The 139,386-nt window shown below is 46.8% G+C and overlaps 5 protein-coding genes and 1 long non-coding RNA gene across 18 annotated transcripts; 3 read left to right on the top strand and 3 right to left on the bottom strand.

Annotated features, from left to right (window-relative positions):
• The first annotated feature begins 3,913 nt into the window (after positions 1–3,913).
• On the top strand, positions 3,914–16,659 carry NLRX1 (NLR family member X1). 4 transcript variants are annotated; one of them, XM_087939192.1, is made up of 10 exons: positions 3,914–4,162; positions 4,775–4,959; positions 6,569–6,714; positions 8,118–8,187; positions 9,049–9,146; positions 9,280–9,896; positions 10,765–12,185; positions 13,625–13,711; positions 14,492–14,743; positions 15,739–16,659. In XM_087939192.1, the coding sequence occupies exons 3-10, from the start codon at positions 6,621–6,623 to the stop codon at positions 16,055–16,057; spliced, it is 2,958 nt and encodes a 985-aa protein (XP_087795318.1). In that variant the 5' UTR covers positions 3,914–4,162; positions 4,775–4,959; positions 6,569–6,620; the 3' UTR covers positions 16,058–16,659. The 4 variants fall into 4 exon arrangements, with proteins under 4 accessions (XP_087795318.1, XP_026564861.1, XP_087795319.1 ...); XM_087939193.1 differs by having other exon boundaries at positions 3,950–4,162; positions 4,775–4,951; XM_026709076.2 differs by lacking the exon at positions 4,775–4,959 and having other exon boundaries at positions 3,945–4,162.
• A 3,744-nt stretch (positions 16,660–20,403) lies between these two features.
• Positions 20,404–35,536, top strand: NHERF4 (NHERF family PDZ scaffold protein 4). Of its 4 annotated transcripts, XM_087939185.1 has the most exons (12): positions 20,405–20,935; positions 21,253–21,371; positions 21,560–21,720; positions 26,068–26,095; positions 26,364–26,428; positions 27,386–27,597; positions 28,274–28,460; positions 29,978–30,114; positions 30,597–30,801; positions 31,923–32,119; positions 33,673–33,867; positions 34,412–35,536. In XM_087939185.1, coding segments are annotated over exons 4-12 (1,230 nt in total). In that variant the 5' UTR covers positions 20,405–20,935; positions 21,253–21,371; positions 21,560–21,720; positions 26,068–26,093; the 3' UTR covers positions 34,442–35,536. The 4 variants fall into 4 exon arrangements, with proteins under 4 accessions (XP_087795312.1, XP_087795309.1, XP_087795311.1 ...); XM_087939186.1 differs by lacking the exon at positions 21,253–21,371 and having other exon boundaries at positions 20,404–20,935; positions 21,673–21,720; XM_087939184.1 differs by lacking the exon at positions 21,253–21,371.
• DRC12 (dynein regulatory complex subunit 12 homolog) lies at positions 33,742–43,014 on the bottom strand. Of its 4 annotated transcripts, none has more exons than XM_087939191.1 (7): positions 42,688–42,988; positions 40,601–40,657; positions 40,327–40,446; positions 38,598–38,690; positions 36,993–37,123; positions 36,292–36,443; positions 33,742–33,877 (listed from the first exon to the last, which is right to left on the bottom strand). In XM_087939191.1, the coding sequence occupies exons 1-6, from the start codon at positions 42,746–42,748 to the stop codon at positions 36,315–36,317; spliced, it is 591 nt and encodes a 196-aa protein (XP_087795317.1). In that variant the 5' UTR covers positions 42,749–42,988; the 3' UTR covers positions 33,742–33,877; positions 36,292–36,314. The 4 variants fall into 4 exon arrangements, with proteins under 4 accessions (XP_087795317.1, XP_087795316.1, XP_087795315.1 ...); XM_087939190.1 differs by lacking the exon at positions 33,742–33,877 and adding an exon at positions 35,586–36,148; XM_087939189.1 differs by lacking the exon at positions 33,742–33,877 and having other exon boundaries at positions 35,588–36,443; positions 42,688–42,852; positions 42,884–43,014.
• A 3,791-nt stretch (positions 43,015–46,805) lies between these two features.
• On the top strand, positions 46,806–80,498 carry CBL (Cbl proto-oncogene). The gene is made up of 16 exons (XM_026708958.2): positions 46,806–47,157; positions 53,377–53,624; positions 62,618–62,764; positions 63,917–64,073; positions 64,537–64,658; positions 65,128–65,265; positions 66,889–66,976; positions 67,875–68,006; positions 68,623–68,823; positions 70,482–70,619; positions 71,384–71,743; positions 72,535–72,626; positions 73,313–73,468; positions 74,068–74,171; positions 75,393–75,587; positions 76,571–80,498. The coding sequence occupies exons 1-16, from the start codon at positions 47,011–47,013 to the stop codon at positions 76,855–76,857; spliced, it is 2,712 nt and encodes a 903-aa protein (XP_026564743.1). The 5' UTR covers positions 46,806–47,010; the 3' UTR covers positions 76,858–80,498.
• LOC148125069 (uncharacterized) lies at positions 57,622–59,222 on the bottom strand. Its single transcript, XR_015744695.1, has 2 exons — positions 59,122–59,222; positions 57,622–57,871 (listed from the first exon to the last, which is right to left on the bottom strand). It is a non-coding gene; the product is annotated as an uncharacterized LOC148125069 (long non-coding RNA).
• Positions 80,499–82,209: 1,711 nt separating the features above from the next.
• MCAM (melanoma cell adhesion molecule) lies at positions 82,210–112,276 on the bottom strand. Of its 4 annotated transcripts, none has more exons than XM_087939181.1 (16): positions 112,135–112,265; positions 96,587–96,717; positions 94,515–94,725; positions 93,878–93,948; positions 93,104–93,191; positions 92,704–92,883; positions 92,033–92,160; positions 91,286–91,424; positions 90,393–90,508; positions 89,986–90,127; positions 89,757–89,881; positions 88,702–88,834; positions 87,252–87,284; positions 85,737–85,881; positions 84,657–84,774; positions 82,210–82,848 (listed from the first exon to the last, which is right to left on the bottom strand). In XM_087939181.1, the coding sequence occupies exons 1-16, from the start codon at positions 112,202–112,204 to the stop codon at positions 82,819–82,821; spliced, it is 1,860 nt and encodes a 619-aa protein (XP_087795307.1). In that variant the 5' UTR covers positions 112,205–112,265; the 3' UTR covers positions 82,210–82,818. The 4 variants fall into 4 exon arrangements, with proteins under 4 accessions (XP_087795307.1, XP_026564746.1, XP_087795308.1 ...); XM_026708961.2 differs by having other exon boundaries at positions 82,299–82,848; positions 85,737–85,878; XM_087939182.1 differs by lacking the exon at positions 82,210–82,848 and adding an exon at positions 82,904–83,233 and having other exon boundaries at positions 112,135–112,276.
• Positions 112,277–139,386: the final 27,110 nt, after the last annotated feature.

Below are 139,386 nucleotides of genomic sequence, written 5' to 3'. Positions count from 1 at the left end.
ACAATGCCCATGTGAGTGCCCTGAAGCCATCGGATGCTGGGGATGATGGAACTTTAGCTCAAGCCTGGATAAGGAGCCATGCCTAGCGTTGTTTTGCTCGTCCTGTCATTGCTTTTGTCTGAAAACCTTGAGTTATTTATGATGTTTTAAAACTTTGTAAGGAGATTTTTTTTCTTTCTTCCTTCTTTCCTTCCTTCTTCCTTCCTTCCTTCTTTATCTCACACTTTCTTTTCTCTCTTTCTCTTTTCTTCTCTTTAATACTTTCTTTCCTTCCTTCCTTTCTTTGTCTCAGAAACATGCTTTCCTTTCTTCCTCTTTTTTCTTTCTTTCTTTGTCTCACATACTTTCTTTTCTTTCTTTCTCTCTTTCCCTCACTAACACTCTTTCTTTCTTTCTTTCTTTCTTTCTTTCTTTCTTTCTTTCTTTCTTTCTTTCTTTCTTTCTTTCTTTCTTTCTTTCTTTCTCTTTCCTTCCTTCCTTCCTTCCTTCCTTCCTTCCTTCCTTCCTTCCTTCCTTCCTTCCTTCCTTTTCTTCTTCCTTCCTTCCTCTTTCTTTCTCTTACAAACATGCTCTCTTCTTTCTCTTTCCCTCACTCTAACCCTCTTTCTTTCTTTCCTTCCTTCTTTTTTCTTCTTCTTTCCTTTCTTTGTCTTACAAACATGCTCTCTTCTTTCTCTTTCTCTCTTTCCCTCTTTCTTCCTTTCCCTTTCTCTCTTTCTTTCCTTTTTCTTTTTCTTTCTTTCCTCCTTTCTTCCCTCCCTCCCTCCTTCCCTCTATTTCAGGCCCATCAAGGGAATTTTTCCCGGGGAGCCCCTTCCCCCTTCTCGGCCCCTCCCCATCACCTAGAAAACCCCCACCTCTGCTGCAGCAATAACCCTTTTTCTATCCCATGCTGCCTTGGGCTTCCAGGAGCCCCTCCACTGAGATCTTTGCACCCCACTTATAGCTGTGGGAACCAGGGCAGCAGGTGCACCTGGGGGGGAGGGGGTTTGGGATTGGGGGCGGGGCTTCTTCTCCGCGAATGAATGAATGAAAACTCCAAAGCCAGATTTCACCACCTCTTGTGGGCATCTTCTCAGGAACGAAAGAGGCCCTTTTCCTTCCAGGTGGCGAGCGGGAATGGCACAATATCGAAGATGGGAGGCAAAGGAACAAAAAAAGGCACCAGGGGAAAAGAAGGAAAGTCCCGTCGTGGTTGCAAGGGAGGCAGGGAAAACTCTCAAAACCTTCGGATGTTTTATTTATTTTTTTCATACCTCTCTGGAATTGGCCCAGGGTGATTAAGAAAGCGCTGACCAGGACCTCCTCGACTTTTGGACCATTTGTTGAACGACTGTTCGAAGTTACGGCGGTGCTGAAAAGGTCACTTGCAAACAGTCCTTGCGCTTATGACCGTGGCCGCATCCCCCACATCACAGGATCAACATGTGGGCGTGTGGGCAACCCATCGGTGGCCGGGCTCCTCCCGTGGTCGCCATTTGCGACAAGCAAATTTGATGGGAAAACTTGGATTCCCTGAACGACTGCATTATTCACTTAAGGACTGACGTGGTTCGCTTAACAACCCTGGCCACAAAAAAAAAGGGTCATAAAATCAGAGGCAACTCGTTTAACAACCCTACCGCTTAGCGACATAAATCCCAGCCCCCGATTGTGGTCCTAACTTGAGGACTACTTTAATTTCCAAAGAAAGGCAAGAGTGTTTTTTTTCACAGCTTCCCAAATACACCCCCCTCCCCCAAAAGTGATCCCAAAGGGGCTTTTTTTCCAAGAGCGAACTGGACTTTCTTGGCTTTTCCTTGAAGACGTTTCGCTTCTCATGCAAGAAGCTTCTTCCGTTCTGACCTTCAGAACTTCAGCCAGAGCAGAAGAAGCTTCTTGGATGAGAAGCGAAACGTCTTCAAGGAAAAGCCAAGGAATTCCGATTGCCTCTTGGAAAAGCCCCGTTGGAACAACCATCACCTGGAGGACTGAGAATCTTTTTCCCCACGCAAGCAATGCTCCCTGGGCACCTCTGGGATAGCAATTTCCAGCGATTGGCAACTGGAAAGTGGAAAACTGCAATCTAAATACAACTGCAAGTTGCAGAAAACTGGTCTGACCTATTGATGAAGACAATAGTTCCCTTTGTAGTTCAATTCTCAAGGAGTTTAAAGACTTCGTTGTTGGTGCTATGATTTCAGTTGGCCATTCATTGCTCCTACCCAAAACTCAGGCGAGAGTACAAATTTCTCTCTTTTCTCTCTCTCTCTCTCTTTCTTTCTCTTTCTACCTTTCATTTCCACTGTTATTTTCGGAAAGGTGGGTGGGGATATCTTCCCTCAAATCTTAACAGCTCGACACCTGACGATGGTACACCTTCACTTAGTTGCAAATGTTTAGGAATAAACAATAGCCAATTTCTGCTTTTCCTGGTGTTTCTTTCTTTGTTCTTGGTATTTGCATTTGTGGATACGAACTTTTGGAAACATTGTACATTTGCAGCTTCTGGGCTTCCAAAGCAAGTTAGAATGCTTTTAAGCAGTTCAGCGTTAACCGAAAAATTGCTGCTGCTGCCTTTTTTGAAATGAAACTGATGCTAAAAGCAAGTTATGATAATAGCAAAATTTCTTACACGTTCTTATTCAGGCCTGAGTAAATAAACTTGGAATTGACCCTGTAATAAAATTCTAGTTTCAAAAAAAAAAGGGAAAATTTCCTCGGTTTCGAAAGGGCCGATTTCCACCTCAGGTTGCTTAAAATCACATCTTCCCTTTTCTTTCTCTGCCATTCTCTGCTTGGTGGAGCAGAGAATATTCTTGAAGGCTTATAAAAGTTTTTCAAATGTTTTGCCCTTTCCCTTGAGTCGATTAGGATATTGGCATTTTGCCAGCCTAACCTACATCCCTGGAGATTTCCTGCAGCTCCTGGGAAGCCCCACCTAAGGAAAAAACCCCAAAATAAGGAGGGATATTCAAGTTTTGAGCTTAGAGAACTTAATGTTTGCATGACAAGAGAGGCAGGCTGGATCTAACTGGATTACGAAGCATCTATCAGAGACCTCCAAGATCCTTTTGAAAGCAGGAGTTTATTTTTTATTTTTTTAGAAAGGATGAGGTTTGTTGTTCCTCTTGAAAGTTCACAGGAGGCCTATCTCACACAGGAATAAAACCTATACTCTCTAGTTGATGGAAGACTCTGTTATGTTTCAAAAGTTTGCATCCTTCTCACTCCTCCCCCATCTTCCAGAGAGGACCTGACTCTTGAATTAGCTGCGGAGTCCTCGCTGCTCTCTGAGCTTGGTGGCTTTCTTGCAGACCTTTCACGGCCCAACTAGGTAACATCAGTGCTGGAAGGGGGTGGAATTTGGGGAGTGGAGGAGAAGGAGGAGAAGTGGAAAAGCGGAGGGGGGCTCCTTGGTGGTCTCTGAGCTTGGTGGCTTTCTTACAGACATTTTATTTGCCAAACCAGGTAACATCAGTGGGGTTTGTGGAGAGGAAGGGGGAGGAGGAGGAGGAGAAGGACTGGGGGGTTCATGGCGTTCTCTGAGCCCGGTGGTTTTCTTGCAGACGTTTCACGACCCAACTCGGGAACATCAGCAGTGCTAGGAGGCAGCGGGGGTCTGCTCTCTGTTTATATGCGGCGGCTCGGCCAGAATGTGTGGGCGGGCGTCTTGATTTCTTCTTGGCAGTTCCTCGACCAGGCTTGATGGAAAGGGGCTCGCCTTATGCAATTCTCCCGGACAGGCCGCGCGCGCCCCTGTGAGATCGTGCAGTCGGTCCGGGCGAGAGCTCAAGGTCCCCTTCCAGCCCGTCTCTCTCTCTCTCTCCTTGGCACCACGCTTCGCCTCCGGGCCGGCCAGCCCCGCGGGGCTAAGGGAGCCACCCTGCTGCCGGCGCCTGGATGGCTTCGAGCAGCCACCGCGCTCCTCCCCGGCCGGCTGGATTTGAGAAGCCGAACCCATCGCGCCGAGGGAGGGCGAGCCCCAGCCAGCCAGCCAGCCAGCGGGAAGTGCCGGGGCAGCGCAGGAAACCGCAGCGGCCGAGAGAAGCGGCAGTGGGAACGTCTTGACTGCCTCTCCCGCCCCCAAATCCCCACCCCCAGAGATCCAGGCTGAAGAGTCCCCGATGAAGCCCAGCGCGCCGGGGCTGCGACCACCCCCGCGGGACCCTCTTCCTCTCAGGTGACTCCGAAGGGTCCGGGGTTTTGGGGGGCGGGAGTGGGCAACGCAGCGGAGCTCTTTGCAACCTCAGGGGGGTTGCTGGGCTCCCTTTTGGGGAAGGGGCGAAACCCAGCGCGAATTAGCGGGGGAAAGGGCGAACCGAAAGCAATTCGCAGTCCTTGGCAAGCCGAGGTCAGCGCAGCTGGAACCGCAACTCTGAGGGTGGCAGGCTGGCTTGGGAGGCTGGGAGGCGGGGAGGGATGGAAGCCAAACCTTAATTCTTGCACCCCTCAAATCCCTCCGAGTACTGAGGCCTAAGGACAACGACCCAACACACACACACACACACCAAAAATGGCTGAAATAATGTGTGGATCTTTTGGGGAGAGTTGTGCAACTTTCTCACTGCAGTAGGTGGCACCCTTTCCTAGATTTTGGCTGAGCGATTTGGGGTTGTGCCCTGGCAAGCAACTGCCAGGAAGTTCAGCAGCTGCAAGACTAGAAGACGGGGGAAGTTAAAAGCAAAATTAAATAAATGCATAGAGGAACAAATCGCTTTTGGGTTGTTGCCGAATAAAACTTTATAGAGTGGCGTTAGCTCAGAAAACCTCTTCTGTCCTGTGGCTTTAACAGGAGGAGAAAACGTGATTATTTTTGCCTGTTGAGACATAGAGAAGGGCCAGGAGCAGGAGGAGGAGAGCTGGCAGAGAACCAGACCTTACGTCAGCCTGACATTTGACAAGACAAAACAGAGACTGGCCCGTCCTTCCGACTTTGGCTATCAGAACCGCGTCCTGGAGAGGGCTGCAGGTCAGAAGGTGTGCACTGGACAGAAAGTTCCTTTAGAAGCTGATTTTAAAAACTGCTTTCCCAAAGCAACTTGTTTTGCAGATCCTTAGATATATTCCAAATTCTTCTTTCTCTCGTTCCTGGCTTCCTGGTATTAGTCCTCTCTTTTCCCCAAGGATTTTGTGTTTTCATGGTGAGGACAGTGAGTTTTCTGTCTTGCTGTTGTGGTTGCTTGGTGCATGGCTTGGTAAGTGACATCTGGTACCCATCCCCCCCGTGGCAGATGGCAAAACTCTTTGAGGAGAAACAACGACCCACACGGGCGGCTGAGTTGACTCCAAAGTAAGCATTGGAGGTCTTGATCTTGGGTGGAAGTGTGGTGGTTCGCCCTCTAAACCTCCTATTTGTTGGTTTGTTGGTTTGTTGTCAAACATGTACAAGATAACAAGTATAGATATGAACATAAACAAGAACAAAGGGAGTAAATGCAGATAAATGGGGAAAGTAAGACAGGGACGGTAGGCACGCTGGTGCGCTTATGCTAGCCCCCTTTAAGGACCTCTTAGGAATGGAGTGAGGTCCACGGTAGACAGTTTGAGGTTGAAGCTGTGAGGGGTTGAAGCTGTGAGGGGTTGAGGCTGTAACCATGGAGTTGGGCAGGGTGTTCCAGGCCTTGACCACTCTGTGGCTGAAGTCGTATTTTCTGCCATCGAGTTTGGAGCAGTTTACCTTGAGCTTGTATCGTTGTTTGCCAGTGTATTATTGTGATGGAGGCTGAAGAAGTCATTGACAGGCAAGATGTTGTAGCTGACAATTCGATCGGACCGCAGGCAGCGCAGTTCCAGATTGTCCAGGCCCAAAATTTCAAGCCTGGAGACATAGGGAATTCTATTGTGAGTGGAGGAGTGGGGTACCTTTCTTCTTTTTTTTTTCTTTTTACTTTTTTGTGTGTGGGGTCAAATAGATCAGTTTAATAAGACACAGAGGGAGCTTGTAGGAAAGGCTCCTTCTAGAAAAATAACCACTGGGATTTAAGGAGGAACTGCCTTTAAAGGACAAGAGGCACCCAGGGATGGGAATTATCCAGGACAGCTCTGTTCTACTTCATGCAAAGCAAAATGTGCCTGTTGCAAGTGGAAACGGCAACAGGAACGATTTTCCACACTGTTGGACTGTAAAAACATCCGAAAAGGTTTCCCTAGACTGAAATCAGAATAATTGATGTAACAGGTAGAAAGGTAAGAATCTACTGGAGTAGCAATCAACAGATTTGAACGGAGTTGAAAGGGTTGACTTGTAGGTCATCTACTCCAATCCCATCACCCAAGCAGGAGACCCTACACCATTTCGGACAAATAGCAGTCCAGTCTCTTTTTGAAAGTCTCAAGCGAGGAAGCTCCCACAACTCCTTGAAGGCCACTTCTGTTCCACTCGTTGATTGTTCTCACGGTCAGAAAGTTTCCGCTTGTGAGTGATGATGTCTTCCTGGTTCCTGTCAGGACCTGTCCTTTGATGTTAGAAGGGAGGATCGGGCAAATTCTGTAAACGAGTCTTTGGGCCTAGACTGACCATGCTGGGCTAAGATGCACCAGGGGAGCCCTGTCCACAAGACCTCTGACTCTTGATGTCTTTTTTCAGTTGAAGGACAGGACTTTTTGACGTCAGGCATTTCAAGCACTGGCTTCCTCAGATGGGGGTCCAGTACAGCCGAGTGAGACCCAGAACCCCTAGAGGGAGAAGCAGCGGGGCTGCAGCGTCGGCAAGATGCCTGGATTTCATGCTGGGTAAGCAAGGATGGAGTTCTGGGTTGGAATGGCAGGGGTGTGTCGGACCATGTTATTTTTTTCCTTTCTTTTCTGAGCCTAGGGCTATTAAGTTGGAACTTTCTGCTCTCCTTGTGCCAATTAAAGTCCAAAAAAGGGTGAAGAAGACTTTGGTGGTAGCTTCAGGAGGGTCTGTGTAAGCAATACTTCCAAGGGTTTGAGTCTCTTGCTCCAGAATCCATTGAAGTTAGAAACGAACGAACGAATGAATGAATGAATGAATGGGAATGAATGAATGAATAGAACAAATACTATCCCTCAGCTACAACCATCCTTCTTTTTCAAAATGAGGTGGGCTTCTTCAGGGGTGGGATTCAAAAATCCCAACAACCGGTCCACTGCCCGGTTGCTGGGTGGGCGTGGCCATCGTAGGCACGGCCTACTGGAACTTCCTGTTTCTGGCTTCTGGTGGTCTTCCAGAGCCCAGGGGAGGCCGCTTACACCCTCCCAAAGGTCCAGAGGCTTCCCCTGGGCCTCCGGGAGGGCGAAAACAGCCTCCCCTGATCTCTGGAGGTTGTCCGGAAGCCAGAAACAGGCTTGTTTCCTAACTTCCGGAAGACCCGTTTTTCCCCTCCTCCCAGAGCCTCGGTGTGGACCTCCCCTTACCTTCCTTGAAAACGGGCCATGTGGAGATTCCTGGGGAGGGGTGGGGCAGGAGGGGAGGGGCCAGTCAGTCAGTTGAATTATGGGTTCAGCAAACCAGCTGCAACTTTAACAACCGGGTCACACGAACCGGTCCAACCCGGTAGAATCCCACCTTTGGCTTCTTCTTCTTTGCTCAGTCCTAAAGCTTCTGGACCTCTGTTTCTCGACTCGGCAAATTTCAGATGTGCGGACTTCGACGCCCAGAATTCCTCAGCCAGCAGCCTTCTGGGAGTTGAAGTCCATACAGCTTAAGTTTGCCGGAGGTTGAGAAACACTTCTGGACCAACTCTTCTCCTTTGTGTGTAAACAGGGAAGGTTTTATTCCGTTTTTTCCAAGGCCACCTCTTGGTTATTTGTTTCCCAGCCTTCCCCCTATCTATTAACCTACTTCTGTTCTCCTTGTGACTCAGCACCTGGGATTAAGGGAGGGTTAGGATTAGACAAAACCCTTTCCTCACACCACACGTGGGAGTGATAGCATTCCCTGCATCTATTTCCTCACTCACTTCAAGTACTGATGTGTCACAAGGCTCCCTACGCGTTCTGGCTTAGTCATGCCTCACTGTGGCCTTCAGTGAAGTCCCATCATGGGAGGCTAAATCTGCAACACCTCCACCCCTTGCTTCATAAATTGCACAAGTATAACGTGTAAATTGTCTGAAAGAAATGGATAGCATCGCGATTGCTTACTTTTTGATCTTCTTTGATCTGAGATACAGGGAGAAGCCCACTCTTCAAGAGAATATTTCACCTAGACCAGACACGGTGCTTCTTGGCATCTCCACTCAGGTAACAGCACATACCTGTGAAGTGCTCAGCTCCAGGTGGACAGGGGAATGGAAGACGTTGATTCCTGGGCAGAAAACGAAATGGGTGGGTGAGAGATTCAGCGATTCAGAGATTCTGAGAGTTAGTCACCCCGTAGACCAAGGCAAAGCTTGAGAACATATGAAGATGAAGAATTGATGACGTTCCAGATGTTGTGACCCCAGCATTCTTTGCTATTCTCCAGGCCATCTGAGAACGCTGGGAATTGTGGTCCAACGTTTGAAGGCTCATGCAAGCTCCCCTGGTTTGATTCCATCTTGGAAAAGCTTCCAAGTTCTGCCATCTTGCCAAACTGTTCTTCAATGAACTCCTTCTGGAGTTCCAGGGATTACAAGAAGCCAGTAACACTATTGGATAGCACCACCAAGGATCTGTTTTATTCCAGAGCAAATTATTAGTTGACCTCCTCCATATAACATGAGTTTTGGGGACTCTTAAGAAGAAAAGGGTATTTTCCATCTCCCACACCCTCTTTTACCTTAAAATTCAGGGCTTGGAGCCATAGCCTTCTGCTAGGGAAACATGTTTTCTTCTACAAAGCTATGGCCAATATCTATTGCAGGATAGTGGCCTACGTTTATACTCTTGTTGATCCTCAAGAACATCTCTGGCCACCAGAGCTCCTCCAGAAATTGCCTTCATAATGTAATTTTGAATATGATGAGAGAATGGAGTAATTAAACACAAGGGAGTAAATCAATAATGATTCAACTAAAACTGGTTGGATTTCAGCTTTTTTGGGGGGGCTGGGCCCACTTGGGTCACCCACAAATCTTGGCATCAGAGCTACATCATTCTTCTAAAAGTTTTGTTCCTCCACAGGTACTTCACCCATTACCCGGGAATGTTACAAGAGGCAACATCTCGGCCTGCTTCCCCCAAGCCAAATCAGAGAGTGCCGAAGAACATAGCAACTTCTGGTAAACCTGTGGACCTCCTTCCTTGGGGGGTTGGTGGGTTATGGAAGTCCATCAGATACAACCCAAGATCTCTAGTAATATTAGAGAAGGAACGTACCTCCTCCTCACCTTTCTTTCTCTTGTTCCTCCTCAGAAGCCATCCAAAGACACAAGAAAAGTCTGGCGGATTGGTTTCGCCGCCAACCCAACGAGGAGAGACAGTTTGGACCATCATTTGCCCTGGACGCCATCCACGTCGATCCAGTGATCCGGGAGAGCTCCCTAGAGGAAATCTTGAAACCTTCTCCAGATCTGACAATCCAGAACCAGCTCCAAGGCTCTTGCTGTCATACCATTGGTCTCCAGAACCTTTTTGACCAGGATCCATGCGGGCAAGAAGTGAAGAATGTGGTCCTCTATGGGACAGTGGGCACCGGGAAAAGCACCCTCATCAAGAAGATGGTGATGGACTGGTGTCACGAGCGCCTTCCTCAGTTTGAGCTGCTCCTTCCCTTCTCCTGTGAAGACCTTTCCCAGGGCAACAGTCCCGTGTCTTTGCGCCGTCTAGTGACCAAGAAATACCTCCACCTCCGGGATGTGGCCCCATTGCTTGGCTCCAGCAACCTCAAGATTCTTTTCATCCTCAATGGCCTTGACCGTCTCAACCTAGACTTTCGCCTGGCCCGCACTGACCTTTGCTGTGACCCCAATGAACCCCTCTTGCCAGCTGCCATTGTCGTCAACCTGCTCAGGAAGTACATGATGCCCGAGGTGTGTGGCAAGGGACGGGCAGAGGCCCACCCTGTGCCCTCTTCCTGTTGCCAACAGAAAGGGAGGGGGGAAAGCAGCAACTTGGAAATTGAAAGTGCATTCCATAGATAGTTTTTTAAAGATACTAACTAGGTGGCTGAAGTTTCTGCAGTGCAAAGATCTAACTGGAGGACATGATTGATGACTCTTGGCTACGGATGTGTCCCATTGAAGAATATGAATTATGATACACCCAGGGCGTGGGGGGAAAACCAGGGTGAAGGGTGATGATGAATTATGTGTTGGCTAAACCCAGGCAGTGCCAGACATGTTAACTTCCAATAAATCCTTTTGAAATTTTGGAAGTTTGACTTGAGACTCATGATTTAACTGGGATAACTGCCAGAATCCTGACAAGCTGCTTTGAACTAATCAGAAGACAGGTGGGATACAAATGGAACGAACATTAAGCAGTATGAGGGGTCCTTGGTGGTCTCTGAGCTTGGTTATTTTCTTCCAGATATTTCATGACCCAAACTAGGTAACATCATCAGTGCTAGAAGGGAGTGGGCATCAGAGATCAAACCCACTGCCTTCTAGCACTGATCAGATTACCTAGTTTGGGTCATGAAATATCTGTAAGAAAACCACCAAGCTCAGAGAGCACCAAGGACCCCTCATTACAACCCCGAGCTACAAATATTCTCCTTTATTGCTTACTAACTACTATAGATGATGATGAGAAACTAAATTGCACCAGTTCTCTGCAGAGTCCCATCATTAGGACTCATAATTTCATATCTCAGCCTTCTGTTCCGCCATGAATGCCATTGAAACATCACTGGGCCTGAGACCTGGGAATAACTCCAGTTTGTTTGCATTCTTCCAGGCCAGCATCATTGTCACTACTCGCCCTTCGGCAGCACGCCGGATCCCCAGCAAGTTTGTGGATCGCTACGTTGAAGTCTGTGGCTTCTCGGACCTCAACCTCCAGAAGCTTTACTTCCAGATGCGCCTACGGCAGCCTGAGTGTGCCAGAACCGCTGGTCCCCCCACGGCAGAGCAGGCCAATGAGCAGGACAACCTCGTGGAGATGCTCTCAAGGAATCTGGAGAGGCACAACCAGATTATGGCCGCCTGCTTCCTTCCTTCTTATTGCTGGTTGGTGTGCACGACCTTACACTTCCTGTATTTTACCAAGACGGTGCCTCCCACTCAAACTCTGACGGGGATCTACACCAGCTTCCTACGGCTCAACTTCAGCGGGGAAGTGCTGGACAGCACCGATCCCTCCAACATCTCCATGATGAAGTATGTGGCCAAGACAATGGGCAAGTTGGCCTACGAAGGGGTGATGTCCCGACAGACTTGCTTCACGGAGAAGGACCTCCGCCGCTGTTTTGAGGTGGAGATGAAGACGGAGAGTGAGCTGAACCTCCTGAACACCTTCCGGAGTGATGTTCTCCGCTTTTTCTTGACCCCCAGTGTTCAGTCAGGCAAGGAGCACACTTTCGTCTTCACTATCCCTGCCATGCAAGAGTACCTGGCTGCCCTTTACGTGGTCTTGGGGGAGAAGAAGACCCTGGTGCAACAGGTGGGCAAGGAAGTCTCTGAAATCATTGGGAAAGTCAGCGAGGATGTGGCCCTGGTGCTCAGCGTGGTCTCCAAATTCTTGCCGTTGCGCATCCTGCCCCTTCTCTTCAACCTCATCAAGATCTTCCCCCGCTACTTCAGCCGGTTCAGTACCAAGGACCGGGACACCATTGCCCGCACCATGGCCATGGAGATGTTCAAAGAGGAGGACTACTTCAACGAAGATGTTCTGGACCAGATCAACATCAGCATTCTTGGGGTGGAAGGTCCCATGCGCCACCCGGATGAGGCTTCCGATGATGAGGTCTTTGAACTCTTCCCCATCTTCATGGGTGGGTTGCTGTCCCGGCGTAACCGGGCCATCTTGGACCAGCTGGGCTGTCCTATCAAGAACCTGGCTGTTTTTGAGATTGCCAAGGCCATGAAGAAAACGGTCATCCGGAATAGCCGTAAGGGCTTGCCGCCATCCGAGCTGATGGACTACCTCTTCTTTCTACACGAGTTCCAGAACGAACGTTTCACAGCGGAGGCGGTCCAATCCTTGAGGACCATCAACCTCTCCACAGTGAAGATGACCCCTCTCAAATGCGCAGTCCTGGCTTCGGTTTTGGGTACCACGAGCCACGGCGTTGAGGAGCTAAATCTTGCCTCTTGCCACCTCGATGTGGGCAGCCTGAGAACCCTCTTCCCCATCTTGCTACGATGCAAGAAACTCCAGTGAGTATCTCCTGCTACAATTTTGCACAACCCACACAATTCGCCTCAAGGTTAAGCTTCAGTTATGACATGGAATTACATCTAAGAGTTCTGCAATAATTATGAAGTTTCCCCCTAATTTCTGACATAGCGGTGCGTCTTTTAACCCAGTGGTCGCCAACCAGTGGTCCAGGGATCACTGGTGGTCTGAGAGAAAATTTGGGTGGTCTGCAAAGAAATGTCCCCCCCAAAGCAATTGATTCAGGCTGCGTGGGAACACAAGGCTGTGCCCCCCTCAGAGCCTGTGGGAACACAAGGCTTTTGTCACTTGCACTGCGAACAACACAAGGTAGTGAGGGGAGGGGGGAAAGGACGGAGCGGGGGACTTGCCCCCCTCGCCCCACACGCCTGGCCTGGCCACCGGGCTGCTTCTTTCCGTGTCTTTCTTCTTCTGCTTTTGGCTGCATGCAAGGAAAGTAGCAAAAGTCTTTCTTTCTCTCCCCCAAACTCCGCCAGAAATGAGTCTTTGGGACCCTGCAAAGCCTCCTGCTCCAAGAGGCTGCATCGGCAAAGACTCATTTCTGGCGGAGTTTGGGGGAGAGAAAGAAAGACTTCTGCAGCTTCTGCTGCTTTCCTTGCATGAAGCCAAAAGTCTCTCTCTCTCTCTCTCTCTCTCTCTTTCTCTTTCTATCTCTCCCTGAGAACGGAGCTGGAGACAGTATCCTGTGATCCCAAATAAAGAATGATCGATCGGTAGAAAAACAGAGTGGGGGATTTTCCTGCAGACTTTCGAGGGGATTTTCCCAGGGTCTCTGGTCCGCGGGATTTAAAATGATGAATTTGGTTGTCCCTGAGGTCCAAAAGGTTGGCGACTCCTGGTTTAACCCACAGCTTTTTTTTTTTGAATTCATGTTTTTTTCAGGGAAAGCGAGTTCAAAAAATAGATTTAGTTTCTTAGAAATACCAACGTGCCATTCTTATGACATCCTTCTTTCCTGGCAAGTTTACCCTATTTATTTGAAAGGAAGTTAACGCTGAATTTAAAGGCTTGAGCAGAAAACAGGGGTGTTTCCAGCCAATTGAAGAGGACATCATGTACCAGCACTACTCCCAACCCTTTGAAAATAGATTATTTGCAGAAAATGCCTACTAAATTCGGAAATCATTGGGTGAATCCATTCCAGTTTTTCAACGGCTAGAAAATTGCAGTCTTGACTTCGACCAGAGGGTGGCAAAATCAGACAGAAAGTTAGAAAGTCGTTTTATGGTTGAAGCTGAAGATGAATCTGAGAGCCAGGAAGCTTCCTGTAGCAGTGTTCCACCAGCAGTTTTGGGGTACCACATATCCCATCCTCCTTGCCAGTTTGGTCAAAGGGAGCGCAGCCCGATACGTGGGGAAAACGGAACAAATGGATGCTGGATTTGCAACTGTTAATACGTTGTTCTGTTGCCTCCTCCAGTTTGCAACTCAACAGTCTGGGCCCAGAGGCATGTAAAGAGATCCGGAATCTACTTCTGCATGACAAATGTGTGGTGGACACCTTGCGGTGAGTGTGAAGGAGATGGGCTTGTGTGTGGGAGGATGGCTTCCACCACAGTGAGGCAGCCAAGGAGAGCTATGTTCCTGATGGCTTGTAGATCAAAACCAAACTCTGACTCAAAGCAGAAAGAGAAAGTTGAGAGGATATCAAAGCTGGTTTGGAGCAAATCTCTCTAGGCCCAACCAGATTGCCAACTTTGTTGTGATGTTCCACCTGAACAAACTCCTCCCTTCTCTCTCTCTGACCTGTTATCCTCCAGAAGAGCTTTGCTTGTAGGACCTGCTGTTGAGGAATTGTGTCATCCTCACCTTTCTGGAGAATAGCAGGTTGGAGTAACCTGCCTTGGATGGGTACATGAGATGCAGGATTGTCCAGCTCTTCCATTTTGCTAGATTTATGTTCTTGGAGCATACACTGATTGTAGCATCCTATGAGCCTTTCGCATACCTTGTAGAACAATGCATGCAAATATTATTTGCTGGGGTGGCAAGATACCACTCTGGATTGGCCAATACAAAATCTGATCATGCACAAAATTCTGGATAGCACCAAGGGCTCAACAATGAGAAAAGGAGAGCAGAGAAGATAGCAGAATGTTGGAAGGAGATGCTTTCTTCTTCTACTGCTGATCTTGTCAACAAACATACCAGGCTTAAAATTCTTGGGATTGCAGGAAAGTTGGAATCTATGGGTCGGCCCATCTAGAAGGCATCTGAATAAGGGAGGTTGGGCAGTGGGAAAGGTGATGACTTCTCCTACGTTGATGTTCAACTATGTCCTCCTCAGCCTTGCAGACAATCCATTGACGGAGCAAGGGGCCACCTACCTTGCTGAAGGCTTGGCTGGCAACAGCTCTTTGAGAAACCTCTCACTCCTTCACACCTCCTTGGGGAACCAAGGTGTGAAGGTGATCACCCAGCACCTGGCTCAGAACCAGCATCTACAGGAGCTTGACGTGGCCTACAATTCGCTGACAGATGAAGCTGCGTTGGCCCTGGTTGAGGAGGCCAAGAAACACACAACACTGGAAACTGTGCAGTGAGTTCCAACCTTCTGCCGTGCCACTTCTTTGTTGAAAGTCCAAGACATTCAACTATGGGAATGTTTAGATCCTGCTCGGCCTTTGGGTCGCTGGGAATTTTTGCAGGGAGTGTCTAGTCCTGCCTTAGCCATGAAAGCTGAGATGGTGACTTCTAGTCCTGCTTTAGCCATGAAAGCCAGTTGGGTGACCTTGGGCCAGTCACTCTCTCTCAGCTCGATCTACCACACGGGGTTGTTGTTCCGGGAAAAACAGGACAAGGAAAATGTATTGGATAGGTTTGCCATCTTGAATTATTTGTAAAAAATAATAACGGTGGGTTACAAATTTATAAATAAAACTTGTCATGTTATTGTGATGTTCTCCAACCTGTCCCCTTTCGGGTCTGTTGGGGATGACTTCCAGAATTCTTAACTTTGGAACTGGCAGCCAAGGGTGCCCCTTGGAGCTGGCGGGTCAGTTCACATGGAGATGTCCCCAAGGTGCTTTTTTCAGGAGGCAACTGGATTTTCTTGGTTTTTTTCTTTTTGAAGATGTTTTGGTTCTCATCCAAGAAGCTTCTTCAGCTCTGACTTGGATGGTGGGGGAATGGAAGGATTTATACTCCTTGCAGACAGCTCCACACCCATTTGCACCACTCAGGTGACCCTGAGGACACAGATAAACCTCCCAAGTGGCCTCAACGACCCTCTAAAAGGATGCAAATGACCAGCTCTGTCTGCAAGGAGTACAAATCCTTCCCTTCCCCACTATCCGGTCAGGATGGTGGGGAATGGAAGGACTACCCTGCCAGAGCTGAAGAAGCTTCTTGGATGAGAAGCGAAATGCCTTCAAAAGATAAAACCAGGAAGTCCAGTTGCCTCCTGGAAAAAGCACCTTGGGGACAACCATGACCTGGAGGATGGAGAACCTCTACAGGCTTCACATGGACGTGTTCTGCTTCTGGCTCTTAAATTTTTTTCCTCCTCTTCTCCTTCTTCCTCCTCCTCCCCAGCTTGTACTTCAACGAGATCAGCGAAGGAGGCAAGGAAGCCCTGCACGAATTGCGGAAAAACCGGGATGGCCTCCGGGTGCTCATTTACCTGACCATGGGAGCGGATGTGTCTGACTACTGGGCCATCATCCTCAACGTGGTCCAGAAGAACCTGCCCATCTGGGATCGGGAGCGGGTGAAGCAACATCTGGGGCTGCTCCTGGAAGATCTTCAGTGCAGCCGCCGAGAGACGGTCAACCCTTGGAAGAAACTCAAGTTCATGAGAGTGGAAGGGGAGGTCAAGAGGATGTTGGGTCACATGCAGAGGGGCGCCCTTTGACCCTCAGTTCCTGGGAGCGATCTGGAAACAAAGCACGGGATTCCTACCACTCCACTGAAGCACCAGTTGGTTCGAATGCCACAGCAAATCTGGTGGGCCACCATAGGTAACTGGACAAGGTTGTCTTTCAGTTAGCGGATCCCACCTCAGGGGTCTTCTGACATTGTTAGGAGACTAAGTTGGCGGGTGCTGTGGACCAGAGTGTCCATCTTTGGCATCTAGAAGACCGGTGGGCCTCCACTTCCAGCATTCTCCAGCCAGCCATGTTATGGGGAATTCTGGGAGATGAAGTCCTCCAAGTCTTAAAGTTCCCCAAGTTGGACACCCCCACCCCCACCCGCCCCGCCGTAGATGCATCTGCCGATCAAAGACTGAATCGGATCTCTCTCTCACGTAGCAGGTGGTTTGCCTTAATGTCAACTCTTTATACTTTCTGGTTGAAATCAGCCTTTGATATCTGTTGCCTTCCAGGCAGGTTGGACTACACTGCCCATCACTTCCAGTTGGCCTGGGTGCAGGCGGATACATCTGGAGGGAGTAAGAGGAGGTTTCCTTCAGATTTTTTGTGCTTTTGCAGGATGTGATGAGCCTTTTTTCTAACAGCCCCCCCCCCCCCAAAATACAAACAACCCAGAAGTTGTGGGCAAGGTCTCTTTGGGACATCGCTGGTGCTATGCATCATGTTGCAAACTCAGTGTGCTGATCCCCCTCACCGCCCCCATCATTTACTCTGAGGAGGAAAGGATGCAGTTGCAGTTGAATTTTAAAGCAAAATTAAACCGGCATTCCTCGACTTACGACTGCAATTAAGCCCAACGTTACTGTTGCTAAGCGAGACGGTTGTTAAGCAAGTTTTGCCCTTCCTTGCCACCGTTGTTAAGTGAATCACCGCAGCTGTTTGGTTAGTCACATGGCTGTTGGACGAATCTGGCTTCCCCCTTGGTTGCAAAAAGGGATCAAGTGTCCCGCGGGATGCTGTAAACATCGTAAATGTGAGTTGGTTGCCAAAGCGTCTGACGGCTGATCACGTGATGATGCTGCAACAGTCGTAAGTGTGATAAACAGCCGTAAGTCACGGTTTTCAGCGCTGTTGTAAACTTTGAACGGTCACTAAATCGAATTACTGTAAGGCAAGGACCACCTGCAAATGGGACCTTACCAGTTAGAGCAGAGGTCTCCAAACTTGGCCACGTGAAGACTTGTGGATTTCAACTCCCGGAATTCTCCAGCCAGCCGTGTCTCTTTCTTTCTTTCCTTCTCCTCCTAAAGTGGAGAGATTTCAAAGGAAGGGGTGATAAGAGAGTAAGCTAAGCTGGCTGGACAATTCTGGGAGTTGAAGTCCGCAAGTCTTCACGTGGCCAAGTTTGGAGACCTTTGAGTTAGAGGATATTTAGCTGAATGCATGCGAGAGAATGTCGGTATTTTTCAAAATGGCCTTCTTGGATGGGGTTGATGAGAAGAGTTGAGACTGACCCAACCTTTTCCCATGCCTGCAATGCAAAGGGACTTCTTCTTTAAACAGATTAATAGAATTAGGAGGGACCTTATAGGTCATGTAGTCCAACCCCCTCACCCAAGCAGGAGACACTACACCATTTCTGACAGATGGCAGTCCAGTCTCTTCTTGAAAGCCTCCAGTGATGAAGCTCCCACGACTTCTGAAGGCAACTTCTGTTCTATTGGTTGTTTGTTCTCACTGTCAGAAAGTTTCTCCTTATTTCCAGGTTGAATCTCTCCTTGTTCAGTTTCTATCCATTCTTCCTTGTCTGGCCTTTGGATGCCTTGGAGAATAGCTTTGGCCCCTTCCTCCTCTCTGTGGCAGCTCCTCAAATATTGGAAGATGGCTCTCATGTCTCTGGTCCTTCTCTTTCCTAGACTAGCCAGGCCCAGTTCCTGCAACCATTCATCATATGTTTTAGTCTCCGGTCTCCTCATCATCCTGGTTGCTCTTCTCTGCACTCTTTCTAGAGTCTCAACATATTTTTTATAGTGTGGTGACCAAAACTGGATGCAGGATTCTAGGTGTGGTCTTACTAAGGCTTTACAGAGTGGTCTTAGTACCTCCCTTGATCTTGATTGTATCCCTCTGTTAATGCAGCTTAGGATTGCGTTGGCTTTTGGGGCTGCCGCTGCACACGGCTGGCTCCTATTTAGCTAGTTGTCCACTAAGACTCCAAAATCTCCTTCTCCCAGTTACTGCCATTGAGCCTGGTTTCACCCAGTCTGTATGTGTCCTTGTGGTTTTTCTTCTTGTCTCAGTCCCTCAGTGTTTAACGCGGCATCCTTCTCCTCTCATTCCTTCCATCGGTACGACATCCAAAACATACCTCACCTCCGATTCTGCACCACACACTGACTTCTCTCCCACTGGGTGAAGTTATTGGCAGGAAGAATATGCGCCATGGATGAATCTAAAAAGACGAAGCGCCGCGTCATGTATCACTGAGGACTAGCAAATCCTGGGGGATTTGCTGGCCTAGAACCCCGCTATTTTCTTTGGTTTGGGTGGAGGAGTGGGATCCTTTCAGTTTTTTTCTATCCAGTATTTTTTTTTCCTCTCTCCATGAGTGATTGGCCGGATTCTTTTGCAAGGATGCAGCGAAATAATACAGTAACATGATGCAAGATATGATACGATCATTTCAGCCAGATTTTTCTAGATTTGGGCTCAAATCCCAGCAGGGCAGGAAAAAAAAAAGCAGGGATTTAAAAAAAAGCATTGTCTTGGGAATTGTTTGCTTACGTGCCTCGAGAAAATTAAATGCACTTTGCTTCCGTACATGCAGCCCAGAGGTGGTATTTAGCCGGTTCTGACCGGTTCTAGAGAACTGGGAGCAGAAATTTTGAGTAGTTCAAAGAGAACCGGCCAATCCCACCAATGATTGGCTCCACCCTCATCTCTTCACTGCCTCCCATTGAGTCCCAGCTGATCGGCTGGGTCTTCTTTGGTTGCCCTGCAAAGGAGAACGGAGCTGGAAAGCAGGTCAGTGGGGTGGGGAGGGAAGGGGGATTTTGCAGTAACCTTCTCCTGCCAAGCCACACCCACCAAGCCACGCCCACAGAACCGGTAGTAAAAAAAATTGAATCCCACCAGTGACACAGCCCTTTACAACCCAAATTAGGACTGGAACTTCTGCCCCTAAGCGATGTGGTGGCTTAAGTGAGTTGCACCCAATTGTATGACCTTTTTTTCCCACGTCCGTTAAGCAAGTCACATCGCTGTTCAGGGACTTCCCTCTGCCATCTGGGAAGGGAGCATCCGCATGACCCCATTGCAAATACTTGCTGGTGACCGAATTTTTGACCACGTGACCTCAGGGAAGCAGTGATGGTGGTGAACGCAAGTCAGTTTTTCATCACCGTCGTAACTTTGATCAGTCGCTAAACGAACGGTTGTAAGTCGAGGTTTATCTGTCGATGTAGGACTTAATGCAACTTCATTTCTGCAGGCAGAAAAAATAAATAAAAATATACAGATATGCATTGGATATAAGGGTGTACTTGGAGACCAGCTACCTCAGGTTTTGAGAATTTGAAGAACCAAAGGATTGTTTCACACAGAATGAATGAATGAATTCTCAGTAGAATTCATGAATTAATTCTCAGCTGAATTAATGAATTCTCAGCTGAATTAATGAATTAATTAATTCTCAGTAGAATTCATGAATTAATAAATTCTCAGTAGAATTCATGAATTAATAAATTCTCAGTTGAATTAATGAATTCTGCTGAATTAATGAATTAATTCTCAGTTGAGTTAATGAATTCTCAGATGAATTAACGAATTAATGAGTTCTCAGATGAATTAATGAATTCTCAGCTGAATTAATGAATTAATTCTCAGTTGAATTAATAAATGAATGAATTCTCAGTAGAATTAACGAATTAATGAATTAAGTCTCAGCTGAATTAATGAATTAATTCTCAGTAGAATTAACAAATTCTACAGAGTTGAAGCAGGTTTTAAGAAGGCTGATCCTTTATGTCTCTGAGCTCTGAACTTTGCACGGAGCCTGCCAGTCGAGGGGCACTCTTCCTTGAAATGCCAGCTACCAGAGACAAACAAAGGTGAGAGCCTATTGGGGGCTTGTTGCCAACACTTTTACTTTGCTTCCAATTTCTCATAAACGCAAGCATGCACACACGACTGCTGGACTCTGGAGAAATAGCAAGGAATATCTATTTTCTGGTTGTAACAAAAGCCGTTAAAATAAACTTTCCAGCGAATGTTTTACATTATAATTTCCCATTTGTTGCATTATTTAAACACATCACGGATTTTGTAATACCTTCTGGCCGATGGTAATAATAATAATATTAATATTAATAATGATACCCCAATAGAAAGAAAAACCTTGAACATTTGCCAAAGAACAAAGGACGTTTGCACTAGCAGGTCCTAAAATAGTTTTTTTCCCTGCGTCAAAGGCTCAGCTTGACAATATTATTCATCGCTTTTATTTATCACCCTCCTTCATCACTTCTTCGGGAAAAAAAAATTGAAAAAAAACACACGTTCACACACAAACCTGGTGACGTCCAGATGACAGCCGCACAGTGCAAAATGACTTGAGCCTTTCCAGGGTGTGCAATTCACACTTTTCTTCGTTGCTCGCTTGGCGTGCCAACCCCTCGTCCCATCACCTCCGGATCCCAAAGAACCACCCACCCCCCCCCAGCTGCCGTGCCTGGCTGATCTTCCCTTCTGCAGGAATGAAAAAGCTATTTTCCACACTCGGCTTGGCTTCGTGGAAGAAGGAAGCGACGCTGAGAAAAAGACGCTCGAGTCGTTTAAATATTAAACATCTCGGGTTGCGTGGCCACCTCGCCCCTGGACCTTGGACTTCAGAGTGGGAGCAGACATGAAGCAGAAAAGGGGTAAGTGGTCTGGGACTGCGCAGCGGAGGAGATCCCCTAAGATGACAGGGTTGGATTTCTTACTTAGAGGGGGAAGAAGGACACAATGGGGTTACTAAGAGGTGCCTATGAATAACTGTCGTCCAACTTTTCCAGAGGTTTTGGGGGAATACCAATTATTCACATTCGTTTTTTTTTCTGCAGCTGAGGTTATTCCTGGATTGGTCACCTTACTGAAAACAGCCCTGCTGTTTTGAAGGCATTCCTAAGCATCTCTTTGTGCTTTGCAATGTGAGGTCGAACAAGTTTTTAAAATTAAAATCCCTTCTTCTTCTAAGGGAACCTGAAATTAAAATCCCTTCTTCTAAGAGAACCTGAAATCTGAAGCTGTTGAAATTCAGAAAGAAAGCCTGCCCGGATTTTCCTCCCCGTTAGTAGGACCACTCCCCGCAAGAAGGTAGAAGTTTAATTTCTGGCTGTCGAACCCCAAGCCCAGCTAAAATAGACCCTAATTTCTCCCCTCTCCCTGTCCTCCCCTCCTCACTGCTCTCAATCGTGTAACAACCATGGTACCAATTAAATCCAGGAATAAATTGCTTGCTCTCAGTCCAACCCTTCTCCACCTAGTTTTGTTTTGCTTAATAGGGTGGAGGAAGAGATGACTATCTGGCCCAGCGTTATTGCTCTTGCCACATTGGTAATCTTTCAACCATGAGCCACAACAAGCCTGCTTCAAAAATCCCATCTGGTTTTTGCAGCTTGAATCTACCCAGTTAAGAGAGACCGAGGAGGAGATTCCTGTTCAGGTATTCAAACCTCTTTGCTTTCCGCTCCCTGCCCAGGTGACTTGCCTGGACCTGAAAGAAAAGAGATTCTAAACAGAGATTGAAACTCAACAGGGGTTTCCCGATCCTAAAAATATGTTCTTTAGGGGTGAATTGGGTCTGTTGTTGTTGTTGTCTGAAACTCAAGAATAATGGCAATGGGATGATCCTTGCGAAGGAAGATCGCGATCTTTGGACTGAATTCTGATCCCTGGCGCTTGGTTTTGTGACTTTGCTGAACCCCGTTGGAAATCGTGTATACGCCTGCTTTCTATAGCCTTGGGGGCTGTTGGTTTCACCAGGCTCCAGAACTGGCTCGTCCTCCACCCCCTGGAGGATTTTAAGATGATATTGCATAGCCACTTGTCGCAAATAGAAATAGAATAACAGAGTTGGAAGGGACCTTGGAGGTCTTCTAGTCCAGCCCCCTGCTTAGGCAGGAAACCTTACACCACTTCAGACAAATGGTTGTCCGCTATCTTCTTTAAAATTTCCAGTGTTGTGTTGCAGTGTTGCATTCATAACTTCTGGAGTTGTTCCACTGGTTGATTGTTTTCCCTGTCAGAAAATTCCTCCTTATTTCCAGGTTGAATCTCTCCTCGATCAGTTTCCATCCATTATTCCTTGTCTGGCCTTCAGGTGCTTTGGAGAATAGCTTGACCCCCTTCCTCCTCTCTGGGGCAGCCCCTCAAATATTGGAAGGCTGCTCTCCTGTCTCCCCTGATCCTTCTCTTCCCTAGACTAGACAAACCCAGTTCCTGCAACCGTTCATCGTATGTTTTAGCCTCCAATCCTCTAATCATCCTGGTTGCTCTTCTCTGCACTCTTTCCAGAGTCTCAACTTCTTTTTTTTTATGATATAGTGTATTCTGCTTGAACAGGGGGTTGGACTAGAAGATCTTTAAGGTCCCTTCCAACTCTATGATTCTGCTTTCACGGCTTATCCTGCTTCCTGTCTCTATAATCTTTTTGGTTTCCCTGAATGGTAGAAATTAAGGAAGCTTTCAGCTGCCCAGCTCCAGGTCTTTCCTCGCAGGCTTATTGGTAGCGAGCGATAAATAAATAAATCTTTCTGCATGAGTAAAAGAAAAAAAAAATCCCTTTGAGGGACAACTGTTTGGCGTGCATTGTGCCCAAAGTCAGCCTAGATCTAACCGTCTTATCCCTCCTTCAATCAACCGCAAGCAAGCAGAATAACAGATGGGAGAGGGATTTTTTTTCAGGGTTGATCACTACTTTATAAGAATCTTGCCGGACTGGCTGCCTTCCCTTGGGAAACAGCAACCCTTTGACCTCAAACATTTCCTCTCACAAACGGACTCTAAATTGGAATATCGTGTCTGTTGGGTGTGAATTCCTCACACCTTCCTACCTTTCACCTCTTTACCCTTTGCATCTTCTTTCCAAAATTGTTCAAGGAGGAAAAGATTGAAATGAAAAGGGGAAACATTGAATTCTAGTTCCTTTTGATGCAGTAGAATAAAGGATGAACATAAAACGTCAATGTGTGGATACCTATACATATATATATATATATATATATATATATATATATATATATATATATATATATATATATATATATATATATACGAACTACTACTCACACATCATCACAAAATCTCCACAACTGTAAAGCCTACAAACTTGAAATTTGGCACGTATGCTCCTCTTGGCTTCTAGGGAGTCTCTAAGAAATGGTTTTTCAAAATGACCATCAGAGCATTAGTATTTCCTATATTATTATTATTATTATTATTATTATTATTATTATTATTATTATTATTATTATTATTATTATTATTATTATTAACATGCTCTGATGCTAAGGAGTTCTACTCCCCCTCTCCACCTGAAGAGAAATCTCTTCCAAATGCAAAACACAAGCAGAGGAGAGGAGTGTCAGTTTCGGTTTTAGTTTCACAGCACCAAGCAGCTTTAGTACAGAACACTTGAGCTAAGCCACTCCCGGGCTCATTGCTGTTTCCTTCTTGCTCACACAGCAAATACTGCTTCAGTTTCCAAACAGCCCTCCACTGTCTCACACCCTGATAGGACACTAGCCAGAGGAATACCGGTGGATGCTGGTTAGGCAGAGGCAGAATTATTTTTTTTGTGCGTTATTTTCCTCCCCCAAAACTAAGCCCAACCACATAGTTTCATAGCGAAGCATGGGTATTCAGCTAGTAACAACGCATACTAGCCATTTCCATAACAGCAAACCTATCTAATCAGCAAAACCCAAAGCCAAAATTGGATTCGGCAAGGATCTTGTGAGTATGCATGCTTCTCACTCTCTCCACGATACGGACTTATTGCAAGCCACTTGGAGGCTTCCGTAGCTTGTGAGGTCATACCGAAGACGCACAGAAGTCAATTCCTCTCCTTATTAAGGGTGGAAAGAACAAGACTATGAATCAAGCTTTCCTCTGGTTTCACCCATGAATCATAGCTGGGCTTATCCCGCATGCATGTGAAGACACAGTCAACGTCAACATTGCAGCCTGGCTGTCCCAAAGGGGCTTCCCCCCCCCCCCAAAAGGCAATTGGACTTTCTGGTTTTCCCTTTTGAAGGCGTTTCTCTTCTCATCCAAGAAGCTTCTTCAGCTCCGACTGGATGGTGGGGAAGGGAAGGATTGATACTCCTTGCAGACAGCTGGTCATTTGCATCCTTTTAGAGGGTCATCGAGGCCACTGGAAGGTTTATTTATGTCTTCAGTTGTCCCAGGGGTGGCTTTTCCGAGAGGCAACTGGACTTTCTGCTTTATTTTTTGAAGATGTGTCGCTTCTCATCCAAGAAGCTTCTTCAGCTCTGACCGGATGATGGGGAAGGAATGAAGGAAGTGAGAAAGGGAGGGAGGAAGGAAGGAAGGAGAGAGGGAGGAAAGAAGGAAGAAACAGAAGTCTATGGAGATTTCAGGTCCTGGTTGTCCCAAAGATGTTTTTTTCAAGAGGCAACTGGACCTTCTTGGTTTTTTCTTTGAAGAGGTTTCGCTTCTCACCCAAGAAGCTTCTTCAGTTCTGACAGGATGGAGGGGAATGGAAGGATTTATACTCCTTGCAGACAGCTGGTCATTTGCATCCTTTTAGAGGGTCGTTGAGGCCACTTGGGGGTTTATCTGTGTCCTCAGGGCTGGACTGAGTTGTGCTCCTAGTTCCTGTAGTCTGCTACTGCTACTTTTAGCTATACAATTTGGGATGGACACCCTTGGAATGGTGGGGGAGGAATAGGAATGGATTTCCAATGGAAAAAAATGCAGAGGAACCATTTGCACCACTCAGGTGACCCTGAGGACACAGATAAACCTCCAAGTGGCCTCAACGACCCTCTAAAAGGATGCAAATGACCAGTTCTGTCTGCAAAGAGTATAAATCCTTCCCTTCCTCACCATCTAGTCAGAGCTGAGGAAGCTTCTTGGAGGAGAAGCAAAACACCTTCAAAAGAAAATCCAGAAAATCCAGCTGCCTCCTGGAAAAAGCACCCTTGGGACAACCACAGGGGTGGGATTCAAATTTTTTAACAACTGGTTCTGTGGGCGTGGCTTCGGTGGTGGGCGTGGTTTGGTGGTCATGTGACTGGGTGGACAGGGCTTGGTGGTCATGTGACTGGCTGGGTGTCGCCAACTCAATATCACTCACATCGAGGCATGCATCTCCTCGCCTGGCTTCTCCTGACTGTGGGGACGTTGCAACAGTCGTAAGTGTGAAAAAGGGTCATAAGTCACTTTTTTCAGTGCCATTGGAACTTTGAATGGTCACTCCACAGAAGCAAAATACCAGCAAAGGAGGGAAAATAACTCCAGAGAGGTTCCTGAGACAGGAAGTCTAGTCCTGCCAAGAATGTAATAAGGGTTAACGGAGAGGCAGTTTCTGTAAGCAACACCAGAATGTTTCCTTCCTGCCTTCCTTACAGGATTAGCCCAGCAATTTCTTCTAACAACCGGTTCTCCAAACTGCTTAGAATGTTAATAACCGGTTCTAGCGAATAGGTGCCAACTGGTAGAATCCCACCCCTAGACAACCATGACGTGGAAGACAGAGAATTTCCAGAGACAATTGCAGGCTGGATCACACAGCTCCGCCAGCCTTAAACCCAACCCAAGCTGGAAGATGGTTCATTGTGGGTTCATCCAGCCAATGGTACTATTGAGTTACATCTCCAGAGGGATGAAGTGGCAAAATACCCCCAAATCTCTTCCCAAAGCAAAATGAATATGTCTGGCCCGAAATCAGGGAAGGGATATTGGGGGCTTTGAGTGAGGAGGGAGGGAGGGTCTCTGTGTTGGGGTGAGGCAGCCCACAGCTCATGCTCAGTCCTTTCTTTTACAGGGCTCCAGGACACCACGGAGTCAACCATGTAAGTGCCAAGCGGGGGGGACGGGCAGGCACTGGCAAAACCAGCAGACCCACCACCATTTCTTTCTCTCCTGCTCCCCCTTCCCTCCACGTCCAGTTTCACACATTCCAACCTGGTTCTAGCAAATAGGTGCGAACCGGTAGAATCCCCCCCCCCCCTCCGCTGATGCGGCCCTCAATGAAATTGACACCCCTGTGTTAGACTCTGCTCTGGGCACACCTGTTTCTCAACCTTTGAGATGCTCCTTCTTCTTCTTCCTCTCTTGCAGGAAATTTGAATTTAACCCGAAAGAAGGAATCGATAATCCCGCCTTATCTCTGGCAGAGGATTCCGGTAACAAGAGGGCTGGCCAGTGGCTGCTTGTGGGCGGGAAAGGAAGGGCTGGTGTTTTCCTGAGGCTGTTTGGCAAGCGGGTTGCCCAAACGTTTCCATCAGGCAACGGTCTTCTGCAAGCCGATGCTTCTTCCTCTTCCCTGGTTCCTTCTCAACCAGGGTTCAACTTCCCAAGTTCTTTGCAAACGCCATGACCAAGTCATGAGCCTTGTCAATGTCTCGACTAGACAGGCCTTGTTAGTGTGCGATGGGAGGTGGGCTCAGAGGTTCAACTTGCTCCTGAATTCAAGAGAGCCCATGGACCAAGGAGGGTCCTCATGGGATCTTTAAAAGAAGAGAAATTTTGTAGCTTGGGGTTGAACCATGAGGTGCTTGGTGCTCCCTGAACTTGGCGGTTTTCTTGCAGATATTTCATTACCAAACTAGATAACATTATCAGTGCTAGAAGGGAATGGGGTTGGCGGAGTGGTGGCGGTGAAGGCGGAGAACTACAACGATGATGGGGTGGGGGCTTTTTTTTTTGCTGCCCTTTGAACTTAGCGGTTTTCTTGCAGAGGCTTCATGACCCAAGTAGGGAACATCATCAGTGCCTTCATCATCAACAACATTAGCACTGATGATGTTCCTTAGTTGGGTTATGAAATGTCTACAAGAAAACCCATCAAGCCCAAAGTCTACCAAGGACTCCACAGTGGAGGTTCTACATGTATTATTATTCTGGGATGGGCCCCGCCTTGGAAGGGTCTGGAGCAGACATGATGACTCCTAGAGTCACTATCAAGGAAGACCCTGCTTACAGATAGCCTCCCCCATTACCTCGGCATGATTTAAGGGTCTTGGGACTCTCTTTGCTCAGCCTATCCCATTGCTCCACATTCAGTCTTCCCAATACACAGATATCCCCACCTCTCCCAGCCAAACCAGGTTGAAAAGAGATGTCCCTTTTATCCTCTTCAGAACCAGAAGGGGCTTCCCAGATACGTTTCTGTTCGCTGAAGAAAGGAGCTGGTGACCACCTGGGCTTCTCGTTGTGCCAGGGAGCCGGAGGAATGTGCCCCATTGTGCGTAAGGTGACACCGGGTGGGCTGGCCTACCGTAGAGGCCTCCAGGATGGAGACCGAATCCTTGAGGTCAACGGAGTTAACGTTGAAGGCATGGGATATTTTCAGGTAAGGCTTTGATGGATCTCCTGCTTGGACCTGGGTATACTGAGTGACCCACGTTTCCAAAGTTTAAACAAGTTTCCCAGACGAACAGCTTCTCAACCCTGGAAACTTTAAGACAGGTGGAGTTCAATTCAATGCTGGCTGGGGAATTCTGGGGGTTGAAGTCCACATGTCATAAAGGGACTTAAGCTTGATAAATATTGCTTGTAGTCAACTTCATCCATCTAGATCAGGGGTCTTTTAAGTCTTGTGGACTTCAACTCCCAGAATTCCCCATTTGAGGAACTCTGGAAATCCACAAGTCTTAAAAGTGGCCATGTTTGGAGACCCTGGATCTAGATGGTGTCCATACTGGATCAGGCTGGCTGGGGAATTTGGGGGGTTGAAATCCACACATCTTAAAAGGCAGTCGAGGTTGGGAACCCTGATCTAGATGGTGACCATGCTGGGATCAAATATTGGAGCAGGTTCTCTGGTTACTAACATTTGCTTCCTCTCTCTCTCTCTCTCTCTCTCTCTCTCTCTCTCTCTCTCTCTCTCTCTCTCTGTGTGTGTGTCTCTGTGTCTCTTTCTCTCTGTGTCTCTTTCTCTCTCTCTCTTTCTCTCTCTCTCTGTCTCTGTCTCTTTCTCTCTCTCTCTTTCTCTCTCTCCCGCCCCCAATCTCTTGTCTCATTTCCAGGTGGTCTGGAAGATCAAGAGTAGCTCAAAAGAGGTCTTGCTCACTGTCCTGGAAGGGAACGCCTACGAAGTAGCCAAAGCCCTCAATCGGGATCTCAACCAGCTCTTGTCCAGATATGGAAAGCCACGTCTGTGCTGCGTCCCCAGAGGCTCAAGTGGTTTGGGCTTCAGCGTGTCAGCTCCAGAAGGTAGTGGCAGGAGTCACTTCTGCTTATCTTCGTTGGCGCTGGTGGTTTTTCACCGTGAACTCGAAAGATTCTGCTTTGAGAAAAGACTCAGACCTCTTGGGCTGAGCTGGGGTTATTTTTTGCATGCTGGTTTCTTGCTGCCAGAGTCCCACTGGACACGTGCAGCACGCAAGGGTCATGTCCAGCAGGAGGAATGGAAAGAGAATGGACGGGTTGCAGCCAGAGATCAAGTTGACTGCTGATGAGATGGATTGTATGAGGCAGGAGGAGACGTCTCCAAAGAGACATGCCAAGACAAGGCCTGGCCTGGCCTTCCTCCCCGCTGGGATGAAGGGTTCTGCACCCAGGCTCAACTGCCAGGCCACCCAAATGGGTGCTGACAGAAGAGTCAGCTGATGGCCAGCCAGTTTTTTTGTCCTTTCCATGAAAGGGGAGAGGTTTAGGGCGGGAAAAAACAACAACCGTGCAAATAAGTCACAGCTTCCTTCTGCCAGAATCCTGGTTGCTGTAGCTGGTCAACATTGCTAGTAATTCTCCATTAGAGGCTCTCAGGATTAAAAAGTCTGTGAAAAGTCCTCTAAAGTCTTTAAATGCTTTTAAAAACAGGAAGGACTTTTCAACTAATTTTAATATTATGCCCAGTTTGCTTACATTAGCTGTCTTGAATTTCTCTCTATCTATATCTATATCTATATCTATATCTATATCTATATCTATATCTATATCTATATCTATATCTATATCTATCTATCTATCTATCTATCTATCTATCTATCTATCTATCTATCTATCTACTATCTAATCTATTTCTATCTGTTAGGTTCTGCCCTTACATCTCAGAGTGACACTTGGTGGTTTACAGCAAAAAGCATGAACCCATATAATATCTGGATGTGTGTGTGTGTGTGTATGTGTGTACAGTATATATATATATATATATATATATATATATATATATATATATATATATATATATATATATATATATATATATATATATATATGGCTACATTATATTGAACAATATAGTATATTGCATTATGGTATGTATACCCTATTGCATTATATGTTCATATTATACCATAAGTGGTTATATTGTATATACAATAAACCATGCAATATACGTTGACGATATATATTGAATAGCAGGGTAAGGAATCAGCAATAAAGCCCAGTCTTCATAGCATACAAAGCATGATTTATTTGTCTCACTCTGTTGAGTAAATCCACCCAACCGTGGTTTGCTCAAGAAGGCGCAGCTTGGGTAAACCAAGAGTTCACACAAAAGTACAGCATGATCGTGGTCACAGCACGGACCCTTAGAAGTCTTTGTTTACACTTCTGCAACTTGTTCTTCTTCTCCGCTAAAGAATTGAGTTCCAGAGAAAGAGGAAGGTGGCGGAGGGCAGATTTGTTGGTAGAGGGAAGAAGCTACCTAGGAAAGCCGGTTGTTTTCGCGGGTGCAAATTCTCTTCCTTCCCAAGGCTTCCTCTTGATGTTGTGGTCCTTCTGTGCAGGTGTGACTGGCGTATTCCAGCTCTTTGTGATGCAAAATGGCCCAGCTCATAAAGCAGGTGTGCCTCACGGTTCCTGGCTGGTGGAACTCAATGGCGTCAGTGTTAAGAACTGGACAATTGCGCAACTCAACCAAAAGGTTCTAACAATGCGACGTACTTTGAGATGACTAACTGCCAATCTCTTGCATTCAATCTCACCCGACCTCTGCGAGGGGAGGGGAGGACTTTCCACCAAAAGAAGGCTCATACCTCAGGGTGCAACCAAGTCTCCCCACATAGTTGGAGGCCATCCTGCACACATTGTGGGCCATGTGGTCTCCATATCTGGTTGGGAAAGATCTTCTAGAAAACTTCCAGAAAACTTTCCTCTGTTTGGTTTTCTCTGCACCGGAGGAAGGAGTGAGTAATTCGCTTCTCTGTCTTAACTGGACAAAGTCAATAATTCTGGACTAAAGAGAACATTTTCCCTCCCAAAACTACTCTGGCCATTCTTTGGGTGTTTTTTTACATAGCTCCTTCTCCCTTCATAGCCCAATAGTTTCCCAACTCTGTCTAGAACTACTTCTCCGAATTGTGCCAACGTTTGTCTTTCTTCTCTCTTGATCCGATTCGGATTCAGCTCAAACAGAGCAGCAGCCCTATAGGGCTCCTGGTGATGGACAGCCAGTCGGAAGAGGCGTACCGACAGTGCGGTGTTAAGGTTACAGCTGCTTTGGCTGACACCTCCTGGGTTCCGTTCCAAGTGACGAAGCTTCAGATGATGCGAGGAGAAGACGGATATGGGTTCTTGATGAAAGAAGAAATATCTAGCTCAGGGAAGAGGGGTGAGACATCTCCATTTGCAGGCTCCATTGAAGGTAGTCCTTGAGTTATCACCATTCATTTAGGGTCCAATCAAAAGGACAACTTTGAAAAAAAGTGACTTATGATCGGCCCTTGCATTGATGACATCACAGGGTCTCCACTTCACATCATCAACATTTGGGGAGATTGGCAATCGGCATGAGTTTATGATGGTTGCGGCATCCCAGGGCCAAGTGGTAATCACTGGTGACCTTCTCAGTCAGCTTCCAAAACCATGGGAGAAAGCTGGATTCACTTAATGGCCAACAACTGCAGCAATCTGCTTAGCAACTGTGGCAAAGGGGTGGGTGGGCTTAAAACTGGATGACCGCCTTGCTTAGCCAAGGAAATCCTGGTCCCAACTGTGGTCATAAGTCAAGGACTACCTGTATAACCTCTCCTCAAAATATAAATCAAGTGACTTTGAGGCACGGCGGAGGAGATGCTCAACCTGTCTTCCTCTGCTCTGCCCACCTTGACGCTTTGCCTTCCAACTTCCCAGGAAGTGAGAATCAAGCCAACATTCACTCACAGTTGAGTGGCAGGATTGCAGGTTATAAGATTACGGCTATCTTGGCTTACTCCTGACAACCCAGCCATGTTGCCAAATGCCTATACAGGCTAGGAGTTGGGAGACTTGAACTCACCAGACAGGGAAAGCTAGATTTAGAAGAGGCCGATGGGGGAGGGAGCTGGATCTCGTTCCTTTAGCGGATCTCCAGTTTTCCTTCCAAGGAGGTTGATACAGGGCTCGTAAGATGGAGATGGAGAAAAGCATTTCAACTCATTTCTAAGCCAGGGTTTCTCTACCTTGGCAACGTGAAGATGGATGGCCTTCAACTCCCAGAATTCTCAAGCCAGTGATGTTGGCTGGGGAAATCTGGGAGTTGAAGTCCACCCATCTTCAAGTTCCTAAGGTTGAAAAACATTGTCCTAGGCAGAAGTGCCTGGGGCCAAATCAGAAACCAGTGTGGAAAAGAGGGTTGGAAGTATGTCCTAGAGAAAAACTTGGAAGTTCTTAGTTACACTTGTCCCTCCAGGATAATTTGTTGGAAGAATTTCACGCACAGGCCGTTCTGTTTTTCCTATCTTTGACCTGCAGCTCAATTTTTGAGAGACGTGGAGGCTGGGCTACCTGCTGAAAAGGCAGGGATGAGAGAAGGCGATTGTCTGCTGGCGGTGAACGGCGAGATTGTCGAAGATCTTGACCATCAGGAAGTGGTGTCCAGGATCCGTTCCGACAACCAGCGGGTGACTCTCTTGGTAATCGACTCAGAAGGAAGCAAGTTCTACAATATGGTACCTAAGTCTTCTCTTCTACCAACTCCTGACGGAAAGATAGAAGAGGGAGGATAACAATATGCAGAAACTAATTTGGGATTCTGCATCCAGATAGTCCGTAAGCCATCATCTTATAACCAGGACTGGGACCAGAATTTTCTGAACTAACCAAACTAATTATTACTGTCATGCCCTTGGTAGAGTCTGACTTTGAGGGAGAGGAGGAACGGCCGACAGGGAGTGGAGGTGTAGCTCCAGAGGTTGTGGAGGAGGCTGGGGAAGGGCAGAGGCCATCTGGGCAGTCAGAGGAAGAACCCAGGCCCATCCCCTCTTCATCCTAGGACATGCAGGAAGGAATGGAGAACAACTTGGCTTGTGAGAGAGGAAGCGGCCATGATCCTCCTCATTGGTTGCAGCTGGGGAGACTAGTACATAAGATAGACAATTACAACACAGTGTTGCCAGAAGTAAAATGTGTTTTATTTTGGTCTGAAATTATCTTGGTTGGCATCCTTCCAACAGACTGTGCCTTTCCATTGTGGAAATTCCTTCATTGTAGTTTGTTTTAGTTTTTTATTTCACCTCTATCTGCTCATTAAGTTCAGACTGTATTGCTTTCTTTCGAAGACTATTTTTGAATAAGTTTTATCTCCAACTGAGAATTATTGAGCAGTGGGGCCAAGTTGGAGGCATTAAAGGACATTTATTTACGTTTTGGATTTTGTTATGTTTGTGTTACACTCCAGGTCATCACAATTACTGTGAGTTGGGCCTGATTTTAAGACCGTTTTTTTCAGGGTTGTTAAGAAAATCAAGGCAGTCCTTAAGTGAATTGTGCGATCATTAAGTGAATTTGGCCTCCCCCATTGACTTGGCTTGTCAACAGCTTCCTAGGAAAATTACCAATGGCAATCATATGACCCCATCCATGTAAATCCATGCTGGTTATCCCAATGGTGCTTTTTTCAGGAGGCAAGTGGACTATCTTGTTTTTTATTTGAAGACGTTTCCCTTCTCATCCAAGAAGCTTCTTCGGTTCTTCTTTGGAGCTGAAGAAGCTTCTTGGATGAGAAGGCGAAACATCTTCAAAGAAAAACCAAGGAAATCCAGTTGCCTCCTGGAAAAGCACCTTTGGGATAGCCATGACCTGGAGGACTGACAATCTTTATAGACTACATTCTGGTTTTGCCAGGTACCCAAATTTTGATCATATGGTTGTGGAGATGCTGCACCAAATGTGAGAAAGTAGCTTTTTTCAACGTTGGACAGATGCTACCCAAATGATTGTAATTCCAGGACTGCTTGAGGTGGCATTTCTTCCACATTCAGGAGAGGAGAGCAACGAAATCCTATCATTCTCCATTTCATTACAATCCAGTAGAATTCTCCAGGCAGACATGTCTACTGGTATCAAAATGATGCACGTGGACAGTGTGTTTATGAAAGCGCGGGGTACTTAAGATGGGCTGAATTTGGTTTTGCCCCATGATACAAAATAGAAATTTGAAGTCTAGTTTAGGAATTGATTTCTTGACAACATGCCAATTTTTGATTTGGGTCTGCAATTCCAGGTTGGAGTATCTCCTTTAGTTTTCTACGATGATGAAGACGTCCCATCAAGCTTTCTGATCACCCGTGGTTCTTCATCTCCAGGCATCGTTCAGGAACAAAGCTGGCCCGCTTTGATACCATGTCACTGTCAGCTCTCTAGCAATACAGCATCACCTGGCCAACCTGACCCTACCCCATGGACCTTCACCGGAGAGGTAAGAAGTCCTAAAACAGAATAACAGAATTGGGAGGGACATTGGAGTCTTCTAATCCAACCCCTGTCCAAGTACAAAACCCTACCTCAGATGAATGGTTGTCCAATCTCTTTTTAAGAACTTCCAGTGTTGGAGCACCCACAACTTCTGAAGGCAATGTTCCACTGATTGTCAGGAAATTCCTTCTTAGTTCTAGGTCAGTTCTCTCCTTGATTATTTTCCATCTATTGCTTCTTGTCTTGCCTTCTGGTGCTTTGGAGAATAGCTTGACTCCATCTTCTTTGTGGCAGCCCCTGAGATATTGGAGCATTGCTATCATGTCACCCCGGGTCCTTCTTTCTATTAAACTAGACATGCCCAATTCTAGCAACCGTTCTTCATATGTCTCAGTGTTCTGTGAAGCCAATGACTTGACTTTCTCTAGCCCAACATCACCTCTTGCATTTTGGGGACAGACCACCGAAGTGGGATTTGTTCAGTGTTGCATTTCTTTTTCTGGGTTTATCTATGGAAACGTAACCTAGCTTCTCCTTGTTTCATCCAGGGCCAGGATGGGTTCAGCCAAGCATTCTAGAGATGGCTCCTTGGACTCTATGGAAAAAAGTGAGCACCTTTGCACATCCTTCCAGAATGGAAAATTGATCTCATCCCCAACCAGCTTTTCCAATCCCTCTTCTGCCTTCCACATCAGTCTGTCTCTGCGCTCACATGATTCCTGCAGAACCTGGCAAACAGGCTGAAGATTCAAAGCAGAGCATGGTCAGACACTGAATACGATGAGTCAGGGCCATCTTGGGGAAATTCCCTTGGGTAAGATTCAAAAAAAAAGTTCAGGACGTTGGAAATAATTGCAACTCAAGGACAGCCCTCGTTCATTGCATTTTGTGGAAGAGAAGCCAGCATGGATGTCCTCTCTGGATGTGACACATCTCTACATGATTCCTACAAGTGGAATGTGAATGAAGAGCATTGATCACGTCCTTCAGGCTCCTTTTCCCCTCCGTCAAAATATTTCCTCTATTGCAAGATCTCCATCCTTGAAAACTTGAAGACTTGTGGATTTCAACTCCCAGATTTCCCCAGCCAGCCACGCAACTCCCAGAATTCCCTATGCTGCCTGGGAATTCTGGGAATTGAAAGCCACAAGTCTTCAAGTCACCAAGGCTGGAGTTCCCTACTCTACTGGAACCAATACAACTGGACTTCCTTTCACCTTCTTCTGACGATCAACCCATCAATTTTGCACAAAACAGACCGTGAAGGTTGGCAGAGGATAAGCGAGGGGCTTCCAGTCCCAGAGCTCCCTCTCCAATATATTTTTTCTGAGTGGAGATGCAAAGTAGCTTCTGTTCCTGGCCTACACTTTGATGAGTACAGGATTACGACCTCAGCTACGTTAAATGGGAAATAATGTGTTCTGAAACAGGAAAAGATAACAGATGGCCTGATCTGGAATTTCCTTCCTTCCTTCCTTCCTTCGTTTGAGCTGCTTAAGAAAAGAGTTTGTTAACGGTGGAAAGTACTTCTTGCACATCTAAAGACTGTATTGTTTGGATTCACCCGTCACGCTAAACCTTAAGTTTGCTTCAATAGGGGTTTGTCGCGAGGCACGCAGGCCAACTTCACACATGACACTAAAACCAAGTCAAATAAACCACACTGTGTTTTCCCATGCTGCGTGAGATGCTGAGCAATGTTGATGAATAACACCATATTTTATTGTTTGGAATCCTTGGTGCTCTCTGAGCTTGGTTGTTTTCTTGCAGACATTTCATGACTCAACTAGGGAACATCATCAGTACTAGAAGGGGGTTGAGCTTGTGAGGAGGAGGAGAAGGAGGAGGAGGAAAAGGAGGAGGAGAAGAAGGAGGAGGACTGTAGGGTTCTTGGTGCTCTCTGAGCTTCGTTGTTTTCTTGCAGACATTTCAATACCCAACTAGGGAACATCATCAGTGCTAGAAGGGAGAGGGGTCTGCTTTCTGTTTTTATACACAAGAGGCTTACCCTGTCAGTGTTGGTGTGGGTGGCCTTCATGGTTCCTTGATCAGGCTCTTTTTTTTTTCCTGTTAGCTTATCTGAGTCGGTAGCTCCCTCATTGGAGTGTCGTTTGTGGCTTGGTTGTTGGTCTAGTGTTAATCTGGATGTTAAATCTCTTTTTATCTGGGCGTTGGTTACTGGCCAGGAGGCGTTGTGATCTCTTGGTTCCTTTGGGGTTTTGTGATTGGTACGTAGATGGGTTTATCTCGACGGGTCTGTTGATGGCTGATTGGTAACAAAACGTCTGCAAGAAAACCACCAAGCTCAGAGAGCACCAAGGACCCCACAGCTCAACCTTGAGCTAGAAATATTCCCTTCTAACAGTACATTTCAATGTCTGTGGCAACCTGAACACACACACCCCACTGTGAGGAGAAGGGGACAGACGTTCACTCTGCTTGGCTGCTGGTTCAGAACTCCAACGGGTTAAGTCCAAACTCCTTTAGCGCGTTCTTATATTCAGTATGGATGAGGGCAGCCTCTTTGTCCCAGCCCAGCTTGGCGGCTTGTAGCTTGGAAAGCACCTGATCCAAGCTATCCTGTTCAAAGGAAGCGAGAACGGGAAGGTTGAGGGATTAGAGCGCTGAAACGGGATGGTGGGCCCTGTCTGCGTGTTCAAAGGGAAGAGATAAAGATCCGTGCTGGTTTATTTGCAGTTGGGTTACCTGAGAATTAACCCCTTCTGAAAATGTCTTGTGAGGTTTGGGAAAGCCAGAAGGGGTCAATTGGGGTCCAAGCAGACAGGATGCTGAGTGATGGAAGGAAAGATCTGAATGGCACTGAATGCTTTTTCCAGGCATAAAGGTTGAAAGGTTTCCTCTGCTTGATGAGAGGAAAAATGTTGCCCAATAATTTTGACTATCGTCACGCTCAACCTATCAACCAAAGAAGCACGTACACCCATAGAAGCACGTGTTGAGCATAGTTGAACACGAGCAATCGTGGGAATATTCATTCTCACTCTCTCTCTCTCTCTCTCTCTCTCTCTCTCCTGAAACTTTGGTAATAAGCAATGCTGAACCTCTGATATCCACCCCTGAGGTTCTTGGCTGGGGCCAGAATTGATGACCTTCCCATCGCTGACTCACGTGAAGGATTCGTTCCCATTCCTTCTCCATTTCCTCAGCCTTCTGCTGCATCTGAGCCTCAGCTCGCTCCTTCTCCTCCGAGATCTTGGCTCGCTCCTCTACGCTCCTCCGCAGGCTTTTTTGACAGGCAGCTGCCGAGGACAAATGAGATGGGTTGGGCATGGGTGGGGCGGGACAGAGATCGAGGCGAGAGAAAGAGGAAGAGAGCTGAGCCAATGGGTGGCTGGGGCATTCTGGGAGTTGAAGTCCAGACTTGTTAAAAGTTGCTTAAGGTTGAGAGGCGTTGCTCTAGCCCAAGGGTTGGCAATCTGCGGCTGTGGAGCCGCATGTGGCTCCTTCATCCTTCTGCTGGGGCTCCCTGTCCTCAGTTGGTTCCACAATTGATAAGGCTTTCAGTTAGGGCAGGTAGAGGAAAAAGGACACCGCACTAGGAGGAGAGTCTATGGTGGGGAAACAAGACTTCGGTGGGTTCCAGAATTGAACGATGGGTTTCCAGTTAGGACCTTTGTGGCTCTTTGACTGTTTAGTGTTGCCAACCCCTGCTCTAGTCAACTCCATCTATTTAGATGGTGTCCACACTGGGATCAAATGTTGGAGCAAGTTCTCAGGATATGACTGGCTGGGGAATTCTGGGCGTTGAAGCCCACACAACTTAAAGTTGTCAAGCTGAGAAACGCTGCCCTTGGGACTTCAGGATTTGGAGGTGAAGGTAACCCAAGACTGGGGACCTTCAGAAATTCTGCAGAGAACAATCATTTCCCTCATGTTGCTAAGAAGACTTGACAGGTAGAAATTAAATAATGTATGTACATAATTTTTTTTTTAAATGGCCTGGTGTATTTTTCAAATGGGGCAAAACCTGGACTTTATTCCTATGGATGTCATCCTAGTCTGATGCTCTCACCAATAATAATAATAATAATAATAATAATAATAATAATAATAATAATAATATAATAACAACAACAACAATTTTGAGAAAAAAAACACAAAGTATCGCGACTTACAAAATGAAGTTGAGCGAATTTAGAAAAAGAAATTGTATATAATCCCAACTGTAATTGGAGCCCTTGGAGCAACACCTAAAGGGCTACCTCGCTATTTGGAAATTCTGAATTTATCAGACTTGAATACCCTGATTTTACAAAAAAACACCCTACCTGGAACAGCTTATATCTTCTTATGCTACCTGAACAGTTCCTAGGTCCTTGGTTAGGATTTGAGCTGTTGAGCTACCAACCAGCCCCAAAGGCTGTGAATCTCACTAAAGATTAAATAATAATAATAATTAGGATGATGATGATGATGATATGATGATAGAGCGTCTATTAATCCAGGGGTCTCCAACTTTGGCAACTTTAAGCCTGGCAGACTTCCAGAATTCTGTAGCCAATAACTTTGAGCCAAGCTGGTTGGGGAATTCTGGGAGTTGAAGTCCCCCAGGCTTAAAGTTACCAAGGTTGGAGTCCCCCGGTTTAAAAGATGCAAGGAAGTAGATAGAACTGTTTTTTTTTTTAAATTTCCTCCCAGTCCTTAAACAGCGGCCTTGAATGGCCACAACCCATCTGAGTAACCTTCTGTCAGGCCAAACTTTTGGGTAAATACCCAGTTCTTCTTGCAGGTTCTGCTTTTCAGCTTCCAGGCGCTGAATCTGGCCGTCAGTCTGGCACTGGAGCTGCTGATACTGGCGGATCATCTCTGCAACGGAGCGAAGGAACAGAACTGGGGTCAGGGGGAAGATGAAAAACCCTTAGTTACCCATAGATGATTCCTAGATGCTACTTCTGTAGCTCCCAAGTGGGACTCTTGAGTGTACAGTAAGGTAAATGGGCAGGTCTTGGGGTGGGATTCAGCCGATTTGGACTGGTTTGGGCGAATCGGATGTTAAATTTACATCTGGTTCACTGAACCGTTAGTTGAACCGACCGGCTGGCCCCGAGAACATGAGATGGATGGACAGAATGGCGATTGATATCTATTGACAGAAATATAGCAGGGCATATAACTGAATACAACAAGTGTTTTTCAATCCCAGCAACTTTAAGATGGGTGGATTTCAACTCCCAGAATTGCTGGCTGGGGGATTCTGGGAGTTGAAGTTCCCCCATCTTAAAGCATGTTTCCTGGGTAATTCTGGGAGTTGAAGTCCAATCCTCTTAAAGCATGCTAACTAGGGGATTCTGGGAGTTGAAGTCCACCCACCTTAAAGATGCCACGGTTGAGAAACGCCACCCTAAACTAAAAGTTAAAGAGGGCACAAATGGAAAAGATGCACATAGACAGCTAGGCTGTGGAGAATGGGTTATGGCCCTCTTCCTAATAATGATCAAATCCCAGGTCTGTGCAACATTAAAGAATGTTAGTGATACTGAACAATGCCTTAGAAAGATCACTCTGAGACTCTGAAAAATGTTCCCAGATTCCTTGATATTGCTCTTAGGAGAGTTTTGCTAAACATTTTGACCTCAAGGGGATCCCCCAGAAGGGCGTCAGCAATCTGTGGCTCTGGAGCCACATGCAGCTCTTTGCTGTGGCTCCCTGTTGGGTGATCCCACCACTGGCTGACCCCGCCTCTCACCCTCCCCTCCCAGTCACTCCTCGCCTGGCCTGAGAAGATAAAACACAAAAAACAGAAGTGAGAGGGAGGGAGGGAGAGAGGGAAAGAGAAAGGGAGTGAGAAAGGGAGAGAGGGAGAAGGAGAGAGGGAGAGAGACCCATTTCTCACAGAAAACACCCGGAGCCACAAAACCTGGATAGGTGTGTTGGTGGTGGGTCATGTGACATTGGGTGGGAGTGACGTTGAGTTGGCCACACCCATCCAGGTTTTGTGGCTCCTGGTGTTTTCTGTGAGAAACGGGTTCTTGAAGTGTTTAAGGTTGCAGACCAGAGGTGGTATTCACCTGGTTCTGACCAGTTCTGGAGAACCACTGGTAGCAGAAATGTTGAGTAGTTCGGAGAACCGGCAAATCCCACCTCTGACTGGCCCTGCCAAGCCCATCTATTCTCTGCTTCCCAAGCCCCAGCTGATTGGCTGGGTCTCCTTTGGTTGCCCTGCACAGGAGAACGGAGCTGAAAAGCAGGTTAGTGGGGTGGGGAGGGAATGGGATTTTGCAGTATCCTTCCCCTGCCACACCCATCAAGCCACGCCCATAGAAATGCTAGTAAAAATGTTTGAATCCCACCACTGTTGCAGACCCCTGCCCCAGAGGAATGAAAGACAAAGATATTAAGGCATTTTCCATCCCACTGCCAGTCCCATTTCTGGGACAAGGAGCGTATCGGTTTCTGCAAGCAACGACCAGGGGAGCAGTCCCTCCCACCTCCCCCAAATAACCTTCAAAAATATCCTTTTTGTCTTTCTGGGCTTCCTCCAGCTCTCTCTCCAGTTCTGTCAGCCTCTGCCTGAATCCTTCCCCGTCAATCATGGCCTGTTTGGCCAGGTCTCTCTGGAGAACTGCAAGGCAAAAGGACACGGAAGCCACGTCAGTGTTCGGTCTCCTCTCGTGTCAGAAATGAAGGGACTGGGAAAGGGGGGAAATTACGAATTTTAATATTTTTTAAAAAACTATCCGCTTTAATAAAACATAGATTTGTACATCTCTCCTCACCCAAGTGCTGCTTAAGCGCGTCAACCTCCGGTGATGCCTTTTTGTGGCTCTCCTCACCTGGAGGGAAAGGAGGGAAGACGCAGAACAAATGCTGGAGAAAGGTGAAGAACGGAGGTATTTAGTTAAAGCAGGGGTCCTCTGCTTTAAAACCTGTGGCACCCCAACTCCTAGAATTCCTCCTCCTCCAGTCATGTTAGCTCAATAATTCTGGGAGTTGAAGTCCACAAGTCTTAAACTTGCCAAGTTGGAAGACCCTTGAGTTAAAGACAACTTTAGAAGCCTTAGAAAATACCTCCAGGAAGGCATTTCATAGAATCTTAGCATCGGTCAGACACATAATGACAAGAGCTCCAAATACCAGGGTTAGGAAGGATCATTAAAACACCCCCACTTCTCAATTTCCACGCCCCCAGAGAAGGCAAAGAAAAACCACCCATGGAAGCTAAAGCTGTAGTGGCGCAGTAGTTAGAGTGCAGTACTGCAGGCTGCTTCTGCTACCTGCCAGCTGCCTGCAATTCGGCAGTTCGAATCTCAGCAGGTTCAAGGTTGACTCAGCCTTCTGTCCTTCCGAGGTGGGTAAAATGAGGACCCAGATTGTTGGGGGGGGACAATATGCTGACTCTGTAAACTGCTTAGAGAGGGCTGGAAAGCACCGTGAAGCAGTATATAAATCTAAGTGCTATTGCCTGTCCTTCCTTCCTTCCTTCCTTCCTTCCTTCCTTCCTTCCTTCCTTCCTTCCTTCCTTCCTTCCTTCCTGTACAGTGGTTAGAGTGCAGTACTGCAGGCTCCTTCTGCTGACTGCTGGCTTCCTGCAATTTGGCAGTTCGAATCTCGCTGGCTCAAGGTTGACTCAGCCTTCCATCCTTCCCAGGTGGGTAAAACGTGGACCCAGATTGTTGGGGGGCAAGAGGCCGACTCTGTAAACCACTTAGAGAGGACTGTAAAAGCACTATGAAGCGGAATATAAGTCTAAGTGCTAAGTGCTAAAGCAGTCATTGCCTCCCAGCCAGAATGGCCACAAGTAACCCCAGTTAGAAGACTGAGACAGGCTGAATGGACAGAATCAAGGATTAAGTCAGTAAACGCAAAGCCACACTGAATTTACATTCCTTGTAAATTACATTCCTTTCCATAGCCTTGACCCTGACCATTAGCCAGGGAACCAAATAGGGACAGTTAGAATACAGAATCTAATCGAATCCAATAACCCCATCAGGCACCTCGATTTCAAAGGTCCAAAAAGGTATAAAAACCACTCTACTCCCCCATGTTGTCAGCTGCCCCAGAACCGATTCCGAGTCACTTCGCTTCTGATTTCTAAATAAATGGAGACCTCCTTTCCTTGCAGCTTGCCTCCAAATTCATCGGCTCCTGCGAATTTCTCCCGGCTTGGAACTGGACCGGGGTTTTCCCCCGCAACACCAGGGAACCTCTAACAGACTAACAGGGATGGGATGCAGGAAAAAACGCCTTCTAATATCATCCCATTTCCTCTGAATTACGCATTATTATTTCAGGGCTGAACATTATGAGGAGGATGAGACATCGGACATAGAAAAATGTTTTAACGAGTCGCTTTAACAACTTCTGTAACCTTATCGTTTCTTCCTTCAGAGTGAAAAATTACAAATTTAAGTTGAAGGCTAACACGCCCCATATTTTTTTTTTAAAAAAAGACACGTAACAAAAAAAATAATGTTAAGCCAAGCCAGGTGTTATCGTAGAGTGTCTGAGTTGGATTTTCAAATGTGAACAGCCTTGCTCCCAAGCATGCAAAATAAGTAATGCTTTGGTGTTGGTTCTTAAACAGGTTAACAGATTTGGAAGGGTCCTTGTAGGTCATCTAGTCCAACACCCCCCCACCAAGCAGGAGACCCTGCCTACACTATTGCTGACAAACGGGCAGTCCAGTCTCTTCTTGAAAGCCACCAGTAATTAAATCAGTTCTGATTTCATTTCCTCCTCCTCTCTGCAAAAGATCGATTTGTATTCTTGTATAATACTTTCCATGGAAGGAATGTGAAGGAAGAACTTTGCCGGCAAACCTGAGATTTTTTATTTTTGGCATCGCTGCACTGAACTTTACCTGGAAGGGATGACTTTTGCTTCCTTGTTTTTTTCACTTTTCTTTTCTTTGGAAGGGGCATCTTTGCGAAGACTCAGCCTGTGCAACTGCAGAAATTCACGCTCCACACCGCACTCCTTCAAGTCTTCAACCGGTGCAGCAGTCCAGATCTGTGTCTCACACCTGGTTAGAAAAAAAAGTCTTTTTTTTTTTCTAGAAAAAAAAAAAGAGTCTTTGTGGGTTTTTTTCCACCATATAATTGCAAATGTTTGCTGTGGTGACACCAGAAGCGTCCCATGTGCAAAAAGGCCAGAAAAAGCGCCTGGATTTTAGCACGCCCTTCCCAGGTATCTGAGTTGTGTGTTTTTTTTTCTGTGTTGCGTGGCAACAGCCCTTCTTGGCTGCCATGGTGACCAAGGAAAGCTTAGCAAAAGAGGAAAAAAAAAAAGAATTCAATGCCCAGCAACATTGAACTGTTCGGCAAAGAAAGGATTTTGAGATTTGGGCCGAATGTTTTGTTTGAATTTTTTCTTTTTTTGCAGGGAGAGGAGGAAAAAAGGCAACCAACGAAAAGGAGGCAGCAGTCCCAGATTCAGTCTTCTGGGCTGAAGCACGTAGCCTAATCTTTCAGTTCAGCCCCTCGCCCTCTGCTTGTTCTAATTTTCTGTCTGGAGTGTTGAAAATCTGCAGAGAATTTGGGGCGATTGTGTTGGCCCTACTACCAAAGGTCCTCTCCTGCAGATCCTGTAGAACTGGTAGGACTTGAAGAACACCAGGGACAGGGTAGGGTAGAATAGACACTACAGGGCTGCATTCAGTGGTGGGATTCAATTTTTTTTTACTACCGGTTCTGTGGGCGTGGCTTGGTGGGCGTGGCAGGGGAAGGATAGTGTAAAATCTCCAGTCAGAGGTGGTTTTTCTGGTTCTCCAAACTACTCAAAATTTCCACTACTGGTTCTCCAGAACTGGTCAGAACCGGCTGAATGCCACCTCTGGCTTCATTGCCCCAAAGGAGTCCAGGTAATGTAATGTAATGTAATGTAATGTAATGTAATGTAATGTAATGTATAGAGTAGAATAGAATAGAATAGATTCAACTTTATTGTCATTGCACATGAATGCAACAAAATGTAGTTAACATCTAACCAGAAGTGCAAAACAACAATGAAGTATAAAGATATATATACAGATATACAAAATATGTCACTATATATGGATATACAGAATATCTATGAATATACAGAATATGTGTCTATGGAAGGAATATATATGACTGTACAGAGAGAATAGAATAGGATAGGATAAGATAGGATAGGATAGGATAGAATAATGAAGAATGACATGGAATGGAATGGATAGAATGGAATAGAATAAAATAATGAAGAATGGAATGGAATGGATAGAATAGAATAATGAATGGAATGGATAGAATAGAATAGAATAATGAATAATGGAATGGAATGGATAGAATAATGAAGAATGACATGGAATGGAATGGATAGAATAGAATAATGAAGAATGAAACGGAATGGATAGAATAGAAGAACTTTATTGTCATTTTGAATGTATGCCGATCATCATACATTAAAATGAAATTTCATTGCATTTCAGCTCTCAAAGAGCCACCACCTCCAATATACGCTACATAAACATGACAAAATAAATGAATACCAAATTATGCTTATACCCACGTAATATATTATGTGACACAGAGAAACAACAAAAGTCTAGTTTGCAAGTATATGTGTCTACGGCAAGAGAAACAAACCTTGCGAGTTTACCAGACGGATGGCACAAGGAAACAAAGCTGTTGCAGAATCTGGTAGTCCTGCTAGAAATACTTTGAAACCTCCTCCCAGAGGGAAGAAACAGAAACGGAGACTGGGAAGTGGGTGTGTGGGGAAGCAGTTATATAATATGTTTTTCCCCCCACTAGTGTTACGATCCCCTTCTTCAACAGAAGATTTGGGGAGTTCACAAGCGTTTGTCTGGCTTCCTTGTTTTGCATTTCGAGAAGTCATGTAATAGTCACTTTCTCCCCAAACCACCTAGGATTTCCGGAGAAAAACGAACTCGTTCCCTTGAGCCTTCGAGTGAAGGGATCCGTTCTCTTTTGCCCAGATCTTTCTCCATTTTCTTTGCCCAGGGCAGCCTGTAAACCCAATCTTCTTCTCTTGGATCATCACTTCCTCTTTGTTGTCAGAAAGAAAGCCAGTGAAGATGTTTCGTCACCCCAAAACCTCTCCCAACACCTTCATTTCTCTTTTTGCTACTTTACTTCTGTTTTATCAGCCACTTCCATATTTTCCTTGCGTTTTTCTGTTCCCTTGTCATCAGATAGCATGACTTTCCAAATTTTCATAAAATTTGCAAAATTTGAATTTAAGGCAGCTTCCCCCAATCTAGAGTACAAAATCCACACTGGCAGGGGATTATGGGAGACAGCCTGGAGAAACAGGAGGGTGAGGTGGCAGCCCAAAAAGCCAACGCAATCCTAAATTGCATTAACAGAAGGGATACAATCAAGATCAAGGGAGGTACTAATATCACTCTTTAGAGCCTTAGTAAGACCACACCTAGAGTACTGCATCCAGTTTTGGTCACCACACTGTAAAAAAGACGTTGAATCTCTAGAAAGTGTGCAGAGAAGAGCAACCAAGAGCCTCGGTGGCACAGTGGTTAGAGTGCTGTACTGCAGGCCACTTCTGCTGACTGCCTGCAAGTTGTCAGTTCAAATCTCACCAGGCTCAAGGTTGGCTTCGCTATCCATCCTTCCAAGGTTGGTATAATGAATACCCAGATTGTTTTGGGCTCATTCTGTAAACCGCTTAGAGAGGGCTGGAAAGCAATGTGAAGTGGTATGTGAGGCTAAGGGCTATATTGCTATTAGTGGAGTGGTGACTAAAACATATGAAGAACTGGTCACTCGGTCTAGGGAAGAGAAGGAAAAGAGGAGGCGGCATGATAGCAGGGTTCCAATATTTGAGGGGCTGCCCCAGAGAGGAGGAAGGGGTCAAGCTATTCTCCAAAGCACCTGAAGGCCAGACAAGGAATAATGGATGGAAACTGATCAAGGAAAGATTCAACCTGGAAATAAGGAGAACAATCAACCAATGGAGCAGAAGTTGCCTTCGGAAGTTTATTTATTTATTGATTTGATTTGATTTGTCAATTGCTTACAATTAAGTTGTGGGAGCTTCATCCCTGGAGGCTTTCAAGAAGAGACTGGCTGCCACCTGCCAGAAAAATCTCCTGCTTGCGTGGGGGGGTTGGACTAAATGACCTACCAGGTCCCTTCCAACTGTGTTAATCTGTTCTTAATCTGATCTTAGAAAGGAAAACCAGTTACCAGTTAGCATCTTTTCTTCCAAGTTAAAACCCAAGAACTAATTTGATTTCTGCCATTCAACATTTTTTATAGACTGGCAGGGAAGTAGCTCTGCATTAGGCCAGTAAGTTGCATAACTGCACTTTTCTATGCCGGTTGCTCAACTCTGCAGTAGCTGTTACAGAAGCCAGACTGCCCAACCTCATCATGGCATCGCGAGCCTCTTTTCTAAGTACTGCGCATGCCTCTATGCCCCACCCGCTTCTGAAGGCGCATGCGCATTCGGCTCTATGGCGCACCAAAGACATTTAAAGACACGGCGAGGCGTGGCTATGCTAATCTGACGCCGGGTGGGCGTGGACAGAGCGAGGATTGATGCTCTTGTCCTGCCTGGAATGGGGAGTGCCGGCTTCTCGGGTGTCCTTCGAAAAGGAAAAATACGGTCCTACTAATAGAACTGAGACCATTTAACGCCCGGAGCCAGCGCCGATCTTACGTGAAGAGAAAGGTGCGGCGCCCCGCCCCTTTCCTTCCACGGACCAATCAGAAAACCGCTTTTCTAAGGGGGGCAGGCGTTCTGGAAACCCTGAACCAATCAGAGCCGGCTTTCCCGCCGGAGGGGGCGTTGTGGGCGGCCAATGGCAGCGCACCGCCCCTCGAGGAGGCTCGCGCAGCGCCCGCTTTTCCTTCCTCTCTTCCCCACCACTTCTCCTCTCCCGTCCCCCCAGCCAATCAGGAGACTCCGCCCGGAGAGGCTCGCGCCGGCGCGCATGCGCCGCTGCCCTTCCTGCCCTCCTTCCCCTCCCCACTTCCCTTTTCTTCGTCAGTCGGGCGCGTCCCCGGCGCTCGTGGAGCAGCTTCCCCGTCAGTCCGTCCCAACCGCTGCCCGAGCCCGGGGCTCTCCGCGGCCCTCGGGACGGGAAAGGAAGGAACCCCGCCTTGAGCCGGCCGAGCTTCCTCAGCCTGCTCGAGGGGTCCGGCGGGGGTGTCGCTGCGGCCGCCTCCCCCTTCCCCACATGGCGGCCCCCCTGAAGAAGGGCCCCGGGGGCCTCATTGGCCTCATGAAGGACGCCTTCCAGCCCCATCACCACCACCTCGGCCCCCACCAGCCCGGCACCGTGGACAAGAAGATGGTCGAGAAGTGCTGGAAGCTGATGGACAAGGTGAGGGGAGGGGGCCGTGGGGGGAGGGGGGCTCCCTCCCATTCCCCCCCCCCGCCCTTCGCACCCCCCGGCTCGGGCTGTGTCAGGTGGGGGGCCGGGAAAGGTTGCCAGGCGTGGCCGAAGGGGGTGGAGGGGCTGAGAGGGGTGAGGGCAGCGTCCGGGTGGGGTGGGGGGCTTCTGAAAGGGGGGGGAGGAGGGGGGCAAGCAAGCGAAGGGCTGTCCTTCATCGCCCCCCCCCCCCTCCCAGGGATGGGGTGGGGAATTCTTGCAAGGGAAGCAACGTCTTGTGGCTGGGGGCAACCCTGGGTTTTTGGAGACCCCTGTAAGATAGACAAGATAACTTGATTGTCATTTCTTTTTTTTACTGCGAGCTCGCCTGCCCACCTTAAAAATGAAATTCTGTTACCTGCTCTCGAGATGTGTATGTATGTATATGTATATATATATGTGTATATATATGTATGTATATAATGTACATATACATATGTGTGTGTGTATGTATGATATATCTATCTGAATGACGTAGGGAAGGTATTGCTAAATAATATAATAATAGCAATCAATTGCAAAAGGCAGCTTTGCTTGGAGATGTATATCATATCTCATACCGATATCTGAATGAGGTAGAGAAGGTGTTGCCAAATAATATAACGATCAATTGCAAAAGGCAGCTTTGCTTGGAATGATTTACCACCTGCCTCCATACCTTTAAGTCCATCAAACGGCACTATCTACCTATGCTGGGTCCTTGGGAAGGACTCCTAGGTGGATGAAAAGGCCAAATCCACCCTGAACATCTGGCTGACTGTGTGACCGGCTGTCCCTGTCAAGTCAGTTGCAAAAAGCAGCTTGACTGGGAACGGTTCCATCCTTTTGACACTGTGAAACATCCACCTGTGCCTATGCCAGGTCCTTGGGAAGGACTCCTAGGTGAATAGGAAGGCCAGATCCAGTCTGAACATCTGGATGACTGTGCGGCCAACTGTCCTAATAAGCAAAAGAAAGCAAATGTACCAATAGCAGTAGGTGCCTTGGGTGCAACCCCAAAACATCTGGGGTGCCACTTGAACACCATCGGCATTGACGCAATCCCCATCAGTCAATTGCAAAAGGCAGCTTGACTTGGAACTGCTGACATCCTGCAAAGTACCTCTTAACACCATCAAGCAACAGCATCTACCTGTCTCAGGTCCTTGGCGGAGACTCCGTAAGTAGACCCAAATTCCAAATATAGTCTAAGCATCTGGCTGACTGTATGACTGAGCATCATCGGAACAAGAGACTTATTGGAAAGGAAATGAGATTCCATCTCTCCATGCAAAGGTCAGGTCTATAGACTGGGCTGGTAAGAAATGGAGTTGTGGGAGGCTCTCTCAGACCCCAAGAACCCCACAGCTCAATCCTGAGCTATAGATACTTATTTTCTGTTAGAAATGGAAATTCGAGGAGTCTCCAGAAGCAAATATAGTATAGGAAAAACAGGAGAGGGTGGATTGCTGGATGGCTGGGATGTCATTGTGTTAGTGTTTTAGTATGAACCTAAGCTCAAGTCTTCCTGGGAGTTAGAATGATACAAAACTGTCAGTCTGCACTGGTTATTTTGCAACTGCTGCTAATCGCAAACAAGTTCCTGTCCTGAGGATCTGATCTTAATTTAGAAGGCGAGGGAAGGAAGTGAGGAAGAGCAAGAGGAACATGAAATCAATGCAGGCAAAAAGCAGTTACATTCTGCTTTATTCTTTGGCTGAATGTGAATATCCCGAGGAGAAGGCTGCCTTATCTGGAAAGGAGGAGATAGTTGTAGGTTGGATTCTGGGAAGTTGGGATATTGGGGAACTGGAAATTTGGCTTCAGATCAGACTTTAGATGCCATGAAAGGTTTGATAAGAATCTGCATTAAAGGGCTTGGACTAATGATGCGGCCTGGAAATCTATTTCTTTATCAAATTTATAAGCCACCCTAATCAAATAGGCTGATTTGATGCCAAGAAGTTGCAGGTTGTTGGGATGAATTTGTCAACTGTGGGTTTTAGAAGGCAGGTACTTTCTTAGGGTGGCACATATCAAGGAACAATGCATGCTTCAATGTTTAAGGATATGGTGCCTGCACATCTATTTCTAAACATTTGTGCTAAGGTATGCTGTTGGTCTTGCTTGTGAATCAAGCTACTCTTGGGTGGAGATTCTGGCATGCTTCTGAAATTGTGTTTTAACACACATTGTTACAGCTTGCTTGCTCGCTTACTGGTTGGCATGGGAGTTAAAATCAGTTCTTCTGCCTATAGTCAGCTGCCCAATATGTTTTAACCAGATAAGATGGATGGAACTTTTTTTCCCTATTTTATGTTAATTGCTTAGTCCTGATATGTACCACTATTCAGCTTATAAATAGTCTAATGCATCATCAGGTCTTGAACTGTAACAGATTTTTGATTCATTCATGAACCTAACGTGTTGTTTCAGTATTAAAGCTGTGGATATATACTAATATAGCTGAGGTGTAACAGTTGAAGTGAGAATGTTAAAAATAACAAGAGGCCACCTAAATACTGTATTTGAGGAGTTGAGTCTAGCAAAATTAGAAAGTTTTCCAAGGATAGAAGATGTAACCATCACATTATAAGCGAAAGAATGATTTCTGAATTTTAGCAAGCTCTTAGGCCAATGCTCTGAAGTACCTTTAAAACATCATGCTTGGTTGCTAAAACATGAGTGGATGTTGAGGGGCCAACAGCTGGTTAAAATGTGCTTTTTTGAATCCTATGAGTGCATTTAAAAAATAAAACAATCAAGGACTTAATTAGTAAATAATTAGCTAGTTGAGTAGTTAATAAACCTATTTCATATGCATAAACTGAAGCAAGAATGCTGCAGAGAGGTGAACCATGGTAGGTCAATCAGACTGTTAGAGAGCTCACCAGTTCATGTGGTTTGAAATAATGTTTTTGCTGTTTCCTCTTTTTCCTTTCTTTAAAATATTGAGCAACAATTTAAATGTTTATGCTTTACTCCTTGCCTTCCTGAAGATAAGATAGTAATCCGTTTTCAAACTGGGAAAGTTTTCGAGAAGGCACACACTTTTCACAGAATCGCACAATTGTCAGTGCAAAATATTTCCATTTTAAAATGTAAGGCTGCCAGCTATCAGCCTCTTTGGGCAGCCCCAAGTCAAATGCTGTCCTGGGTGCCATGATCTCATTAATGAACTTGTGTTTCATATAATTATATTATCATGCCCTGTAGTAAGTCCCTACACAGTGTGAACACAGCCCAACCAAGCCATCATCTTCCCTTCTTCTAGTTTTGTTTTGATTAACTAAGACTCACTCTTAATTTTATCCCAATGATCATGATCGAAACCTTGATGTGATCAGATAATACTTGACTATAATTATTGCTATGACGTTAATACTTGGTGAAGAGCCTCTTGTTGTTGAAGTTACTTGTTCTTAGGAGCTGTAAAAATATAGTATGCGCCAACATTTCTCAACCTTGGCAACTTTTAAGATCAGTGGACTTCAACTCCCAGAATTCCCCAGCCAGCACAGCTCTGGAAGTTGAAGTCTATGGTTGAGAAACGCTGGTATTTGCTAATGATTTAGCCACCTAAAGTAACTTCTTGGGCAAGGGTGGCCACATATATGATTGATAAATAAAATATTTACCATCCATTTTCTAATCAAAATTCAAGCATCTGTATTAAATCTTAAACTAGATGCTAGTTAACCTACTGCAAATAATTAAGAGAAACTATGGGTAGTCAATGATGCATTAAATCAGTACAGCATAAAATCATAGAGGTAGAATATAAAAAAGCATCTTACTATATAGCAGTTCTAATATATGAAATAAATTTGATATTCTTTAAAATCTTACTGCTGCATCTCTATGACTATGTAGTATTTATACTCTGCTTCCATTTAGTTACACGGTTTTGGGTTAGAAATCATGAGTTTAGGATTGCTAAGGTTCTGTGATGAAAATGAACTTTAATATAACTTTGTTACTTTCAATTCAACAGGAATATAAAATTATAATTTTAAAATTCTATTAAAGTTATAACTACTGATGCTGACTAGCTGTTCTGAAATTGCTTTAAGAGAAAGTTGGATTTTATGTTCCTGTTGGAAGTAACTAATTGAACTAAATAATAACTAGTACTAATGAAAAGTAATATGCCCTTCCTTTTCTGACGTGTTAACGTTTCACAGGAGATGGTTATTTTTGGTATTGGTTTCCTAGAAGTCATGAGAATGCACGTATGATGTATATAGTGATTAGATTTATGGCGTCTGTGCCATTTCCCATTTCCCATTATTTCTGATGCAGGAACATTATTTTTTGGTGCTTTTGATTTCCTGGATATTGCTGTTGTCAGTGAATCATTTTCTCTTTGAACTATTCAGAATATAAAATAGCTTTACAAAAATAAAATGCATTTTTGTTCTGTACTTTAGCACGTTTTCATGATTTTAAAGGCTTTTTAATGAAAGCATGATCAAACTTGAGCTGAAGCATAATCCATAGTTGTCTTGATTGCATCGTGTCCTTTCTTGGTTAGCCTGTTTAGGAAATTTATATCATGGTATCTTGGAGCACTTTGTCCTTTATATTTTGAACTCTAGATCTTTAAACCATATACAAGTTGTTATTCTGGAGGCTTTAACAAATCCAAGTCACGTTGGATTGCATGGAGTTGTGCAGTGGCGTACAGTTATTTGAATTTTAATCACCATGTGCATATTTTTAAAAGAAAAATGCAGACTACACCTGAGGAAGGAGGTGAATGATAAATCCTACTGAGAAATGATAGCTAGAGAATTGGTTATTATAAAAGCTGGGCAAGTCCATAGTCAAGAGTCTTCGTAAAATCCACGTATATGAAAAATGCTACTGTTATATAGGCATAGTAATTGATGGTTTCTGAAAATGGTAACAATCCCAAGGGAGTTTACTTTTCTTGAATGTTGATGGTCTTATTATTTGAGAATCTTCCAGGCAGATTATTCTTTTAGTTAGGGAAGGCAGCTGGGGAATTCTGGGAGTAGAAGTCTACATATCTAAAAGCTATCAAGACTGAGAAACATAGCTCTACCTGGCTCCTAAGGAAGGATCTGTAGAGTTAGAACAGAATAATGTGATATTTTGGATGCACAATACCCTTGCTTGTATTAAACAGAACACAGTGAGGTTACTGGTCAGCTAAAGTTACAGCTGATAAAAATAACTGATTAGCTGTTTCCAGAGCCCATTTCCTTTTTGATAGTTTAGGTGCCAAGTGCTTTCTGTATTTTAAGATTATTCTAATTAGCCTTCTAATATTTGCAGTTTGGCAGTAGCCTACATACAGTAGCTCCTCCTTCCCCACCCCAGACTTGGTACATTATGTCAAGTAGCAAAACGTGGTCTCTTGCAGTAAAATAAAGCCTGTGGTTTCATCAGGTCTTTTTTTTTTTCTTTTAACTTCTTGTGCATTGAAAAGTTTCAGTGTTACATATCCGCTCACCCTAAGAGGAGTTTTGCAAAATATTCCAATGATCACACACCCTCTGCTCATCTTCAGTTCCTTGGTCTTCCTTCATCTCCTCTTGAGCTTTGTCGAGTTACAATAATGCCAAGTGTAAGTCAGCAGATCCTTGGGCAAGGGTATCGGTACCCCATTCCTCCTCCTCAAATGATTCTGGGTCATGAATCCTTAAAGGGAGTTGAGTGACAAGTTGATTCACACTCACCAAAGTGCTCCACTGATAATTGGGTTAGAAATCTGACTTTGCTAAGACACCACTCTTGACTGGACATAGGAAGTCAAGGAGCTAGTACGTTTCTCTTTTAAGTGCAGCCTTTTTCTCGCGTCATTATTTGGATGCTTTGTGCACACTGTCTCAAAAAGGCTGATGATGGAATAGTAATTTCAACAACTTTTAAGTGGCCTCTTCATTAATGTCTCTGTGGGAGAAGTTTCTGGGGCAGCTGGTGGGCTACACAACCTCGAGGTTTGAGATTAGCATGCGTTGTGGTCTGAACTGAACTTTTTTGTAGGTTTAAAATTTCAAAACCAGAGTTCGTAGCTTGTTTAGGTTCAGCCTCTCACTTGTCCCGTTTTTGAGAATTCGTGAAAGCCCGCTGTTCTTGTGAGAATGCACTCTTAAATTTTGAAACCGCGCTGCCCTCCGGAAGGCATTTTTACATTTATTTATGTTTGCTCTTTACACTTCTTAGGTTGTGCGTTTATGTCAGAACCCCAAGCTGGCACTAAAGAACAGTCCTCCCTACATTCTAGACCTGCTTCCTGACACCTACCAGCACCTGCGAACCATCCTGTCCTGCTACGAGGGGAAGATGGAGACTCTGGGAGAGAACGAATACTTCCGGGTGTTCATGGAGAACCTGATGAAGAAGACAAAACAAACCATCAGCCTCTTTAAAGAAGGGAAAGAAAGAATGTACGAAGAGAATTCCCAGCCGAGGTAACTACGCTGGCCGGTGCTGGAATTGACCCGTAGGATTCCAGAGCGTGTCTGGATCTGGGGAAGCCCCCTTGCTTCTTTCCAAATTCCTCGTCTCCGAAGGCTTTTGCTTCATTTGGGTTTTCCCCTGAATTTTCATGTTTCCCTGGCAGCTCGTCAGTTTGAGTTGGAGGTGCTGCTCTGCTCCTTCCATTTTCACGGGAAAACTCCACGTCTAGGCTCCAATTTTTAAAATCACCTACCTCTTGAAGGTGCCGGGATTTGCAAGATAGATTATGTGCAAAAATGAGTTCAGTGGATAAACCAGCTAATGCTGTCAAAAATTAGTAAAGAAATGCCGATGTGGGATCTCTCTGAGCTTGGTGGTTTTCTCGCAGACGTTTCATTACTCGAACTAGGTAACATCATCAGTGCCAGTGATGCTGCCTATTTGGGGTAATGACATGTCTGCAAGAAAACCACCGAGCTTAGAGTACACCGGGGACCCCCTCACTTCAACCCTGAGCTACAAATTTTGTCCAGATAAAGCATCCACCAATGAAATTAAATCATATTAAGCCAGGAGAGACAATGAATCTCTATGGAGATTCTCAGTCGTCCAGGTCCTGGTTGTCCCAAAGGTGGTTTTTCAAAAGGCAACTGGACTTTTGTTTTTCCTTGAAGACATTTCACGTCTCATCCAAGAAGATCCTTCAGTTCCATTCGGCTGCTTCATTCGGTCAGAACTGAAGAAGCGGCTTCAATGAGAATCAAAACATCTTCAAGGAAAAACAAAGCCCAGTTGCCTTTTGAAAAACCACCTTTGGGTACAGACAATGAAGTGAGGTCAGAGGAGAACGTATGTTTTAACCTGAGGCTAAAACCTGCCCTATTATTTTGTCTAGGTAGCTTGGAGATGCATTCAATATGCAGAAGCTTTCCATCTCATTTATTCTAATCTTTTACCAGCCACCTTTCTCTGTAGGCTCCTCAAGAGAGAGCTCTGTTAAAAGAAATGCAGGGTTTGGTGTTTTTTTTAACTTTGCAAGAGAAACAGGCAATTTCCAGCCTGCTTTGAAGAGTTGGCAGCTGCCTGTTTTCATCTTGCGTTGATTACATTTTAAATTAGGGATTAAGCTTGAGGATGACAATGGGGTTTTTTTTTGAGATGGAGGCGCTGCATCTGAGTGTGGCTTGATGCTGGAAGACACGTGGGAAGAGGTGGTAGGCCGAGCTGTGTTCATAAAAACCATCTCTTAATGTTGATGTAGCATCCCAGCCGCCTCCCACTCCCCAATAGAGTGCGGAGACAACGTCAAATAATATTGCATAAATCGAGCATCTTTGAAACGCTGTTTGGGGCAATATTCTAAATAAACAAACTTGGGGCTTTGTGGTTACCACAGCGCAAGCGATATTTTCCACTTCTGCGCGGCCTACCTTTAGAATTAAGAAAGCATCGAGCCTTGTGGCTAGAGCCATAAATAGAGCTGGATTCTCTCTCTCTCTCTCTCTCTCTCTCTCTCTCCCCGCTGTTCTTTGAGCTTAGTTTCACTTTAGCCCAGAAGCACTGTCTGCTACTTGAAGTGCAAAAGCTGATGTCGGGGAAATTGCTGGGAAGGTGGGCTAGTTTATGTTGAGAGTTTGGTGTCTTCCAGACCTTGGAAGCTGTCAAATGCCATTTTCATGCATTTATTAAGAACAATGGTTTGGAAGCCACCGTTAGTCTTGTGAGTCAGTCACTATCTCTGGATAGGATGCCAGGAATTCAGTAAAGCCTCGGTTACCTCAAACAGCGTCAGCGAACAGTACAAGAGTAAGTAGTTATGGTTAAGGGCGAGGAGGCCCTTTGATCATTACCATGAGTCACTTATTGTGTACATTTGCAACTGGAGTGGGGTTTGTTCCTAAGACCTCAGCCTTCCCTGTGGCTTCCTTGAGCCAAGGATGAGACGCAAGAGACTGGAGAAGATAATCCTGTCGTTACACTGTCCGTGGTAGGCATAGATCAGGGTTTGTTTTTAACAGCCAGACTTGTATCCTCAGAGAGTTCTGCGAGGGATTTGCCTGAATCCTAACCCCCTAGAGGGAACAGCCTGATTTTGAACACGGGTCATAAAAATGCCTCAATCGTTGCTCGGAGGTCAAGGTTTCAGCTGTGGATGGTATGATTTTCCCTGTAACGTGGAGGACAGTACATTAGAAGAATGTCCAGCTCTGAAGAAATGGTTTCTCTGGATTTATAAATTCTCCTCCCCCTCCTTTTAAAAATGAAAACATAACTTTGGCATAGTAGGAAAGGATGAGCCTTTAAAGCCAATAGTAGCCAATGTATTGAGCGCCTTGTCTCGTCCTGTGGTGAGACCGGGGGGGCTTGTCTGTCTCTGCAAGATTTCATGCTTTAGCTGTAGGACCTGGAGGAACAAATCCATACAGGAAAAAGCTGCAGACCTATCCAGGGCCTTTATATGTATCAAATACGTGCAGCTCCACGTAGGAAGGAAGCGGATCCTTTTCAGGCTATTTTTTTAAGCGGTTTCGAAATACGCACGGCTATCACGTTTAATGTACTCGAAGCGTTAGACACCCCAATCCCCAATTCGGAAACAAGTTCGCTGCTAATCATTTTGCTTGCTGGATCAGGAAAAACACAATCAGGCATTGTTGAGGCAGCCTATCCAAGTCTGCGGTTGAAAACACCGCCTGCCCCTTCCTTCAGATTAACCCTGCCCTCCAGAACGTAGCCAAACGGTACAACCTACTTCTGCATTTCAATTACCGCTTCTCAGGGAAAGTTCAAACGCTGCCCATTGGGGGAGAAAAAAAGATGTGAACTGTTTGCTGTCCCGTTCTGCCACCCCGGCTTGTCCTTTAACATTGCTTGCAAAGGGTCTAAACATGGTCACAAATGAAAATAATGGGCGAGCCTTTACTGATCCTTTCCCAAACGGGTGGCTTCTCAATGAATGGGACCTCAGTTGCCATGAGCTCAAGCTAACACCATGGCTACTGGTGGTAGGGACGGGAGGAGATCAAGTTTGGAGGTCGGGGTATAGAAGGGCCGTGTCAGGTACCGAGCTAGAATGTGGGATTAGAAACAAATATATTGTGGTTTTTAATGTTAAGGGACGTTTCATGGTTAAGTGTTTATTTTTACGCTGACCCATGTGCCTGCTCTGAATGTTATGCCAGTGCATAGTTCCCATGATCAGAGTAATGCTGGATAGTTCTTTGTATAGGCACTTAAAGGTGACATAGAACATAGAATAATTGAGTCACTGATATCTCTATAAAATGTATACACTCCATTTAGTTTTCTGTACTTCTCTAGAAAGCAACGTACTCTATTGATTGGAGCAAAGTAGAACTTCAAATTGCGTATTAAGCTGAATTGAGAGTAGTTGTGCATTTTTTTTACAAACTTGGTTACTATGGGAAGCAGACTCTGAAGCTGCAGGAAGTGTATATATGTCAACCTATGATTTTAAATAGGACTGCTCAGCATTCCTGAGGGGTGAATTCACAATAGCTGTAGCTTCCCCGCAATATGCTGTTATTGGAAGGCCATGCACCAATTTAACCATCTTGGTGGAATCTTTTAGTTGGATCTGAGATGAAAAGCACGTGGCTCAGAGGCGGCATCATTCTGGTGAGGCCTTTAAGAAATGCACTGTCTCCATATTTGATGCTTCATCGTGAAAGCAAACCTGAAGGACTTATGGTTGGGACAAAGTTCCAAAGTTAAAGCTTCAGTGAATGTTTGTGGTAAAGTTCCAAGCTCCAACTACAGTAGTTCCATTCCACCCACTCATCATATTTATGGCTACTTCATTCCCCTTCTCAAACGTGGCTCAAACTGGTCTCCAGACCAGGGCTGGGGACCCCTGGATTAGACAAACTTTTCTAATTTGTCAAGAATAGCTCTACTAAATGAATTCTCCCAATACAAGAGATCCAGTGTCCACATAACCTGATTTTCCCGCATAGATAACTGCCTATCGAAGAAAAACACTTAAGATTAATTCATCGGACTCAACTCTGCATTTGCATCAGGCAAGCACCGGGCACTGAGATAACATCACAAGTTGGCGTTGCGTGCAGGATTAATCGAGTCCTTTCCAGATGTTAGCAATTCATCGCTCGAGATGGAAGAATTGAGCCACATTGTAGTGGCCGCTGCCCTGTTACTTGTGTGGCAGGATAACCGCAGGTTGGAAAAAAAGAAAAAAAAAACCTCCTTGAATGGCTCACGGCTTTGCTATCTCCCTCTGAAAAGGATAGGGGGAAGTTAAGTTAGGATGTTTGTCTCACACACACCCCCGCCCCCTCCCACCCAGAGAGGCACATGCTGCTGTTCTTCACAAGCTTCTAAACTATTTGAAAAGGCTGTCATTAAATGTTTCCGTTTGGTTAGACTCAAGTCAAATTTCGGCATTGAGAGGAAAACAGCTTAGGGGACAACGGTGGGGGGGGGACGCGGGGGAGAAAGGCTCTGAATATTAATTGCTTTAGCACAGGGGTCTCCAACCTTGGCAACTTTTAAGACTTGTGGACTTCAACTCCCAGAATTCTGGGAGTTGAAGTCCACCAGTCTTAAAGTCGCTAAGGTTGGAGACCCCTGTTTTAGTACACATTTAGCAATAGCACTACGCCTACTCTAGATACTAAAAAAATTGGATGTGGACATTTGGGAGACGGTTGTTCTCGGACTTTTCAGAAGGAAGCTGTTGGTGAGGTTCTAATGCCACGGCCTAAAAATCACGCCATAATTTGTCATCCCGCTGGTTGCATAATTCAGATTCTGCTATACAGGGAGTCCTCGGCTTACTTGACCCCCAAATTTATGTTGCTAAGCGAGAGACATCGGTTAAGTGGGTTTTGCGCCATTTTGCAACCTTTCTGGTCACGGTTGCTAAGTGAATCATTGCTCTTCCTAAGTGAACCTGGCTTCCCCGTTGACTTCTCTTGTTCCGAAGGTGGCGAAAGGGGACCCCGGGACTCTGCAACTGTCATAAATGTGAGTCAGTTCACTGCCAAGGGCCCGGATTTAGATCACGCGACCGTGGGGACTCTGCAACAGTCCCCATTTTTTTCCAGTGCCGCCGTAACTTTGAACGGCCACGAAATGAGCTGCTGTAAGTCGAGGGTTACCTGTACACATGTGCAAATTTTCTAGCAATCCTCCCTCAAGTCTGCAAAATTGCATTCTCGGCCTCAACTAGCCAGGAAGCCGTTCTCTCTCACCCACCCATCCCTCTTTGCGCTGATATTTCAGGCCCCTGTTTACTTTCTCGGGATGAGATCAAACGTGTAGCCTGCCCTCCCGGATTGGAGAGACTTGGCTTTCCCTTCTAAACATCTGGGCACCTTTATCAGTCTGTGAATGGAACCCTTCCTCCCCTGAGCCAGCACATCTGGCTACCCTGGGAATAAAATGGGGGGGGGGGGAGAGAGAGAAAAACTTGGTGTATGTTTAAAGCTAATCACAGAGCAGATCAGTAGAAGCGCCATGCATTACCTTTCTGTGGGGGCAGCAGCCTGGCTTCCTCTCATCCGTCTTGTGAGTTTGGATATTTTGAATAAACAGCGATTGCGGAAGTCAGACTTGCTTACACAAGCTGTTCCCAGGTACCTCTTCAGTCTTCCTCACCAAACGTAAACAAGGAAGCATCCTTGTTATTTTTAGACAGGATATTTATATATATATATATATATTTTCAGAGAGCTCTCTGTCTCTCTCTTGGGCTTTTAAGCCCATTCATAACGTTTGTATTTATTAAGATCTCAAAACGTTCCCTGTTGTTTTGCTTTGTTTATCCAATCTGCAGTCTTCCAACTTGCAACCTGTCTTTGGAAACATGCAGTCATTTTGTCACCACACAACACATTTGTTTACTTACACGAGCAGTCTGGTTCTGCGAAGAATTTTATTCCAGTTGCAACGGTGAATGCATAAATGTTTAGGGCTAAGGTTGAAAGAGTAATGGCGTGCTTAATTCGAATTGCTCGTGTTCTGCTAGAGCTGCTTTTAAATTTGCCAACTATATTTGCTCTTCTCTTAAGGAAGTTCAGGTAGTCCTGGAGCTACGGCCACGGTTGAGCCCTGAATTTATGTTGCTAAGTAAAACATTTGCTAAGTGAGTCTGCCCCATTTTACGACTTTGCTTGCCGCGGTTGTTAAGTGGATCATTGCATTTGTTCAGTTAGTAACGCGGTCGTTCAGTGAATCTGGCTTCTCCCATCGACTTTGCTTGCCAGGAGGTCTCAAAAGCAGGTCACATGATCCTGGGATGCTGCGACCATCATAAACATGAACCAGGTGCGAAGCATCTGAATTTTGACCCTGTGATGCAGCAGTGGTCATAAGTGTGAAAAACGGTCATAAGTCGCTTTTTTAAAGTGCTGTTGTATCTTTGAACCGTCACTAAATGAAGTCGAAGACTACCTGTACACAATAACATCTAGCCAATTCCTTAGGTTCTCCTCTGGAATATTGTAGATGATCATGAACCTTACTTGGTGCCCTAAAGTATAAATGGTATCCCATATACCCTTAGTCTGCAATGTACTGTACCTGTCACATATTTTTTAAAAAAATGTTATATCCAGAAGAGAGAAATTCAATGCAGTGTTTACAGACTGTATCACTGCAGATTATTATGCGTGTTTTCCCTTGCTTGATTTAGTTTCTGCTAGTCACATGAGTGGAATTAGCAGTATATGGTAGTGATTGCCAAGAGATTTCCTAGTGCTTTTCTACCTGATGCTGCCTGGTATTCCAGAGCGTTGGGATGTATAGCTCCCCCCCACAACCCCAAATAATCTGAGAATCTTGCTTAATTTGGCTGTGTAATGATTGTCCTGATGTATAATTTCAGGAAAGGTGTCGCAAAGCAGACACGTTTCCTCTGCAGAGGCACCAACTGAGATCGAGGGCACTTTTTCCCCCTGCTGAGCGTAATAAGCTCAGTTAACGGACTAAAACACTCTTCTTCAGAAGAACTCCTGGGAAGTTCTGGAGCAGCTAGTTGGAGGTGTGAAAGGAGGGTTTTAAAGATTCCTGGGTGCAAAGAAGGACGGAATGAGTTGACATCCCAGTGACTTCTGCAAGGCGAGTCCTTATCATGGTAGAATGTTTTTCATCCAGCAAACAGGAAGCAGGAAAAGGACAGCCTGCTGCAGGTCAGAGGCAAAGGCAGCAGAAAACTGAACTCAGGAAAATGAGGCCCTGCTAGAGGCTGTAGTGGGGCTGAGAGCTTGGTTGACCTCTTGACTTTTTGCAGGACAGAGCCAGAAAGTAATGAGGAACTGAAGAGGAGAGCCAAGTGGAGAGAAGTGAGGAAAAAAACCCCCCAAAAGAACATCCCTTGCTTTGATGCAGCATATTTAATAGAGTGTTAATTTTCAATTCTGTCGTCTGGTGAAGCTACTGTTGTCTTCAGGAGTTGATGTACAAAGTCTCTAACTCCACCTCCTTGGATGGGAGACTCACCACGCTGGCCCAGAGCCAAGACTCGTATCTCACCCACCGCCTTTCCCTTCGTATTTTTAGACCGTCCTGAGTGACCGGCTACCTCGAAGCCTTCGCTTCCCTCCCTCCTTTCCGAGCTCTCTCTCCCCCTCATGTGAATCTCACAGGCGTGTTTGAGTCTCTGGGAGGTCCCCCTTGAGAAAGCGTATTAATTGGGAAGTGAGAATGGTGCCAGAACAGTGGTTGATAAGGAAAATAATATAATCTGGAATAAACACTCTCACAGCTAACTGCCTGAAAATTAAAACAGGAGGAATTCCATCACAGCTACAGCCTACTCAAGAGATTTAAAAAAAAAATGCTCTCTTTTGCTGCTGCTCTTGTGTAGATGGGCTGCTCCTTCTGGGGTGTAAGAGCTAGAAAGTGCCTCACGTACCTTTGGTTCTTTGTATAAGTCTGTGAGTAAAACGCACATCATGCTTAACATAGGCTCACAGGTGTCTTCCAGGTGTCTCACTTTTTCCATTTGACACTTGAACATTTTATTTATTCAAAAATTATGTTTTAAGCCCAAAGTGGTCATGAAGTTCCAAACATAATTGATGCTTATTCCTTCCTTTTTTTTCTGGAACAAAAGAAGCCATAATCAGTCAAATTCTCATTAATCAGCCCAGAGACGATATAAAGCGAGCAAATAATGTGAGGAAGCTAGCGGAAGAGATCGCCCCTGGGCCAAGAAAGGGAGGGGCTTTAGGAAACTAGGTTTGAGGGTCCTACCCTGACTTTCCATGTGTGTGAGTAAAATAAGTTGTATATGGTGTTAACTTCTCTTAATCTCGTTGATTAAAAGCACTGCCAGTAGCCGCTCTCATTTCTTAACCCCGAAGGGCAATAAGAGTGAAGGAAGAATCTTATTCTTTGTATTTGGTTGTCATCTGGCACGGTGGATTAGACCAGTTACAGGAGCCTCCCTCTTCCTGACCATTGTGGCTGATAATTTTCTTACACAAGCACCCTAAATTTACCCCTTTCTTGTACACCCGTGTTGAGTAGCCTGGGAGTATGTACTCAGAAGGTGATGACTCTTGTGCACTCAATTCTGCAAACCTTAATTTTGCTTAATAAGGTACACTTAAATTATGATTGGAATTCTTTTGAATGAAATGCTGCCTGGACAGATAGTTATTATATAACACTGATTGAAGGACTTGTAACTCCTAGCTGGGTCGTCATTTTTCTGCCTTACTTTAAAAGCATTTTATCCATCTTTCTATTGTACCCTCTGCGTAAGCCAATAAAACACCTGAAGAGATAAAGGGGGCTTGTAAACTACTGTAAACTTAAATTTCCAAACTGCTGTGAATTAGAATGCATTGCTAGAAAAACCAAGTCAGAACGTCACCTGAAAAAAACGTTCCAGTTTCTTCTTTCATTTCCTGGTTGCTGCTTTCCCATTTCATGGCACATTTATTTGTTTAATTTATCTGCCGCTCCTCTCCCTATCCAGAGTGACTTACAAAGGAGTGTTTTTCTGTCCTTGCAGGCGCAACCTGACCAAATTGTCTCTGATCTTCAGCCACATGCTGGCAGAACTGAAAGGCATATTTCCAAACGGCCTCTTCCAAGGAGACACTTTCCGAATCACGAAGGCAGATGCAGCCGAGTTTTGGAGAAAAGCCTTTGAGGAGAAGTACGTACAATTTCCAAAATAAGCTTTTAGGCTTCCGGAAGTTCTTCAGGCAACCCATAACCGGAGTGGTTTGTCTCTCCTGGTTTTACCACACCCAACTTATGTGAGATGGAACCCCAAAGCTACTAGACTGTCAAAGTTGGGTGAAGGCATTCAAGTATTTCTTTGAAATTATCTGACTGTAGCCCCCACTCTTATAGGATTAAAATACACACACACACACACAGAGCTTCATGATAATTTTCAGCCTTGCCCTTTCCCTGATAATAGAAGGGTTGACTTCACAGAATAAATTTGTTCATGGTTGATTTGTTGAGGAATTGATGTTTCATTTGGCTTCAGCAGGCTACACTGCCATAACTTGAGATGTTTATCTCTGGAGATTAATTTCGATCGCATTCCAGATTCAAGCTTTTTCCCATATGAAATGCGCACGGCATATCTTCAAATTAAGACTTATGAGATATGTGCACTCATAACCTTGCCTGCAAGCAGTTAGTCTTCATTACTTCCTTTATTTAGTATCTCAGTACAGTTACTTGGATGTCAAAAATCTTGTTTAGATGCAGTTATATGACATTCCTTTATACTGCTGTTACGTCAGTAGCTGCTTTAACCAGTTATTGGACAAATTAAGGATTATAACTGTTGTCTGCTTTCAGTAATTGTACATTGTTTCTCTCAAAGCCGTTCATGTGCCTGCATTTGTGTACTTCCATTCTTGTGGTTGTGGCTCTATAGGCATGGACAAAGGGCCCATTAACACTGATGGTTTTAAAAGCAATTTATGGGAAATAGTGTAATGTCCAGTGTCAGAAATGATGTGTGCTTTGAATATTTATGGCTAGGAAGCATGAGTGAGGCAGAGCTGTTGAGTGGATGTCTTGTTCAGGGACTTCCCAGAGCATAGCCATTTTAAGATGTGTGGACTTCAACTCCCAGAAGACCCCTGGGAATTGAAGTCCACACATCTTAAAATGGGCAAGGTTAGGAAAAGCTATCGTAAATGAATCTGATTGGCTTCTCTAGGAAAGACAACACTGGGTGAAAGAAGTCTTTTGTTTGATTTAGCAGATGTTTTAAGTCCCTATGATGCAAAAAAAAAACCCATGCCAATATATATATATCTATATATCTTTATCCTATTCTTAGGACTATTGTCCCATGGAAAACCTTCCGCCAAGCATTACACGAAGTCCACCCCATCAGTTCCGGCCTGGAAGCCATGGCATTGAAATCAACCATTGACCTGACGTGCAACGATTACATTTCAGTGTTTGAATTTGATATTTTTACCCGTCTATTTCAGGTAAGCTTTTTTTTCCCTTTTTTTATTGTTAAGCCACGATTTCCCCAAAGACAGATCTTGGTTTACCACTGAAACAGCTTTTTCCTCCTCCTGTTGAAATGGTCGATCTTCCTCTCCCTGACTTGTACAGCCTCAACCTTCAAATGTTCCTTCTCTCCCACCTACTGGCTTCCTTGTCTCCCGAATCTCTCTGGCTTCTACTGTCCGTTGGGATTTGTGGGATCAGGAAGGATTGATAACCTGGCATGGGGGCATAGTTCTGAAAAGAAAAATTGCCATGCCCCGTTAGAATGCCGATTAAATTCTCTGCTGCTATTTGAAATGTAACGGTTGGGGTTGAATGTGGCCGAAGCCAATTCACGGAGGGGATGTGACCGCAGGGGAAGTGGAATGAGCCACGATCGGAAAGGCTGTTTCCTTGTTGAAGTAATTCCCTACCTTTTCATCCTCCCCCCCAACCCAGCCCTGGTCTTCTTTGCTCCGAAACTGGAATAGCCTTGCAGTGACTCATCCCGGCTACATGGCGTTCCTGACCTACGATGAGGTCAAAGCCCGGCTTCAGAAGTTCATTCACAAACCTGGAAGGTGAGTGCTTCAAGGCAGCTGTTCTAACCTCCATTCGTGTTCTGGCTAAGCGTTTTATATATCGAAAATAGCTGATACCAGGGACGCTGTAAATTTGAAATGCCAAAAATTGACATTCGCAGGGTTAAGCACATTGATGATTAATTGATCGGTCAATCAGTTTAGATACCACTCATCTTACCGACTGATAGGTTCTGGGTGGGTTTACAAAATTATAAGTTTCTTCCAGGCTTAATCATTCCTCAGTAGGAATGCCCCAATAGGATGACCAAGCCAACTTAGAATATCCAAGAAGTAAGGGGCCGTGATAGTTAATACACATTGAAAGACGCATTCAGATTATTATGATTGCCAGGAAAGGGGAAAAGATATTTTCTGCTGTGCTGTCACTCAAAAAAGGCTTTATATGTAGGATGTTCACATTTGTGTTTGTTCAGCTATCAATGTATCTTTGTTGTTGTTGTTTTAGTTACATTTTTCGTCTGAGTTGTACCCGACTGGGTCAGTGGGCAATTGGCTATGTCACTGCAGATGGAAACATCCTCCAGACAATTCCCCACAACAAACCTCTTTTTCAAGCACTGATTGATGGCTTCAGGGAAGGCTTGTAAGTGACTTCTTTTTGCACCGTCTCATAACTCTGATTCGTTCTTTTTGTGCCTATACGGGCAGTCCTTGATTTACGATCGCCGTTGAGCCCAGAATTTTGCTTGTAAGCCATTGTGATCATAAGTCAAATCACCCTGTGCTGGACTCGATTTTTATGATGTTTGTTAACCGAGTTACCACAGTCATTAAGCGAATCCCATACTTGTAAATCATAATCCCGCTTAACCGGTGATCATTTTTTCCCCCTGTAAAAAGGGCAAAAACTCAAAATGCAATGACGTGAGCACAGGGCTGTGCAGCAGTCCAAAGGACGGGCCATAAATACCGTATTTTGAGTCTATCATAACATCAAAGGCTACCATGTTTTCCTGAAAATAAAACCCTGTCTTATATATATATATATATATATATATATTTTGCCACCCAAAAAAGGCACCAGGTCTTATTTTCAGGGGATGCCATCCATGGAATAACCTCACTTGCACGCGTCGCCCCTGGCTTTCTTTTTGGTGTCAGAGGCTTTCAGGAACAACTTCTTCTGGGGCCGGTAAAGCTTTCCTGAGGCCTCTGCAGCCAATAATGGAGCTCTAGATTGATCCAGAGCTTTGTTCTCAGCTCCAGAAGCCTTCAGGAAACCGTGGCCAGCCTTGCCGGCTGCAGAAGAAATGACCGAGCAAGGCAGGTGTCTGGGTGTGCGAGGCCTGGCTACAACTGTCCAAAGGTCAGTAGTAGGGCAGCTCCACCTCCCCATCCTTACTGTAGCTTAATTTTTATCCATGCACTCTGAAGTGGGCAGGATTAATTAGGGCTTGTTTTGTGGGGGGCTATGGCTTATATTGGGTGCATGTGTAAAAAAATCAAGCTAGGACTTACTTTCAGGGTAGGTCATATTTTCGAGGAAACGAGAGAGTTAAGCATCCAGTCGTAAGGCAAGGACTCCCTGTAATTGAAGAGTGGAAAGGAATTCAGTCTGCTCTACCAAAGCTGCAGAACCTCTGAAACTCCTTGGCTCTTCCTCTGAAAGCCAACAGGGTCCTTGTGCTTGTCCTAATACAACCTGCCTTATCAGGCACCTGGATTCAAGGTTTTGCACAGCCCTTCGATACGCAACCGGTTGAGTTTCTCTTTCCAGCCCTGTGGCGTTCGACAGATTGGCATCAGTAACAAACCACAGCAAGATCAAAAAGAGGGCAGGTGTGTCAGGGCCTCGTTGTGCAAAAAGAGGCAGCTGGGAACTTGCACGGCCATCTCTGATGCCAAGGGGTGTGTGGCCTCAGGTGCGTGTGACTTCCTTCCCCAAGCCACCTAGAGCAAACCGGTGCAAGCTTCTTTGAAGTGCCAGGCCTGCGATTGGCTAAAGCTGGTTGAGCAACAGGTTTGGCTCTGAGCAGCTCGAAGCTGAGAGGCCTTTTCCGTTTTTTTTCATCGGCAGGGGAATCACAACTCAACCTTCTGTTTGTTTTCCCACATTTGGGGCCTTGTAAGGTCTCTTCCTAATTTAAGTTTTATCTCCTAATTCAGCCCTCTGCAAGAATGCAATCTCTCCCATTTGTCTGAGGCTCTGCTCTGCTCAGCTGTATCTTTCTTTTAAAAGAAATAATTTTTCCCATCTCTCCTCTAGTTACTTATATCCCGATGGAAGAAACCAGAATCCGGACCTGACCGGCCTGTGTGAGCCCACACCCCAGGACCACATTAAAGTCACCCAGGTGAACGGAGACCCTTCCTTCCTCTCCATTCCTTCTGTCTAGTCCAGGGGGTTTCCCACACTTGCTAACTTTTAAGGCTTGTGGACTTCAGTTCCCAGAATGCTCTGGCTGAGGAATTCTGGGGGTTGAAGTCCGCAAGCCTTAAAGACGCCAAGTTTGGGGACACCTCATCTATTCCTACAGTTTAAAAAACAAACAAACCGGAAAGTACACAGAAGGATGTGCAGGGTGGATTTAAATCACTGGTTAAAAAGGCTTGATTTAAATTAACTTGATTAAAATCATAATTTTTAAAAAGCAGCTGTCATCTCTGTCCCTCAATCCCTTTGACCCGCTGTTGACTCACCAACAGTCCCAATATTGCAGAATATACAGTCTCACGCTACATAACTAAGCTCCATTTCACGCTGAATAAATGATTAATGTATCTTAGATAGAAAACTATTTTAGATAGATTTTTACTCCAAAAGCATTTGATTAAAATTAATTTGACGAAAATTAAAAAAAAAAACGATTTAAATTTTTAAAAAATCCATTTTTTAAATTAAAGAAAACAACAGCATTGATTTTTATCCACCCTGGGTCGTATGTGTGGAGTCCACATTTGGAGAAAAGGGGACTGAACAGGAGAACCGGGGAATCTCGGTTAGAGAGGACAGATTTTCTGTCTTTTTCAACGCCTGCACTTTGAAATCCTTGCAGCCATGATTTGAGAGTCACACCCTGCTCCATTATCAATAGTCTTACTTTTTGAAATGAGTGGTCACCAGTGGATTTTTTTTTAAAAAAAATGCGTTGCAACCTCTCCCCTTTCCGCGGCCCTTGCGGAAGCTGAGTTTTTAAAAGGCTGTTTCCAGGAGGGTGTTTTTTAAGATGTGTGTCCCTTTCTTACCCTCAGGAGCAGTACGAACTCTACTGCGAGATGGGCTCCACTTTCCAGCTCTGTAAAATCTGTGCCGAGAACGACAAAGATGTGAAGATAGAACCCTGCGGGCACCTCATGTGCACCTCTTGTCTCACGTCATGGCAGGTATGTGGGGCCGCCCCCCCCTGTCAGAGTAAACATGGCCCTCTGCAGCCCCTACAGAACGTGGCACCTGGCCCAGTTTGCCTGGCTGGGCATGTTGTATCATGGCTGCTGTTGTATCACGGCTGCTTTTGCACCAGCTTTGCGGAAGGCACCTAGAGTGGGTGTTCTTCCTCTAGGCTGAGTCAACCATTATGCAGTTGTGCTCCAATGTGTTTGTGCAGTGAAGGAGGCAAAGGTGTTTGTGTCTGTCTGTCTGTGTGCAAGAGAGGGAGGGAGGGAGGGAGAGAGAGAGAGGTACAACATTTGATGTGTTTGTGCAATGAAGGAGGCAAAGGTGTTTGTGTCTGTCTGCCTGTGTGTGCAAGAGAGGGAGGGAGAGAGGTACAACATTTAATTTTTCTTCCTCTTTCTTTTGGTGTCCCCATAAGGCCTCTAGTTATACATTCGGACTAGTTAATTTCCTACTGCAGTAGCAAGTTATAAGTTTTTCTCTCTCTCTCCCTCTTTCTGTCCCTTCTTTCCTCCCTCCCTCCCTCCCGTATGCCAAGATAATCCTGCCGCCACAATCCACGGGGTGGCCCTGAGTGAATCACGTGGTCCCGCTCTCTGTTTGCAGGAATCGGAGGGGCAGGGGTGCCCGTTCTGCCGCTGTGAAATTAAAGGCACGGAGCCCATCGTGGTGGACCCTTTCGATCCCCGGGGAGGGGGAGGCCTTCTGAGGCAAGGGGCAGAAGGAACCCCCTCTCCAAATTACGACGATGACGATGACAGGACGGACGAATCCCTGTTCATGATGAAAGAGCTGGCTGGTGCCAAGGTAAGACCGCACCGATTGTCTCCTCCATGGAAGTAAGTAAGACAAATTGGGATGGGATGGGATGGGATGGATAGATAGGAGGGAGGCAGCCAGCCAGTAAGGTCTTTCAGAACGATGGTCTGTACAAGACCCTGAACCTGCCTTCAGTTTGACCCCTTTAAATCTTACGAACCAAGTTTGCATATGTTTTCTAGCATTTGTTTTCAGACGGTTGTCAGCCTTCCACTTTAATTAAAAGTCTCTATTGTCGATATCAATGTCTATAATCGGCAGTCAGCTGCGAGTTCTGCAGTAAAATGCTGCAGTAAGTAGCCCTATCCATTCTGCCTGCTCTCTATCCTGGTAATGTTTCCTCCCAGCAGCCATGCAGAGCTCAAGTTGGCAAGGGGTGTGTGTGTGTGTTTTCTCGGGTTTTGCGGTCTTTTACATTCGGCCCCCCCACAGCTGAGCTTGTCAGTCCTGTCTCTTTGTGTTTGAGGCGTCCTGGTTAGCCGTGCCTCTCTTTGAGTTTCTTCTTGAGTAATGAATTCACGACCAGCTTGGAAGACGTAGCCTTTGCTGGAGCTGCCATTGTCTGCCTGTTGATGTACCTCCTTTGATTGGCATAACAGATGGACCCATTTTGTTTTCTGCTCTCTTGGAAACCTGTTAATGATTTCTGGGATCGCTGTGCCTCAGCAGAGACCAGTTCCGGGTCTGTGCCCAAATATCAGCAGGCCTGTGCCCTCAGCTGCTGGCTGTCCTTAAGGTGACCATCTGTCGCCTTTAAAAACTGTGCCCTCGGCTAGTCCGGTTCAAGAACAGTATGCAGATGAATCGGTGACAGAACAGGTCTTGTTATTCCTGAGATACTGTATTGGAATGAACAGGAAGGAAGATGCTATGGTTCGCCGGCAGCCGGTGCAGACGGCAGCGGAATCGGACAGTGGGGAAGAATGGGGACCAGTCAGGGACTCTGGGGAGGACTCAGACGAGGGTCCTGCGTCCAATGCAGAGATGGGGCCAGGACCATCTGGGAGTGGGGTGCTGCCTTAGGAGCCTCTGGAGTCTGGCAGCAGTGAGGCAGAGGACCCAGGGGAGCCTGTTCCCAGTGTGTGTGTGCACAGAGCTGCTAGAAGGTGAAAGCAGCTGAAGCAGAAGGAGCGACTCGGGAGTAAGGCTGGGAGGTGATTGCCCCTCCCATAAGGCATAAAAGTCAGGCCAAGATGACGAAACCTTTGCAGGAAGCAAAGTAGTTCGATCGGTTCAGAGTCATCCTTGAAGCTCTGTGTACTTCGGTTGGGTTTTTTTGCACTTCGGTTGGTTCCTTTTCTAGTTCATCTGATACTTCTGTTTTTGGCACCATTTCACAGAACTGAAAGGTGGGTGCTTATCTCGGGGGACTGTTTGAGATTAATTCCGGCTGGGAATGAAAACAATTCCCAGCACTGCAATAAGTCTTATTTTTTAAAACAAGAGCGTGAATAATTACGGTTTAGGAAGCCTGGGGCAGAACAGACGAGCACCTGCTCGTATCGGTTGGATAAAGATAAACAGCAGGTCTCCTGCTTGGCTTGAAGAAAAGATGGCTTGAAATGCCACGGTAGTGGTCGCTTGATGATTAGTCCTGATATTTTTTTAAAACGTCTTCACTGGATCTCCTCTTGGCCTCCCTTCAGGTGGAACGTCCTCCGTCTCCATTTTCAATGACTCCCCAGGCGGCCCTTCCGCCAGTACCTCCACGGTTGGACCTTCTGCAGCAGCAGCAGCGGGTGCCCAACCCACCTGGCGCTTCGAGCCCAGGAACCACTTCCAAGGTACCGGAACTTGTTAGACTGATGAGGTGTCCTTTGAAAAACGCCTTACCCGAAATGGACCAATGGAAGAGGGCCTTTGTAGCTGAGGGGTTGAACTGTGGTATCCTTGGAAGACGTTTCATTACCCAGCTGGGTAACATCTTCAGTGCTGCTACATGATGTCAGCTAGCGCTTTATGTTACCTGGCTGGATAATGAAACGTCTCCAAGAAAACAAACAAGCTCAGAAAGCGCCAAGGATTCTCACGCCATCTTAATTGTGTTGGGCTTGATTAATTTTCTTCAGTGGACTTTTCCACTTTCCCTCTTCTTGATAATTCAAATTCCAGTTGCACTGGAATGTATTTGTTGAGTTAAATGATAGCCTTGATGGACTGATTTTTCAGCCTCGCTCCTACTTCTTCTTGCCCAAGTTAACAGCATGTTTGTGGTTCCTTACAAACTTTGGCCTGATCTAATCATTGTTTTATCGGTGGCTGGGAACTTCCGATGTGGCCTTTCTGACACTTTGCATACATATACAAACATGAATGTGTGATCCATGGCTTTGATGATTACACGGGATTATAGGATATTATGATTTAATTTTAGTGTATCTTAAACCCCGGTGACTCGGGACTGCAACTTCTGGAATGCCATGGCTGGCCGGGAGATTCTGGGTGGGGGGGTTGACGTCCACGCATCTTAAAAGTCACCAAGAGAAACTGCTTCAAAGAGAAAGGTGAAAATATCACTGTACTTGGAAAGCTTTCCCTTACTTTATAGGCTGTACCCGGTTCTCTCCACAAAGACAAACCTCTGCCGATCCCACCGACTCACCGAGATCTTCCACCACCACCTCCTCCAGACAGGCCCCACGCCATTGGGGCAGAGTCTCGGTCCCAGAGACGCCCCTTGCCTTGCACTCCAGGAGATGGCCCTTCCAGGGACAAGCTGCCCCCCGTGCCCTGCAACCGCCAGGGAGAGCTCTGGCCCTCGCGACCCCTGCTGAAGGCTCCCGCTGAAGCCTGGGCCAACAGGGAGCTGAAGAACCGGCATTCCCTCCCCTTCTCGCTGCCTTCTCAGATGGAGGCCAGGGTGGAGCCTCACAGACTGGGCAGCACCCTGAGCCTGGACACTCCTGTGGTGAGTGGGGGTGGGTGCGCCAGGCTTCCCGTGGGGAGGAGGTGGGGGGGGTCTGATCCCCGTCCACGAACCATCTCCAGCATAACACGCCCCTGCTGGGGCACCAGGTCAATGGAAGGGACAAGTCTTCAGGCCCTTTCAGAAAGCCAACGGGCTCTGCAGCAAAGCCCTTTCTACCCCTTCTTTTCATTTATGAAATTGGCAAGGGCTATTAAAATGCCAGGCGCAAAAGAGCAGGTCCACGCATCAGGTCCACTTAAATTGGTTTATGGCTGCTCATGGTTACGCACAGGACTGGTGGTGTGGTGCGGAGGCCTTGAGGTGGAGCTGTCACCTCACAATCAGGAGGCTGTGAGTTCGATCCTAGATAGAGGCAGATATCCCTGCCCCCCGCAACAGTTTCTGCCTCTCCTCCTACCCAAAGTCAACGTTGGGAATAGCAAAGATTCTTTCCAGTGGGCAAAGTTGCTTGGAGCTGGACCACTGAGTCAAGGGAGAGGTGGCCCTTCTTGCTTACTTGGGAGGAGTTTGATCCTATAACTCCTGAGGAAATGGACAAGGCCATGGCTACTTCCTCAGGCCATTCAAGAGGTGACCAAATAGTTGGGCCCATGTGGTGGTGATGTCTTCCTCGAGAGAAGGAGCTAATGCACTGGCTCGAAGCTAACCCAAGTGATGCCTAAGTGTGCCTTTTTTTTTTTTTATAACTACAATAAATAAATATGGAGGCTCAATCAATGCACCTCCAACCGTACCCCGGGGGTGGCGTCTGATGCAATGTTTTCTTGCAGAATCAACTGGGGCTTCCTGCTGGCTTAGACAGCGAGCATTCTAAAATCAAACCATCTTCTTCTGCCAATGCCATCTATTCTCTTTCCATAAGGTAAGTTGCGTCCTCAGGGGAGCTCCCAGCCACGGAAAATTTTTACGACCGTTGCGAAGGTTGAATTGCCCAATCGATTACTCAAAAGTTCGAAACTCTGTAGAAACTCGTGGGAGAGAGTTTCCAGTCGGTATCCGATTCCTCATTTGGTTTCTGATCCTCTCTGTAGCGAAGGCATCGCTTTCTTGTGACGCTGGAAGGCCCCGAATGGGGCGGGTGATTTTAGGCTAAGCCGCTTAGGTAAATCTGGCTGCAGTTTTTGTTTCGTTTGGGGAGGTTTGCTAGGATGGTTTCGGGTGACTGGAGTTGGGAGAAACCGCAAGAGGTTTCACATCACGAAACTAAAATAGGATCAAACTGGATCTCAACAGACGGAGTAGCTTAACGTAAGAGGCTGTCTTAAGACAGTGTGAGGCTTCGTGGCCTGGTGTGTGTGTGTGTGTGTGTGTGTGTGTTTGCAGTCATATTGCCTGGTGTGTTTGTGCGTGTGTGCAGCTGTGTTGCTGTGTTGTCATTTGCGATGCAAGACTGGGCACATTGCAAGTCACAAAGTTAAAACTTTTGAAAGGTTTGACACACGGACCAAAAGCCTCCCCAACTTTCACTTCAAAAGCTTCATCAGCAGAGAGCAGCAAGCTGCCTTCTATCCCGGATTGCAAACCTGTTATTGTCTTCTCTCCCCCCAGATCATTGGTTGCCCCAAAACTGCTCTCTGGAGAGGCCTCTGGGAATGACGAAGACTCCGAGTACATGTCCCCTTCCTCCTTGCCACTGGTGCCACCTGGCTGTGCGGGACAGAAACCCGATGCCAAGCTGCCTTCGGAAATGAATCCTGGTTCACGGTGAGGGAGTCCTTGTATTCTCCCCTCCAGTGCGTGTGATTATGATTGAATTTTAGAGGTGTAGCTGAGTGGAAAGGTGTAGATCCGTGGTGGCACGCGGTGGTGAGAATGCGGTATTGCAAGCTAATTGTGCCAAATGCCAGCAGTTCGATCCTGACTGGCTCAAGGTTGACTCAGCCTTCCTTCCTTCCGAGGCCGGTAAAATGAGGACCCCGACTGTTGAGGAGCAAGAGGCTGATTCTATAAACCGCTTCCAGAGGACTGTAAAAAAATACACTGTGAAGCGGTATATAAGTCTTAAGTGCTGCTGCTATTGCTAGTTTACAAGCGAAATCAGGCTGACTTTTGAATTCCCTGCAACATTGTAAGCTGGAATTGTTTGAGGCTTGGCACGGAGTTGAAAAGCAACCCGATCCGAAGGAAGCTGCTCTCCTTGGTGCAAAGGCCAGAGATGCTTACAGACTCAAAACGGCGTATGGAACAAGGCGCCCCGTTGCACGAAGCAGCCTGTATGTCTGTGCTGAAGTTTTGAGCCGAGCGTCTCTTCCTGTTGCAGGAGTGGAATCCAATGCCTTTTCTTTTTTTTCCTCTTTGCTCAGCGTCTTGGAAGGTGAGCAGGAAATGGAGGGAATGACTTACGAAGCAATGTTCAACATTCAGTCCCAGGCAGCACCGTGTTCATCCGAAGCTGCCGGCGTGCCTGGTAATTTTCCTGGGAAATGAAATTGTGTTTAGGCTAGATTCATATTGCAAGAAGCCAAAATAATGAAGGAGACACAGCCTCCCTTCGCTAAGAAAAGGACACAAGCATTCCAACCAGTGCCTCCGCTTTCATTCTCTCTCTCTCTCTCTCTCTCTCTCTCTCTCTCTCTCTCTCTCTCTCTGTGCCTCATCCAGAGCCATTAACACCTCATTTTCCTTCCCCTGCTCCTTGTCTGGGGGAAGGATTGAGAGAGTAGGAGCCCAGGTGCACAGGGCATTATGCACACAACAGCTTCCATCCTGAGTGTGACTTTGACAGCTCACTCTGGCGATTTGTAGCAGGGAGCAAAAAATAACTGGCTAATTCTTCCACCCGATTGGCTCTTTCGCTTTCTGAGGTCTTTGCTTTCTGGGGAATGAAAAAAACTGCAGCTGCAAAGATGATCCCACCGTTCTTCCAGATTTCTATTTATTGATTCAGCCTGTGGCATTTCATACATGGACTAGCAATATATATTAACACTTCACCTAGATTAGTTATATATTAAATATATATATATATATATATATTAAAAAACCCTACGTTTGAATACTAATGTCTAGGCCAGGGGTCTTCAACCTTGACAACTTTAAGACTTGTGGACTTCAACAAGCTTTGCTGGCTGAGGAACTCTGGGAGTTAAAGTCCACAAGTCTTAAAGTTGCCAAGGTTGGAGACCCCTCGCCTAGGCCATTGTCAGATCGCAAAATGGCTTTTATATGTGTTAATGCATCACAATTTTTAATTTCTGTGCCTTTGGTTCAGCTTTGAGGTTTACGCCAGGGGTCTGCAACCTCGAACAAAGAGCCATTTGGACTGGTTTCCCACAGAAAAGAAAACCCCGGGAGCCAATAATTTAACAACCGGTGGGACCAAGTGGCCAACTCGACCTCACTCGCTCCCACCCAGTCACCACCTGCTCTGGAATATGGAGTGGAGTCTCCACCCCACCCCACCCCCCCGCCATCCCCCTTACCTTCTCAGGCCAGGGGAAGAGTGACGGGGAGGGGAGGGCCCAGCCGGGGGTGGGATCAGCCATCAGGGAGCCACAGCAGAGGGCCGAAAGAGCCGCATGTGGCTTGCAGACCCCTGGCTTAGGCTGTCCGCGTTCCTCTTGAAAACGCCCCCTCTCCTGCAGGCCAGAGGCCTAAAGGGGTGCTGAAAAGCCTTCCTCCTTCTCAGACGTAGGTGATATGGTAGCTGAGGACGACGTCCCCAACGGTCCCGAGGAGTCAGAGAACGAGGAAGACGGTTACGATGTCCCCCACTCGTCTGCCCAGCCCGCCGCCGCCGTCACCGCTCGCCGCACCCTGTCCGATATCTCCAATGCAGCCACTTCCTTCAGCCGGGCCTCTCTGGACGGCGAACTTCTAACAGGTGCTTTCCCGCGCTTCCTTGGGCAGGGGGGTGGCGGGTGCCTCTAGGAAATGGCCCTGTATTGCTCAGGGCGCCAGGACCCACAAAAGGAGGGCACGACAGGTTGAGAAACGGTGGCAGAGCTGACCGTATCTGTCCTCGACAAAATGACGAGCCAAAATCCCTCGGAGCCAGGTGATCATGACCCCTGACTTCAAGCCCCTCCTGCGCTTTTCCTATCCTGGCTTTCAGGAAGGGGAGGAACTGGCAGGCACGATAATTTGGAGGAGTTTCACTTCCTCTCCCTTCATCAGGCGCTGCTCGGGAGGCCTATTGCAAGGATAAGCTCCCGAGTGCCATGAGGTCAGCCCTTCAAGCAAGGCCGGACTAGAGTGCCGGAACTATGAACCTGTTCCATCGAATGACTTGTCTGTATCCCTTTTATTGACGGACTAATTCTCCGTCCTCCAGGCCCTGGTTGTCCCAAAGGTGCTTTTGTTTCAAGGGGCAACTGGACTTTCAAGTTTTTCTTTGAAGAAGCTTCTTGGGTGAGAAGTTAAAACACCTTCAAAGAAAAACCAAAGAAGAAAAGTCTTGAAAAAAAAGCACCTTTGGGGGACGATCTAATTAATTCATTAAAAACGGAACAGGAAGGGACCTTGGGGGTCTTCCTAGTCCAACCCCAGGCTCAAGAAATAGACCTGATATCATTTCAGACAAAAACCTCCGGTGATGAAGCACCCACAACGTCTGAAGAAAGAGACATTCCATTGGTTGATTGTCCTCCCTGTCCAGAAGTTTCTCCTTAATTCCAGGTTGCTTCTCTCCTTCCCTAGTTTCCATCCGTTGTTTCTTGTCTTGCCTTCTTCTGGTGCTTTGGAAAATCCGAAGCTTAATGGCCTTTAGAAAGGAGCATCCCGCTCAAGGAAGGCGGCCGGTAGACCTGCCCACCAGGAGCGCTTCCCAATCCCTCCCTCTCAGCCACGTGCTCCTTCCTTTTGCAGATGCCTCGGACGTCTCCCAGGTTCCCGAGAGGCCCCCGAAACCTTTGCCCCGGAGAATAAACTCTGAACGGAAGGCGGGTAGTAGCTGCCTGCAGGCCAGCGGAGCAGGACCGGTCCCCGCGGCCTCCCCGCAGCTATCCTCCGAGATCGAGAACCTCCTGAGCCAAGGCTACGCATATCAGGACATCCAGAAAGCCCTGCTCATCGCCCACAACAACATTGACATGGCCAAGAATATCCTCCGGGAGTTCGTCTCCGTTTCTTCCCCCACGCACGTGGCCACATAGCACGCTCCCCCCCCCCTCTCTCTTGGCCCTTACCTGGAGCCCCGTGGGTCCACCTACCCAGGCAGCCTCTTGCCCGCATCGGCCTGGAGTTGAGTAGAGGCTTCTGGAGGGATTCCCCTGCAGAGCCAGGCCCATCTCTGCTGAGATTCGGTCATCAGGGTTTTTTTTTTGTGCAAGGCCAGGTGGTTTGTTTTTTTTCCCGAGTGGCGTGAAACGGAGCAGATAGGTGTGTGTCTTCAGCGGTCTTCATGTACCTCCAACAGTCTTCATGTACCTTTGCCCGCCCATCCAACACCTCCCCAGCCCCGTCTTCCTCTCCTTGCACTTTTCTGATCGGAGAGAACTCTGGATAGACTGGTCACCGGTTTCCTTCGCCGTTAGAACGCGGGGAAGGGTTTGGTCAACTTGTCTCGTGCTGTGAATATCCAACCGGAGGCCAAGATGCTGAAGGTATCTCCTCCTCCCCGTCCCCCCATCCCTGGTGGTTTGGGATACTGCACGCAGGCCTCTTTGCTGCTGTTTCCCGAATCCTCCGCCGTCAGGTACAGATTCTTGATGAAGCCGGAGGTTTCAACGCCTACTTTCTCCCCCCGCCAACCCTTCTCTTTCTTCCGTCGTGTTCAGCGCGCCTTCGGAAGTCAGCCGCTCCGCTCCGCCACACACTGGATCCCACAGCGTGGTAGATGCTGGCAGCTGGCAGGTGTCTGGGCTACCTTTGCAGCCTCCAGCCTTTCCTCCTTCGAAGTTTCCCCCGGGCCGGGTTGGGCCGTAGCAGCCGTCTCCGTGAACATTCCTGGTGTTACGATGAACGGAGCCGCCCATTTTAGCAGCCTGGCGGCTCTTCCACATCCCCTGGTTTTACCTGTCAAACTCCTAATTAAAAGTTAACCACAAGCATGGTCCCTTAGACACTGACAGGGGAAAAAACAAGTGTTAATGTAGCAACCAACCCCTGGAACCTCTTACCTGCTCAGTAGTAGAAACGCAACCGTTTTGGGTTCGGGGGCGTCTGTGGAACAGTATAAAAGACACAACTCTTCTTTTTTCCGGCCTGTTTATATCAGGAACAAAAGAAAGTCTTGTTTGTTGGAAGGACGTTGTCCATAAAACACGCTGCCTTTGTGACGCCTTGACTTGAGCTTTTGATGTTACTTTTCCTGGGCACTCAGGGAAGAGATATGACGAAGCTGTTTTGGTTTTCTAGGGAAAAGTCAGCAAGGATTCTCTCTCCCTCTTTCTCCTTCTCCTTCCCCTCCCCACTTTTCCTCTTTCCTCACCTGCTTCCCTGGTCTTTCTGTACCACCTGCAGGGCGAGAGCATGTACCCTGGCATGGAAATGGACACCTCGAGGCCCCCTGCATGATCGGCTCCTGTGTTTTAAATAGCATTAATTCCTCCTCACTAATTAAGGATGCCTTCGTTTCTAAGAGGCCGGAGAAGAGAGTTTCCGTGGAATAAATGTTTCCTCCTCAGGAGGGGTAAAGTAGTCTTCTCTGGGCAGCAGAAGGCACCAACAAGATGGCCAAGACCTCATGGGGGGCTCCAACCCCTCCCCTCTTGTCCACCCCCCATTGGAAGTTGATGAGGCCAGCCCAATCTTCCTGCCTGCAGGTGACTCCAGATAAAATATGTGATGCTTGAAGGCCTCGCGGAGAGGGCTCTGCGAAGGAGATGGTGACGGCACCTAGAAGCACGGGGATTGTACGCCCTGGCTTCAAGGAGAACTTTGTTTTTTAAAGTTGCAGTGGATTTGCTTCCTCCTCCTCCCCCCCGCCCCCCGCCAGTTTAAAAATCGGTGGAATTCTCTTGTTTCTCTCCAGGATGATGGCTAAATCTGGGTCCATTGAGGAGTCACTTTCTTGAATTCTTTGCAAAACTGAAGCGGCTTTTTGTGTGATCCCGGGGGAATTGTGTTGACACTCCTTGCTGGAAGTGGGATCGTGGCATTGTATCAGCCCACAAGGAGAGGCAGCTCTTCTCCTGCGGGTGCCATGCCATGGATTAGAAAGAGCAGAGCCAGCCCCGCCATGCCGTGTAGCCGGCCGGGTTCCTCTGCATGCGTTCCTTTTCCTCTCCCTGTCTTAAATTTCAGTGGGACATATTTTTTGGGGGGGAAGCGTCTTTCTTTAGGAACCCCGTGAATGTCACAGTCCAGCGAGCAGTAGGGAGATACAGACAAAAACTGTTTCTTGGGGTTGTTTTCCCTGCTGCTTTTATATTCGACTTTAATCCACCCCACCTCCCCTCCTCCTCCTCCTTCCATCTCTTAATTTTGCACACACACAAAAAGCATTGGATTTATTTTACAGAAAGCCAACTGTATAGTGCCTTTTCAATAGGGAAAATGCTCCTCTGAAACTAGATTTGAAACTTGACTGCAGAGCCCTGGTTGCACCGTGTTGGAGCCTGGAAGGAAGGAGCCAGCAGTTGGCCAACAAGCTAGCAACAGTCACAACTAGCTCTCTTGAAGCTTCTTCGTTACTGAACCATGAAAGGCCAGTGTTTTCCTGCCCCGGGCTGTACCTGAAGGTCATGGAGTGCTGCTGGACAAGTTTTAACGTAGCTGTGGCGTACGTCTTCCATCATTGGTTTCCTTCATGAAACGGTGTCTTTACGGACAAGCAAAATCCAGTTGGCTCCTCCAAGGTGTGCCTGGACCGAGAGCGTCCAACTTTGGCAACTTGAAGACCCGTGGACTTCAATTCCTAGAATGGAATTCCCTAGCTGGCTGGGGAATTCTGGGAGTTGAAAGTCCACAAGACTTCCAAGTTGCCAAAGTTGGACATCCTTGGGCCAGAGCCTGCCTCGGGCCAATTTGGGGGGGCATTTTGTTGCCTTTGGCCAACTGAAGGGGGCAGAGATGGTGTACTTGCATTGCCTTTGAGCACTGTGCTTGGACATTTCCATTCATTTTTCTCCTGTGTGTGTGTGTGTATGTTGTGTGTGTGTGGCTGGACAAGGAGTTTCCTGTGGATTAAATGTTCAGTGCCTAGTGGACCTCTTTCCTTGTAAGTGTGGCCTCCCATGCAGTTGCATTGAGGGAGATTATAGCTTGCAGCAAACTTTGGAATTAATCTTGGATGGCATTCCCACCCAATGATCAAGAGTTCCCATGGTTTAGGATTAAAACTGCGGTCTGGGGAGAGGTTACACTAAATTATAAATTATCTTTGTTGGGTAGGAAAGAGTGGTTAACAATAAGTAGCTTTATTTCTCCTGAAGGTTGAGAACCAATGTAATATTGGTGTTTAAAAAAAAGAATCAGATTTTCACTGACTATTTTAAAGTTATAATATCATTAATATAAAAAAATATATTAGCAGTATTTAATCCTTTCAGACATGTAAAGAGTAAGAACAGAAGGTAAATATTCTTACAGAATAGCCGAGCTTTAAGATTCATTTGGGCTAAAGTCCTCGGTTTTTTGTTTTTATTTTGTTCTGTTTTGCAGATGCATTGTTAATGTTTTAGAGGTTATACTAATGTTATTTATTTTTTATTTTTCATTCTGGTAAGGGACTGACTGAAGAGCTTGGTTGGGGAGGGCTGGTGGCCTTTAGGGAAATTCATGTGTGTTGATTAAAAACAAAAAACAAAAGGAAAAAGTTTTATTTTTAAATAAATTTCTTTGTTGTAGCACACGGCTTGTTTGATGTCAACGTCAATTCTTGTGATAGGGGGCTAAGATGTAGGGGCACCCCAGTTTTGGGGCGGGGGGGTCTCCCAAGAATGAGTTTTCCAGAAGTCCACATCAATGAAAATTAGACCTAGATTAGGGCTTTCCAAACTTGTCAACTGGAAGACTTGTGGACTTCCAACTCCCAGAATTCCTCAAGTCAGCCATGCTGGCTTGGGGAATTCTGGGAGTTGGTGTCCACGCACCTTAAAAGTTCCTGAGGTTGAACAACTCTGTCTAGACTTCGCTGGAAGACTTGACGGCCCCACAAAAAAGTCAAATTTTTGTCTGGTGTATATTGTTTGATAAATGAGAGTGAGACCCCCTTCCTAGAGAACAGACCCGTGTGCAGCAAGAAGCCCCTTGCTCCCCCCGCCTCTTATAGCATGGCTGATTTAAAAACAACCAAAATCATTCCCCGAGATATTCCTTTTTCAATCGCCATATATACAAGAGGTCACTCCGGACGACTTCTTTATCTTCTTTATTTTTCATTTATATTTATATATATTTATATATATATATATAAAACCCTGCAACTCAGACACTCTTAAATTTACACACATGTCAACGAAAAATATATGTATATCTCCAACAAAAGTTTTTCCATTCTGGCATCTCCCGACGTGCATGTAAAGCGCACCAGTCCCTCACATTTTACCAGATGGAGTGTTTTGAAAGCAAGGTATTTACTGTATGGTAGGGGTGTCTCAACCTTGGCAGCTCTTAAGACCTGTGGACTCCAATTCCCAGAATCCTGGCCAAGGAATTTTGGAAGTTGAAGTCCACAAGTCTTTAATTGGATACCCCAGCCTCAAGTTTCTGAAAGGTGAAAATAGGAACCAGCAGCCAGAAGATCCTGGGAGAAGAAAGAAAAAGAAAGAGAAGGAAGAAAGAAAGAGAAGAGAAGGAAGGAGAAGAAAGAGAAGGAAGGGAAGAAAGGAAGGAAGGAAGGAAGGGAGGGAGGAAGGAAGGAAGGAAGGAAGGAAGGAGAAAGAAAAAAGAAAGCTTGAGTTTATGTCCACATAGAGATCTTATCCATTCCAAGCAGGGATAAGTTCTTAAGACGTTGAAAAGTTCTTAAGACATTGGAAAGAAAAAAAGAGAAGAGAAGAGTAGAAAAGAGAAGGAAGGAAGGAGAAAGAAAAAAGAAAGCTTGAGTTTATGTCCACATAGAGATCTTATCCATTCCAAGCAGGGATAAGTTCTTAAGACATTGGAAAACCATTAACACACCAGAGCATCTAAACACATCTTCGGTATTCGGTCTCTGGCCGTGGGAGCTGCCTATTTATCTTCCTCCAAGGGGCTCAGCTGGACAGAAACCCAAGAATGGCATCTCCAATTCCCATTTTTCTCTCGTTGGAGCCGAGGGAGAAGTGGGCACCGCCCAGCTGCCTTAGCAAAAAGTATGGCAGGAACTGCGGACTTGAACATGGATTTTGTTGCGGCTGGAGGGAAGAGGGGACTAGCTGGAGATTTCTGATATGAGTATGTCACTGTACAGTTTGTACAAAAAAAAAAAAATAATTTCCGTATTCCGGCATTTTTCAAACTTGGCGACTTTAGGACGTGCGGGCTTCCACTTTCAGAGTTCTTAAAAGTTGCCAAGTTTGAAAAGCATTGCCTCGTTCCTATCCTAAGTAAGAGCCATGGAAAGAACATTTCACATATTCACCGAACAAATTCCCCAGCGAGTGTCCTTAAAACAAAAACTTCAAATGTGCTTCTTCCTTTTTCACTTTTGAGACGCGACGTCTTCGGTTCAACTTCAACCATTCTCCATCTTGGACATGCTTTTTAAACGAACATTTCAATTTACATCCCTAACTGGGAACCAAGCTTCTTAACACATTATCCTGTGCTTCAGACTTACAAATTGGGCGTTAAAAAGAACAGCATAGTAAGTTTTCATTCTGAACTGACTGGCTTGGCCAGTATTCAATTGTGCCAACTTAAACCTTTTTGTTCCCTTCTTTTGTAAAACCCGGAATGCAAACACATACAACAACATACACAGAACAGCACGGATCTGCCTGCCCACCTTCCTCTTAACACAAATGTGAAATTACAGTGCCTCAAATCACCTTTCCTTGTCGTCCTCTTTGAAAAATCATAACCCCTTTGAAAAGACAGAAGAAGGCAAGACTGCAAAGTGTCCCATACTGCTTTCTTTCCGTGCGATGTTGGTTACTTGCGTGTTTGAATGATGGAGTATGGGGGTGGACTGTTTTAAGAGGGAGGGGCAGGAGAAAAATTCGAAGAAAACGGCCGGTTCTCTCTCTTCAGTTCCTCAGATCGATGTATTTCTCTCCCTTTTGAGAGCCAAGAGAGGAAGATCTTGCGTTAGGATCCAGAAAAAAGCATGCCTTTTTAATTTTTTTTAAAGAAAAATCCCAATTGACCCATTTCTTAGGTGGCTAGCACAAGGGAGGCAGTTGTGTGAACGGAAGCGAGTGAGAAGCTTCAAGGCAGGGCCAAAAATCAACAACAACAACACATGCTGGATATTTTGGGGGACTCTTGAAAAAACGACCCGCTCTTCCTTCACTGGCCAAGGAGAGGAGAGAAGGGGCCAAGCCGGCTCTGGGTTCAAAAGAAACAGTGAAGCTGCAGTCCAGGGAGATGCTGAAGCGAGGCACGTCTGCGGGACGGACTTTAACCTGTTTCCTGCTCTAACGTCAAACCTGCGTTTGCACCCTGTAGGGTAAAGAAACCAAACGGCCTGGATTCCCATGCCACAACCCTAAAAGAAACCCCCCCCCACACACACACCCCTGCAAAAAAGGAGAGAAAAAGCCAGCGAGTTTTTCTTCAACCTGTCCTGGGAACCTCAACCAGGCTAGGTGCCAGGGTGAAGCACCTGGACTGCAGAAAAGTAGGGCTTTGGGGGGAAAGACCTATTTTGTGGCTGCACAGGAAAGATCCTGCCTGCAGGCTCGGCGTCTTGTCAATGGGACGGTCGGGAAAAACACTGCGGACCCCAAACAGAGATCGGGCGAGAATAGTATTGCTCAACTTGGGTGACTTTTTAGGACGTGTGGGCTTCCAGCTCCCAGAATGGCCTAGCTAGCCTGATAGAATCAGGGGATTCTGGGGAGCTGAAACCCACAAGCTTTAAAAGTTGCCAAGGTTGTGAAAACCTGGGCTAGATGCTGAAGGAGAACAGTGGCTTGCACTCTATACAGATGGTCCATAACAACCATCCGTTTAAGCTCCCTTCGAAGTCGCAATGGTGCTGAAGCAAGTGACTTCCAACCAGTTTTCACGCTCACAACCATCATCGTAGCTGTGATAAAAATTCAGGCACGGTGATCGGCATCTATTGACACCAGTTGCAGCGTCCTGGACGATCATTTGTGACTTTCCCAGCTGGATCCCAACAAGCGAAGCCAGCGGGGTTCGCTTAATGACTTAACCACTGCAGTGATTCACTTAGAACTGGCCAAAACGGTCCTGAAATTGGCAGCTCAATTGCCTTGCTTAGCAATGGACATGTAGAATAGAATAGAATAGAAACAGAGTTGGAAGGGGCCTTGGAGGTCTTCTAGTCCAACCCACCTGCTCAGGCAGGAAACCCTAAAACATTTCAGACAAAGGGTTGTCCAATGGCTTCTTTAAAACTTACAGTGTTGGAGCCTGTACAACTTCTGGAGGCATTAAATATGTATTAAATTGACCAGTATCACCCAAGCCTCGATGCAACTAAAGCGAGCTGCACTAGAAAATTAGGTGTTTGAGTCTCTTGATAAATGGGGCAAGATTGTACCTTGATGGGCATTGTCATTTGATTGGGTTAGGAATTTTTATTGTTGATGGTTTTAATGTTCTTTTAATGCTGTAAGCTGTCCAGAGTCGCTTTGTTAGCGAGATGGGCGGCAAATAAATAAATAGTGAATAAATAAGTCGACATCCGAAGGCCACTGATTTGGCCAAGGACGAGAAGAGGGGGTGCCATCCACTAAGAAGGAAATGTTTGCTGACAGCCCATCTGCACCCCAAAGGGTGCCACTGATCTGGAGGGAGGATAGATGAAAGTTGCCCCGCCCCGGTACATGAAAGGTGGGCAATGCAGGAAAGCAAACCCCCCACCAACCCCCTTCCAGTTGCAGGAGCTGCCTACCTGGTCACCTGGCGATCTCTTCTCACCGTTGGCACCCTGCAGAAGGCCTGCCTCTTCAGGAAGTTTATCTGATTTTACTTCAACTACAATCTCGTCTTTATGTGCTTCGGGCCTCGTGCTGAGGAGGAGGAGGAGGGAGGAGTGTGACAGTGTTGAGACAGATCCAAATGGGGCTCTGGGGAAGGGGGTTGCAAGGGGAGGGGGCATGCAAGGGAAGGGGGTTGCAACGGGAGTGGAACGGCCACCTTTGTTTCTGCTTCCCATTTCTTGCATGAGAAAGCGGAACTGCTTAACCCAGGCGGAAAAGGCCCACAAGACACTTTTGCTGAATTAGGTTATGTAAAGGCCTGTGGGAACGGCCTTGGGAGACGGAAGGAGGAAGAGCTGCAGACCAAACAACTGTGGTGCAAAAGATATCCGAGTCCACAGAAACAGAAACAGGTGGGAAGCATTTCTAGTTTTGGGGAAATTAAAACTGTAAGAAGCATTGGAAAGTGCTTTGCTTTCAGACTTGTAAGATTCTCAAAGTTGACCCAGCCTTCCATCCATCTTGAGGTCGGTAAAATGAGGAACCCAGATTGTTGGGGGCAATAGGCTGACTGTGTAAACCACTTAGAGCTGTAAAGCACTGTGAAGCGGTATATAAGTGCTATTGCTATTCTCTTGCGCTAATCTTACAATAAAGGTTGTACGCATGGTTGGTGCTTCTTGTCTGGACAACTTTGAAGGGCTATCATCGGTTTTGTAAGTCTGAAAGTATTCCTCTACTTTCCTCTTTCTCTCTGATAAATGCTTCCCACTTTGGGGTGAGCGTTGTGTAGGCTGTGACTTTCCCTCCTGTGCCAAGGCCATCCCCACAGGCCATTCGGGATTAAGCAGAAGATGGAGGTTCCCGATTGCTGCTTTGGGGGAAGGGGCGGGTGACAAGGGGAGCAGAAGCTGATCAAGCCACCCACCCACCCACCCACCCTTTCTCCTGCATTCACAAGACGTCTATTGTTGGGTGCAATGAGACTGGGAAGTGTGTGGACTCAGGCAGAGGGGCAAAGGGGAACGTCCCAGGAAACGCTCCCGACTTACATTTCTTGTTTGCCGGAGCGCCCGCAAGCCAGCTTGCCTTTCTTGTGCAGGAAGTAAAGGACGGCCCCCAGGACGGCGAAGACCAGCAGGAAGACGATGACGGCTACAATGATCACTCCTTTGCTCTCCTGCGCTCTGGTCTCTGCTGGAAAAAAATGGCGGAGATGGAACGGAATGGCTGCTCTTGGCAGGGTTCTGCGTGACATAAGAACTAGGGCCTGCATTTGGGAAAGGAGCCTTGCTCAGGTCTCCTGCACCAGCTCTGGGTTGGGGTGGCTCGGCACAGAGTAAAGCCGTATCATATGTCCCAGGGTGGGTTGGAGAACCTCCCCAAAACAGGCAGCCGGATGGGATTCTTGCCAGTGACACGGCATTGAAGTTGTATCAATTGCAACACTGGCATAGATCGACTCCAGCCGGGTCATGAAGAGATCAGGCTTTGAGTCTAGAGCAGGGGTCCCACACCAGAGGTGGCATTCAGCGGGTTCTGACCAGTTCTGGAGAACCGGTAGCGGAAATTTGGAGTAGTTCAGAGAACCGGCAAATCCCACCTCTGACTAGAGATTTTACAGTATCCTTCCCCCTGCCACGCCCACCAAGCCGCACCCACAGAACCGGTAGTAAAAATATTTGAATCCCACCCCTGGGTCCCACTACTGGGTTAGGGTTAATGGGGCTTCGTGCACGAGCGCAGCTGCCTGTGGAGCTTCACGTGTGACTGCAAGCGCCCTCCACTCGCGCACGAAGTTCCATTCGCGTAAGTGGAGGGTATGCATGTGCCACTCACAAATGGAGCTGTGCGCGCACATCTGCTAGCCACTCATGCCAGGCTACCAAGCTGGAAGTTTGGGGACCGCTGGTGTAGAGTACAGAAAGTCTTCAAGTCGCTTAACGACCATCCAAAATTATGCCAGACCCCCTCCCCACCCCCGGGATACTTATGACCTGGTTCCAACACTCCGACAGCCAACCCACCTCAACATGTGACTGCATGATGGGCACATGGCAACTGGCCTGCATCTACAGCATCCCCCAGTCGTGCAACTGTGTCTTAACAATGGATTCGCCGAAAACCAGCACTGGTTTCCAGTCTTTGGCAAAAGTGGCCCACCGCAAACTCCTGGTTCGCTTAACAAACATCACACCTGCCATCTCCACTTTGTAACTATGGTGTTTGCTTAGTGACTGCCTCAAAAACGGTCACTGAATCGGATTAGTCGCCTGATCTCTTTTTATAACAGGCGTGACTTTTGACCTTGATCAGCAGGATTCTTTATGGTTGTAGGTTGAGGAATTTCCTGCAATATTTCTTCAACCTCGGCAACTTACGTGGATTTCAAGTCCCAGAATTACCCAGCCAGCATGCAAAATTCTGCACAAAGGCCTCTTTTGTGAGTGACAAAAGGGTATCTGCAACAGGGAAGGTGCCCCCCAAAGCCCAGCAGGTAGCTGAAATGAAGTTCCTGCTGCAATGCTTTTATTTTTTTTTATGGTGGCTAACAAGGAAGCACTTACCCGGTTTTTCGGAACGGACTTTGGTTTTCAGCCCTTAAAAAGAAGAAAAGACACGTTGAGTAAACTTTTCGAGCCGTCAAGACCTCCGGAGGGGCCCCACTTGCAAACCCTTTGAACCAGCAGTCCCCAACCTTGACAACTTTAAGACTTGTGGACTTCAGTTCCCAGAATTCTGGGAGTTGAAGTCCGCAAACCTTAAAGTTGCCACGGTTGGAGACCCCTGCTGTGAACCTTGTTTGCTTTGGGTTTCTTTTCTGCTTCGGCACATGAGTTCAAGTCGGTGTATTTCCTTTGCTGATGTTACAACCTCATGTATAAACTCCGAGGAATGAGTTCATTTGGGGAAATGCCTTTTGACTGATTCAGGAAGGAGAGGTTGCAAATTTTGGGTGGAATAACACAAAAGGTGGGATTAAAAACAACAACCCAGGAACGAATCTGGGGCTGAACAAAGTATCCTGGTCCTCCTCCTTTCTCACCCCTTGAAATTTTGCGAGTTCATGCGAGATTCCAGCCATTTCTTGAAACTGGATTTTACTTTGGAAAGCTGGAGGTGCTTCTAGCAGTCTGTACATGCTCTAGAACTGGAGTGTCCAACCATGGCAACTTTTTAAGACTTGTGGACTTCAACTCCCAGAATTCCCCAGCCAGAAGGTATGGCAGGTGTGTCCAACTTGGCAACTTTTAAAACCTGTGGACTTCAACTCCCAGAATTCCCCAGCCAGAACATATGATGGCAGAATGTATGATGGCAGGTGGCATGGCTGGTTGGGGAATTCTGGGAATTGAAGTCCACAGGTCTTAAAAGTGGCCAAGGTTGGAACACCCTGGCTCTAGAACAGGGATTGCCAACATTTTGGACCTCAGGGACCACCAAACTCATCATTTTAAATCCCACGGACCACTAATACGAATTTTGACTGATGGTGGCTTGCTGACGTTGGTGGGGAAGTCGGTCCCATATTCCAGAGCTGCAGGAGTCACAGGACTGGCCCTTTGGTCATCCTGGAGCAGCTCCTCCATGGTAGGCCAGTGCACCCGGGTGGAGGAGCTGCTCCGGGATGACTCCTGCAGCTCTGGAATATGGGACCGACTTTCCCACCAATGTCAGCAAGCCACTCCGGGGTGGATTTGCCTCCTCTGGCATTGGTCTCACCTTTCAGTTCCAGCTCGCGTGGCTCTACTCAAGGTTTACGTGAAGGGTGGGGGCCAGCGGGTGGGCGGGCCCTGTGGGTGGCGCAGCCTTGTGTTCCCGCGTAGCCTGGATTAATTGCTTTGGGGTGGGGGACATTTCTCTGTGGACCACCAAAATTTTCTGGCGGCCCACAGCCAACCAATTGGCGACCGCTGCTCCAGAACATGAATTCCTTACAAGCCGGATTAGGAAATAATTTGCAAATGGTTTTTCTCACAGAGGGGAGAGGGGAAGGGAGTGTGGGGAACCACTTACAGAGTGGGAAGTGTTGATTCTCTGACCCCAACTCATTTTCACCAGTGCAGTTGAGACCCGATGTAAGGATTTCCTTGGTGACCAGCACGGAGAGAGTGCTGTTGTAGTAGTATTTCCGTCTGGACGTATGTACCTTTAAAAAAACAAAAAAAGATGGAAGGGTTCCTGTGTTGTTGAGAGGAATTCAATATGGATGAGATGGTTATTATCTTTAAATAGGAAAAAGGCAAGAAATTATGACCAGCTGTCCCAGAAGGCAAGTTTGACATAGTCCTTGATTTATGATCGTTCCCTAGCGACCATTCGAAATTTCAACAGACTTGCAACCCAGTTTTGAAGTTCTGAGGTCACTGCCCCCCGCCCCATGGTCATGTGACTGCTTTTTGGACGACTCCACAACCAGACCGTATTTAGAATATAATAGAACAACAGAGTTGGAAGGGACCTTGGAGGTCTTCTAGTCTGACCCCCTGCTTAGTCAGGAAACCCTACCCGACTTCAAACAAATGGTTGTCCAGCCTCTTCTTAAAAACCTCCAGTGTTGGAGCATTCACAAACTTCTGGAGGCAAGTTGTACCACTGGTTAATTGTTCTCACTGTTAGGAAATTTCTCCTTAGTTCTAAGTTGCTTCTCTCCTTGATTACTTTCCATCTGTTGCTTCTTGTCCTGCCCTCAGGTGCTTTGGAGAATAGCTTGACTCCCTCTTCTTTGGGGCAGCCCCTGAGATATTGGAAGACTGCTATCCTGTCTGCCCTAGTCCTTCTTTTCATCAGACCAGACATACCCAGTTCCTGCAACTGTTCTTTATACATTTTAGCCTCCAGTCCCCAAATCCTCCCGGTTGCTCTTCTCTGCACTCTTTCCAGAGTCTCAACATCTTTTTCACATACATTAAGGGCCATTTGCAGTGCCCCACACAATCACTTTCCGAGGTCGATTAAAACGAGGACCCAGATTGTTTGGGGAGGCGAGAGGCCAACTCTGTAAACTGCTCAGAGAGAGCCGTAAAAGCACCATCAAGCGGTACACAAGTCTAAGGACTAGTCCTATTTACCGTGCCGTTGCTTGTACTCCAGGAGATGTTCATCCGAGGCACCGAGTAGAAGGTGCAGGTCAAATCCACCACCTCCCCTTCCTGGACGCTCAGGTTCTGCTCCACGGGCACCTTCTGTGGCTTTGCTGCGAGGGGAGACAGAAGAGCAGATGTTGGGCGCTGCCTGATGGTCTTAGGAGTGCTCCAAGGAGAAGAGGACGAGGGCTACGGGGTGCCCCACCGTGCCTACCTCGAACAGCAATAATAACGTGCCGGGAACGCACCCAACCTGGGAAGTCAGGCATTGTCACCACGCAGGTGTAATTGCCCATTTTCTCATAGGTGATGGAAGTCAAGTTCAGAACCGCACCGTCTCCGATGTGCTTCCCTTTCTGGGATGAAAAATAAATCAACCTGTGGTCCCCTTTCCTTAGCCTTTTCAGTTCCATCCCGCCTGAAAATTTTGACTCTCTCTCTCTTTTTCCAACCCACCACCTCCACCGGTCTTCCACAAGGTGAAGCTCACCTTATCTTGCATCCTTGCCCTGCCCCTATCACCTTTGCCCCCCTCCCCGCCCCATGAATGTCAACAACGGCCCACCTTTGCCTCAAAGTTGTCTACCCACCCCCACTGGGCACCACCTCCACCGAAAGTACCTTCTTCCATTGGTATTTCAAGGGTCCCGATCCTGTGGTGGAGCAGGTCAGGACCAGGTCTTCTCCTTCCATTGGTTCCTGGGGTCCAACTGAGAAGATGGTGGGCACGTCGAGGTCTGGAGGAGAGAAACAGCTTTAACCCCGAGCCTAATCTTTTGTTAAGAGACTTTGCAAATGTTCTCAGCCTACAAGAGGTCTCCAAACTTGGCAACTTTCAAGACTTGTAGACTTCATTTCTTTTTTCTTTTTAAACCTGCGTATTAACAACAGCAGCGAGATTAGCACTCGCACAATGTTGGAAAGGAGATTCAAGGCCGACGGATAATCTAGTTATCCAAAAGATCTTTGACTGCGCGGAAATGGAGAAACTTTCATTAGAATTCAAAGAGAAGGACAACAGTTTTTTTATACAGTATGGGAAAATTGGCACCATTGGATAAATGAAATAAATAGATAAATAAATAAGGAACGTATAACATAGAATGATAAAGATGTATATATAAGAACAAATAGGAGTAGAAAATATGTACTGGAATAACAATTGAAATGCAAGCACTGTCAAAATAGATTGTAACATATATAACACTTTTATTTTAAATATTCATATTGTATTCTGTATTTTAATGTTTTAATTCTTCAATAAAGGTTTATTTAAAAAAAAAAGACTTGTGGACTTCGACTCCCAGAATTCTGGGAGTCGAAGTCCACAAGTCTTAAAGTTGCCAAGTTTGGGGACCCCTGGCCGACGGCAACCTTCTTGCAATCCCAGCAGGGTCTTATCTCTGCGCAAAGGAAGGGGCACAATTTGGAATTGGAACTGGAAGTTCCTGGCAGGAAACTCGCTTCGTCCCTGTCCTATGAAATCAGAAACAAGCGCCAGGACAGCAACTCACAGTTTACCATCAGATCCACCGAAGCGCTTAGTTCAGCGAGGGTGTGCAAATCCAGGGCTTTGCACGAATAGACACCACTGTCGTTTCTCATGACGCTGGGAAAGAACAGCTTCCCATCTGGGGGCGAGTACTGGGTGTCCTGTTTGGGACAAGAGAAGGGGTTGGTGAACTAGGAAGGAAGGAGGTGCCACCTTCACCCCTCAGCATTCTGGGTTTTAACTTAGTTAAGTTTTATTTATTTCATGTTTAATGTTTTAATGTTTGTAGCTCTGTTTCTATGACATTTTAAAGCCATCCAGAGTCACTGGACAGGGAGATGGACAGCATAAACATTTAACATGTCTGTCTGTCCGTCCATCTATCTATCCATCCATCCATCCATCTATAACCTCTCTATCACTATGATGGCGAACCTATGCCACGCATGCCGGAAGTAGCATCCAGAGCCATCTTTCCAGGCACGCCAGCCATCGTCCGTTGCTCTTCCAGTTCTGGTACACACATCCATGCCAGCTAGCTGGTCTTCGAGTGTGCAGGTGAGATTCAAACTGCCACATTGCAGGCAGCCAGCAGCCAGCAGAAGTACCTGCAGTACTGCGCTCTAACCACTGCGCCACTGCGTAGTATAAGCAGTTCCTTCAAGCTGGGAAGGGTGCATTCGTACAATCTTTGCTTATAGATAGTCATTCCATGGTTTAGCAAGATAAATGGGGAAGTCGGAACGGGATCCAGGGACAAGAGGCTCACCTCATTCTTGAAAAAAGTGTATGCAGGAGGTGGATTCCCATCGCCTTCGCAGATTAAGGTCACGTTGTCTCCTTCCTTCAACTCCTGGTTCAATTGGTCCAGCGTAAAACTGAGGTTTTGGGTGGCATCTACAAGAGAAGCAGAGCAAAACCAGGCGATTCAGCTGGTTCAGGTGAACCGGATGTTAAATTTACATCTGGTTCACCGAACCAGTTTTTAAACCGACCGGCTGATCCCACCCACCCCACCTCTTCCCTCCCAGGAGTCTCCACGTGGCCCATTTTGGACGCAGGTAAGTGCAGGGTCAGTGCAGAGGCTCTGAGAGGCCGAAAAATGGGCCAAATGGGAAGTTCCAGAAATCCAGAAACGGGCCTGTTTCTGGTTTCCAGAACCTGGGGGAGGCCATTTTTGCCCTCCCAGAGGCCCGAGGGAAGCCTCCGGACTCTGGGGAAAGTGAAAAACAGCCCTCCCAGAAGTTCTAGTAGGCCACGCCCACCATGGCCACACCCACCAGCAACTGGGTAGCAAACTGATTGCTGGGATTTTTGAACCCCACCCTGTGTGGTCCCTATTGTAGTTATAAGTTGAGGACTACCTACACGAATTGCCAGAGTGATCACCCGCAGTCTCCTATGTACACAACCCAACCCAACTGCGGAGCCCGGACTTACACAAAACGTTGATGCGGAAGCTCTCTGACACGGCGGTCTTGTTTGTCCCCATCAGGGTATAGTTGACTTGGCAATGAAACTGGGCCTCGCGATCCTCTTTGGCGACTCGGGCCGAAAGCATGCTGCGGATGGTGATCAGCCCACTGGATTCCGTGATGACTGTGGCATGGATCGCTGTTTCTGGTGGAGGGGGGGTGGGGGATAAAAAAAAGGAAAAAATAATGAGATCAGCCTTGTTCCAAGATAACTAAGCTGGAGATGGAACGTGGAGAAAACATGGTTGTAATTCAAGAATGCTGTTTGTTTGGTCACACTGAAGCGATCCCAAAGGGGCTTGTGAGCCCTTTTCTGACTCCACATCTGAGGTGAACCTTTGAAGAACACCAACAGAAGGACCTACCTTCATCTTTGGGGCGCAGGGCTTCCCTGTTCTTGTACCATACGATGCTTGGAGCTGGAAAGCTGTTGCGGGCGGTACAAGTTGCTATCTGAATAATAGAAACACAGACAAGATCAGTCCTTGCAGCTCTTTAGAAGTGAACAGCTCAGATGTTAATATGGGCGCAGGGTTCAAATTCCCAAGTTGGAGATAAATACATCCTTTAGAGAGCTAAGGTGGAAAAGATTGGGCAAGTCTACCCTTAGCAAACCATCATAGAAGGCAGGGATGTCCAACCTTGGCAGCTTTAAGACTTGTGGGCTTCAGTTCCCAGAATTCCCCACCGAGCACGGCTGGCTGGGGAATTCTGGGAGCTGAAGTCCACAAGTCTTAAAGTTGCAGAGGCTGGACATTCCTAATCTAAATCAAATCAAAATCTAATTCCATTTCCATACAGTTTGTACAGCCTATATCAACTCCTTATTTATGCTGTAGCTCTTCTCCCAGGTGAGAAATTAAAAAGAAAAAAGGCAGAACGTCAGGAAATGCGAAACCTGAATGGCTTCGCAGCTTTGCACCCCCATTACAAAAAATGGAATGAAAAAGTGGGCCATCGCGCAATCATCACCTTAATTTTTTAATTTGACTTTCCTTCCTGCTCCGCTTGCATCTTTCAAAGAGAAGCTGGATGCCTTCGGAGCCGGGGATGGACCAGACAAGAGGTCCAAATTTGGGGATGAAGCACCGCGCAGGGCTCCTAAAGGTAACATCCAGGTGACCCAGAGCGATCCCTACCTCTTGAAGGGTGGGCTCAGCGGCTCGGAATCCATCTTTTGCCAGCTGAATCTCAGGGGGTTCCGGGGCTTCTGGAAGAAAAAAGAACCAAGACAGAGGTCAGGTTGGGTGGCTGAAGGAAGATGCTTTCCATCGCTTGGACCCAGGGGTGGGATTCAAAAATTTCAGCAACCAGTTCTCTGCCCGGTGGCTGGGTGAGTGTGGCCATGGTGGGCGTGGCCCAATTGGCCTCCTGCACCATGGGGGGGGGGGGAGGAAATTTCATCCTCCCCGGGCTCCAGAGGCTTTCCTCAAGTCTCCAGGAGAGCAAAAACAGCCTCCCCCAGGCTCCGGAGGCTGGAAACAGGCCCATTTCTGAACTTCCAGGAGGCCCAATTTTTCACCTTCCCAGAGCCTTAACGCAGGCCCTGCATTTACCTGGCATCCAAAATGGGTGTCATGGAGACTCCTGAGAGGGGGCCAGCAGGGTGGGCGGGGCCAGCCAGCCAGCCAGCCAATTTAACTACTAGTTCAGTGAACCAGATGTTAAATTAACAACCAGTTCGCTCAAACCGGTCCAAACCGTCTGAATCTCATCCCTGCTTGGACCTTCCTTGCAAACTTGAGATCTGGATTAAGTGTGGCTGGGACCACTCACTTGAGACCTGCAGCTTGGTCCGGTTCTCACCAACGCCGACACTGCCAAGTCCCACTTGGCAGATGTAGAACTTGGCATCTTGTGGAGTGACCTTCTTGATGACGAGGGAGAAATTCTTGGCGATGTTCAGACGATCTCTGTACTGGTCGTCTTCCCAGTCTTCTTTGTCTTGGAGCAAGGAGATGATTCTCTTCCGTGCAATGTTTTCCCCCTGAAGAGTCCAAGAAAGGGGAGAGGTTCAGGACAGAGACGACTCACAGAAGGTCCACAAAGAACAGGTAAAACAGTCAAGACATCAACCACCATAGTGGTTCACTCTGATTTTTATGGGCACCAACTGTTTGCAGCATCTGGATCATAACCTATAGGCTCCTCTGGAGGTGGGCCATTTTATGCCAACTCCTATTCTCCTGGGGGATTGTCTTCTCCACCTGAAGCCCAAGAATCAAGACCTGGAGTCCATCCAGTGATGGCTGGGAAGAATTACACTGTTGTATCCAAGCCAAGATTGAGCGACTAAGAAGATGCAAGAGCATCAACCCCATTCATGGTTGGAAATATTGGGCCACCCCAAGATGAATTAGTTGCATTTTTTCCAAGCCAAGCCAGATGACATTGCTGGGAAATTGACATGGGATTTTCAAACACACCTATACGAAGTTCTCAATGTGCAACCATTTGTCTAGTGACCATTTGAAATCACCCCAGGATGGAAAAAGTGACTTACAACGGTCCTTGCACTTATGACCATCACAATATCTCCATGGTCATGTGATCAAAATCAAAATGCTTAGCAACAGGTGTGCATTTACAAGGGTCTCGTGTTCACTCTTTGCAACCTTCTGACAAGCCAAGTTTCAAGTCAGTTTGAAATCTGAAGTACATTCCAACTCTTACCTTAGAAAGCTACCAGAGCTTTTGCCTGGGAATATATTTAACTGGAGAACGTGATTGATGACACCCAGCCCGTGATGTGCTCAATTGGAGAATCTGATTTATGACACACCCAGGGGAGAGGAAGGGGAGGGGAAACAGGGTCACAGGGGACTGTAAATTACCTACGCCAGAGTTGACTTCATACAGGTCATGCCTGTATGTTACCTCTAATAAATCCTTTGAAGTTTTTTGAAGTTTGGCTCAAGACTCATATTTAATTAGAGCGATTGCTGGAATCCTGACATCAAAAAAGGGAAATTGAATTCACTTAACAACCATTTGATTCACTTAAGAACTGCCTCGCTTAGCAACCCAAACTCTGGTTCCAATGGTGCTCATAAGTTGAGAACTATTTGTAATTGCATTCCATTTGAACAAGAGGCTAATCCTAAAACTGCATTATAACCCAGAACAATTCTATTTAAAACAAAAAACAAAAACCCAACGTATTTATTTTGACCTTCTTTGGAAGTCAGCTTGCAAAATGAATCAAGCTGAGCGTAACGAAACTTCTATAAAACTAGAATTTTCTTCCAGAGTCATTTTAAATAAATCGTCATACGGGGGCACTGTTGAACTTCTCGATCCAAGGGTCTGTTTTCCACAAGTCAGCCTGTCTTTAAAATTGATCAGTTCCCGCTATTTTTATTTTAAACAAACAATTTAGAACAGCTCAGAAGTCATCCCTTTTTTTATTCTCCTGCTTGCTGTTTCCAGAATTAGCAGCAATATTTTTTTAAAAAAAAAAACTGGAAGCTGCCCGACTCTGAGTGACTCTGGGCAGCTCACAACCATCAAAGAAATGACAATAAAATCAATAAAAGCCGAAGATAAAACTTCGCAACAACCCAAAGCTCTTTATTTCTGGAACCAATGTGGTGCCGACACTGTTTTTACACTCCAGAAAAAATTTGCAAAAGTTAGGATTGCAAAAAGAGACAAAGGAAAAAAAAACGGAGCGATAAAATGATAAACCCACAGAAACAGGAGGCAGAGATAAGATAGCACAGCTGCCCCAGAGCCTTGTGTTACTCAGAAGCCTCCATATATTTCCACCTTTGGTGGAACCCCACGGAAGCCAAAATTTCTTCTGCCTCCCCACCGAAAAAGCTGATTCTTCCCACCCTTTGACTTACAGAGAACCAGTTGATGTAAGCGAGGCTGCTGTTCTCTGGGAGGGAGAACTCGCAGTTGATTACAGCTGTTTCCCCAATTTCAGCTTCTACCACATCTGGCACGGAAACTTCTACATTTGTTTCTGCATCTCCTGGAAGATACAAAAAGGGTGGGGGGGAAACAGAATTAAAGGCTACGATCATACCTCTCTAAGGGATGCTCGGTGGCTAAGATGCTGAGCTTGTCGTTCAGAAAGGTCGGCAGTTCGACGGTTCGAATCCCCAGCGCCGCGTCAGGGAGTGAGCTCCCGTTACTCCAGCTTCTACCAACCTAGCAGTTCGAAGGCACGTAAAAAATGCAAGTAGAAAAATAGGGACCCCTTTGGTGGCAAGATAACAGCGCTCCGTGCACCTTTGGTATTTAGTCATGCCGGCCACATGACCACGGAGACGTCTTCGGACAGCACTGGCTCTTCGGTTTTGTAATGGAGATGAGCACCACCCCCTAGAACCGGAAACAACTAGCACGGATGTGCAAGGGGAACCTTTACACCTTTACCATACCTATCTAGCTTTCACAGGGCTGCCACCAGCATCTGACTCCACATCCAACCTATGAGGAAAATCAATTCTACAGGTAGGTTAGAACTACACTTTCAGTCTTTGACTTAGGACAGTTGCCCACTTCAACAGGCCTCATGTGAAGAAAAGCAATCCTTTGGAGGAATGGAATATAAATAACGGATATAAATACAGAAGGACTACATGCTAATTGGCACAACCTTGACATCTTCCCTTCTCAGTCCGTTTTATCACAACTGCCATGGCAACACAACTGAAACGTTTTCAAGACAACTCTTTCTTGAGGATAGTAAGAGTAGACGGAGAAGGGAATAACTGGAATTTTGCTAATTAGGACTATTGATGGTTCTGTCATCTGTTATCTTGACCTATGCTCGATTAACCCTTTCTCCTCCTTTCTCCCGAAATGTATAAATTTAAATAAAGAAAGAACGCGCCCTTTGGTGTTGTAGGAATCCCTCTCATGGTTTTCGAGATGGAAATTCCTCCAGGGCGCAGCAAATAAGTAACTATCAATCCATCAGAACAGACCCGGAAGGGACCTTAGAGGTTTTCTAGACCAACCCTCTGCTCAAGCAGGAGAATTCTAGACCATTTCAGACAAGTGGCTGACCAGTTCTCACTGCAAAAAAAATGCAGCGACTCTTGATTATTAGTTTTATTTTTATGTCCCGTGCTTGATTCTACGCTCCCCGGAGGTACTTATAACACAGGTTTCAAAGTTCTGATGGCCACTCCCCTTTCCCGTATTCACACGATCGCATTTTGGGCACTTGGCATTTTGCAGAGTCCAGTGGTCAGCCACTTAATGACCCTCATGTCAGGCACAAAAAAAAAAAAAAACCAGGGACATTTGTTCAATTCAAAGCACAGAAAAGTTCATTATTTCTACCTCTAATATAAGAATCCAGTCAACTAACAGCCAACTAAATAGGCGCTAGATATGGATCAATGGAATTCATTTAGGTTCGTTGTGACAATGCAATGACTCCAAACTGATGACACACTTGACCCCGCCTTCCAGCTCAGCCTTTTTTTCTCCCACACACCACAACTTATGACTGTAATTAGGAGGTTTGCCTCTTTCTTCAGGATGAATTCAAGCTGTTGAAGGCACCTCTCTACCAGAATGGTCCATCGTGTTTTCTTGTCTGTAGGCCTTCCAGTGAACCAGACCATATCCCATAGTTCTCATCTTCAATCTGGATGGAAGTCTGGAAGGTTCTGCCCCACAACACACAATGGACAGTGTAACTCCAAAACTGCTTCTGTAGATCCCACCAAAGCCAGAGGTGGTATTCAGCTGGTTCTGACCAGTTCTGGAGAACTGGTAGCAGAAGTTTTGAGTAGTTGGGAGAACCGGCCAATACCACCTCTGACTGGCCCCACCCCCATCTATTCTCTGCCTCCTGAGTCCCAGTTGATCAGCTGGGTCTCCTTTGGTTGCCTTGCACAGGAGAAAGGAGCTGGAAAGCAGGTTAGGGGGTGGGGAGGGAATGGGGAGTTGGCAGAATCCTTCTCCTGCCACGCCCACCAAGCCACACACACAGAACGAGTAGTTAAAAAAAAAATTGAATACCACCACTGACTAAAGTATCATCCCAACTAGACAGTTGTTGTTTTTTCTATACACTCTTTGGGCAACCTTTTTTCATTGGTCCGGAGTTTGACGACCAAACTCTCTGCAAAAGTTAGACCTCTTTGGCTCTGCCTCTTCTTTTTAAGCGGGTAGCAGTTGCAATTCTTTCCAGACCAACCCTGAGATGGTCATTCCCATCAACATCCAAACCAGCAAAATGCCCGGAGTTCTTTGCAAAGGAGCAGGTGCAGATGAATATCCTGCACAAAACCATTCCTGTGTGTGTGTGTGTGTGTGTGTGTGTGTGTGTGTGTGAGAGAGAGAGAGAGAGAGAGAGAGAGAGAGAGAGAGATCGATCTCCCTGGAAAGCTCTTCCCAACTATTTTGTGTGACCCACAATCCTTCCCCCTCCCCGTTTCGAAAAGAACCCACACATTTTTGCTGAACATCTGCTGGGTTTCCAGGCATTCACCAAGTGGGCACGATTTCTGGACTTGGCAGGTGGGGATTCAGTTACATTGTGGAAGGGGATCCCGAATTATTTCTGATGACACCCAGGCTGTCATGTAGCAAGAATCCAATTTGTCTGAACAAGGAAGCCAAGAAGCAAAGGAGACTGAAAAAAGAACTAAGGGGTCAATGATCTTCTTGCATCATTATGTTCTCAATCTCCAAGAAGCCACAGCCCTCCTAATAAGCTATCCAACCCTTCTAAATATGGAGGTTTCATTTAGTTAGACTAAATAACAGCTATTGATAGAACTGACCCAGTGGTATGATTCACAAGGGAGTTACTACCACCAGGCTTGACGGAATAGAGAAGGGGAAGGCATTAACTCTTACACATTCCTTCCCTGATGAGGAACATCCGCATCAAGGGGAGGATTGGGAATCCCATCGACCACATCTCCACCGCAAAAAAAAACACCAGCCATCCTGAAGGACTAACAAGACCATAATGTGATTTCCATGAATGAGGACCAAGCTATGAATTAGGTAGAGGTGGAGAACTCTCTGGGTTGCAAGCTAAGGATGACCAGGCAGCCAGGTTGGAGCACCAAGTCGGTTGGCATGGAGGGCCTGATTCTCTGCAGAAGGTGGTAGAACTTCACTTCTTTGGCTGATCAAGAAAAAGCAAAAAGAAGCCAGACTTGGTTCGTCTTTGATGGGAAGCTAGCAGGAAATCTTCATTTCTTCTTTCTTCTCAACTGGCTTGGGGGTAGCCAATTGGTGGAAGGATTGAGAGACCCATACAACGGTTTAGCGGCTGCTTGAGTGGCTTCTTCTCTGGTAGCCCAGAACAAAGCTTTTGTCTCTTCTCAAATAAAATCAACATCTCTGCCCAGCTGGATATCACCAGAGACAAGCCCAGAGTGAGCACAGATGACCTTCAGCACTAAGCAAATGTGAAACATGATGAGGCGTGATGTTTCCACGCAACCAGCCTGATGAAGAAGCTCGGCCGATTGAGTTGGATAAGCTTCAGCAGTTTGTTCTGTTTAGTTATTTGTTCTGGTTTATGTGCTGACTTCCTCTGTGGGCCTGAACGATGTAAGGAGGGAGAGAGAGACACACACACAGAGAGACAGAGAGAGGGGGGGGAGGGAGGGAAAGAAGGGAGGGAGGGAAAGGGAGGGAGGGAAGGAGGAAAAGGGAGAGGGCGGGAGGGGAGAGGAAGGGATGGAGGGAAGGAAGGAGAGAGAGAAGGAGGGGGAGAGAGGGGAGAAAAGGAGGGAGGGAAAGAAGGGAGGGAGGGAGGGAAAGAGAGGGAGGGAAGAGAAAGGAAGAGAGGAAGGGGGAAGGAGAAAAGGGAGAGGGAGGGAGGGAAGGAGAGAGGAAAGGAAGGAAGGAGAGAGAGAAGGAGGGAGAGAGAGGGGAGAAGAAGAGAGGGAGAGAAAGGGAGAGGGAGGGAAGGAGAGAGACAGAGAGAGAGGGGGGTGAGGGAAAGAAAGGAGGGAGGGAAGGAGAGGGAGGGAAGAGAAAGGAAGAGAGGGAGAGAGGGAAGGAGAAAAAGGGAGAGGGAGGGAAGGAGAGAGAGGAGAGGGGGAAAGAAGAGAGGGAGAGAGAGGGAGAGGGAGGGAAGGAGAGAGACAGAGAGGGAGGGAGGAAGAGAAACACTCACTTAAGGTATGTGGATAGAGCTGGACACCATTAGGAAAGAAAAAGGAGCTGAGTAATCAAGCTAGGTGACCTCCCCCTTCCACCCACCCACCCCGCCCCCGTTTGTTGAGTCCTCCAAAGATCTCCATGGGTGAAGAGGCTGCTCACTGATGGGTCGGTGGCTGAGGCTGCTTCCATCTCCATGCCAAGTAATGGAGTCGCTGGCCGCAGTCCAGGGGAGAAGTAATGGGCTTCAATCGATCCGGTGTTAGGGCAAGGCCTGGGGGGTGGGGAGGCTGATAAGCTTTGGTCCTGAGGAAGAAAACAAGCTTCAGGGCCTAAAACAGCCAACGCTTGGACCTCTCGAAGAAGGTTCTTGGCAAACAGTGAGCCCTGGTTCATTCCAGACAACCAAGGTGTCACAGGCTCGTGTTCTGTAGCATGGACCATCTTTGAAGGTTCTGCAGCTCAGCCAAAAGGATGGATGGTAAGTCCAAGAGAGTCATCTAAACCAGGGGTCTCCAACCTTAGCCACTTTAAGCCTGGAGGACTTCAACTCCCAGAATTCCCCAGTCAGCAAAGCAAAGGGAAGTTGAAGTCCTCCAGCAAAGCTGGCTGGGGGATTCTGGGACTTGAAGTCCTCCAGACTTAAAGTGGCCAAGGTTGGAGACCCCCTCATCTAAGCGGCTTGCTCTCATTCCAGATCCGAGGATATTGGGATAATCACCACCAAGGGAAGCCTGATGGGGTGGATTCAGGACCAGCAAGGAGAGTGGCGAGAAACCAGCTTCAGGAGACTGGCAAAAGACGGATGGAGGCCTCAGTTGGTGCCGCAGAGGTTGACATTGTGCTGATGTTGAGAAAACCATTCTGGCCAAATTTGGAGGAAATTCTTGTAGGATCATACCCAGAATGAGCCAACGTATCACTCTGGCCACTGCCATTCAAATCAATAGTCCCCGCTCGCGTGTTGAAGAACTCAATAATTTGCTTTTATGTCCATCCGGGTATTGCTGCGACTTTACAAGCCACACTCACAACAGAGAGAATCACAGAGCTGGACATGGCCATCAAATCCAGCTTCCCTGCTCGAGCACAGAATTCCAAATATTGGTGTCCCAGACAGATTACACCCCCACATTCAACATCTCCAGCATCTCCGGCCGCCGGGCCTGGAGTTTGGCACCACTGTCTTATAGGATCTGGAAGCTTCCTTAAGGTTTCTAGAACCCAACTGCTAAATCCTTACAAGGATCGAGGGCTGTGTCTCTGTAGCTGGAGTGGATGAAGGTCGATCCATTTTCAAGCAGCGAATTCACATCACGAGCAATCCAGCATTGCAATGTCCACTACGGGCAAACCTCCATCTACTTGAAAATTATGGTGGCTCCAAGCTACAAAACTAGGAACCAAAGCTGGTTAGTTTAGTTTAGTTTATTGTCATTGCGCTTCGTACAACGAAATTAAACACCACCTTCAGCGTACATTGTGACTATAAAAATAAAAATGCAAACGCACATCCTTTGCATTCTATACATTGAATTGAAGACCCCTGATATTGCATTAATGTTGCACTATACAGTAGAATTCAGTATAGTTACTGCCCTGGGATAGAAGCTGTTTTTCAGCCTGTATGTCCTTGTTTTTATTATTATCCTGTACTGTCTGCCAGATGGTAATAGTTAAAAAAAAAAGGTGCCCAGGATGAGATGGATCTTTGAGGATGTTTTGAACTTTCTTAAGACAGCGGGAGCTCTAAAGCTCTTCCAAAGAGGGGAGAGGGCAACCCATGATCCTCTGGGCAATGATGTTCACCCTCTGGAGTGCTGTCCTACCTGCCACTGTGCAATTGGCAAACATACAGAGGTGCAGTAAGTTAAGATACTCTCTATGGTGCAGCGGTAGAAGGTCACCAGCAGTTTTCCATTCAGTTGTTGTTTTCTGAGAAGTCTCAGGTAGTATAATCTCTGCTGGGCCCTTTTGCCCAGGGCTGCAATGTGGGCACCCCAGGTCAGGTCCTCTTTTAGGGTAACACCCAGAAACTTAAAACTGGCCACTTGCTCCACTCGGTCTCCATTGATAAGCAAGACTGAATGTCCAAGTTGTTCCTTCTATAGTCCACTATAAGCTCCTTGGTCTTATTGGTGTTGAGGATCAGGTAGATGAGTCCCACCGCTGTTGTATCATCACTGTTATTCTCAAGATCCAAACCAGAGTTGGGAAAAGGTTGAACAACCCCGTTTTGAGGTTCAACCACATTCTTTCTCAGAGCAAGTTTTAAACAGTGGTCTGGGAAAACGGAAAGGAAGGCTAAGAGTTTGCTGTTGGGTAGACCAGCTTGGTTGTGTCCTCTCACTCTCCAGGGCTGGCCTGCTGGATGACTTCCGGCCTGCACGACCAACTCATGTACCAGGAATGTCCACCCCGTGCCACCGGGCGCAAGTCAGAAAGCCAGTCTTTTGTTCCTCCGCTGTCCCAAAGCTGTCCCAAGGCTGGCGGCTGGCACGTCAGAGCAGCTGCTGCCAACACTCTTACGGAAGCAGAGGAGAGATGGGGCCGGTTCTCCAAACAAGAGGGGCAGCCAGTGGAAGCGAAGGAGGGTGGACCCACAGACAAAAGGGGCTTTGCTGCTGGAGGGAATTCTGATTTGGAAGCTCCACTTCCTTCTGACGGAATGAGCCCTTCGGCATTTCCCATCAGGCTTGGAGCCTGCAGCAAAGTTCAGAAGCAAATGTCCACCTCCCTGCAGGAAAACAGGGGCAGCCCCCAAGACAATGGCTTGATTGAAGGCGAGAGAAAGCTCCAAGGATCCCAGGCAAAACTTTCCAAACGACTCAAAAGGCTGCAGAGAGGAGGAGCCGGGAATAGAGATTCCATTCTCTCCTAAAACTTCTCCCCATTCCCAACGCCCACCCAGAATTGCCCGGGTAAAGAAAAGTAAGGAGAGAAAAAGGAAGAAGAAGCAGCCCACCGCCCCATTTCTTCTTCTGGAACAAGAGTGACCATATCTGAACCTAGTCCACCCCTTCTGGAGATCTCTGCAAAGCTTGGAACAGCCTCTTCAAGCAAGCATCAGTCAAGATTTGGTCAAGAAGGGCTTCTGGAGAATAGGAGAACTTTGTAGATGTCAAGAAGGTCTAGGCTAGGTTCTTCTGCAAAGGTGAAGCCTTCCTTGGAAAGATGATCACTGAGATGATCTGGAGCAGGGGTCTCCAACCTTAGCAACTTTAAGACTTGTGGACTTCAGCTCCCAGAATTCCTCAGCCAGCAAAGCTGGCTGAGGAATTCTGGGAGCTGAAGTCCACAAGTCTTAAAGTTGCCAAGATTGGAGACTGCTGATCTGGAGAACATGGATCACCCTTTAAAAAACCCAACCACGATTGGAAAGGGAAAACTGGCTGGCCAAAACATTAAATTAAGCTGTTTTTTTTTTTAAAAAAGTGTTAAAAGTATCGCTTTCACTCTGGGCTGAAGAAGGCTCAACCGGAACCAGAGATGAACAACAGATGAAGCAAAACCAACTTCTAGATTGTTTCCAGCAAGAATCTTGCAAGAGAGCTCCAGGATGGAAGCTTAAGTAGCAGTAAAAGAATTGGAAGGGACCTTGGAGGTCTTCTAGTCCCACCCCTCGCTCAAGCAGAAGAACCTCTACTGTCGGACCATCCAGGCAGAGCGCAGAGTTGCACGAAATGGTCAAAAAAGCCCCAGTTTGGCCACCCTCTTCTTTTAGCCAAAGCCTTGGAGGACCGATCCGCCAAAGAGAGGATCGCGAGGTGCCGAAACGTCTCCCTGAGACAGGGAGCAGTGATAAAGCGTTGTCTCGTTTCTCACAACATGGCAACCCGGGAGGGTCATTCCCTAAAAGCTGCTTGGAAGGAGATGAAAGGCAGAAAAAAAGACAGCCTGTCTTTCTCCAGTTGATAAATCCCTTTCCTCTCTGCCAAAGATGCAACGAAGCCAAATGGCAGTTGCGATGGCTTTAAAAGGAGAACTGGAGCGAGTCACAGAAAAGAGCCCACGGTTATCAGCCTCAAAATGCACCCCCCCCACCCCACCCCACCCCAAAAGGATTTGTATCATCAGGTCTTACTTGCCAGAGAGCCAAAACAGAATGACAGATATTTTAAGGGAAAGGAGGGAGGGGCAGGCGGGGGGGGGGGGCAGAGGCGGCTTGGGTTGTGATTCTTAAATGTGGCAGCTTTCCAAACTCTGAGATGTTTGCTGTTGTGCAAACATCTCAAGGAAACATTTCCCCTCAAAACATGCAAAATTTAGATCCTCGTTTCTACCACCCTGGGCAAGGAACCTAGGCGCGCCCCCAGGAAACACGAGAAGCCAAAGATCCCAGGGATCTGATGGCAAAGCCAGCTCAGGCCCCCGCTTTGCCCTCCCCGCAAACAAACGTCTGAATGCACAGAACGAGGGTGGCAGTGACAGCGATAGCAATAGCCCGTAGACTTATATACCGCTTCACAGTCCTTTACAGCCCTCTCTGAGCAGTTTAGAGAGTCAGCCCATTGCCCCCAACCAATCTGGGTCCTCATTTTACCCACCTCGGAAGGATGGAAGGCTGGCCCAACTTTGAGCCGGTTGGAATCGAACTGCTGGCAGTCGGCAGAATCAGCCTACAATACTGCATTCTAACCACTGTGTCACCAAGGTCTGTCCCTTCCTTCCTTCCTTCCTACCTACCTAGCTAGCTAGCAATAGCAATTACTTATATACTACTTCCTAGTGCTTTCCAGCCTTCTCTAAGCAGTTTAGAGTCAGCCTGTTGCCCCCCAACCAATCTGGCTCCCCATTTTACCCACCTCGGAAGGATGGAAGGCTGAGTCAACCTGGGGAGATTTGAACTGCCGAATTGCAGGCAGCCAAAAGCCTGCAGTACTGCACTCTAACCGCCGCGCCACCGAGGCTCTGGCGAGAGAGAAGCCCAATGCCTGACTCACGGCGGGGCAGGTTTCCCGGCACTCCAGTTAACCATATTTAGCCTGCTTGGGAGCAGTCAGGATGCAAACCTCGCAGGCAGCCAAGCCCACGGAAGCACCGGCTGCTTTCTGAGCCATCCTTGGAGGCCACTAGAAGAAGCGGTTGAGACGAAGAGTCCTAAGCCAGACAGAGAGCGGGGGGTGGTGTGTCCTTCCTGCCTGCAGGAAGGAGCAATGAGATGAACCAGAGGAGGGGGAAGTCCAGTTCCCAGGGGGTGAAATTAATCTGAGAATTAATTGCCTGTCAATAAGGAGAGGATGGGGACAAGGCCAGGCTACTTGAGGGGGGGGGGGAAAGAATTGCGGACATGCCAGAAGGATGAAAAAATAGCATCTGGAGAGGATAAAAAAAGACAAGGCAAGAAAGTTTGCTCGGAGAGAGGAATTCTCCCTAGAAGGAAAGCCTTGGCTTTCCTCCCAATGAACCCATATAAAGGGGTAGAATACAGGAAAAGTTTTTTTTTTAATTGATCGAGGGCTGCTGGTTTGGGTTCTGTTCGGTGTGTGTCATGCCCGTCGGAATCTGAACAGCCATCAGGGAGCGGGAATGTGGCTCCGTTGACCGCGGAGGAAACTGGGGAAGGGCAAAGTCTGGCTGGGCAGAGCAGGGGAGAGGTGGTAAAAAACAGGGCAGAAGCGGCACATCAACCCATGCGGTGGACGGCGTGTCGTAAATCATCACAATCGATCGAGACATTTTCAAAGCAATTTTCCCGAGCTTGGTGATGTTCTCTCCATATCTGTGATTTCATTGCATGGTTAAGTATCTGGAGGGTGTACCAGGTAATGCTAAATTCTCAACATCTGCGCCCTGCCCAAATTCTCCACATTCCTTCAAGACAGAGAATTAAATTGGTTTTAGAGCCCTGGTGTGCTCTAAAATGTAACAGTTGATTCTGGTGGTTTCTTTCTTTCTTTCTTTCTTTCTTTCTTTCTTTCTTTCTTTCTTTCTTTCTTTCTTTCTTTCTTTCTTTCTTTCTTTCTTTCTTTCTTTCCTTCCTTCCTTCCTTCCTTCCTTCCTTCCTTCCTTCCTTCCCATTCAATGACTATTGGGCATGGAATCGCATGACAGGTACTGTGTAATCTTCGACATACAATCGTCATGGAGCCTAGCGCCATTATGGTCATATGTTGTGATGGCCATAAATCCCGGTGGTTTTTTCTATGGCAATCGTTAAGTGAAAAGGGTGGACACTAAGCAAACACAGTGGTCATTAAGAGACCCCATTGCTTGCTAGGGCACGGTTTGGTCCCAGGTTGAAGGTATAACTTCCGCTTTTCAGCAAAACGGTCATAAAACGTATTCAAGGTGACTACCGGAGGTTGCAAATGGTTGTAACTGTGGTTGTGTTGCTGAGCACCAAAAGAGCCGTCCTGGGACCTTTGCTTGTGGGGAGAATAAGGGCCCCCCCCCCAAAACATCAGAACTTCAGAACCAGGTTGTAGCTCCCCTTTTTCAGCTTCAAAAGGTTCACGAAGCGACTATATTTGAAATTCTTCCTTCTCCAACTTTCACTGTTGCGTCTCTGCTAGATGGGAATATTTTCCCTAGTATTTTTTCTTAAACACTTTCAAATACTCCCTTTTCTTCCCCCACCTTCACCACTAAGGTAACAGGAATTCAAAGCAGACGTGGAATTTAAGATCCCAATTCTCTGGATCTCCTCCAAAATTGTTGTCTGATGATCTCCGCTGGGCTCCCCGCCTTCCAAGGGAAGCAACCCAACCGGAGGGGTGAGTCAGTCTGAGTGAGACCCGGTTATTTCCATACCTATCGGATGCGATTAGGAGAAGGAACTTCTGCGAGGTTGTGAGAAGTGAGTAGGGAAAGCTGCGGCGGTGGACAACCTTTGAACATGTACTTTAACAGAGTTGGAAGGGGGACCTTGCAGGTCATTTAGTCCAACCCCCTGCCCAAGCAGGTAACCCTACCACATTTCAGTCTAGTCTCTTCTTGAAAGCCTCCAGCGATGAAGCTCCCACAACTTCTGAAGAAAGCTATTCCATGGGTTGATTGCTCTCCCTGTCACAAAATTCCTCCGTATTTCCGGATTGAATCTCTTCTCCTTGTTCAGTTTCCATCCATTATTCCTTGTCTGGCATTATTCAGGTGCCTTGAAGAATAGCTTGACTCCCCTCCTCCACTTTGGGGGCAGCCCCTCAAATATGGGAAGGTTGCTCTCCCGTCTCCCCTGGTCCTTCTCTTCACTAGACTAGCCATGATTTAGATTCAGCCTCATCTGCCAAACTCCCCAGATCTCCAAAGAGAAGCTAATAACAGTGGCCTCTCCACCATGGGTCTGCTGAACCATTCAGTTAATTCAAGGGTCTTCCAACTTGACAGCTTTAAGACTTGTAGACTTCAACTCCCAGAATTCCTGAGCTACCATGGCTGGAGGCGGAATTCTGGGAGTTGAAGTCCACAAGTCTTAAAGCTGTCAAGTTTGAAGACCCCCGAGTTAATTATTTCACCGTTCGAGACACCTTCTAAAACAACATTAAACACTCTTGATGTCAAGACAGGTAGGCACAGACAAAACTGGGACACCCAACCCAGAAAGACAGATGGGTTCCTTCTCCAAGGTTTTGTATGTCCCCACCATCCAGTCAGAGCCAAAGAAGCTTCTTGGATGAGAAGAGAAACATCTTCGAAGAAAAACAAGGAAGTCCAGTCGCTTCCTAAGAAAAACAATGCACCTTTGGGTATGTCCAACCATTTTTTCCAAGCTGGAAAGAATTCCTAGTGGGCCCTTTGCCCCATGTCCCAGATGGTAAGGCCATGCTCAGCTACATGGTATTGTCCCAAAAATTATTTCCTGAAAGGAGAAACGGAAGGTGGGCCAGGTGGAGAAGTCTCATCAACAGAACGTAGGTTGAGTGGATTTCATATGGACTTCAACTCCCAGAATTCCCTAGTCAACCAAGCTGACTGGGGAATTCTGGGATTTGGAGTCCGGAAAGTTGGCAAGCTGAAAAAAAAAAACACCGTCCTAGAGGTAGAAGCTTCTACAAGGCCTAATGATCGATGACAGAAGATCCTGGAAATGGGCACGAGCCAATGGATCAGAGATGGTTACACCTCTCACTTCCACCCCCATGAATAGACTATTGCAATGTGCTCTATGTGGGGCTGCCCTTGAAGAGTACCCAAAAGGTATCAGAAGGTATCCACTTTGCTGGCATGAACCCAATTGAGGATTCCCTTCACATAAGATCCAGAACGAGGCAAAAAAACCCATTGATTTTTCACTGATGGGTTCATCTCTTTCCCCCTAAGAAGAGCTCCGCCTACCACAGCCACATGCTGCATTCACGCCTACCATTCAGAAACGCAATCCCTGGAGAAAGGACGCCCAGGATCTGTCTGCACTTGCGCGTTCGAGGTTAGGATTTGATGCCATTTGCCTTTAGGTATCGATTTGATTTTTAACCGGAGGATCGCAAGCCTGCTGTTATCGAAGTCGCCTAAATAAAAGTCCACCCACAGCTGTCCTGCAGTGAGCAGTCTCTCAAATTGAGCATTGGGAAGGGTGTGGCCGGACACAAAATATAATTTTAGACAGAAAGCAAGTTGGTTATTCAATCCTGAATCCGTTCTCCATCACCTGAGGTTTTTTTTCTCTTTGTTTAGTTTAGTTTACTTTATTTTACTGTCCTTGCACCTTGTGCAACGAAATTAAATACCGTCTTCAGTGTACGTTATGACTATGAAAATAAACACACAAACACGTATCCTTCACATTCTATACACTGAACTGAAAACCCCCATGTTGTATTAATATTGCACTATACAGCAGGATTTGTCTTTTACCTTCTGAGCCATGGACAAAGCACAGGGCGAAAGTCGCCCTCAATTTTTTTATTTTCTAAGGTTACTTACAAAGGAATAATACTACAGCCGGTAAGGCTTGCTAATTGAAAGAACTGCAAGATTCGCAAAGCAAAACTGCCCGCTCGTCCTCAGTCCCTCTTTTCCCATCCCTGATTTCAAAGCGCACGCCTTCATCCCTTCCTTTCCTCCTTGAAAAACTCGTACATATTTTAACGTACAGCTTGTTCCCAGGCAGAGCGCAGCCCTGGACATTTTTGGCACCATTCTCTCTTCCCTCGCTCCCCATTATAAATACTTTCCATCAAAACGAAGCAAAAAAACAACAACAACAGGGGCTTTTTTGCATTTCCGTAGGTTGTTTGTTTTACGAAATCTCTTCCCCATCACAAATCTTTTCTGAATACGTAAACCGGGATAGGAATAGAAAGAGAAGAAGCAAAGTCCACGCACCTTCCCTGAACAGGGCACGACCCAGCCTAGCAGTTGGAAAAGCAAAGGAGATGCCAGCTCATCTTGCAAAGGCTTGGCCGGAGGAAGAGGCTGCGCTGAATTGCAAAGGGCACGTTTTAAAATCTGACCGCCCGACGGATCTCTTTTTTGAGCCCCTGGGCACCACGCCCTTGGGATAGTGGAGATTTCTGCCATCTTGAATTAAGGATGGCCAAACAGATGGAGGAGGGAGACAGGTGGCCCCTTCTCTGGGTTTGGAAGAAGAGAGACCTCAACTCAGCCTTGGAGAACGCCAGCTACACAAGACGCAGGCGTCAAATGTCAAAAACTGGGGGCCCCCAGCCTAGCAAGGAAGCTCAGGCATGAAAAGTGGGCGGGTGGCATGTGCCGGAATCCCCTCCCTCAGTGCCCTGTTTTTCATGGGCAGGAGGGGCCGGGAAAATAGGCAGCAGAGCCACCTGTCCTGGAGGGGAGGGGAGGGGGGGAATGGGGACGGGACGCTGGCTTGCACCAGCCACAATCCCTCCTTCTAAGCCGCCAAGGCAGATCTGGGCTTGTCCCGCTGGGGGGGAAGAAACCGCCTCGTTCTGCCTCTGGGATGCAATAAAGGAGGTTTAGCTCCCGGTTCTTTGCGGCCATGATGGAGCAAAGGTGACCGAACCGAGAAGCTGGGCGTGGGGGGGCTTCCCCCCACTGTCCAGAAACCAGCCAGATCTTTTGCCTGCTGAGTAGCTGGTGCCGGGCTGGGCTCCACCCTTTCCGAGGCAACCGCATTTGCAACGAGGAAAGGGGGCGTGGGGAGGGCTTGAACCCCACGGAACCCCGGGAAGGACGCTGCATTGCCCCCACACCGCTCCCCGAAAAGAAGGAATAAGGGCTGGGTCGGTTGGAGGCTTTTCCACGCCTTGCGCTCAACGCGGTTTGGAAGCGAGTCTCGGGCACCGTCCGGCTCAGCTGGGTTCCTACTCGACGGGGTAGGACCACAGGGCTCCTTAACCTCAGCCAGTTCCAGACGTGGCGGTGGGCAACAGCGGGCTCCTTTTGTGGGAGGGGTCCCGAAGGGCTTTGCCCTGAGCACGCTTTGCAAAGGAAAAGAAAAAAAAAACCCGAACGAGACTGCAGCAAAGACGGACCCGCCTCCTCCCCCCCACCCTCGCCCCCTCCTCCTCGGTCTCCGCGCCTGGGAAGCGGGGTGGGGGCGAGGCCAGGGGGTCGTCCTAGGGAATCCCCCTCTTAATACCTGGGGAGGGGGCGAGGAACCCGATCCCTCGCCCCCCCGCCGCATTTCCCCCCCTCCACCAGAACAGGCGGTGCCCGATGAATGCACGCCCAACTCGGGGTCGTAAATCAAAACGGGGTGGATGTGGGGGGAGTAGAGAGGGGACAGACGGACGGGGGTCTTGCAGGGGCTGCGTTTGGGGAGGATCCCCTGAGCCTCCCAGCCCTCGCCACCTCCCCTCCCCAACGCCCTCGGCTCCCCAACCTCGGCGCTTTTGTGCCTTCCCTTTTCTTCACCTCCGCGCACCCCGCCCCCTTTTCCCCTCCACTAGTTGCAAAGCGCTTGTAGCAGCTGCTGCACCCTGGAGTAGAGTAGAGTAGAGGCGGAGGGAAGGAGAAAGGTGGGTGTGTTCTCTCCAACGGGGCTAGCCGGAGAGCGCGAAAGGCGCGCCTCGCTTTACTCCGGCACCGGGTGGGGGGACTCGCGCGCCCTGCTTAGCCGAAAGCTTCCCCCGGACGGGCAAGCCGGGCACCCACTTCTCATGCAGGCACCTCCAGGGCTGGGCACCTCCTGAGCATGCAGGCACCTTCCCGGGCTCGCTTGGAACCGGAGGGGCTCCGGGAGCCGCCCCCACCAACACACAACGCCGGAGTAAAGAAGCAACGCCGGGGTTGGAGAGCGCCAGACGCGCGCTGCGCCGGGCAATCAAGCTGGTTGCAACCCCGAGGAAGCCTACCAGAGGTTGGACCGCGCCTTGGGTCTGGGGGGGGAGGGGGCAAGAAGACCCTCCCCTTCCAGCCCGGAGCGCCCCCTACTCACCTCTGCCGCAGGAGCTGGCGAGCAGGAGGCAGCCCAGCAACGCCAGGGAGCTCAGCCGTCCGCAGCTCATGGTTGCCCGCAACGTGCCCGGACTCCGACTGCGGCCAAGAAGCCGGGGAGCTGGAGCCCGGCGGCTGACGTCACGGGCGAGGGGAGGGGCCGCTCCGAGGGGGGCACCCCGGACGGCCCCTGCCCCCTCCCCCCTTCCCCTCCCCTCCCCGTGAGGGTGGGCTGCACCAGCGCGGAAAAAAAGCAGGCGGATCCGAGCAGGTTGCTGGAGGGGTGCCCAGGTGTCCGGCTGCAGATGCGCCCACATCTGGCTCGCCTTGCCCTTGGCAGATGCGTGCAGCGGAGCCGGCAAGCGCCACTCGGGCCGCCCGGGGCAGGTTTTCCTCCTCCAGACAAAGAAAAGAGCCGCTCAGGGGCCGTCTTTTGTTTTTATTTTAGTTTATTCGTAGACATTTTTTTGAATAAAACGTTTTGTCCGGATATATTATTTACAAGTAAGAAAGAAAGAAAGAAGGAAAAGAAAGAAAGAAAGAAAGCTAATACTGTAAAAGATATTGTCCATTTACTAATAATAATACTCATAATATAATAACACCTAACTTAACAGCTCTAGTAATACTACAATTCCCATACAATACAGTTCTCATTCTTTGTATTTTAACTTTCATATTTTTAATATTTATAAGTTATAAACATAGAAAGAAACATAGCTAATACTGTAAAAATATTGTCCATTTACTAATAATAATACTCATAATATATTAACACCTCAATTAACAGCTCTAGTAATACTACAGTTCCCAGACAATGCAGTTCTCATTCTTTGTATTTAACTCATTCATATTTTTTAATATTTATTGTAGTTCTATATCTTCCCTGTTTTTAATAAGAACCTCCATCATTTTTCTTCGCCTTAACTTCTACCCCTTGTTTTAAGCCACTTATAAAATCTATTCCATATCAAATAGTATTCTGAGTCTTCTTTTTCTTTTCTTTTTCAAGTTCAATTGTCCATTTCAGCACATTCTGGGATCTTTCTGATTATCTCCTCATCTGGGGGAATATTTTCATTTTTCCAAAATTTTGCATAGGGCTGTCTTAACGGCATCATGGGGCCTGGGCAAAGCAATGTCCCCCTCCCTCTTTTCTTCCTTCTTGCTCTCCCTCCGTCTTTTCTTTCCCTCCCTCTTTTCTTCCTTCCTTTCCTTCCTTCCTTCTTTCCTTCCTTCCTTCCTTCCTTCCTTCCTTCCTTCCTTCCTTCCATCCATCCATCCATCCATCCATCCATCCATCTATCTTTGGGTTGGTGTCCCCTCTGAATCAGTGAACTGCAATTCTCAGCTCAAAAGGCAGACATCGTTTAGTGGCTGCCTCATTTAACAACCGCAATCTCCACAGCAACAACAAAAAAAAGCCACTTGGGGAACAATTGTGGCATTGCTGACCTTCCCAGTTCTGAAAAAAACAACAAAAAAAAACAGGAAAGATGCACTAGGAGCTCAATTACAGTTTCCCTTAGCAGCTGCTTCACTTAACTTCCCGACGACGACGGCGGCGGCTGCTAAACGTGAACCGGTCCCTTGTAACCCATTCCATAGCATCTGGGCTTAAACAGATGGCAGCCAGGGCAGTTGGTGGGCCTTGTTGAGAAGGGAAGAGTGGAGGGGATTTGGCGTGGCAGACCCTCGTGTTTTTCCGAAGAAAACTGGAAAAAAAACTTTGCCCGGGAGCGGAGTTTTATGCAACTCTTTTCGACTCTTTCCCCTCCACTGTCTGGACTGATGTTTTTCTCCAGTTCACTGGGGTGTGTGTGTGTGTGTTTTCCAGAGCTTCCAGGGTTAGTACATGGCAGGTCAGGTATGGAGCCGCTCCCCTCCCCAAACAGATTCCCCCCAACCCAAAAAAGAAACGGAAGAGTTCGCGGCAGAGGGGAAAGAGTCGAGAGGCTGCAGCCCCTCCCCATCCCGTGCAAGGCTGCAGCACCGACAACGATGGGCTTGCTAGCGCATGCACACTCAGCAAGACGCCATCCTGTTCCTTCCCCAGCAGCAGCAGAGAAAGAGGCCCTCGCTCTGCCTAGCAAGGAAATGGGCCTTGGAAACGTGCGCTCTGTCTTAGTGCAGACAATCTGCCATGGCTTTCCAGGAGGGGGAGGCCTGCTGGGGGGTTTGTGGGGGGTTCAGGAGAGCCCCTAGCTAGGATTCTGCACAGTTTGGAGAACCCGCCCAAATCCCACTCCTGGCTGGCCCCGCCCACCCTGCCTCTCCCCTCCCAGGAGTCCCCATGAGGCCCGTTTTGGAGGCAGGTAATTGCAAGCCACGTACAGAGACTCGGGGAGGGTGAAATATGGACCCGTTTCCAGCTTCCAGAGAGCCTCCAGAGTCCGGGAAGGCCATTTTCGCCCTCCCAGAGGCTCAAGAAAAGCCTCCGGAGCCCGGGGAGGGTAAAAACACCCCCTCTCACCGTGATGCAGGAGGCTGACTAGGCCACGCCCACCATGGCTACGCCCACCTAGCAACCTGGCAGAGAACCCTTTGCTGCTCTTTGCAAAATGTAGCAATTTTGCCAGCGCTTACCGTGTCTCCTGTTGCCTTTTCTTTCTCGCCTTTAGTTCCCCAAACAGGTTTGCTTGTATGAAACACACATTTCTGCTGAGCAGGAACATACCAGGATCCATAAACATCACGATCAACTCCCTGGGCCTGTTTCCCCAGTCGGGTTAACCTGAGACAAACAACCTTCTGACTGGCTTTTAACCTCTCGTTTATTTGCACCCGTTCAAGCGGTGGGAGCCGTGAAGCGTTGTCAAGGACTCCTAAGCCGTTGAAAGCAGCACACTTTGACCCCGTTGAGCATTATAGATTCGTGGGGAACCTTCTGCGGGATCAGATCCAGGGTTGTCTGCAAGGGCAAGATAAGAGCCAAGACAATAACCAATCAAAGCACCACCTGCTTTTAATGCGTATCCCATCTCGGCGTCACCTTGCCCTGTGGACCTCCCAGATCAGATCAAATGGTCCATCCAGGAACAGCCTCAAGGCCAACGTTCCCCAACCTCAACAACTTTAAGATGTGTGGACTTCCAAGCAGAGGTGCGTATTCAGCAGGTTGTGACCAGTTCTGGAGAACCAGTAGCGGAAATGTTGAGTAGTTCGGAGAACCAGCAAACACCTTCTCTTGACTCCAGTTTTAAAACCCAGAAGATGGCATTTTCACCTGAATCCTGGTCCATTTTGCTTGGTTCCTCCTACTCTTCCATCTAAAGTCTCCTTCCCCCTTTTCCATTCTGTTTTCGGCACCCCTGACCTCATCTTTCCTGCAGCTGGCTGGAAGGTTGCAAGGTTTCCTTGTAGCCTTCCTCAGCATCTCCTGCCGTCACCACCGTTGCTTGCCAAGTGTTTTCAGAAACGGCCCCAAGGCCAACAATGGGTTCGCCAGCTGCTCGGGGAATCCCAGTGGGCGCTTCTAAAATTTGACCCAAGCATTGTATTCTTTGCACTTTCCTCTGCTCAGCTTGGTTAAGCTTTCTTACTGGCTGTTGTGCTTTGTTTAGAGCAGAGGTCTCCAAACATGGCAACTTTTAAGACTTGTGGACTTCAACTCCCAGAATTCATTCCTAGGAGTTGGAGTCCACAAGTCTTAAAGTTGGCAAGTTTGGAGACCCTTGCAGTTGTTATATAGAGGGCACCATGAGTAGCTTTTCATTCTATGTTCTGACCTACAACCCACCCAGTGGTGGGACTCAACATTTTTTACTACTGGTTCTGTGGGCGTGGATGTGGCAGGGGAAGGATATACTGCAAAATCCCCCTTCCTTCCCCACCCCGCTAACCTGCTTTCCAGCTCCGTTCTCCTGTGCAGGGCAACCAAAGAAGACCCAGCCGATCAGCTGGGACTCAATGGGAGGTGGAGAATAGATGGGGTTGGCGGGGCCAGTCAGAGGTGGGATTTGCCAGTTGTCCAAACTACTCAAAATTTCCGCTACTGGTTCTCCAGAACTGGTCAGAACCTGCTGCTGAATACCACCTTTGAACCAACTAATGGAGAGGAACAACATGGCTTTCCATTGTGCCAATTCATTGTGCAAACTCTTTATTTCTCCCCACCCCCCAAAAACAAGACGTAAGATGGAATCCCTGGGTGTTTCTAAGCACCGTTCTTCCTTCCAACTCATGAGTGAATTTGAAAAGAGAAGCTAACTGTGAAGGAAACCTTTGCTTCTCCAAGACTAACATCCATAACAGGATCGCCTCCGAGAGATTTAAAACAGATGCGCTTCCCCCAGCAGCCGGATCATTCAAGCCTGGGAAAATTTGTAATATTTCTTCCATATTTCACCGTGGAGCCTCCTCTTCGGCTCCTTTCCTTTGAGGGACAAGCCGTTTGCTTTGTTCCTTCGGCTCCCATTGACTTCTTTGTCTGGACCTCTGGTGAGGCAGCTGCGAAGAAGAAAAGGGGATGAAGAGGACGCTGACAATTTGAAAAATGGGGTCTGAAAAAAATAGAAGGAGGGAAACAGAGGAAGGAGTCCCCCCAAAGGGACACAGCTCTGACCTCTTGAGTCATCTCCACGATTTATGTCCAAAGAAGAAGTCTTGGTGTGCACCAATCCAGACCACCAGGCTAGGGTTCCTTTGTGACCTCACAAGAACTGCGAGATGCAAATCACTTCCAACCATCCCTGGAAAGTCCTGCTGGGTTAACAGAAGGGAAACTCATTCTTTAAGGCGGTTACAACATAGTTTAATCTTAGAACGAGAAGCCAACAGGCAGACCTGCAACTTGAGTAACCTCAACCAATTATTTTGTTGTTGTTAGTTGCAAAGTTGTGTCCGACCCATCGCGACCCCATTGACAGTTTTCCTCCAACATTGTCCTCTACTGGAGTCCATTTAAGCTCATGTCTGCTGCTTCCATGACTCCATCCAGCCGCCTCCTTCTCTGCCATCCCTTTCTTCTTTTATTGTCCTCCATCGCTCCCAGCATTAGGCTCTTCTCCAGCGAGTCCTTCTTCCTTCTCATGAGGTGGCCAAAGTCTTTGAGTTTCACCTTCAGGATCTGGCCTTCTAAAGAGCAGTCAGGGTGGATCTCCTCTAGGACTGACCAGTTGGAGGGCCTTGCAGTCGAAGGGACTCTCAGGAGTCTTCTCCAGCACCAGAGTTCAAAGGCCTCCATTCTTTGGCGCTCAGCCTTCCTTATGGTCCAACTTTCACAGCCATACATTGCAACTTGGAAAACCATCACCTTGTCTCTATGCACTTTTTTGGGGAGGGGGATGTCTCTGCTTTTTAGTAGGCTGTCTAGATTGGCCATAGCTTTCCTCCCCAGGAGGAAATAACGTGTCATTGTTTTTAGGGTACACTGAGAAGATCTGTGGGAGACAGAAGACTTTGACTGGAAATACCCTTCCAGTTAAATGATAACAAGTCGGTTTGTACTATTAAGCCTCCGTGCTTTCTTAAGTTGGAGGCTCAGTCAAACCTTTTTCCTGTTTTGGAGACACTGGACTGGTTTGGTCTGTTCAAAACATCTGTAGCTTTATCGATTATCTTTAACCTTTCCTAGCACTCGTAGGAGCAGCTAATTCTCTCTCTCTCTCTCTCTCTCTCTCTCTCTCTCTCTCTCTCTCTCTCTTTCTCTCTCTGTTTACATGTGTGGGGACAACTTTAGTGCCCCTTGAAAGGAAGCAGCTACTCCAGGTTCCGAGCAAGCAAAGGTCAGCTTAGCCACCCTTGCTCTAGTTTAGAAAAATCGGGTTTCTGTAGAACATGAGTCTTCCTTTCTGATCTGGCCTTACAATCTCAGCGTTTTGTTCCCTCCTTTTGGAGCGAATCAGGTTCAGATGAGTCATCAGAAACGATCAATTCCACCACCACCCCACCACATTTCCAAATGAGATTAAAGTCTTGCAATGGCCTTATTGGGCTAAGATGAACGCCAGACGCCAGTGTGCGTGTTCCTTTGGCCAAGAGGCCAGTGCAAACTATGGAAAGGCTGATCCAGTTTGACAGGGAGTGGAATCGGGGACTGAAGAGAAGGTGAGCTGCAGCTGGGTGTGCAGAGAAGAGCAACAAGGATGATTAAGGGACCAGAGGCTAAAACATGCAAAGAACGGCTGCTGGAATTGAGTATGGCTAGTTTACTACTACTACTACTAGAAATAACAACAACAACAGTAATAATATGAGTATTATTATTATTATTATTTCCTCCGACGCTCCCTGAATAGCTCCTAGGTCCTTGGTTAGGACTTGAGCCGTTGAGCTATCAACCAGCCCCACAGGCTATGAATCTTACTAAAGATATAATAATAATAATAATAATAATAATAATAATAATAATAATAATAATAATAATAATACATCACGCCATCCTAAATGCTTGGGAAGTGTTTGACTAGTGATTTGTGATACGAAACCCAGCATAGTTATCTCGTTTGCTGTGTACACTGTCGTTTTTTTTGTGTCAAATAATCAAATACTAATACTAATAATACTTTATTGTCATTGTACTTATATACACAGTATACACATACAATGAAACTCACATAACACTCAGAGACCAGACCCAACACGCACACACACTTGACAATCCCCAAACACACCCCCACCCACCAAATTTCCCCACCCCCTAAAACACACCAAGCACCCACAAAACAGACCAAGTGATACTGTCCAACAGCTCACTGAAGGTGGACCTTAAGTTCATTGTTAAATGCAGTTATAGCTCTGGGATAAAAACTGTTCAGAAAACATAGGAAGGAAAGGGAGGACTTGGGTGACAGGAGAACAGTCTTCCAATATCTCAGGGGCTGCCCCAAAGAAGAAGGAGTCAAGCTATTGTGCAAAGCACCTGAAGGCAGGACAAGAAGCAATGGGTGGAAACTCATCAAGGAGAGAACCAACTTAGAACTAAGGAGAGTTTTCCTGACAGTTAGAACAATTAATCAGGGGAACAGCTTGCCACCAGAAGTTGTGGGTGCTCTCCATCACTGGAGGTCTATGGAGATTGTCAGTCATCCAGGTCATGGTTGTCTCAGAGGTGCATTTTTCAAGAGGCAACTGGACTTTCTTCCATCACCGGAGGTGTTTAAGAAGAGACTGGACAACAATTTGTCTGAAATGGTATAGGGTTTCCTGCCTGAACAGAAGGTTGGACTAGATGACCTCCAAGGTCCCTGTTACTCCATTTCTGGGGTCTGTTCAAGGCAAGCACTTCCTTGGCTTCTTCAAGATCCCTTGTCAAAGGCAACTGGGTTTGAGGAGGCATCAAGGGAAGCCTGTCTATCCGAGCCATCTCAAAGGCACCGGCAGGCACAATTTAAGCAGGTTTTAAATTGGAAGAGCGTGCAACATTTGGAGTAGTCTGCAAAGGTCCATTTGAACAGGCTGGGACGAAAGCTAAATTGGCTTTTAATGAGATTTTCAGCTCAGTTGAAATGTCACCCAATTAATTCAACCCATCGTTTATTCCAAGGTGGTTTCATTGAGATCTCCCCATATATTGAAATGCACTTTTTACTTCATTATGATAAACAAGATGGCAATGACTTTTTCGAGGCTCTGGGGATGGATCACACAGTGGCAGCTGGATGTCACGTGTGGCTGCTAGGGAGAAACTGTCTTGAATGAAGAGCTCTGTGCGGCTCCCAAGCTTATATATTTATTAGTGTTGTGGTTAGCCAGCATCAGGTGTGGATGGCTGAGGAGAGCGAGGACTCTGATGAAGGGCCAGGACCATCAGGGAGTGGACTGCTGCCTTCAGAGATTGTGGAGGCTGGCAGCAGTGATGAGGAGGTTCCCGAGGAGCCTGTGCCAAGTGCATGTGCACGAAGGATTGCTCGGAGGAAAGAGCAGCTACAACAGCACGGGTGACTCGGGAGTAAGGCTGCAAGTTAATGGCCCCTCCCTCAAGAGGATAAAAGCCAGCTTTGGAAAAGCATTCTTTGCAGACAGCAAAGAAGCTCTGAAGCTCAGCTTGTGGACATCTTAGTTCATGTTTGGAGAATCTTGTAAATTAGTTCTTATCTCTGGGTTTTTGGCAGCCTTGACAAACAACTTGGCAAGGCTCTTTCTTGTCGGAGCGAATTAGTGGAAAGCAGCCTTCAGAACAGAATTCGTTATTAAAACTTAAAAGATGGGTGGGAAGAAGGAAGGAAGATGGGTGGGAAGGAAGGAAGGAAGGAAGGAAGGAAGAAAGGAAGCAAACAAACAAGGAAGGAAGATAGGTGGGAAGGAAGGAAGATGGGTGGGAAGGAAGGAAGATAGGTGGGAAGGAAGGAAGGAAGGAAGGAAGGAAGGAAGGAAGGAAGGAAGGAAGGAAGGAAGGAAGATGGGCGGGAAGGAAGGAAGCAAACAAGGAAGGAAGGAAGATGGTGGAAAGGGAGGGAGAGAGGGAGGAAGGAAGGAAAGAAGATGGGTGGGAAGGAAGGAAGGAGAGATAATGGGTGGAAGCTAGTCAGAGAGAGATCCAGACTGGAAAAAGGAGGAATTTTCTGACCGTGAGAATGATCAATCAATGAACAGGGCCTTCCAGGGTTGTGGGTGCTCCATCATTGGAGATCTTCAAGAAGAGACTGGACAACCGTTTGCCGGGATGGAATAAGGACTCTTGCCTTGAATAGAGGGTGGGACTAGAAGACCTTCAAGGTCCCTTCCAGCCCTAGGAGTGAGTCTACGATTCCTCTTGCAACTCTGGCTCATCTGATGGCTGGCTTTGTTTTCCCGGTGCCTTGGCTTCAGCTCTCTGAGCTGCTGTCCAAACAAGCGGGCGGATTAGAAACCGAAGGTCGGCTCGCTTTATTCCCCTCCAAATAGTTGGAGGTCGAAAGTTCAAACCAGCCCCTCGTTTGTGGACTGGGGCCAGTCGCCTGGTATGAAAAGAATCAGGAAGGTGCGCCATTTAAGGAACTGGCTGTGTGTGGTTTCGGCGAGGCTGGGCCGGCTGGGAGGGAGATGGCGGTGGAGCCAATAAACTAGCAAATGAATAAATAAATACGTTTATTGTGCTGGGACTCGTCCGCTTTGAAGCTTCCAGATCACCCGAAGCTAATGTGATCATAACCGTTCTGCATTTCCAGGTCCAGAAACTAGCTAGGCAATCCAGTTCAGCGTTTCTCACCTTAGCAACTCTGAGAAGTGTGGACTTCAACTCCCAGAATTCCCCAGCCAGCTTTGTTGGCTGGAGAAATCTGGGACTTGAAGTCAAGGCATCTTAAAAGTCGCTGAGAAACACCGGCCTAAGAGAAGAAGGGTGTTCTGACCCAAACCTTGTTCCAAGAAAACAAACATGAAACCTTTTAATGATTCTTTACAAATTCAATTCCTTCGTGGTTAAAAGGCTCTTTCAAACTAATTGCCTCTGATAAGAACGAGCCTTGCCAAGCTTGTACAAGGCTGCCAAGAACACTACATAAAGTTACTAAGAAATATTTCAAAGCACAAAGAGTCTCCAAAAACCAACCAAGATATTCAAAACACCCACAAGGCTTGAGTGCAAAAACTTATTTGCTTCCTGCAAAGAATTCTGGTTTCTCAGCTGGCTTTGATCCCTTATGGGAGGGGCCATTACCTTGCAGCCTTACTCCCGAGTCGCCTGTGCTGCTGCAGCTGCTCTTTCCTTTGAGCAGCCCTTTGCGTGCATGCACCCCGGGCACAGGCTCCTCGGGGGCCTCTTCCTCACTGCTGCCAGCCTCCATTGCCAGCACTCCACTCCCTGATGGTCCTGGCTCCATCCCTGCATCCCACGCAGGGCCCCTCATCTGACTCCTCGCTTTCCGACACCCCAGCCGTCCGCACCTGCTGCCGGCGAACCACAACAAAGGGTCCAAGCCCCATTTTCCATGGTGGCTGGCGAATTCTGAGAGCTGAAGTCCACACCTCTTAAGAGTTGCTAACATTGAGAAAACTTGCTCTAGATGCTGTGTTCCAAATCAGAAGAAAACTAGGAATTTTTGATGCTTGCAACAACCAAATTTTGATCAGGGCGAGCTATGGAGCTCTTTAGCAGGAGAACAATCCACTTCCCCTTAAACCAGCTGAATGAGAGACAACACAGCAACAAGGAGATAATAATTCTGGTCCAATCAGTAGATTGGAATGTTCTTCTGCCCTGAGCATTTCTGTGGCTCTTAGTAGACTTAAAATAACTTTATTGTCACTTGGAATATACACGAATCGGCATACATTAAAATGAAATTTTGTGGCATGCAGACATTTTATTTTACTATTCACCCAGGACAGATCTGTAGGGGGAACCAACCAACCAACTAACCAAACATTTATGGTTTCAGATCAATAGAGTGATGGGGAGTCAACCGGCTTGCAACCCAAAGGAGTGATAAATTCCATCTAAGATTAAATTTCAATCGGAGATTAATAGTCACGAATCAACAAGTATGTCAAGAAGTCAAGTCAAAAAAGCTGAACTTTAAGGAGAGGAGATAAAATGAAACTGGAATAAGTCCCGCTTTTGGAGCAGCTTCCCAAAAAATCAAGAACAGAATTTCCTGCCATTTTGAGACAGGAAACACCTGAGAAATTCTATTTAAAAAAAAAAGCTGAATGTTATTCACAAAGATAATACAAAATCCCATTTTTCACCCCCTCCCGGGTTCTTGATAAAACCTCCGTGTTATCCAAGTTACTTATTGTTTGAGGGGTGGGGGGGAATTAAAGAAAAGAAAAACACACATTGAGTGCTAGAAACCTGCCCAGTTCCTTTTCCTGATCAAGGGTTAACTTTCTTGGCTGATACTTCCAGTTAACAAAATATGCCTGCAGCACTTTGGACATCTTCATAAACATTGCTAAGAAAGGCTTGAGTTCTGTTGAAAAATAACCCTTATTTATACGAGGACTTCACAAGTTTACATCAAACAGGCAGCTCATAATCTGTGCAAAACTAAATTCAGACAAGGTTTGGGTGAAGATTTTTATCGTCCTGCCTCAAGGAAAATAAACGGTTAGAAAATAATGGTAGGAAAAAGAGATTTGAAAACCAGGGCGTTCCTTCTCTGTCGTTTCTCCATCACCAGTTGGGTTGCAAGAAAAGAAACCAGGGCTAAAACGGGCCGTGAAGAAAGTTTAGAGAAAGAAAAGGATGATATTATGAGCATCTAAATCGGTGTTTTTCAAACTTGGCAACTTTACAGGGGGCGGACTTCAACTCCCAGAATTCCGTGCTGGCTGGGGGGATTCTGGGAGTTGAAGTCCACCCATCTTAAACACTGATTTGGCTGCTTTTGATTTCTATGGGGAAAAGTAAATGTAGTTTAGTTCCTCATCCCCAATTCTGGTTCCTGTCTATCAACCGTTGTGGCGTCTGCAGGGTTCACCGTGACCAAAATTTGGATGCTCCGCAACTAGTTCCTATTTATAACGGTTGCAGATGTCTCGGGGTTTTGGGGTCACCTTAATTTTACAACCATAGTGATTCCCTTAATGGCCAATCCAAAAAAAAATGGGTAAAATCAGGTGGATGATGTGACGAGCTGCTTAATGACCGGCACTACTTACACAATTCTAGGCTCGATTATTGCTGTAAGTTGAGGACATCTGATACTAGATCGCTGGCTGCTTGGCCAATAGATTTGCACTGCTAGCTGTCCCCCGGCCTGGATCAAGTTCCTTCCAAGAGAAAGTTTACTGTCATGCAAGCTATGCAATCCTGCATACATTTAATCGCTCAGCAGAACTTCTCTGACTAGTTAAGATGGATTCAACACAGACGTTCTTTCAAACAGGGAGAAATCCCTGTGGGCATTCGTCAAAGTAGTCTGAATTCTGAATGCTGTGTGGATCCACGCCAGCCCTACAAGGTAGATCAGACTGTCATGGTTGTTGTGGCTCACCAGTGAGGAGGTTGGGGAGGAACATGGGCCAATCCTGGAGTCGGGGGAAGGCTCTGATGAGGGCTATGCGTCGGAGGCAGAGGGGGGTCCAGGGCTGTCCAAACTGTTATCAGCTACCTTCAGAGTCGGAGATCAGAGGGGAAGAAGAACAGCTGGAGCCTGTTCCCAGTGTGCGCATGCACAGAGCTGCCAGGAGAAGGGAACAGTTAAGGGACAAGGGTTGACTCAGGAGTAAAGGTTCAGGTGGACGGCGAATGGCTCCTCCCATAGGGAATAAAGAGGAGCGAAAGGGGAGTGGGATTTGCAGGAAACAATTAGTTCAATTCATTAGGGTGAAGATTTGTTCCTGACTTCTTGCCAAGTAATTGCTGCTACAGCGTGGCGTTTGGAAGATATTGGCCTGGCAGCTCTCCAAGCCTGATAAAGGTCCGTAGTTGTGAAATCTCATGAAAGATTATTTGCCGGAACTTTACTGGAGAGGAATTCACTTTAACCTAAATAAAAGGGGTTTTATCTGTACGAGGAGTCAGCTTCATGATATTGGGAAGGTCTAGGTCAGAACAATGGTCTGTTTAGAGGAGGAGGAGGAGGAGGAGGAGGAGGAGGAGGAGGAGGAGGAGGAGGAGGAGGAGGAGGAGTTGGAACTTGGACCATCCGGCACAGATGGCACATCTCCTTTGGTTTGTTTAGAGAGGTCAGGGACCCTCAGGCATTGGGGAGGTGGTCAACTGGACAGAGAGCTGCCTGCCTGCAGACACAGAGGAGGGCTGGCTGCTGACCGGCAGTGGTGCCGATAGATAGCAGATCCCCTCTGATGAGGAACAGCTGCCTTCTCCACTGATCCGAGGACAAGGAGAGCAGAGCAGAGGAGCAAGCCTGCCCCTCCTCACACCTGGGTCATAAACCAGACTAAGAACCCATGTAGACCAGGACTTCCTTTACTGGAGCAGCTGTAGTACAGATAGTCCTCACGTACAACAGTAATTGAGCCCAGGATTACAATCATAAGTCATGCTTGTCATTAAACGAGTCATATTTCAGCTGCCTCCACCCAACATTCTACACCGGCTTGGATTTCTGGGGGCTGAATGTGGTTGTGTGAATCCAGCCCACTTTGTCAGTTTAGTCCTCAACAATTTGTTTAGTGACCAAAGTTGTAATGGCCCTAAAAAAGTGAACTTAAGACCGTTTTCCACACTTATGACTGTTGTGGCAACCCCGTTGTGACGTGATCAAAATTCAGAGACAACTGACTCATATTTACGATGGTTGATCCCCTTTTGTGACCTTCTGACAAGCAAACCCCGATTCCGATTTGCTTAACAACTGTGTTAGTAACTTAAGAAGCTGCAGTGATCCACTTAACAATGGTGGCAAAAGTGCTTTTTTTTTTTTTTTCAAGAGGCAGATGGATTTTCTGGTTTTTCTTTGAAGACGTTTCGCTTCTCATCCAAAGAAGCTTCTTCGGCTCTGGCTGGATGGTGGGAAGAAGAAGAAGAAGGAAGATGGTGGGTAGAAGAAGGAAGGAAGGAAGGAAGGAAGGAAGGAAGGAAGGAAGGAAGGAAGGAAGGAAGGAAGGAAGGAAGGAAGGTGGGTGGTGGAAGAAGGAAGAAAGCAAAGCAAAGCAAAGCAAAGCAAAGCAAAGCAAAGCAAAGCAAAACAAAGAAAAGAAAAGAAAAGAAAAGAAAAGAAAAGAAAAGAAAAGAAAAGAAAAGAAAAGAAAAGAAAAGAAAAGAAAAGAAGAAAGTTTATGGAGATTCTCCATCTTCCAGGTCCTGGCTGTCCCAAAGATGCTTTTGTTTCAAGAGGCAACTTGGACTTTCTGTTTTTTCTTTGAAGACGTTTCGCTTCTCATCCAAAGAAGCTTCTTCGGCTCTTGAGGAAAACTCGTAAAATGGGGTGAAAACTCACTTAACGACTACCTCTCCGGGGAACATAAATGTTGAGCTCAATTGTGGACATAATCCAAGGACTACCCTGTAATTCATGTCATTGGACAAACCCAGAAAACTCAGGTCCAGTTTTAGAACCAATTGGGTCCAAACCAGCTCAGTCTGAGGCACTAAATATAACATCCATGACTCCAGACTGAATCAGTGCCAAATCCCCTCTGGTGCAGGATTATTCCAAATGCCATTTCCAGCTGGTAGAAGTTCTGCTTTGGGGCATGAGGAGCTGAAAGCCACATACAGTTGCGAGGTTGTTGAGTTTCCACAGCAGCTGGGGACATCTGTTCACACAAACAGTCCCGGCCAGTCATTCAATTCCTCTTGATTAAAAACCATCTCACAGAATCCGGACTCCCTGGGGAAGGAAGGAAAAGCGGGTAGGAGAGAAGAAGAAACTCTGCAGCTTTGGAAGCGATTTCCCATCTCAGTGTGTATATGTCTCTCTCTCTCTCTCTGTGTGTGTGTGTGTTCAGCATCAAATCTATTTTCAAATATTTGGAAAGGCTACGCAGCTAGTTCTTCCAGCTCTGGAAACCTTCCTTTAAATCAGGATTTAGTTCCCAAACTTGGCAATCTTAAAATTTCAACTCCCAGAATTCCCCAGCTAGAATACAGAATAATACAGAATAACAGAGTTGGGAAGGAAATTTTGTAGGTCATCTAGTCCAACTCATTATTCAAGCAGGTGCCTCTCCAGTGTCTTCTTAAAAAGCACCCACAACTTCTGTTCCACTGGTTTATTGTTCTCTGTTCGGAAGTTTCTCCTTATTTCCAGGTTGAATCTCTCCCTGTTCAGTCTCCATCCATTATTCCTTCTCTGGCCTTCGGGGGCTTTGGAGAATAGCTTGACCCCTTCCTCCTCCTCTCTGGGGCAGCCCCTCAAATATTGGAAGACTGTTATCATGTCTCCCCTGGTCCTTCTCTTCCCTAGACTAGCCAGGCCCAGTTCTTGAAAGAACTGGAGAAAATCACTAAATACAAAGAGCTGCAACTAAGAAATAGGATGACCTGGACGGATGAAAGCAAAGTTGGCACCAATGGGGACAGGCCCCGTGGGTGCCATCCCCAAACATCTGGAGCTCCACTGCCTCAGCATTGACAAAATCCCCGTCGGTCAATTGCAAAAGGCAGTTTTACTTGAGACAGCTTACATTTATTTCTTGAACGTTTACATTCTGTGAGGATACCTCTAACAACCACCCACCTCTGCCTATCCCAGGGCCTTGGGAAGGACTTGGCTGCAGGGGAGGGCTGCTGGGGGCTCGCAGGGGTTTGGGAAAGCCCCTAGCTAAGATTCTGTGCAGTTTGGAGAACCCCAAAAATCCAATTCCTGGCTCACCCCTCCCACCCCCATGCCAGAGGTGATATTCAGCTGGTTCTGACCGGTTTTAGAGAACCGGTAGCAGAAATGTTGAGTAGTTCGGGGAACCGGCAAATGCCACCTCTGACTGGCCCCGCCAACTCCATCTATTCCCTGCCTCCCATTGAGTCCCAGCTGATCGGCGGGGTCTTCTTTGGTTGCCCTGCACAGGAGAACAGAGCTGGAAAGCAGGTTAGTGGGGTGGGGAGGGAATGGAGATTTTGCAGTATCCTTTCCCTACCATGTCCACCAAGCGACGCCCACAGAACCAGTAGTAAAAATTTTTTGATTCCACCACTGCTCCATACAGCCCATTTTGAATGCATGTAAGTGCAAGGTGCGCATGGGGGCTCAGAGAGGGTGAAAAACTGGCCTCCCGAAAGTTCAGGAAGGCCAGAAATGGGCCAGTTTCTGGCTTCTAGAGATCCAGGGAGGCTGTTTTCACCCTCCCGGAGGCTCGACAAAAACCTCCGGAGCCTAGGAAAGGCAAAAATGCCCCTCCCACCATGGTGCAGGAGGCCGACTAGGCCACACCCACCATGGCCACACCCACCCAGCAACCGGGCAGAGAGGCCATGGCTAAAATTTTTGAAGCCCACCCCTGCTGGACAGAGGGATTAAAAATGCCAAATCCAGTCGGAACATCTGGCCGACTCCACGACCCGACTGTACCTAACGTTATCCAAAGGGAAAATAGCAGGGAAGGACGTTTGGATCATGGTCATGCCCGAGTCGTTGGATGAGGGTGCGGAGACTTCGAAAGCAACATCTGGATCTGAATTCTCTGCTCCTTTTACAGCTTGGGCCTTTTTATGTGTGGGACCCTCGCAGCAGAGGAGGGCAGGGCGCCTCGATTCGAGCAGCCCTCCTCTCTCCATTCACGCCCTTATTTTTAAGGTTTGTTTGGGACAAACCCACCCCCAAAGTCTCCCTTTTGGAGTTGGCCTTTCGCACACGTGGGGCACAAAGGCCCCTCTGTTTCTCAGCAGAGGAGACCCTCCCCCCACAAAGGCTGGGGCGATGCAGTCATCCCTCCAGCGCAGGGTGTGGGAGGACCTAGAGGGCACCGGCAAGCGAGCAGCTGCTGATCCCAGGCTTCCTGTTCTAATGAACTAATTAATCACAGTAAACAGACCAACAATCGTCGTTGACAGAAAGCCGCCTGCCTGCCTCCCTCCCTCCCTGCCAGGTGGGGGCCAAAGATGAGGAAGGCTCAGGTGGCAGGCTGTGAGAATTGGTTTGCGATTGTGGGGACGGGACTCGCAAGGGTCTTAATTGTGCAGAGGCAATTAATCTTCTGAATGGGAAATCAGAAAATTTCTGGAAGGGGGGGAGAGAGAGAGAGACAGAGAGAGAAAGAAAGAGGAAGAGAGAAAGAGAAAGACACACAGAGAAAAAGATAGAAAGAGAAAGAGAGAGACAGAGAGAGAAAACAAAAGAGAAAGAGAGAGACAGAGAGAGAAAGAAAGAAAGAAAGAAAGAAAGAAAGAGAGAGAGAGAGAGAGAGAGAAAGAGAAAGAAAGACACACAGAGAAAAAGATAGAAAGAGAAAGAGAGAGAGAAAGAGAGAGACAGAGAGAGAAAACAAAAGAGAAAGAGAGAGAGAAAGAGAAAGAAAGACACAGAGAAAAAGATAGAAAGAGAAAGAGAGAGAGAAAGAGAGGGACAGAGAGAGAAAGAGAGACAAAGAGAAAGAGAGAAAGAAAAAGAAAAAGAGAAAGAAAAAGAAAAAGAAAAAGAGAGATACAGAGAGACAGAAAGACAGAGAGAGAAAGAGAAAAAGAGAGACAGAGAGAGAAAGAAAGAGAGACAAAGAGAAAGAGAGAAAGAAAAAGAAAAAGAAAAAGAAAAAGAAAAAGAGAGATACAGAGAGACAGAAAGACAGAGAGAGAAAGAGAAAAAGAGAGACAGAGAGAGAAAGAAAGAGAGACAAAGAGAGAGAGAGAAAGAAAAAGAAAAAGAAAAAGAAAAAGAGAGATACAGAGAGACAGAAAGACAGAGAGAGAAAGAGAAAAAGAGAGACAGAGAGAGAAAGAAAGAGAAAGAAAGAGAGAGAGAAAGAGAAAGAAAGACACAGAGAAAAAGATAGAAAGAGAAAGAGAGAGAGAAAGAGAGGGACAGAGAGAGAAAGAAAGAGAGACAAAGAGAAAGAGAGAAAGAAAAAGAAAAAGAAAAAGAAAAAGAAAAAGAGAGATACAGAGAGACAGAAAGACAGAGAGAGAAAGAGAAAAAGAGAGACAGAGAGAGAAAGAAAGAGAGACAAAGAGAAAGAGAGAAAGAAAAAGAAAAAGAAAAAGAAAAAGAAAAAGAGAGATACAGAGAGACAGAAGGACAGAGAGAGAGAAAGAGAAAAAGAGAGACAGAGAGAGAAAGAAAGAGAGACAAAGAGAAAGAGAGAAAGAAAAAGAAAAAAAGAAAAAGAAAAAGAGAGATACAGAGAGACAGAAAGACAGAGAGAGAAAGAGAAAAAGAGAGACAGAGAGAGAAAGAAAGAGAGACAAAGAGAAAGAGAGAAAGAAAAAGAAAAAGAAAAAGAAAAAGAGAGATACAGAGAGACAGAAAGACAGAGAGAGAAAGAGAAAAAGAGAGACAGAGAGAGAAAGAAAGAGAAAGAAAAAGAGAGAGACAGAGAGAGAGAGAGAGAAAGAGAGGCAGAGAGAAAAAGAGAAAAAGAGAAAGAAAAAGAGAGAAAGAAAGAGAAAGAGAGGCAGAGAGAGAAAGAGGGGAAAAAAAGAGAGAGAAAGACACAGAGAGACAGAGACAGAGAGAGAGAGAGACAGACAGAGAGAGAGAGACAGAGACAGAGAAAGAGAAAGAGAGAAAGAAAGCTAACTCTGCCAATTGTCAGGACTTGGATCCTGACCGGCTCAAGGTTGACTCAGCCTTTCATCCTTCCAAGGTGGGTAAAATGAGGACCCAGATTGTTCGGGGGTGGTTGCTATTGCTATTTAATGGATTTTTGTTCTGTGCGTCCAACTCTCAGGAATATGTTGTGAGGGGGAAAAAAAGCAAGAACGGTCCCGGATCTCTGAAAAGGGTAACTGTGGTTCTGAAGACCAAAGACAGTGTTGTTATCCAGATGCATCAGTAGAATTGGGGTTTATGCTCAGCTCTATGCCGCCAATCCTAATCAGCTCACCATTATGATTTGGCCTCTGTTGCCTTACGAATCATCTTCTGGGAAACCACCTAATGGAGGGCGGTGCACTTTTATGTCTCCATTTCAGGAGCTGCCCCTTTTTTGGCTCCCGTTTGGCCTCTGTTCCTCTCCAAGATAGGAAGCCCCGTATCTGCTGGAGAGGAAACCCAATGCGGTCTAGAAGCTTGTCTTAAAATGGGGTTCTCCTTTTGGGAGACACTTCTTAAGCAAGTTTGTGGGCGGAAGTCCTCCGTCCTCCAGGTCCCGGTTGTCCCAAAGGTGCTTTTATCTTTTCAAAAGGCAACTGGACTTCGTTTTCCCTTCAGTTCTTCAGTCTGTTTCATTGGTTTGCTCCCAAGTCCGGTTCAACATGGTGGTAACAGCCTTTCAACCCTCAGTGACAATGGACCAGGTTAATTTCAGGGTCTTCCCCAGTTACGTCCACTGGGTCTCATAGCTGAGGCATGCTGTGGGTCCCACCCAGGGGAGGGCTTCAAAATTTTTAGCAAAGGGTTCTCTGCCCGGTTGTTGGGTGGGTGTGGCCATGGCAGGCTGTGGCTTAGTCAGCTTCCTACACCATGGTGGAGGGGCGGGGGTGATTTTTGCCCTCCTCAGACTCCGGAGGCTTTCTTTGAGCCTCTGGGAAGGCAAAAATGGCCTCCCCGGACTCCAGAGGCTCTCTGGAAGCCAGAAAAGGGCCCATTTCTGGCCTTCCTGAACTTTTGGGAGGCCTGTATTTTGCCCTCCCCGAGCCTCTGCACAGGTCCTGCACTTACCTGTATCTAGAATGGGCCACGTGGAGACTCCTGGAAAGGGAGGGGTGGAGTGGGGTGGGTGGGGCCAGCCAGGAGTGGGTGTGATGACCCGGGGCGTGGCACAAAAATAACAAAGTCACCAAAGTAGATAAATTCCCTTTTAATGCCTCCAACTTAGCCCACGATGTCCAATTATCCTTGGCTGGAGATCAAACTCTTCAAAAAATAGTCTACGAAGAGAAGAAATGCAGTCCGAACCCAAAATACAGATAAAGTAGAAATAAAAAAAACCAACACAAACCACGCTGAAGTAATTAACATGACAGACCAGGATAATAACTTGCAGACTTCCAAAAGATAATGGGGCACACGCAGTTGGGAGGATGCCAAAACCCAGATAAGCCTTTACAAAAATAATGCACGCTTTGCTTCCAGCAACTTTGCCATGTGCAGTTAAGCCCTTTTAAACAGTCGTCCCAGCTGCAGCACACGAAGGGGATCAGGGCCCTTTCCTCCCCCGTAAACCATGTTGCTCCCTTATCTATTCCTCCCTTCATGCCCTAGGATGAAGTGGGCCTGGGTCTTCCTCTGAATGCCCAGCCGGCCTGTGCCCTTCCCCAGTTTCCTGCACAGCCACTGGAACCACACTCCCACTCCCTGTCAGCTGTTCCACGTCTCCCTCGGAATCAGAGTCCAACTGGGGCAAGACAGTGGGATTTCCGAACCATCCAGGAGTGGGGTTCTCCAAACTGCACAGAATCTTAGCTAGAGGCTCTCCTGAACCCCTGCGAACCCCCAGCAGCCCATCCCTGGTCCCATCAGCTATGGAGTTTCCTTGGGTGAGATCTCAGAGAAAACCTTTTCTGACGAGAACCCTGCCTTGTGGGAAAGCATGATTTCATGTTTATATTTATCCTATCTGAATGTGTTGAATAAATAAAATAAATGACCATGTTTTGCTAACAGCGGCTGCTGCTGTGTGTTTACTTCAAGGCCATCTTCACCCTCTTCTGCAGATGCAAAGGAGGACTCGAAGGTCACCTACTAAATATTTGCTGTCAAAATACTCCCAAAGCACAAGGAAGGACAGCCCTGTTCCATCCCCATCCACGCTGCTCGGTTTCTCCTTTTTCTCCTCTCCCTCTCCCTTCTTTTCTCTGGCTCTTCTCCTCCCTCCCTCTTGCAGGCCATCTCCTGAAGTTGAGAGATGGCAAAGAGCCAAGCAGTGCCAGGCAAGCTGAGTTATTTCAGTCCCTGACTGGGAAGATGGCAGCTCCACAACTTCCCCCCTGGCTCCTCACGGCCTGCCTTGGCCTCCCAGCGAGAGACAGTTTGGTGACAGAGGACCGAGAAGGGGCAGGTCTTACAGTTCTCTGCCCTCCTGGGGTTCCCACATCATCAGCTAGGTTGGAAAATGGACAGACCGCAAGACTTGATTGAAACTGGAATCAGAGAACCACAGAGTTCAGAGGTGGGATTCGGCAGGTTCTGGCCAGTTCTGGAGAACCAGTAGCAGAAATTTTGAGTTGTTTGGAGAACCAGCAAATGCCACCTCTCTGACTGCTACGCCCACCAAGCCACGCCCACAGAACTGGTAGTAAAAACAAATTGAATCCCACCACTGATAGAGTCATAGAATTATAAGAGTCATAGAATCATAGGGTCATAGGGCTGGAACGGACAGCAGAACAAGGAAGAAGGATATGGAAGTCTGGGTGGACGTAAGTTGAACACCACCGAGAGTGTGGTAGAATTGCAACAAGAGCAAATGCAACCCAAGAGGTGTCCAAAGAAGTATAGTGTCCAGGTGTCTATGGAGATTCTGAGGTCACGGTTGTCCCAAAGGTGCTTTCTCAAGAGGTAAGGTGGGGAAGGAACAAAGGAAGTAAGAAAGAGAAGGAGGGAGGGAGGGAGGAAGAAATGGAAGTCATCCAGGTCATGGTTGTCCCAAATTCATTTTTTTTCAACTGGACTTTCCGGTTATTCTTTGAAGATGTTTTGCTTCTCATCCAAGAAACTTCTTCAGCTGAAGAAGCTTCTTGGATGAGAAGTGAAACATCTTGAAAAAAAAAACACCTTTGGGATAGCGTCCAGATCAACAGCAACCACCATTTTCTCTAGTCTATTCTACATTGGTCACATCGCCGCATCTGAGATGCTATACTTCACAAGAAGTTGGACAACCTCAGCACGCCAAGAAGGTAGCAACACAGTCAAGTCAAGCAACTAGGAAGAAAAAAACTTGGCCAGAGCAGTTAGAGATCTATTTAGTTTGAAGAAGGCTGTGGAGAGAGAGAGAGGGCGGGGAGATACATGTCTTCAGGCGTCTGAAGAGCTGTCATGAAGAAGAAGGGGCAAAATCAATCAGACATCAAGACAAGAAATACCTGTTTTAAATTACAAGGAAGCAACTATCGCTGCAGTATCAGAAACATTTCAATTCTTCAGCAGCCAAGCAGAACGGCCATTGCTGGCCATGTTTAAACAGAGACTGTTGAGGATGCTGGACTGCTAAGAATCTTGCTCTTCCCATAGGTTGGACTTCCAGGTGGGCTTGTCCCGTCCCAATTATGGAATGCATCTTCTCAATTTTTAAACCTGTGGCATTTTTTTGTCTGCTTTGGTGAATCACATGTCCTCCTTTGATCTCTCTAGCGATATTAAGAGAAGGGAAATCCAATAGTCACAAGAATAGATAAACAGAGGATAGACTAATGGACCATTTGATTATTTGGATAGCTTTCTTTCGCTCTTCTGACTCGGCAGGAAACAGAAAGCAGAAATATACGTTCTATCTTCTTTTGGCTGTAAAGTAGGAAAGGACAGAAAACACAGATGCTGGTTGTCAGCCTAAGGCAGCGGTGTAGGAGTGAAATTGACATGACAGTTTATCTTTTCATTCTTCAGAAATTCCAGGCATAATTCACAGGTTGCAAATCTTTTCCCATTCAGACTGAAATAACCTCCCCCAGCCTGGTGACCTCCAGATGTGCAGGGAGTGGAAGGCCCAGAATTTTCAGCCATCATAGCCTTCAAGCTCTAGAATAAGCTTGGCTGGGAAATAGGGAGCTGTAGCCCCCAGACATCTGGATAGTCTATGCTGAAGACAAGATGCTATGGACCACTTCCAAGGTCTTCTTCAAAGCGATGGACATTCAGGGATGAAGGCTGCTGCTACTACATTCTCCCAACCTTCCAGATCAAACCATGGACAGAAGCATTTACGAACATCTGGAAATCTCCGGATTTCCCGCTGATCTGAGAGTAACTTTTCTATGATGGGTTGCAGCCATTTCTCTTTTCATAGCCTTCAAAATTGCCCTTTTACTGTACAACACTCGATATTTGAAATGATACATTATTGAGAATGATTGGATAAAGTGTTCCCATGAAACTGATGACTACATTTTCTGGACGTACAATGCTGTCATCCTTCAAATCAGAGCAGGATGCAGAATTACTGTCAATTACCATGCAAAAGATGTTCTCCCTTATCTAGAATGGATGTTTAACTGAATCATCTTAGATGTTCACCGTGGAGATAATTGAGTCCAAGTTTCTACTCCTGTAGCGATCTGTTTGTGTGAAGAAGCTGCTTCAAAATTCTTGAGGGGTGTTCAGCTTCTACTTCATAAACATTGTCCATGCAGGAGACACCATGATCATCCTCCAAGATAGTCTGTTCCATTAGGAAATTTATCTTGCCACTGAACTGAACTAATTCCATGTATTTATTCATTCTCAGTTCTGCTTTTCACTTTCAGCAACACTGAATGCGAATTCTTCACAAGAATCCAAGGCTAAGAGCAATCTAATTCCCTTACTGATCATCTGGGAGAATACAAATGCCTTGTTTTCTTTTTTATATAGCATGCAGCTGACAGGGTGATTTGATATGGGTGTGTAATTATAGCATCCCAACTCTTTGCCAGATAATGATTTTAATCGTCAGATAACAACAACAAACCAACATGATAGCATATCATAATGTCACTCTTCTATTGTGGCGTATCAAAAACAGGATTGGGGTGTTACTTTGCTGTAGTAATAATAATAAACCGATGCAACCATGAAAGGTGAATCAGAGTCACTTCAGTTCAGTTTCAAAAATGCTGCTAGAACCAAGTGGGCTAACTGATAATCCTCCAGTGATAATGAACTCCAACTCTCCTCATGACATGACATGGAAAGGATGATGAGAAATGTAGTCCAGCAACATCTGAAGATCTGCATCCTGCTCACCCATCTTGGAGAAGAAAACTAGTTTGGATCCAGGTGCTTCTATACATCTCTCTTTCCTTATGGAGTTCTTAAGCTAGTTTTTGTAGCAACCCCAATTTTTCAAACCCATTTGCTCAAGACATATTATCAAGATGGGATAGTTGTTCCATTGGTGAATGTCCCAAAACCTAGAAGAAGACTTTGTAGAGTATAATTATAGGATGCTCTCCATCCCTACTGCAAAATGAAGACATTGAATGGGATGGACAGTGTTGTTCCTACAACTGCTGAGGGATGTCTGGGAGATATGGTCAGAAAGATCTAGAATGAACCTGGTCATGAGGGTGCACTTGAAGTGTCTGCTTTTTATGGAGGTTCAAAACCCCTTGGCTTGCTTGTGGTTGTTTAAGTAGATAGATGTTCCTCAGCAAAGCAAAACAGTGTCTGAACCAGAACCAGAGCTTAGGCTTTGTATGAACAATTCAGAACACGGGACCGAGTCTAGAAAGAAGATCACGCCAAGAGGATGGGTTGACACATGCATCATGAGTTTCATGAGTAAGACAACGATCTCACTGATGGGACGCAGTCCTTGCGCCCTTTCGATCTACCTTCTCCATCCTCCCCTATGTGTTGGGAGGCAGTCAATGCCTCCCTTGAACGCATGGTCAGAACCACACTGGCACAAGGGCTCTCCTGTAAGTCATGCTCAAAAACATGAGCAAGTGAAGTCATTACTCACATCCTTTGGGAAGTCCATACTTTTTTTGTATACAATAATTGAACAAAGGGTTCATTTCCTGCGAGAAATAATTTGTTATCCGCTGGGGCTCATTGAAAATTTTAGCTTCTGGCTTTTTCTTCCAGCTCATTTCTCCCATTCTTCTGACACCCACACATCCCATTCCCATAGATTCTTCTGGAAACACTCCAGGGCCCTTGGAGCCAACCATAACCCTTGTGCCGTTGATCGGAGCTGAAACTAGAAGGCCAACTCTCCTTAACACAGTTCCCTTTTGTGGCGACGAGCTCACAACCACAGACCAGATACTCTGAGGAGGACGAAGTTCTTGGTCCCCTGAAGCTTAGAGATATTTTTGTCCTGGTGATGAGTCTTCACGAGGAAACTCAAGCAGGCGGTCATCTGAAACTGTTATATTACAACTTCAGTTGCCACACAGAAATAATGGATCAGAAAGGCATTTTCCTTAACACCCTTGAGATCAGAGGTGGTATTCAGCCGGTTCTGACCAGTTTGGGAGAACCAGTAGTGGAAATTTTGAGTAATTTGGAAAACTGGCAAATCCCACCTCTGACTGGCCCCGCCAACCCCATCTATTCTCTGCCTGCTGAGTCCCAGCTGCTCGGCTGAGAGAACGGAGCTGGATAGCAGGTTAGTGGGGTGGGGAGGGATTGGGGATTTTGCAGTATCCTTCCCCTGCCACTCCCACCAAGCCCACCAAGCCCCGCCCACAGAACTGGTAGTAAAAAATTTGAATCCCACCACTGCTTGAGATGATCTTCGTCACAGTCTTGAGCAGACCAAATCTTAGAAGAACTTTCTAACTGTAAGGGCAATTCAGTGTGGAATCCTAAAAACAGGGTGGACTTCCTCTCACTGGATATGTGGAAGCAAAGCTAGGCAGAAATCAGTCCGGGTGATGTCATTTGGGTTCCATTCCAATGCAGCATATTGATCTCGACGGTCTAAGTGAATTCCCAGGATCCCATGGGATCATCAAAGTGCATTCTAGGATTTTAGGATTCTCGATTGCTCCCAATCAAACGGTAATAGATCTTCTCCGTCATGGTTTTCCACCAGGCGGTTCTGTCTCTTGTTCTCCTCACTAACTTTTGGAGTTCCCCCAGCCCTGCCTGTCATTCATCGCTTGAGTTACCCTGAGAATGGAGAAGGAAGAAACACTTGTTCCTTTCTCTCTAGAAATTCTGGACCCCCTTTTTATTTTATTGAGTGATCAAATAAAAACAATTAAGAGCATTAAAGAGACACGCATCGGCAGGAACTTTCAGGGAACTTTATTGATTTTACCGAATCGTAGCCTGTTGGACTGACGTTCCATGCTCCTTTTTGTCAAATAAAAAGAGGGCTTCGCATTTGCAACCAGTACAAGATAAGGTGGTTTTGCAGTGTCCAATACCATCTGTGCAACCCTCAGAATTGCTGTGAATGAAGGACCTGGAAGAATTGGGCCATTTTCTCGATGCTAGGAGGAAAAAGAAAGACTCTGCATCGGGAAAACGCATCACTACATCTTCACAATTTGGCCTTATTGAATGCAAAGACACTAAATCATGACGTCCAGTTATTGGCAGGGCAGTTTGGGCCCTACAATTAAGTAATTGCCTTAGAAAATTAGCAAGAAAGGTTTGGCGGATGGAACTGTGTGCAATGCAGCTTACTTTGAACCTCAAACGCTAACTTTTCACCTGGAGGTAGCAAAAAATAATGTCATCTTGTCAAGATGTTGTGCTTTGCTTTGGCCAGCTGAGTCCTTTTGAGATGGCCCTGGTTATTGACTATCTGCCATTCGGTCATTTTGAGGATGCTACCTTGCAGACTTAGAACTGCTGAGTGGCCTCTTAGCTCCCATAAATATTGCACATTGTGACCAGCTAGGAAAGTAGGGGAGGGTTCTCCTGTATCATCTCACTTTCTCCGGGCTGGGGGATCTGCAAATGTTGCCATCTGGGTCATTTAATCTCCCAGCTTCTGCTGTCTGGCTGGAATTCTGGCAAGTCACGGCATCAGCTGCCAGAGCCGTTCTCCTCCTTTGCATGAAAATGAGCAGAAATGAGGTTAAGAAGGCGGGAGCCTTTCCTTTGCAAAAGATGATAAGGAGATTGATCTGGGAAGTCCGTTCCCTTAGGGGAGAAAAAGTCAGAAATAATGGAGAATCGCCTTGGAGGCCTCAAAGGGACCAGGAGGCGATGCTCTTGGGTAGTACGGGCTCTTCTATAGTTGATTGAATGGATAAAAACTAATCAAGGAGAGAAGCAACCAAGAACTAAGGAAAATTTCCTGACAGTTAGAACAATTAATCGGTGGAACAACTTGCTTCCAGAAATTGCAAATGCTCCAACACTGGAAGTTTTTAAGAAGAGATTGGACAAACATTTGTTTGAAGTGGTATAGGATTTTCTGCTTGAGAGGGGGTTGGACTAGAAGACTCCAAGGTCCCTTTCAGCCCTATTACTCTATGTTCTATGTTCTTTGTTTTGTTGAAGTCACATTTTTGCAGGGGGTGGGGGTAGGGAGAGCACTGCCAATGTGTGAGATCACCAAGTGAAAAAGGAAAGTGTCAGAGCCTTTTATCTGACTCAGAGACCCTGATGTAATGAGAGAGAGGGAGGGAGGAGGAGACAGAAAGAAAGGGAGGGAAGGAGAGAGAGAGAGAGGGGGAGAGAGAGAGAGAGAGAGAAAGAGAGAGAAGGCACAATCCTGGCACATCAGGATTTATGCTTGGCCTGGGGACAGAGGAAAAGATATTACAGTCAGACAAATGCTGTCAAATTCTCCTAGTTTGGAGGTGAAGCCCAAGGAAGCGTGATAAAGGAGAACCATCTAGGCACACCAAGACCCTCTGGCCCAGAGAACAATAAAAGTAGGGATTTGTTTGAAAGAGATGAGAGAAGGCAAACAGGCAGAGGGGCCCTGAGCCAAGAACGCCATCAGCGAATCAAGGTATGTCCTTAGATGCCTCTTACGTGCTTCCAAATAAAACTGTGAATGAATAAGACAGCGGCCTAGGAAGGGAGCGGGGGGAATGGCAATGTCAAACATTACCATAAATGCTGAAAGCATCTCCAGCAACTTCACAGGAGGTCTCTCTCTCTCTCTCTCTCTCTCTGTGTGTGTGTGTGTGTGAGTGTGTGTGTGTGTGTGTTAGGGTGGGTTGGAAGGGAGAGAGGTGGAGGAAGAAACTAGATGAAGGCAAAGGAGAAAAATA

Source organism: Pseudonaja textilis, chromosome 9, assembly GCF_049901715.1.
Source record: "Pseudonaja textilis isolate UNSWEBS1 chromosome 9, rPseTex1.2, whole genome shotgun sequence".
Classification (NCBI taxonomy): domain Eukaryota; kingdom Metazoa; phylum Chordata; class Lepidosauria; order Squamata; family Elapidae; genus Pseudonaja; species Pseudonaja textilis.
Note: the sequence above shows the minus strand (reverse complement) of the source record. Positions and strands in the feature narration are given on the sequence as shown.

What these genes read in the sequence shown, in the direction of transcription:
- NLRX1 (XM_087939192.1), top strand. Translation starts at nt 6,621, where the DNA reads ATGGGGGTCCAGTACAGCCGAGTGAGACCCAGAACCCCTAGAGGGAGA. An exon ending in ATGCCTGGATTTCATGCTGG is followed by an intron (nt 6,715 to 8,117) that starts GTAAGCAAGGAT and finishes TCTGAGATACAG; the next exon opens with GGAGAAGCCCACTCTTCAAG. An exon ending in TGTGTGGTGGACACCTTGCG is followed by an intron (nt 13,712 to 14,491) that starts GTGAGTGTGAAG and finishes TGTCCTCCTCAG; the next exon opens with CCTTGCAGACAATCCATTGA.
- NHERF4 (XM_087939183.1), top strand. An exon ending in ATCTCTGGCAGAGGATTCCG is followed by an intron (nt 26,429 to 27,385) that starts GTAACAAGAGGG and finishes TATCCTCTTCAG; the next exon opens with AACCAGAAGGGGCTTCCCAG. An exon ending in CAGCGTGTCAGCTCCAGAAG is followed by an intron (nt 28,461 to 29,977) that starts GTAGTGGCAGGA and finishes CCTTCTGTGCAG; the next exon opens with GTGTGACTGGCGTATTCCAG.
- DRC12 (XM_087939189.1), bottom strand. Translation starts at nt 42,748, where the DNA reads ATGCCCCTTCCAAAGAAAAGAAAAGTGAAAAAAACAAGGAAGCAAAAG. An exon ending in CAAAAAGGATATTTTTGAAG is followed by an intron (nt 38,691 to 40,326) that starts GTTATTTGGGGG and finishes GCTCCGTTGCAG; the next exon opens with AGATGATCCGCCAGTATCAG. An exon ending in GAACCTGCAAGAAGAACTGG is followed by an intron (nt 37,124 to 38,597) that starts GTATTTACCCAA and finishes TGTCCTCGGCAG; the next exon opens with CTGCCTGTCAAAAAAGCCTG.
- CBL (XM_026708958.2), top strand. Translation starts at nt 47,011, where the DNA reads ATGGCGGCCCCCCTGAAGAAGGGCCCCGGGGGCCTCATTGGCCTCATG. An exon ending in ACCACATTAAAGTCACCCAG is followed by an intron (nt 66,977 to 67,874) that starts GTGAACGGAGAC and finishes TCTTACCCTCAG; the next exon opens with GAGCAGTACGAACTCTACTG. An exon ending in GAAATGAATCCTGGTTCACG is followed by an intron (nt 73,469 to 74,067) that starts GTGAGGGAGTCC and finishes CTCTTTGCTCAG; the next exon opens with CGTCTTGGAAGGTGAGCAGG.
- MCAM (XM_087939182.1), bottom strand. Translation starts at nt 112,204, where the DNA reads ATGAGCTGCGGACGGCTGAGCTCCCTGGCGTTGCTGGGCTGCCTCCTG. An exon ending in CTTACATCAACTGGTTCTCT is followed by an intron (nt 94,726 to 96,586) that starts GTAAGTCAAAGG and finishes TGGACTCTTCAG; the next exon opens with GGGGAAAACATTGCACGGAA. An exon ending in CTGAGCCCACCCTTCAAGAG is followed by an intron (nt 93,192 to 93,877) that starts GTAGGGATCGCT and finishes TCTATTATTCAG; the next exon opens with ATAGCAACTTGTACCGCCCG.